Source organism: Aptenodytes patagonicus, chromosome W, assembly GCF_965638725.1.
Source record: "Aptenodytes patagonicus chromosome W, bAptPat1.pri.cur, whole genome shotgun sequence".
NCBI lineage: Eukaryota > Metazoa > Chordata > Aves > Sphenisciformes > Spheniscidae > Aptenodytes > Aptenodytes patagonicus.
In genome coordinates this window covers 32,059,527-32,203,705 of record NC_134981.1, presented here as the reverse complement: position 1 = coordinate 32,203,705, position 144,179 = coordinate 32,059,527, and the positions used below count along the sequence as shown (strand labels likewise).

Sequence of the window (144,179 nt, the reverse complement as noted above, 5' to 3'; positions counted from 1 at the left end):
GGGCAGAACTGTTTCCCATCACTTATTTTTCCCACTGAGACATTCAAAAGATCACCGACCCCCTATTTTGTAACGTTGGATAATGGCATTTATCCTGGAATTTAAAGGAATTGCATGATCTTCAAAGGTAGCTACCAAATTAAAGGTGGCAACTGACTTAAAATAATGCCATTAGTATTGCCATTTCCATGAGAGGCTTAACGTTGAGGAATTTGTTAGTTTGATTTTTTCCAGAAACAATGTGTGCCTTTTAGAATCCTAAGTCCTGCTCCCTGAACATGGTGGCTTGTCTGGGTGAAGGAAGTGCACAAACAAGCAAGTGTTAGGCATCTAGTCTAAAATACTATGATGCGATTTCACTTGTAGAGTTTTTATAACAGTGGAAGCAGGTATAATTCAACCATAAAATGTTTTGATTAGAGTTTAATGTCTGAAGCTATTTCAGACTGAACATTTCAGTTTATAGAGCATATAAACAGACTTCTGAAACTCAGCATTTGCAAAGATGAAATCATAAGCTGGAAGACTCCAAACCCAGATGACATTTGAGTCTGCATCCAACAATAGCATCCACTCTGCAAGGTAAAACCAACAGGGGAGCAGCAATGTTAGTATACGTAGTGGTATGTGTATGTTAGTATACAAGCACAAAAAGCTTGTATACTGTACATGCTCTGATGCCATTTTTCTGGTGTTTCCCAAAGAGAAAACAAAAAAGTCAGTCATAGAAGGCTGACGAGATCATGCTGCCTCAAATAAAATGAGAAGAGAAGGCCAAAACTAGGAAAGACAATAGCCCAAGACGCCTGGAAAGTTTCTTCCAAGACAGATTAGAGTCACACAAGGATGTTAAACCTATTTTCCCTTTCCCTTACTTTGCCTTTGCTTTCCTCGCTCCCAACACACCCATCTCCATTCCCACCCTTGCCCCACCCGGACAAAAGAACAAGACTATAAGGAGAAAGACCAAGAAATGACTTTTCACGAACCACTACATCTGGGGATCTGCAAAGTCTGGATTTTGTCACTATACCAGGAATGCAAAATATGAAATTAACAGAAATCTGTCTCAGCTACAGGAATTAGTCCAGTGGCTAGCTAAGGTAGCAGTCATTGTTTATTTATACTACAATATCATTCAGAAGGCTTGTGCAGACCAAAGTTTTCTAATCTTAGGTGCTACGTAAGAACAAAGAAAGGCATCCTCTCCTTGGGGCAGGAATTGTAAGGTAAAATGTGTGTCCTGAGGATTTGGTAACCAGTGAGGTGAAAGAGAAGAACAGGGAGGCAGCAGCTAGAACAAATGCCAAAGAAAGGGACTAAGAAACAGCTCTTAAGTTACTATTTCTGCCTAAGACAATAATGACCACTTCACTTCGACAGCTGATACTGTCCATGGCCTTAGCAGCACATTTAGTCATTTCAGCTCCTTGTCTGGACAAAAGAGTGACTTATACAGGGGGAAAATCCGAGCATGAAAACTGCAGAGTGTGAAAGTCATGCAGGTAGTGTGTGTGCGCGCGCGCGTGTATGAGGGGGAGGTCATGTCATCTTTCTTGTTTTTTGTTAGGAAGGTTTCTTTGCTGTTCCCTGCATTTATTTACTGACCACTATCTCATCAACAGTAGTACCAAAAGTCTACGAGGGACAGTACTTTAAATTCATGTCGTGGTTTAAACTCAGCCGGCAACTGAGCACCACACAGCTGCTCACTCACTCCCCCAGCCCTGGTGGGATGGGGGAGAGAATCGGAAGAGTAAAAGTGAGGAAATCCTGGTTTGAGATAAAGACAGTTTAATAGGTAAAGCAAAAGCTGTGCACGCAAGCAAAGCAAAACAAGGAATTCATTCACCACTTCCCATCGGCAGGCAGGTGCTCAGCCATCTCCAGGAAAGCAGGGCTCCATCACGCGTAACGGTTACTTGGGAAGACAAACGCGATCACTCCGAATGTCCCCCCTTCCTTCTTCATCCCCCAGCTTTTATATTGCTGATCATGACGTCACATGGTATGGAATATACCTTTGGTCAGTTGGGGTCAGCTGTCCTGGCTATACTCCCTCCCAGCTTCTTGTGCACCTCCTCGCTGGCAGAGTATGGAAAGCTGAAAAGTCCTTGGCTAGTGTAAGCATTACCTAGCAACAACTAAAACATGGGTGCGTTATCAACTTTGTTCTCATCCTAAATCCAAAACACAGCACTGTAGCAGCTACTAGGAAGAAAATTAACTTTATCCCAGCCGAAACCAGGACAGTATCCACCCCTTATTCTACAACATCTACATCATGCCCAGGTCCCCACACTTTCCAATACATCCCAATTAATCACCACCACTTTTTCTGTCTTTTGATATATACACAGCTATCATTCCCTTAGTCTATGGGCCATCCCTCTAAAATGTTCGTTGAGTTCATTTAGTCCATGACTTTGGGCTCCATCTGTCATAACAGTCCTTCAGGGCAGGAGAGATGGTGTGTGGTGTTGGATTGTGGCATGCTGAAGCCAGTTTTCATCCAATCACTGCTGCACTTGTGCGGTTCTATCATCGCTGCATTTTGCTCGCTTTCATCAAAGTTCATTCTTCATTAGTCTGGGTGATACTTACTGTAATACTGTTGATAGGGCATATAATATTATATAGCAATTAACATCATACAATTCAAATCATTGGCTATTCTCACCCAAAATCAAATCCCCTTGAGGTGCACATCGGACTTCCCCATCCTTCCGCATTATCCACCAAGTGCACCCAGGTCCTTAAGCAAAAGCAATCCCACGGATGGGTTGGCCTTTGCCCGAGGCAGGAATAACCCAGACTGTCTTCACCAACATATTTTTTATGTGCACTACAGGGACTTTATTCCCATCTATAGTACGTAAAAGTTTTGACTGGGCAGGGCCTGCTCAACTGGCAGATCCCCTCGTGTTGACTAACCAGGTGGCCTTTGCTAAATGTGTGTCCCAATGTTTAAACGTCCCGCCACCCATTGCTCTCAGTGTAGTCTTTAACAGTCCATTGTATTGTTCGATTTTCCCAGAGGCTGGTGCATGACAGGGGATGTGATACACCCACTCAATGCCATGCTCTTTGGCCCAGGTGTCTATGAGGTTGTTTTGGAAATGAGTCCCGTTGTCTGACTCAATTCTTTCTGGGGTGCCATGTCGCCATAGGACTTGCTTTTCAAGGCCCAGGATAGTGTTCCGGGCGGTGGCATGGGGCACGGGATATGTTTCCAGCCATCCGGTGGTTGCCTCCACCATTGTAAGCACGTGGCACTTGCCTTGGTGGGTTTGTGGGAGTGTGATATAATCGATCTGCCAGGCCTCCCCATATTGATATTTCGGCCATCGTCCTCCATACCAGAGAGGCTTTAACCGCTTGGCTTGCTTGATTGCAGCGCATGTTTCGCATTCATGGATAACCTGCGCAATAGTGTCCATGGTCAAGTCCACCCCTCGATCACAAGCCCATCTGTATGTTGCATCTCTTCCTTGGTGGCCTGAGGTGTCATGGGCCCACCGAGCTAGAAATAACTCACCCTTATGTTGCCAGTCCAGATCCACCTGAGCCACTTCAATCTTAGCAGCCTGATCCACCTGCTGGTTGTTTTGATGTTCTTCAGTGGCCCGACTCTTGGGTACGTGAGCATCTACATGACGGACTTTTACAACCAGGTTCTCTACCCGGTGTGGCAGTGTGCTCCCCCTGCCCTGCGTAAGCAATGACCACCAGTGGGGGTCGTTGTGGCTGCATCCAGGTTATGCTGGACTTTGGGGATGGATGGCAACATAGTAGCCAAGGGCTGCCTGGAGCAGTGAGTCAAAAGACTTGCTGATATGCAAATATGACTATAAGTCAATCATCTTACACTATAAATAGTGGACAGCCCAGGGCCCATTGAGCTCTCCTGCATGGCAGCGAGCTGCACGCCAGGATCTCCCCTTGAGTAGGGACGCCTCTCAAGGTTATTCCTTGAGGCTGAGAGATTCCTTGCCACAACAGATCCTTGGTAAGTGACTAATAGCATGCTAAACTTTGAAATCTTAGCTAAGTGATATAAAGGATTGATTGTGCATATATAATCCTTTAGACATAAACCGTTGACCAAGTCTGGGACTAGGAATGGATCTAGCCGCACCTAGACTCCTCTCTGAGAAGTTTAGAAAGCAAGGGGGTCCTTTCTGAACCTCATGACTCAACGGGAGGGTCTCCCTGTGTCAGTTTTGTCTGACCCTGTCCTCTATGCAGTAAATAATCAAGTGTACCTTGCCATCAAATCTTGTTAAATCACAGTCGCATTTGACATTGAACTTTGTTAATTCACACTTTAACTCACTGTTTTCTATCAATGAAAAATTGTTGCTTCTCTCTTACGAGTGAAGTGCAATCTCACTCCATCCACGACACCCGAGCAGCAATATCTTGCCACAGTGCAGCAGCCCAGATGGGTTTGCCTCTGCGCTGCCAGTTGCTCTGCTTCCATTGCTGCAACCACCCCCACAGGGCATTTGCCACCATCCATGAGTCAGTAGAGAGATAGAGCACTGGCCACTTTTCTCGGTCAGCAATGTCTAAAGCCAGCTGGATGGCCTTTACTTCTGCAAATTGGCTCGATTCACCTTCTCCTTCAGCAGTTTCTACAACTTGTTGCATGGGACTCCATACAGCAGCTTTCCACCGCCGATGCTTTTCCACAAGGCAACAGGACCCATCAGTGAACAGGGCATATTGCTTCTCATTTTCTGGTAGTTTACTATACATTGGGGCCTCCTCAGCATGCGTCACCTCCTCCTCTGGCAATATTCCAAAATCTTTGCCCTCTGGCCAATCCATGATCACTTCCAGGATTCCTGGGAGACTGGGGTTTCCTATTCGAGCCCGTTGTGTGATCAGTGTGACCCACTTCCTCCATGTAGCATCAGTTGCATGATGTGTACATGGGATCCTCCCTTTGAACGTCGGTTCATCTTGAGGGCGCCGGTTCATCTTGAGGGCGCTCACAAGGCATGAGCGGGACAACCAGGGGATCAGGCCCAGCCAGCACGGCTTCATGAGAGGCAGGTCCTGCTTGACCAATCTGATCTCCTTCTCTGACCAGGTGACCCGCCTAGTGGATGAGGGAAAGGCTGTGGATGTGGTCTACCTGGACTTCAGTAAGGCCTTTGACACCGTCTCCCACAGCATTCTCCTAGAGAAGCTGGCGGCTCACGGCTTAGACAGGTGTACTCTGCGCTGGGTCAAAAACTGGCTGGACGGCCGGGCCCAGAGAGTTGTGGTGAATGGAGTTCAATCCAGTTGGCGGCTGGTCACGAGCGGTGTTCCCCAGGGCTCAGTTTTGGGGCCGGTCTTGTTCAATATCTTTATCGATGATCTGGATGAGGGGATCGAGTGCACCCTCAGTAAGTTTGCAGGCGACACCAAGTTGGGCGGGAGTGTTGATCTGCTCGAGGGTAGGAAGGCTCTGCAGAGGGACCTGGACAGGCTGGATCGATGGGCTGAGGCCAACTGTATGAGGTTCAACAAGGCCAAGTGCCGGGTCCTGCACTTCGGCCACAACAACCCCATGCAGCGCTACAGGCTTGGGGAAGAGTGGCTGGAAAGCTGCCTGGTGGAAAAGGACCTGGGGGTGCTGGTCGACAGCCGGCTGAACGTGAGCCGGCAGTGTGCCCAGGTGGCCAAGAAGGCCAATGGCATCCTGGCCTGTATCAGAAATAGTGTGGCCAGCAGGACTCGGGAAGTGATCGTCCCTTTGTACTCGGCGCTGGTGAGGCCGCCCCTCGAATACTGTGTTCAGTTTTGGACCCCTCACTACAAGAAGGACGTCAAGGTGCTGGAGCGTGTCCAGAGAAGGGCAACGAGGCTGGTGAGGGGTCTGGAGAACAAGTCTTATGAGGAGCGGCTGAGGGAACTGGGGTTGTTTAGCCTGGAGAAAAGGAGGCTGAGGGGAGACCTTTTCGCTCTCTGCAACTACCTGAAAGGAGGTTGTAGCGAGGTGGGTGTCGGTCTCTTCTCCCAAGTAACTAGCGATAGGACGAGAGGAAATGGCCTCAAGTTGCACCAGGGGAGGTTTAGATTGGACGTGAGGAAAAATTTCTTTACTGAAAGAGTGGTGAAACATTGGAACAGGCTGCCCAGGGAAGTGGTGGAGTCCCCATCCCTGGAGGTATTTAAAAGACGTGTAGATGAGGCGCTTAGGGACATGGTTTAGTGGGCATGGTGGTGTTGGGTTGACGGTTGGACTCGATGATCTTAGAGGTCTTTTCCAACCTTAATGATTCTATGATTCTATGATCCAGCCCAGCACCGGCAGTCGGGGTGCCAGGAGGAGCTGTGCTTTAGTACCAATCACTTCCGAAGCAGCTCGAACCCCTTCATAGGCTGCCAATATCTCTCTTTCAGTTGGAGTATAGCGGGCCTCAGATCCTCTGTATCCCCGACTCCAAAACCCTAGGGGTCGACCTCGAGTCTCCCCTGGTGCTTTCTGCCAGAGGCTCCAGGTAGGGCCATTCTCCCTGGCTGCGGTATAGAGCACATTTTTTATATCTTGTCCTGCCCGGACTGGCCCCAGGGCTACTGCATGAACTATCTCCCATTTAATTTGTTCAAAAGCTTGTCGTTGCTCAGGGCCCCATTTGAAATCGTTCTTCTTCTGGGTCACTTGGTAGAGAGGGTTTACAATCAGACTGTAATTTGGAATGTGCATTCTCCAAAAACCCACGACGCCTAAGAAAGCTTGTGTTTCCTTTTTGCTAGTTGGTGGAGACATGGCTGTTATTTTGTTGATCACATCCATTGGGATCTGACGACGTCCATCTTGCTGTTTTATTCCTAAAAACTGGATCTCCTGTGCAGGTCCCTTGACCTTACTTTGTTTTATGGCAAAACCAGCCTTCAGCAGGATTTGGACTGTTTTCTTCCCTTTCTCAAAAACTTCTCCTGCTGTGTTGCCCCACACGATGATGTCATCAATGTATTGCAGGTGTTCTGGAGCTCCACCCTGTTCTAGTGCAGTCTGGATCAGTCCATGGCAAATGGTGGGGCTGTGTTTCCACCCCTGAGGCAGTCGGTTCCAGGTGTACTGGACGCCCCTCCAAGTGAAAGCAAACTGTGGCCTGCACTTTGCTTCCAAAGGGATTGAGAAAAATGCATTAGCAATATCAATTGTGGCATACCACTTGGCTGCCTTTGACAGTTCGTATTGAAGTTCTAGCATGTCTGGCACAGCAGCACTCAGCGGTGGCGTGACTTCATTTAGGCCACGATAGTCTACTGTTAGTCTCCACTCTCCATTAGACTTCCGCACTGGCCATATGGGGCTGTTAAAGGGTGAACGAGTCTTGCTGATCACTCCTTGGCTCTCCAGTCAATGAATCAGCTCATGAATGGGAATCAGGGAGTCTCGGTTGGTGCGATATTGCTGCCGGTGCACCGTGGTGGTAGCAATTGGCACTTGTTGGTGTTCGACCTTCAGCAACCCCACAACAGAGGGGTCTTCCGAGAGACCAGGCAAGGTGGACAGCTGTTTAATTTCCTCCGTCTCCAAGGCAGCTATACCAAAAGCCCACCGGTACCCTTTTGGGTCCTTGAAATACCCTCTCCTGAGGTAGTCTATGCCAAGGATGCACGGAGCCTCTGGGCCAGTCACAATGGGGGGCTTCTGACACTCATTCCCGGTTAGGCTCACTTCATCCTCCAATACAGTTAGCTGTTGGGATCCCCCCGTCACCCCAGAAATACAGATGGGCTCTGCCCCTATATAGCTTGATGGCATTAGGGTACACTGTGCACCGGTGTCTACCAGAGCCTTATACTTCTGTGGGTCTGATGTGCCAGGCCACCGAATCCACACAGTCCAGTAAACTCGGTTGTCCCTTTCCTCCCCCCAGCTGGAGGCAGGGCCCCTCTTGTCCTGGTCATAGTATCCATTACTCACTTCTTGTAAATGCGAATCAAAAGTCTCTTCATTAAGCTCAGAAGTAAAATCAGCCTTTCTACTCTGTCCGGGGAACTGCCCGCTGGAAACTGGAGCAGCAATTTTCCTGGAAGAACCCCCTTTTGTGATTGTTTTTCCTTGCAACTCACATACCCGTGCCCCTAGGGTCAAGGTAGACTTTCCATCCCACTTCCTTATGTCCTCTCCGTGGTCACGCAGGTAAAACCACAGGGTGGCCCGTGGTGTGTATCCACTATATCCTCTCTCTTGAGCAGAGGGACGCTGACTCCTAATGGCTGAGATACTGGTCCGTACAGGTGGGGAGTAGGACCTATCCTCTTTGAATTGCTGGACCTTCTGGGACACTTTCTCCGCACTTGAGACGCAGGCCCATAGGGAGGAAGAGAGACTTTCTTCGTATTGCCGGAGTTGGCCAGCCAATTCATCCACTGTTTGTTCCTCTCTGTCTTTCCAGGTCAGCACTGCGAATGAGTTGGTATATGACGATGGTGCGCTCTGTACCAACTTCCGCCACATGGGTTGTGTGCACCTGACTTCATCTGGATCTTTGGATAACTGCTCATTGTCCAGGTCATCATAAGTCACCTCCAGCACGGCTAATTCCCTCAGGTACTGGATACCTCTCTCCATGGTGGTCCACTTGCCTGGGTGACATATGACATCTTCCTTGAAGGGATACCTTTCCTTCACCCCTGACAAGAGTCGCCTCCAGAGGCTGAGGACTCGTGTCCCTTTTCCAATCGCTTTGTCGATGTCCCCTTCCCTGGAAAGGGATCCCATCTGCTTGGCTTCCCTACCCTCTAATTCTAGTCTACTGGCCCCATTATCCCAGCATCGGAGCAGCCAGGTGACAACATGCCCGCCTGGACGACGACTGAAATCTTTTCGCATATCTCGCAGCTCACTCAGGGATAGGGATCGGGTGGTTACCATCTCATTTATGGGTTCTGCCTCTTCCTGCTCCTGTTCTCGTGATGGCCCTGGTTCATCTTCATCCCTTACTTAACAAGTTGATTTTCTTGTGTATTTCTTCTTGTGTATAGGGTTGACTGATACCGGCATGGCTTGGTTCTCTGGTTCAGCCACAGAGCCTGTCGCCGGGATTTGAGTAGCTGCAGTGCCTGTCATGGGGGCTGAAGTAATTGCGGTGCCTGTCACCAGGGTTTGAGTAACTACGGTGCCTGTCACGGGGTTTGGAATAGCCGCAGTGCCTGTCGCCGGGGTTTGAGTAGCCGCAGTGCCTGTCGCGGGGTTTGGAGTAGCTGCAGTGCCTGTTGCCGGGGCTGATCTCTGGATGGTATTCTTAAATAATTTTTTAACCTTAAACAAGACCTAAACCACATTCATGAGACATAGCAATAGGACCATGCTGCTTTGAACATCCCAAGGATATTCAAAATTCTCAAGAGCTGTTGTAACTAGCCTGAAGGAGAAAGGGAAGGTGAAGGAGCGGGGAAAGTGTCCCCCCCCCGTCTCCCCATAGATTGGTTCCCCGAGGAGAAAAGATAAAAGGTGTCATTATTAATAGTTTCCAAAAAGTGACTCCCGAGGTACGGAGATGACAGCAATGCTGAGTACAAATACAGAAGTACAAATACAAAATTTAGTCTCACGACCAATAATTTTATCATATCATAAACCACTGATGTTACACAGTACAGCAAAAAAGTAGTGGACACATGTAAATAAAATATCAGTCAGCAATTTTGAGGCGTGTCATAGAGGGCTGTGCCTTCCTCCTGAAGCCTCAGTTCTATGAATTAAAAATTATATTCAAACATTAAAGCCATCCCAGAGAATGTTCTTTTTTTTTTTTCTTATTCATGAATCAAACTCCCACTGGACTGAGTTGGTGTGCTGGTTTTGGCTGGGATAGAGTTAATTTTCTTCATAGTAGCTAGTATGAGGCTATGTTTTGGATTTGTGCTGAAAACAGTGTTGATAGTACAGGGATATTTTCGTTATTGCTGAGCAGTGCTTACACAGAGTCAAGGCCTTTTCTGCTTCTCACACCGCCCCACCAGTGAGTAGGCTGGGGTTGCACAAAAAGTTGGGAGGGGACACAGCTGGGACAGCTGACCCCAACTGACCAAAGGGATATTCCATACCATATGACATCATGCTCAGCAATAAAACTAGTGGGGCGTTTGGTGTGTGGGGCCGCTGCTCAGGGACTGGCTGGGCATCAGTCGGTTGGTGGTGAGCAATTTTTTCATTTGCATCACTTGTCTTTCTTGGGTTTTATTTCTCTCTCTCTGTTATTTTCCTTTTCATTACAATTTATTATTATTATTATTATTATTATTATTATTATTATTATTATTATTATTATTTTATTTTTTACAATTATTAAACTGTTTTTATCTCAACCCACGAGTTTTCTCACTTTTACCCTTCCGATTCTCTCCCCTCATCCCGCTGGGGGGGAGTGAGCGAGCGGCTGTGTGGTGCTAGTTGCCGGCTGGGGTTAAACCATGACAGTTGGTTATCCATCACAGTGCCTGTCATGCACCGTATAGTACCAAAAGAAGCGGGGGGGAAACGACCAGTACTCAGACTCCACAGTCAGGTGGGTACTATACGGTGACAGTTTATTATGAGAGCCAGAATCCTTAAGCAAGCATAGAGGTTCACGAAATAGTAACACATAACACGACACAACTACATACACAAGGAGGGTAATAAGACCTGTCGATAAGGATCAAGCCGGTGGTCACAGACGGTTCAGGGATCTCAGTCCAGCTGAGAGGGAGCTCCGAAGAGCCTCCTCCAGTCCGCATCCTTTATGCTTTTGTTGATGCATGGTCTTGGTAGATAAGCCCTTGGTTGGGTCTTATCTTTTACTCAAATGCGCCGTCTTCTCCCCTTCCCTCTTATTTTAATAATGAGGAGCCGTAACTGCTATATCAGTAAACTAAGTGCTCAGTATCACAAGTTGGTTTTACTTTTAACTTTATGTGGGCGAGGTTCTCCTTTTACTTCCCCACCTTAGGTTTTCTCTCTCAGTGGGTTCAAATATGTTTCAGAGCCTGGGTCTTTAGGCCCTTGACATAAGTTTAGGCCTGAGAACTGCGAGAGGTGTGGCAGAGGCGGACTTATCAAGGATGACAGTGTCCGAACAGGCGAGAGCTATGGGGCCTTCGCTCCATCCTGTCCCCCGTTTCTGCACAGTCATTGCTCCCTTGTATCCAGCTACATGGGGGCATGGGCATCACAGTGCCCCACCAGGATCTTGTCCAGCTTTTCTGCAGATGAGAAGGCTCCAGCACACAGGCTGTGGCCAGGTGAGTTGGACAGAACAGACTGCAAGCACAGTCCTTTATACTTTCTGCTCAGACTACAGTATAAACAAAGGCTGGTGAGAAGCCAGGAATGTTGAATTAGCAAAGATATAGACCCACCACCCCAGGTCTATGTTCCATGGGTGCATATGGGAAGAAAGAATTTGTATACTTATTCCTCTGCTATGGATCAGGTGCAGGAGAAAGTGAGTATGCAAAGTGTGAGCTCACCTGCCACAGACCAGGCTATGCAGACTCCTAGCAGGTTTCTCAGCTTTGCACTGCTCTCCTCCAGTGGATCTGTGTGTTGCTGGATGCATTATGGAACAGAAGTTACTGTCACTAGCTAGAATCTAAATGCAGGGAAAGCACTGAGACTCAGGCTCTTCGTTCTGGAAGTCCTCAGCTTGATCCTAAGCCTGTCTGTCCACTCCTACCAACAACCCTGAGGGCTACCGCACTTCCCTGCTCTACCAAACTGCACCACTGAATCAAGGTCACATTTGCAAGTCAATCCCAACAGCGCTTACCAGGGTGAACAAAGCCTCCAATGGAAATAGGACTGCAATAGTTTCCAGGATTGGGCACGGGCATGGGCAGTTTCTGTACTGGGCACAGAGGGAGGAACTGGTTGACCTAACCCATTTGCCTACCTCTCATCACAGAGCTCTCCAGAGTGGGCCTGTTTTTGCAATACCTGCTCCAAAGACAAGCACAGCTGGGGCTTGGACCCCACTGATGCATCTATCCACAGGGCATAAGCCAACGAAAAATGAGAGCTGTGGATCACATCTGTTGCTGTGAAGACACGCCTGCAGCAAAACTACTGAAGGGATCTGTCTTTTTACTTGGAAATGGTAACAGAAGAGAAGTTTTCTCCTTTTTCTATAATCACACTGGCCTCATCACCCAGCATAAGCTATCTCGAGGAGGTCTTTGACTGAGACAGCCAGGGAAACAAACTGAACATCCTGCTGTCTTCATGGAGGGAGGGAGTACTCTTCAAGAAATACTGAGGCTTCAGAATGAATACTGGCGTGGGAAGTGAAATCTATTTCAGAGTACCTCAAAAAATTATCTCACTTCAGCTTTTTCTTGCCAAGACTCATTAAGATTCCATGCAGTGCTGATATTATATGAAATATAGTACTGTGCAGGAAACAAGCTCGCCAGGCTTACTGGAATTATTTAATTCCCATTTTAGCTGTTACATTACTATATGGGGCCCAGATACATAGACCAGGTATCCATCCAGCCTGTTCCTGTTCCCACTACAAGTGGTGGAAGAAAATCAAGTTTGTATTATATGATTACAGTCCTTACAGAGAAGTGTGATCCTTTATTAAAAATCCAGAGTATATGATACTCTCCAACTTGAAATAAGGTAGGACTCCCAGCTCACAGTGAAGAATATCTGTGGACTATAGGCTCCCTGACTTTTCTTTTGAATAAGTTTTTTTTCCAGTTCACTACTCCATAGCACAAGAACTGAAATGCTATTTTAAGCATTCTCTACATTAGTTTGTAGACCATTAGCAAGCACAAAAAAAAAAAAAAAATTTAAAGATAAAGGGGAAACTTTCAGTGATTCAAAAGTGAGATACTGGGTTGTGAATTCAACAGGCTCTGTCTTCCCCCAGCTCTGCTGAGAGCAGCACCATGGGGCAACATGTGCAACACAACACACACTGCTCACCCAGACCTCCCTTCTGCTGAAAGCAGAAACACTCTCCAAGGACAGCTGCTTACAGCTTTTTTCACAGATGAATCTACCACACATGCCCCTATAACACAATTTCCATGTGGCTTATATTAGCCACATTTTTGCTCTCCAGCTTCTTCCATTTTGCTGTTATTACGAGCAACTGAGAGCCAGTTGTGGATAGACTAAGGCACATAACTCAGGCATGGCACATCATAGGCTCACCCAACTTGGAGTTTCTCTGGGTGACACTTTAGTCATGAATATCTAAATTATTGTGGCATCTAAAGGCCTCTGTGCTGAGTGCTGTACAAGCACTGAGAGAAGCCAACCTTGCAGGGATACTGGCCCTCCCTGGACCACCATTTTCTGCCTTCTGGCCTTCCAGAAAAAAAAGGATCGTAGTCCTCAGGTGCTGCAGGGCAATCTGAGATGGAGGATTTGCTTCCCACAGTCCAGCCCCTTGGCAGTTTTGAGTTCAGTCACATACAAGAACAGCCACAGTTTCAGAACATGTCATGCTGCTTTAACAGCACTTCCTCTCACCCGCTCCCAAGAAAATGTTTGCTGTACCAGTGATTCTTCTGTCCTGCATTTAACCATGATGTCTCTTACAGTGCACCTAAACATATCACTCTGTTCCCACAGTCTATACATTTTTGGGTTTTTTTTCCTATATTCAAGCCATCAGCATCTTCTGCTTCTTCTAAGACTTTCTTTCTAGAAGGACTCATGAAAGTCAAACCACTTTTTTCTGTGTCACATTCAAGACTCTTTTTATGTTGGCTGCTGTCTCAATCCATTTCTGTACTGAGTTCAGCTATTTCTTACATCTTCAAGACTGTCATGAGATCCCTGTGAGATCTGACTTATGATATGACACAGCTGATGAACTACAAGTTCCCCAAATTCCTTTACTTTAAAAAGTAATGCTTCAGGAAACAGGCCAGAGGGCAGTCCTGTCTCTTAAGAAGCTGGTAACCCTACCATAAGCCACAGTTGCATCACATCAAGGGATCTCTTTTCAGCAGCAAGCTGCATGAATAAATTGCACTTCATAATATAGTTTCTGCTTCAGGCAGCCGGCATGCTCAAACAAGGGCAGTGACAGACCAAACCCTGCTCCAGACAACATAACTCACTTTCATCATGATCTGAGGGGGATCATGGTATCTTTGCACCAGCCACTGATTTTTGTTTGCCATCCAAACCTATGCCCATTCAAAAAAAAACTCAAGCCCCTACACTAGTAACAAATACTGCCGGAGACTACACGGCTCTGTTCTAGGTCCATTTCCTTCTCTTGTAAAGGTTATTGGGAAGTGCTCCTTTTCCAAAATGCATTTCATTTCCAAAGTCATATAGAAGTGAAATACTCAGATGAAACATGCAACAACAATGTACAAATTGGTGGGTAATGGGCAGGGACTACCACACTTATCTTTGAATTTCCATTCTTTTCCTTAGACCCCAAAATCTTACTTTAAAACTGTGGGGTTTTTCCCCTCTCCCTCCCCTTTTCTTTGTGGTTTAACAGATAAAGTCAGAATGGGAGGAGGTTTCACCGCTTTTGCTGCATGTAAAAACATTAAATTATTCTGTTATTCTGAGGCTCGCTGATAGGATGAAGATGACAACTGAACACCAGGGATAGCATTTTCTTGTTCTGCTAGTAACAGAGGGCTTCTTTGGTTGGGTTTTTCAGTTTAGCAACTTCCTGATGCAATTGTCTTGATATGAGCTCTTCAAGTTTTTTACCTCCATTCTTTTCCCAAAATAACATTCTTCTTTTCCCTATTATTTTATTTTTGCAAAGAAAGTAATTTCTAAACAACTATTCAGTTTATACTGAAATATACTAGCTCAAATGCATTTGTCAAATCCTATTTTTCATGTTATTAAAAAGGTGTCCTAGTAGCATATACCAAATAAATATTCTTATAGAAATATCACATATAACATATTGACTCTACTACATTCCAAATGAAAATAAAACCAATTCAAATTTCATAGAATCATATTGTCCTGGTTTCGGCAAGGCTAGAGTTAATTTCCTTTCTAGTAGCTGGTACAGTGTTTTGGATTTAGGATGAGAACAAAGTTGATAACGCACCGATGTTTTAGTTGTTGCTAGGTAATGCTTACACTATCCAAGGACTTTTCAGCTTCCCATGCTCTACCGACTGAGAAGGCTGGAGGTGCACAAGAAGCTGGGAGGGGGCACAGCCAAACTGGCCAAAGAAACATTCCATACCATGTGACGTCATGCTCAGTACATAAACTGGGGAAAGCTGGCCGGGGGGGCCGCTGCTCGGGGACTGGCTGGGCATCGGTCGGCGGGTGGTGAGCAATTGTACTGTGCATCACTTGCTTTGTGTATTATTATTATTATTATCATCATATTATTATTATCATTTTATTTCAATTATTAAACTGTTTTTATCTCAACCCACGAGTTTTTTCTAACTTGTGCTCTTCCAATTCTCTCCCCCATCCCACCGGGGGTGGGGGGAGTGAGCGAGCGGCTGCGTGGTGCTTAGTTGCCGACTGAAATTAAACCACGACAGTCCCAGAGAAGGTCTCTGTAGTGCGTGTTGCCCGGGTTTGAGTGGCTGCAGGGCCTGTTGCCGGTGTCTGAGTAGCTGCAGTGCATGTTGCTGGGGTCGGAGTGGCTGCAGGGCCTGTCGCCGGGGTCTGAGTGGCTGCACGGCATGTCGCTGGGGTCGGAGTGGCCGCAGGGCGCGTTGCCCAGGTCTGAGTGGCCGCAGTGCGTGTCGTTTTACTGTCAGAGCCAGAGACCTTCTCTTCCCTTTGAGGGCACTGAATGGTGTTGAACAGGGCTCGGTAGGCATGGGCCAGGCCCCAGCACGTTGCAATGATCTGCATCTCTCTGGAGTTGCCAGGGTGACAGCATACTTTGTCCAAATATTCTACTAACACTTCAGGATTCTGCACTTGCTCAGGGGTGAAGTTCCAAAACACTGGGGGTGCCCATTGGCCTAGGTACTTGCCCATCTTGTCCCACACACCCTGCCACTCATAATTATTCAGCCTTGGGGCAGATCTCTGGATGATATTCTTAAATTGCTTACCAACTTTAGACAAAACCGAAACAGTATTCCCAAGAAGTATTAATAGAAGTATCTTAACTGCCCAAGGATGTTCAAAATACTGAAAAATTACTGTAATGAAGGAGGAAACATCATAGAAGAAGGTAGTGACACTGCCATTCTGTATTTCCTCCGTAAAAAAACTCTCAGAAAAGTTACTGCAATTGCTAGTTGTCTCCACGAAATGGTCTCCGTGGTACAGTAACGGCTTCATTGCGAAGTTTACATACCACAGAAACGTCAAGGTCAATGTTCTAAAAACAAACCTCACAAGCGAGACATTACTATTCACTGCAGACCATAGCAAACTGCAAAACCCAACACCAATCTTTAACATGTACAGCAGGAAAAAGAGCACGATGCAGATTATACAAATCAATATCGAGAACAGAGAAACCAACATTGTGACCCACAACCACTAACAGATATAAGTTCCTTAATACACTCCGGTTAATCTGTTATTATCTCAAACCCTTCGTGCCCCACGTTGGGCGCCAAAAAGGACTGTCGTGGTTTAACTTCAGTCGGCAACTAAGCACCACGCAGCCGCTCGCTCACTCCCCCCCACCCGGTGGGATGGGGGAGAGAATTGAAAGAGCACAAGTTAGAAAAACTCGTGGGTTGAGATAAAAACAGTTTAATAATTGAAATAAAATGATAATAATAATATGATGATAATAATAATACACAAAGCAAGTGATGCACAGTACAATTGCTCACCACCCGCCGACCGATGCCCAGCCAGTCCCCGAGCAGCGGCCCCCCCGGCCAGCTTTCCCAGTTTATGTACTGAGCATGACGTCCCATGGTATGGAATGTTCCTTTGGCCAGTTTGGCTGTGCCCCCTCCCAGCTTCTTGTGCACCTCCAGCCTTCTCAGTCGGTAGAGCATGAGAAGCTGAAAAGTCCTTGGCTAGTGTAAGCATTACCTAGCAACAACTAAAACATCGGTGCGTTATCAACTTTGTTCTCATCCTAAATCCAAAACACCGTACCAGCTACTAGAAAGGAAATTAACTCTATCCCTGCCGAAACCAGGACACCATCCCACCGGGGGGGGAGGAGAGTGAGCGAGCGGTTGTGTGGTGCTCAGTTGCCAGCTGAGGTTAAACCACGACACATATAAAGCTTACAGTGGGAGTAATGCACACAGACATGTTTGATTAGGTCCAGATTTCTTGAGAAGGATATTCTTGACCAATTGAAAGATTAAGTCATTGAGGCAACATGTAAACAGGAAGGATTGTCAAGGCAACAGTCAATGGAAAGAAGAAAAGACAGAAGGGTGAAATATGGGTAGAAGGCAGGATTATCAAGGTACAAGCCATACACGCTTGTGCTTGCTAAGGAAGACAACTGTAGTCTCCATCCATCAGGAGATCTCTTGAGGAGCATTTCTGCCAGAGGCTGCTTAGGGGAATGCAATAAAAAATTGAGCAGGTGTTTTGTTTGGTACTAGTAACAGTCAGATTATTTGAATCTTCGCATCTTACCTCTGGACAAGCTTTCTGTAGTAAAGGTCATGCAGCACTGGAGAGAATCTACCCTGGAAGTTCCCTTTCCTCTGGCAAAAAAAGTTCGGCTTGATCTTAGAAAGGAAATTTTTAAGTATGGAAACTAAGAGAGGAAAAAATGCAGTCATCAGAGGATCTGTGGGGAAAGTAGAGTTCCCAGAGCATCAGATCTCTGCCACTACAACTGCAGACTCCATTTTTCTTCTTTACTGGCACATTTTAAGCAGGGAGATTTCCTTCTATTTCTTCTAAGATATCAAGGCAAATCCAGTTGTAAGGTAAGATACCTAGCTTAGTGGATTTTATCAGTGCTGAATCTGATCTCCTGGAATAGTGTGGGCAAGGGTTGCGGAGACCATGCAGGGGAGTTTTATTGGAATATACCTTAGGTGTGATGAATGCTAATGGCATATGTCATTTACTAAGTTCAGAACAGAGCCCTGCGATTTGTGACATAATATCGTACCCCGCATGCAGCAGCGGGGTTTCAGCCAGCTGATCTGAAGGTTGAAGTTGAAAAAGAATCAATGTTTATATTCTTTCTTACTCCTAAAGATGAAAGTGAATTCATACAGTATAACTATGCTATTCTACTAATACACACTGCTAAATGACTCATATAAAATTCCCAAAGGAGTGACCATAGTGGGGAGTCAGGGAAACAACTGTCCATAGTTATTGTAGACATGACTTAAATACAAAATAAATAAAATGAATCACAAGAAGGACAAGCATCAAAGCCTATGAATGGTGTTGTTTTTCTGTCATAGCTAGGACAAAGAAAATATTGCTGCCCAAAAATGTGGGTTTAAGTGTGTTTCAGAAGACAAAACAGTAGCATGAAAAGCAAGTTCCTTCACTGCTTAAAAGCATGTTAGCATATAAAGGAAAAGAGTGAGCTAAAAATAAGATAGAGGAGTCCAGGAAAGAAAGAAGCAAAGCTTGCTATCATATTAAGAATCAGATAAGTAAGCCTGACAACCTTCATGTTAAAACTGGAAGGAAGCTGATTAGCAGTGTGCCAGTCATGCTGGCTATAACAGAGTGATTTTATTTGAATTTTATTTCAGTTCTGTGGGAAGGATAGAATGGGCTCTATTTGGCCAAAAACCTGACATCAGCAATAAATGTCAGTATCTCAGCTAATCAGACAAATCTCCCTTTATAGACATTTCCAGTGTATGATTCATTTCATGCTATGGTGGACATCTAAGGCTTTTTCCCATTCTTCAAGATACAGAGCGACTGAGAAGGTGGTGGAATCTCCATCACTGGAGGTTTTTAGGAAGGCTAGTCAAACAGCTGCCTGGCAGAGATACTGGTTGTCCTGCCTTGGCCAGAGAGATGGAATAGATGACCACTGGAGGCCTTTTATGATTCTGTAAGTGCATGTACATATTAATTATAGCAAATAATAGACAATGTTTTTCCATGTCTGAAGCGCAGCATAATTGATAAAATAGTGTTATAAATATCATATCTGCAAATGCATCATCTGTGTTTATCTTTCAACCATATAAAATTACATAAACATAGATTCTGCTTTTTATGAAATCTATGAGTAATTCCTTCTCTGCTCTTTCAGTGCTTGTACGCTAAGTGATAGAAAAGTCTAGGCTTGACAGCTGTGCAAGACTCATGTCTTCTGTGTAGACAAGTGGTGTGGCATGAACAGAAATCTTGGAAGTTTTCACGTGGACTGTATCATTTGTGCACCCGATGTCTATCAGCACTGTCTGAATAAGACCACCAGGAGCAATGAGACCCCCATGAGTAATAATGTATCTAAATTTCCATGGCCATCTGTAGATGCACTTTCTATTGAGACTCTTTCCCTAAAGATGCCATTTCTAGGTTTTGGTATTGACATCTGATCACAGGGAAATTTGCATCCTGCAGTAGTGAGCTCTGTCTGAGAAATAGATGAAGTTTAATTTAGGTTAAGACCTTCTAGTCATTTTATATCAGTTTGTATAGAGTTGTCTAGTTTCTTCCAATAACATCAAAGTGGAAGAGGTCACATTTTATTACCAATTGTCTGAGATATCCTGGACCCTTAAATCAATTATTCATAGGAGTCACTCATCACAGTAAGTCTCAATATGGGTACTTGATAGATGGCACCTTCCTTTCTTTTGCAAAGTGCGTAAGATGCAAGACCAAGCCTTGGAAAGCTTGCCAATTTAGATGTGGTTTTGTAGAGCCTGTGAAATTCACTGCAATATGGGCATAAATAATCCAAATTCTGCCAGGCAGGAACATGTGCTGTTGCTCCTACATAAAATACATCTTGAGTGACATCTCTAACAATTACAGTGCTAGGAAGCAAATATAAAATTAGGGCTCATCCTATGAAGCTAGTAGGAGTTCAGGGCCAGAAGAAAAGCATATTCAGTTTCCTTCTGCTGCCTGGGCTAGGAAAGTAGTTCTTTTTTATTGCAGCAATAAATGAATGAATCTTTGCTGTTTAATCTGATGGGCCAGAGCTATCATTTTTTTAAACTTTGGGACAAATTTGCAATATGATTAATTAGCTGTATTATGGTATTCTGTTGCAAACTAATGGTGCAGCAACAAGGCTTCGACCTGTTTGTTGCAAATATTATCACACAACATGACAGCTGTCATTCTAGCAAGCCCAAAATTATAACGTAGATGCTGTGAGGTGTACCTTAGAAAGCCAGGCTTCCTTAAATCTCAGTTAGCTGAGAAGGTTGAGAACATTTGCCTCTCACTTTTTCAAGTGGGAATGCATGGCAGCAAATTTCCTTTATTATTCCTACCTATTCCTCTTCTTTGGTAGGAACAGCAAAGTGGAACTAACAGTGCCAGTTCCACCTTGCAGCTATAGGACAGGGTGATTCATCATGGGTCTCCTCAATGCACATGTATACCAACACACATGCATGTGTAATTGGTCTTTAACTGTGCCTGTCATCTGAGTAGGGTGTTTGTGTCATTTTATAGCAACAACATAGTTGCTGTACTACAAGAAGATATGTCTTATTGTAAAATGGTTACAAAAACTATTAAATTAATGTCAGTGTAAAACAAGAAATTATATGAGCAGTTAGCATTGGAACCCTTTTTCATTTACATGATCTAACTTTGAAGCTAGCCCTGCTTGGAGCAAATTGGAGAGGCTGGACTAGATGACCCTCAGAGGTCCTTTCCAACCTAAATTATTCTGTGAGTCTGTGTGTCCTGGTTTCGGCAAGGCTAGAGTTAATTTCCTTTCTAGTAGCTGGTACAGTGTTTTGGATTTAGGATGAGAACAAAGTTGATAATGCACCGATGTTTTAGTTGTTGCTAGGTAATGCTTACACTAGCCAAGGACTTTTCAGCTTCCCATGCTCTACCGACTGAGAAGGCTGGAGGTGCACAAGAAGCTGGGAGGGGGCACAGCCAAACTGGCCAAAGGAACATTCCATACCATGTGACGTCATGCTCAGTACATAAACTGGGGAAAGCTGTCCGGGGGGGCTGCTGCTCAGGGACTGGCTGGGCATCGGTCGGCGGGTGGTGAGCAATTGTACTGTGCATCACTTGTTTTGTGTATTATTATTATTATTATTATTATTATCATATTTTTATTATCATTTTATTTCAATTATTAAACTGTTTTTATCTCAACCCACGAGTTTTTCTCACTTGTGCTCTTCCAATTCTCTCCCCCATCCCACCGGGTGGGGGGGAGTGAGCGAGCGGCTGCGTGGTGCTTAGTTGCCAAGTGAGATTAAACCACGACAGTCTTTTTTGGTGCCCAACGTGGGGCACGAAGGGTTTGAGATAATAACAGATTAACCGGAGTGTATTAAGGAACTTATATCTGTTAGTGGTTGTGGGTCACAATGACTCAATTCTTTCTGGGCTGCCATGTCGCCATAGGACTTGCTTTTCAAGGCCCAGGATAGTGTTCCGGGCAGTGGCATGGGGCACGGGATATGTTTCCAGCCATCCGGTGGTTGCCTCCACCATTGTAAGCACGTGGCGCTTGCCTTGGCGGGTTTGTGGGAGTGTGATATAATCGATCTGCCAGGCCTCCCCATATTTATATTTCAACCATCGTCCTCCATACCAAAGAGGCTTTAACCGCTTGGCTTGCTTGCTTATGGTGCACATTTTACATTCATGGATAACCTGTGCAATGGCATCAATAATCCAGTCCACCCCTCGATCTCTTCCTTGATGGCCTGAGGTGTCATGGGCCCACCGAGCTAGAAATAACTCACCCTTCTGTTGCCAGTCCAGATCCACCTGAGCCACTTCAATCTTAGCAGCCTGATCCACCTGCTGGTTGTTTTGATGTTCTTCAGTGGCCCGACTCTTGGGTACGTGAGCATCTACGTGACGGGCTTTTACAACCAGGTTCTCCACCCGGGCAGCAATATCTTGCCACAATGCGGCAGCCCAGATGGGTTTGCCTCTGCGCTGCCAGTTGCTCTGCTTCCATTGCTGCAACCACCCCCACAGGGCATTTGCCACCATCCATGAGTCAGTAGAGAGATAGAGCACTGGCCACTTTTCTCGGTCAGCAATGTCTAAAGCCAGCTGGATGGCTTTCACCTCTGCAAATTGGCTCGATTCACCTTCTCCTTCAGCAGTTTCTGCTACTTGTTGTGTAGAACTCCACACAGCAGCTTTCTACCTCCGATGCTTTCCCACAAGACGACAGGACCCATCAGTGAGCAGGGCATATTGCTTCTCATTTTCTGGTAGTTTACTATACAATGGGACCTCTTCAAGCACAAGTCACCTCCTCTGACGACACTCTAAAGTTTTGGCCCTCTGGCCAGTCCGTGATCACTTCCAGAATTCCTGGGCGGTCGAGGTTTCCTATTCGAGCCTGTTGTGTGATCAGTGCGACCCACTTACTCCATGTAGCATCAGTTGCATGATGTGTACAGGGGACCCTCCCTCTGAACATCCAGCCCAGCAGAGGCAATCAAGGTGCCAGGAGGAGCTCTGCTTCAGTACCAACTACTTCTGAAGCAGCTCGAACCCCTTCATAGGCTGCTAATATTTCTTTTTCAGTTGGAGTGTAACAGGCTTCAGATCCTCTGTATCCCCAGATCCAAAACCCTAGAGGTCGGCGTTGAGTCTCTCCAGGCACTTTCTGCCAGAGGCTCCAGGTGGGGCCGCGGTCCCTGGCTGCAGTGTAAAGCACGTTTTTCACATCTTGTCCTGCCTGGACTGGCCCCAGGGCTACTGCATGAACTATCTCCCATTTAATTTGTTCAAAGGCTTGCTGCTGCTCAGGGCCCCATTCAAAGTCATTCTTCTTCCAGGTCACTCGATAGGGCTTACAATCAGACTGTAATTTGGAATATGTATTCTCCAAAAACCCACGACGCCTAAGAAAGCTTGTGTTTCCTTTTAGCTACTTGGTGGACACATAGCTGTACATCACATCCATTGGGATATGACGACGCCCATCTTGCAATTTATTCCTAAAACCTGGATCTCCTGTGCAGGTCCCTTGACTTTTCTTTGGTTTATAGCAAAAACAGCTTTCAAAAGAAAAATATTATTCTTCTCCCCTTCTCAAACACTTCCCCTGCTGTGTTGCCCCACACAATGATGTCATCAATATACTGCAGGTCTTCCAGAGCTTCGCCCTGTTCCAGTGCAGTCTGGATCAGTCCATGGCAAATGGTGGGGCTGTGTTTCCACCCCTGGGGCAGTCGGTTCCAGGTGTACTGAACGCCCCTCCAAGAGAAAGTAAACTGTGGCCTGCACTCTGCTGCCAAAGGGATTGAGAGAAATGCATCGGTGATATCAAATGTTGCATACCATTTGGCGGCCTTTGACTCCATTTCATACTGGAATTCTGGCATGTCTGGCACAGCAGCACTCAGCGGCGGTATGACTTCGTTCAGGCCTCAATAGCCCACTATTAGCCTCCACTCTCCATTAGATGTTTGCACTGGCCATATGGGACTGTTAAAGGGTGAGCGAGTCTTGCTGATCACTCCTTGGCTCTCCAGTCGACGAATCAGCTTATGGATGGGAATTAGGGAGTCTCGGTTGGTGCGATATTGCCGCCGGTGCACCATGGTGGTAGCGATTGGCACTTGTTGGTCTTCGACCTTCAGCAACCCCACAACAGAGGGGTCCTCCGAGAGACCAGGCAAGGTGGACAGCTGTTTAATTTCCTCCATCTCCAAGGCAGCTATACCAAAAGCCCACCGGTACCCTTTTGGGTCCTTGAAATACCTTCTCCTGAGGTAGTCTATGCCAAGGATGCATGGAGCCTCCAGACCAGTCACAATGGGGGGCTTCTGCCACTCATTCCCAGTTAGGCTCATTTCAGCCTCCAACACAGACAGTTCTTGGGATCCTCCTGTCACTCCAGAAATACAGATGGCTTCTGCCCCTTTGTAATCTGATGGTATTAGGGTACACTGTGCACCAGTGTCCACTAGAGCTTTATACTCCCGTGAGGCTGATGTGCCAGGCCATCGAACCCACACAGTCCAGTAAACCCGGTTGTCCCTTTCCTCCACCTGGCTGAAGGCAGGGCCCCTCTATTCCTGGTCGGAGTATCCATTACTTGATTTTTTTAGCTGCAAAAAAAGAGCATGGCACAGATCAGATGATAAACTAATATCGAGAACAGATGAATCAATATCGTGACCTGCAACTGTTAACAGATATAAATCCCTTCTAATATGCTCAGGTCAATCTGTTATTATCTCAAACTCCTCGAGCCCCACATTGGGCACCAAAAAGGACTGTCGTGGTTTAACCCCAGCTGACAACTAATCACCACACAGCCGCTCGTTCACTCCCCCCACAATGGGATGGGGGAGAGAATCGGAAGGGTAAAAATGAGAAAAGTCGTGGCTTGAGATAAAGACAGTTTAATAGGTAAAGCAAAAGCCGCGCACGCAAGCAAAGCAAAACAAGGAATTCATTCACTACTTCCCATGGGCAGGCAGGTGTTCAGCCATCTCCAGGAAAGCAGGGCTCCATCACGTGTAACGGTTACTTGGGAAGACAAAGCCATCACTCTGAACGTACCCCCATTCCTTCTTCTTCCCCCAGCTTTTATATTGCTGAGCATGACATCATATGGTATGGAATATCCCTTTGGTCAGTTGGGGTCAGCTGTCCTGGCTGTGTCCCCTCCCAAATTCTTGTACACCTCTAACATACTATCCTGGTTTCAGCAGGGATAGAGTTAATTTTCTTCCTAGTAGCTGGTACAGTGCTGTGTTTTGGATTTAGGGTGAGAACAATGATGATAACACACCGATGTTGTAGTTGTTGCTAAGTAATGCTTACACTAGTCAAGGACTTTTCAGCTTCCCATGCTCTACCGACTGAGAAGGCTGGAGGTGCACAAGAATCTGTACATGTTAGAGATTGGTGTTGGTTTTTGCAGTTTGCTCTGCTCTGTAGTGATTAGTGATGTTTTGCCTGGGAGGTTTGTTATTAAAACACTGACCTTGAGCTTAATTTGGTATTTCGGCTTTGTACTGAAGCCATTACTGTACTTCGGGTATCACTTGCTGGAGACAATTAGCAATTACAGTCCTTCTTCTGAGAGTTTTTTTATGGAGGAAATACAGAATGGCAGTGTCACTACCTTCTTCTATGATGTTTCCTCCTTCATTACAGTAACTTTTCAGTATCTTCAACATCCTTGGGTAGTTAAGATACTTCTATTGGTATTTCTTGGGAATATTGTTTCGGTTTTGTCTAAGGTTAATAAGCAATTTAAGAATATCATCCAGAGATCTGCCCCAAGGCTGAATAGTTATGAGTGGCAGGGTGTGTGGGATAGCATGGGCAAGTACCTAGGCCAATGGGCACCCCCAGTGTTTTGGAACTTCACCCCTGAGCAAGTGCAGAATCCTGAAAAGTTAGTAGAATATTTGGACACAGATCACTGCAACGTGCTGGGGCCTGGCCCATGCCTACCAAGCCCTGTTCAACACCATTCAGTACCCTCAAAGGGAAGAGAAGGTCTCTGGATCTGACGACAAAACGACAGGCCCTGCGGCCACTCCAACCCCGGCGACAGGCTCTGCGGCCACTCCGACACCGGCGACAGGCCCTGTGGCTGAATCAAAGAGCCAACCTGTGCCAGTATCAGTCACCGCTGTACACAAGAAGAAATTTTGAAAGCGGAAGTTGGCTCGTTTAGTAAGGGAGGAAGAAACTTCTAAAAGGGAGCCAGAGGAAGAAGTGGACGAAGGGCCATCATGAGAACAGGAGGAGGAGGGCTGGCCACTGCTCAGGGAGGAAGATGAGGAAGAATTCATGAAAGAGGCAGTAACCACCCGATCTCTATCCCTGAGTGAGCTGCGAGATATACGAAAAGATTTCAGCCGTCGTCCAGGTGAGCATATTGTCACCTGGCTGCTCCGATGCTGGGATAATGGGGCCAGTAGCCTGGAATTAGAGGGTAGGGAAGCCAAGCAGCTGGGATCCCTTTCCAGGGAAGGGGGCATTGACAAAGCAATTGGAAAAGGGACACGTATCCTCAGCCTTTGGAGGCGACTCTTGTCAAGCGTGAAGGAAAGGTATCCCTTCAAGGAAGATGTCATATGTCGCCCAGGCAAGTGGACCACCATGGAGAGGGGTATCCAGTACCTGAGGGAATTAGCTGTGCCGGAGGTGATTTATGATGACCTGAACAATGAACAACTATCCAAAGATCCAGACGAAGTCAAGTGCACACGACCCATGTGGCGGAAGTTTGTAAGGAGCGCACCATCGTCATATGCCAACTCATTGGCAGTGATGACCTGGAAAGATGGAGAAGGACAAACGGTGGATGAATTGGCTGGCCAACTCCGGCAATACAAAGAAAGTTTCTCTTCCTCCCTTGTCTCGGCTGTGGAGAAACTGTCTCGGGAGGTCCAGCAACTCAGAGAGGATAGGTCCTACTCCTCACCTGTACGGACCAGTATCTCAGCTATTAGAAGTAAGCGTTCTTTTGCTCAAGAGAGAGAATATAAAGGGTACACACCACGGGGCACCCTATGGTTTTATCTGCATGACCACGGAGAGGACATGAGGAAGTGGGATGGGAAACCTACTGCAGCCCTAGGGGCACGGGTACGCGAATTGCAGGGAAAAACAATCACAAAAGGGGGTTCTTCCAGGAAAATTGCTGCTCCAGTTTCCAGCGGGCAGTTCCCCAGAGAGAGTAGAAGGGCTGACCTTACTTCTGATCTTAATGACGAGACTTCTGACTTGTATTTGCAGGAAATGAGAAATGAATACTATGATGAGGACTAGAGGGGCCCTGCCTCCAGCCAGGGGGAGGAAAGGGACAACCGGGTTTACTGGACTGTGTGGATTCGGTGGCCTGGCACATCAGACCCACAGGAGTATAAGGCTCTAGTGGACACCGGTGCACAGTGTACCCTAATGCCATCAAGCTATAAAGGGGCAAGAACCCATCTGTATTTCTGGGGTGATGGGGGGATCCCAACAGCTAACTGAATTGGAAGCCGAAGTGAGTCTAACTGGGAATGAGTGGCAAAAGCACCCCATTGTGACTGGCCCAGAGGCTCCGTGCATCCTTGGCATAGACTACCTCAGGAGAGGGTATTTCAAGGACCCAAAAGGGTACCGGTGGGCTTTTGGTATAGCTGCCTTGGAGATGGAGGAAATTAAACAGCTGTCCACCTTGCCTGGTCTCTCGGAGGACCCCTCTGTTGTGGGGTTGCTGAAGGTCGAAGACCAACAAGTGCCAATCGCTACCACCACGGTGCACCGGCGGCAATATCGCACCAACCGAGACTCCCTAATTCCCATCCATAAGCTGATTCGTCGACTGGAGAGCCAAGGAGTGATCAGCAAGACTCGCTCACCATTTAACAGTCCCATATGGCCAGTGCGGAAGTCTAATGGAGAGTGGAGACTAACAGTAGACTATCGTGGCCTGAAGAAAGTCATGCCGCCGCTGAGTGCTGCTGTGCCAGACATGCTAGAACTTCAGTACGAATTGGAATCAAAGGCAGCCAAGTGGTATGCCACAGTAGATATTGCTAATGCGTTTTTCTCAATCCCTTTGGCAGTGGAGTGCAGGCCACAATTTGCTTTCACTTGGAGGGGCGTCCAGTACACCTGGAACCGACTGCCCCAGGGGTGGAAACACAGCCCTACCATTTGCCATGGACTGATCCAGACTGCACTGGAACAGGGCATGAAGTGATCATGGAGTGGCCAGAAGGCAATGATTTCAGAATATCGCCAGAGGAGGAGGTGACGCGTGCTGAGGACACCTCCCCCATCCCACTGGGGAGGCGGGGAGTGAGTGAGCGAGCGGCTGTGTGGTGCTCAGTTGCCGACTGAGGTTAAATCACGACACGTACTCGCTGGTGGGGTGGTGTGAGAAGCAGAAAAGGCCTTGACTCTGTGTAAACACTACTGAGCAATGACACAAATATTCCTGTATTATCAATATTGTTTCCAGCAAAAATCCAAAACATAGCCCCATACTAGCTACTATGAAGAAAATTAACTCTACCCCAGCCAAAACCAGCACAGCATATTTAGTATCTAAAGATAAATATAGACCTGTTCAAACACAGCACACATACCTCAGCAGCATGACTCTATTGCTGCAACCTCGTGGTGTGGTGTCATACCCTCATGTTGTCAGATCCACTGGAGATTGTGTACTCCTTGGGGCAGTGAATATGTAATTTTCTTCTTTGGTGCATGGAATCTAGCAAACTTTGGCACCGTACGATGGTAATTAATGGTATCAACCGAAGAACTCTGCTACTACAGACAGCTACCACGTCCACCCATTCGACTGCACCTGCTTGAAAGCAGCTCTCACTAGGCCTGGGCTGACAGGCGTTTGGAGCAGCGCAGGGCTCCTGATGGTGCAGGGCGGATGTGGCTGGACGGGGGCGAGGGGAGGACAGTGGCTCCTTGCGTGTCGCCACAGCCAGGCTCCTGCTCAGGAGAACAGAGCTGCCCCTTGAGGAGCAGACCCACTGCAGTGGGCTGGTGGGGGATGGCAGGCCGCCATCACCTTGCCACACGGCATGACCCTGCTCAGGATCCAGCAGGCCACTCATGTCCCAGGTACAGGGGAGCAGAGGTGGCTGGTTCTGGGCACTTTCCACCAATGTAACATATTACGTCAATTGCGGGGGAGGGAAGAAAAAAAGAGGAGAAAAATCCCCAAAGAGGAACTAGGAAGAAGCACATGTTCCTCTCACCATCGCTCCCCGGCCTAACCTTGCCTTCTGCGGCTGAGGAGGCGCTCGGGCCTCGCCGGCACCGCCGGGCCCCGCGCCTCGAGGGCAGCGACCCCAGCCCCCCTCTGCCGTCGGCGGGAGCTGCAGGCGGCCTGACCCCGCCGCCGGCGCCCAGCCCCGCGGGCCAGCCTGTGGCGAGCCTGCGACCAGGGCGCGGGGCGGGCAGTGGTGGGCACCGCCCCTCGGCCGTTGTCAGTCAGCGGGCGGGGCGGGGCAGGGGCGGTGGCGGCGCGGGTGGAGGCCGCGCTGGGGGGCGGGGTAAAGGCAGCGCCAGCGGCGGGCACGGTGCCCTCGAGCGCGGCTGGGAGAAGTCGGGCCTGGGTGTGCGGCGAGCAGGGTGACGCGGCGGCAGCTGCCCGGTGGCGGGAGGGAGGCGCTGCCGCTGAGGTAAAGCGGGTGCTGCCCCGCGGGAGACCGTCGGGGCGGGGCAGGGCAGGGCAGGGCAGTGCAGTGCAGTGCAGTGCAGTGCGGGGCCGGGCCGGGCCGGGCCGGGCCGGGCCGGGCCGCGCCGCGCGGCCGCCAGAGGCCGGGGCACTGGCCGCTCCTGCGGGGTGACAGGCCGAGCGGGAGTGCCGCCGTCCCGGTCTGTGCAGCTTTTTTTTCTGTTCGGGGCCGGCTGTGTCGCTGCCGAACCCTCCAGCGTGGCAGACCCGGGCGGGCCGCTCGCTGCGGCTGGCGCCGAACTCTGGAGGCGGCGGAGCTTTTTCCCCTGTGGCTGAGGGCGGCCCGGCCCGGCGCTTCCTGGGCGGGCGGTACCGGGGGTGAGGCCTGGCGGCCGCGGGGCCGCCCAGGAGCCCCAGCCCCGTCGTGCGGCGCGGGGTGCTGGATTGGTGTCCTCGGGGGCGGCGGGTGGGGTGTCCGTAGGAAGCACTCAGGCGGCCGTTCCCAGGGGGAACGGGTGGCAGGGCGGTGCGGCGCCGAGCCTGGCTTTCCTCAGGTTTTCGCCGAGGGCGGTCCCGGCGGCTCCGCGCTCGTCCCCGGACCGGGAAGCGCCGTCTCCGCGCAGCCCTACCCCGGCGGTGGAGGGGCTGCGCCTCTTGAGCGGGGCCGGGACGCGGGGATCGAGCACCGGCACTTGGAGAGCGGCTGCTCTGTGGCGGGGACTGCCGCCCGGGTGCCTGTCGGTGCAGGACTCCCTGAGGGGTTAACTTACTGGCCTCTTACTAGGATGGAAGCTCAGTTTGTACTGCCTTCCTAGTTTTTTTGATTGTTATTATTCTTTAAATGACTTTTCTGGAGCGCTTTGTTCCTCTGCCCTCTTGTGTAGCTTTGCAGCCCATATAAAGTCTTTGAAATGTTTCAGAATGGGATGTACTTTATAGTATCCGCAGTTAAGTTAACGTACTTTTTCTATGTGTATGTATTTGAACTCGTTCAGTGGTAGAATCTCCACAGGCTCAAAAATCGCTCTTTCAAAGACAGGAAGTGGTATAAAGGGATTATAAGTATGTATCGCCTAATACTTCGCTATATGTCTTGGACCTCAGTTTCTTGCAGAAAATAGTGTTCCGTCGTGGTACTTACCTCGGTTATCTCGATTTGGAGAGTGGCAGCATTACACTTCAGAGATAACTGCAGTTTGAGTTACAGGTGTGTAGACACCTAGTGGGGAGAAGAGTCAGTCTCCAAGCAAAATTCCTCGGTTACACTTCAACTCCTGTTATTTCAGTGCCTCCCAAAGTACGTTAGTCTGATCTTCTATTGATGACACTCATAATTGCAGTCGAAGGAAAGTTTGTGTTAGGCACTGTTTCCCTAGGGATTTTTGGAATAAGTATTAAAGAGATGGTAGTACGAGGAGATATGGTTATTAAATGTGCTAATTTAAAAATGAAGAAAATCTTTGCTATCTTGTATAGGGGTGCCGGATTGGTAACACACGTGCACCTCTCTGGTTGGGCTAGCAGTAACATGGATTCACAGGGCAGAAGAAGTTTTTCTTTTCAGTCACCAAAGGAATGCTAGCTAGTGTGGGAGGAAATGCTTGGGTACCAGTGGAGCAGGAGCCAGACATTGTTTTTAATAGGGGGAGTGGAGGGGAACGTTTCATGTCCCCTTCCTTTTCCACTTAAATTTACAAGAACCTCTTGCGACTTTCTGTTGAATTTTAAATTTTATAACTGTTGAAATGCCTAACATAAACCATTCTGCTGAGAGACCAGAATTCTGCCTGAACTTGGGAATCTTTCATTGGGATCAAGCTCTTAAACAGTAAATAAAAGCCAAATGAGCGTTTGATTCTCTTACAATACTTCTTCCTCCTTTTCCAGTCCACCTGCCAAATGGAAATCCAGTAATACATCATCTCAAATATAACAATGTTTCTTGTCTAAAGTGTTTGGTTTGTGTTTTTTACCTCTACTTAAGATGGTTTCCGAGCTATTTATTTTAGAGTAATCAGTTTAAATCAGTTTGACTCAAAATGTCTGAAGGTAGAGACCATGTAACTCCACTTGGAGTAAAGGGTATCCATTTATACAGGATCTTAACGGAGCAGAAAGTAAAGAACTGTGAGAGAGGGCTATTTGGAGATGCTGCAGTGTTAACAGACTGGTGTGGAGAACCGGTGTCTGTCCCTGTTACTTACCCATCAATGTGCATTAGGGCTGTCTACAAGGTTCTTGAGGATGGAGGAAGACTCAGACTCCAAACTTGACAGATAATGAGAATAGAAAAAGGCATAATTCAAAGAAATTCAGTGTGTTTCCAGGTACACGAACGGTAGATCAGTCAGGAGACAGGATGCTGGGGGCCCTGCATTGAAGGCAGTGCTGAGGAGTGAGTATGAACAGGTACTGCAGCTCTGAGCCCCAGGGAAGCTGGATTTAGGGAAACTTTGCTATCATAACTGCATTGAGTTGTTCTAACATGCAAGTAAGTTGTACTTTTTGTCCTATCTGATTCAGGTTTTGAGTTTTTAAAATATGCTTAAAAACTGTCATAAGCAGTTTTTATGTTATTACAAGATTTCCAGTTCTGTATTGTCAGACCAAATGTAAGAGACACAAGTATTCATTTTAAATATCTGGCCGTAAAGTCGCTATGATACATTTGATAAAAGATCAGAGGAGTAGGTTGTCAGTTAAATTATGCAGTGTTTAGAAGACTTATTTGGTTGACTGCCAAAATGCCTGTAGGCAGTAGGAGTGAAATGAGTAGTTATAGCAGAGCACTTGTTAAACCTTTCTTAAAAAGAAAATAAATATTTTGGAATATTTAATGTAGTCAAAGTGGTATTTTTCTAGCAGGTTTTGCTGTGCATAGTTGGTTTTGATTGGAAACATTTAGATTAGCTCCAACATTTAGATCTAAGGTGTGCAAGTGCATTTTGTTCTCTTGCTATGCGAAATGGGAGGAACCCATGCTTTTGAAAAGGCTTCTGTGCCATTTAATTGATACTTGTGCTTTAGATTTTTGTCGTGTCGTCCCCCCCCCCCCCGTTCTTGTCTGTGTGCTTTCTTCTGGTAGAAAAGGCAAAATGAAATATCAGTGAAACTCTCTTCATGTTAATTGCAAAGTCTGTGATATTTGGTAGTGTGAGCTAAGAAGCACAGTTTAGGTTTTCAGAAGTGACTGCAGAAATTTCTCATTAAAATTTTGGTGGGAGCTGGATGCCTAATCCATGTGGATAGATTTGAAAGTTATTAAAATAAATACTTGTGTGTAGGCTTTTTTTAAATGAGAAGTCTAATTCAGGCTCAGATAATTCTTTCCTACAGAAAAACTGGTTGCAATGGATGATAAGGAAGTTCTTCAAGAACTTGCAAGATTTTTCTTCTGTGTTCTGTTACAAGAGAAGTTGCACAATAAACTGTGGGGAATTATATTTAGACCTGATGGACTGAAGAGGAGCCACATACAAATTAGGGATCAGGGCCATCCACTGGAAAAGGAAGCCCATATGCATTCTTATAAACACTTTTTAGCTTTTCAGTTAGTCACGTTCCAAGGACTTGATAACTGAGACATTAGAGAAAATGGTGTGGAAAAGAGCTGTCAGAGGCTTCTTATTTCCAGCCCTGTCTATTGGTGTCTTTTTACAATGTAAAAGGGAGCGTTGCTCAAAAAATTCACCTTTTTGTGGCACTAAGTATGCAGTCAATATTTTACCTACTGGTATTACATAGCCCCCTCTCAGGTCTTTTATTCAGCTGTTGTTTAGGAGTTTCAATGCAGCTTTGAGTAGTTAGCACTTTCTGGTTTCCAGTGTAGCATTTCAAATTATGATTGTGCTTGTCTTTTTAAGTAGATGAAAATGAGTAACAGTTGAAATAATGTTTAGAAAACTTTCACTGTTCTGTATGTCTTTAAGCTACTGTTTCCTAAATTGATTTTTATTTTCAAATTATATTTTTCCTTTTTACTTTATGGTCAGGCAACCTTGAGTCAAATGTTTAGGCCTGTAGTCTCTCTTGCCTTTAGCGTAATTTAATCATATACCCTGATACTTTTCTCTTGCTAGTGCTGCTTAGGTGGTCTGGATGTGCATGTTTCAGTTACTGATTGTTTTTCTAATATTATACCATAAACACATTAAAAAACATCTGGAAGATGGGGGAGTGGGGAAGCCCCTCTCTTTAAGAAAAGGACTTTTTGGTTCTGCAGATTATGAAAAGACCCCTCCCTCCAATAGGTTTTGGGCATATAGGTTTTGGGCTGGAGGTTGTTGCCCATCCTCACCTTCTGCATAAACAGCAGGTGATTGAATACCCCAATGGTGAATGTCAGCGCTAATTACAGTGAGCTCCTCCTCTGTCCTGGCAGGCCTCTTGTGGGGAAGGGTTGTGGCTGTGTGTCTTTGGGGAGATAACATGTAAAATCTTGCTGCCAGGTTAGGTACTGCACTACAGGGATACCTTGAGGGCTTAGCCCTCTCGCTCTCGGAGACTTCAGTAGCCATAAGCCACAGAGAAGGAAGCAGGGAATGTATAGCAGCATGCCTCATACTGCAGGGATGCAAATTCAGTTCAAGTAATTAGGCATATATCCTTTAGAAAAACGCAAGCATTAGCTGACAGGGTTTTTTTTTTGTGAGGTTGCTTTTTTATTGTTATTTAGGGCGCTCTCGTGGGACACATGACCTCTGCTAAGGTTGCAGAAAGCTTAAGTCATAAGTGGAATCCCAAGTTCACAAGCATCAAGAGAATTTGAAACTACCTCACCAATTTTCTCTTCTCTTTCCAGGAAAAGCATGTATGCAGAGTGCCGTGGCAGAATATTTAAGGTACGTGGACAATCTATGGCAAGTACATCTGAAGAAGGTGTGACAGCTATAAGAATCAGCTGAACTTGAGTATGGAGACCCAGAAGTGCCAGCAAGCTCAGAAAAGGAACTAATTGGAAGAATATTGCTAGACATAGAAGAAGTGGAACACATTCTTCTGCAACAATCATTGACTCAGAATAAATACATCAGTAAAAACATCAGCGGTGATATGACAGATCCTGGTGCTTTTTGATACTCTGGTGGATTTTATTACTTAGACGTTGCTATTGACATTTTTATTATCTCATTTAATACATCTTGAATATATCTATACATAAAAATATAACTGGACAATTGCATTTTGATATTGTTTAATAACACTTTTGAACGTTAAATCATTTGCCAAGATGAGTGCCGAAGGATATCAATACAGAGCTTTATATGACTACAAAAAAGAGCGAGAAGATGACATTGACTTGCACTTAGGAGATATATTAACTGTGAATAAAGGTACCTTACTAGCACTTGGATTCAGTGAAGGGGAAGAAGCAAAGCCTGAGGAAATTGGTTGGTTAAATGGCTTTAATGAAACCACAGGGGAGAGGGGGGATTTCCCAGGAACTTATGTAGAGTACATTGGAAGAAAAAAAATATCTCCCCCAACTCCGAAGCCTCGTCCTCTTCGACCCCTTCCTGTAGCACCAAGTCCTGCAAAAGTTGAAGCAGAGAGTGAGCAACAAGGTTAGTACTCTTCTCAGAAGACTTGTGTGTGTCCTCCACATTTTTCAGGTATTTTTGTTTCATAGACTTGCATGACCATACATTTACATATATAATACATGCTGGTCAGCTTTTTTAGTGCATGCCTCATTTCAGTCAATTAAGAATTATTTCTACTTCATAATATTTAGCTCATACACTTTGTAATTTCATGTGCTTTGTCTCAGTTACTGGTCTCTGTGGTACCTTACTGTGAGGTACATCTCACAGGTTGGAAAGTATGCTTATAATTCACAACTGTAAAGACTTAAATGGAGAATGAGCAGGGCAGCATTTATTTTAGGTTTCTAAGAAACTGATGGAAGCATTTCCCTCTGTGGTTCATCAAACTCACTACTGAGAAACTTCTTGGTGAATCTAACAATATGAATTCCAAATAAACAGTATGTTCCTATCATAAATCTCTTGCTAACAGCAAAAAATATATACTTTGTCATGGAGGTTTACATGTGGCAGTAAAAGTAAGAGCAGGCATTTAAAAATGAACAATGGAATGATGATAGAGAAATTCAGATTTAACTTTGTTTTGGGGTAGGGCATGCAGTAGGAAAAAAATAGCACTTATGTTTAAACAAAGGAAATATCTTCCTTTGTTTATATAAGTTGCTTTCTAACCTACATTTGCAACAGTATGTTGGACAGAACTCAGATTTTGATCAGAACTCTTCTGTTAATAGAGTCTTAAGAACTGGAAAAGCTTTAGGTTAAAAAAAACCCAAAACAAAAACAAACCTTCCTCGAAGTGATTTGTCTGCTTTACCTACTGACATTCAGGTATTTGGGTTTTACATATCAACAAGCCAAGTCCATCTTAGGATAGATTTTTACATTGGTCTTCTACTTCTCAGAAGCCTAGAATGGCTTATATTGCTTCAACATATAATACTTCTTAAATTCTCAGTATTTCTAGCTGTAGGAAATACAAGTTGTATGTGATTCTGATTCTCAAAGTGACACCATAGTATCATCACCCTCTGCCTCCATAGAAATGTTTGCAGCATCACTTGTGAAGTTGTGATATCAGTTTATCAGCTTCCATCCCACTTTGCCTAAGAGTTTATATTCTGCTGTGCTGATAATCAAAGAAGATAAGAATGAAAATGTAGAAAACTGTATGTGGCAACCAAGTGGAAACCTGGCAGAAGCATTTCTAGGTTGGTGGGGGCTTAATAAAGAGTAAACCTGAACTGTTTTACATAGCGATATCCTTAAGCACTCAAGAACTGCTTGCAAGTATGTAACGTCTAGGTATACATCATTGTTAGAATGACGGTGGGGGCAGATGGGGGTGTAGTGGCATTTTAGGTTATACTGTCCCTATTTCTTAAGGACTTGAACTCTTTAGCCTCTAGTCATTGAGTCTCACGGTTTCTCATTAGATTAATTCTGAAAATGGGGTATTTGCTTTTGAAAGGAAACACTGCTCTCTGATAATTCCCTGATTTGGATATTAATGTGTGCTAATCGGGTAACATTTGGCTTTTTTCTTAACTCACCTGTGGGAGATGGTTGTCTCCATCATATGTAACTGCAGAATAAACATAGCTCTTTGGATAGACACCTCAACACTGGTAGATCATTTTGAGAGGCAGAGCGTGGAAAGAAAATCTGATTCTTCATTTATGCATGCTGTGGTGAAGTAACCGTCATCCGAGGCTTTGATGCATTTATTGCTTTAAACTTAAAGTAGTACTTTGTAACTTGCTTGGTCTCTGTACTCATGCTTGTTTGATGCCCCTGTTCACAACTCTATGCTGTGAGCTGGCCATAGCGCTGCACTGAAAAGTCCTGGTTTTAATCTTGCAGTTTCCGAGCCTGCCCTGGGACTGTGTTCGTAACAGACATTTATGGGAGTTTCGGCTGCTGGGAGTTACTCTGAAATTCTGCTGCAGGTTTGGGGGGCTCTGTTTAAATGTAGGCTTTTCTGCTTCTTTGGGATGAGACAGTACCCCAAGCCTTAGTGACTAGATCACTTCTAAACTGAAGTTTATTGCCTCTAGACAGAGTACTATTTACATATAATGTGTTTATTTTTAATAGCTTGGTACTGGGGATTTGAAACAAGAAAATGTGCTAATTTAACTGGGGATCTTAATCTCAAAAACTGCACACATGATCCTGCCATACTCCAAAATGTTTAAGAATCAGCTTGTGATCCAGCCATGTATTTTTTCTGATTTAAAACAAAAAGTTTCCATAACTCCTTTTGAATTAAAGATTTAGAGCTTCATGTAAAAGGCTAGGCACCTTCAGTAATGCCCTAGGATCAGGGATTAGACCTCCCTCAAAAGAATTAGATTTTTCCTTAAAATTACTTTCTAATTTAAATAATCTTAAACTTAATAATTTATTCTGATTTTTTTTTTTTCCCCCTGGCCTTGTTAAGCTTGATCACTTGCTCATCAGTGTCCAGATTCTTTTGTATTAGATCAAATTTGCAATATTTAGGCACGATGCTGCCAGTATTCACAATGCTGCAGGTACTCATACACAAATAATCATAGGCATCTGAGCAGACTTTGCAGTCAGTGAGGCCAGTGACACGGGCAGAGTTGTTCATCGGGCCAGTGTCTTATGCAATCACAGTCTGTCTTATAAATAGGGAGTTCTTTAAATATTAAAAGCTAATTTGAAAACAAATAAAACTGCTGGTGATCTCAAATTCTATTAAAATATTCGTTTATTTATTACAACACTTGGGTCAAATCTTTCCCCAGGTTTTTATTTTATCGATGACCCATTTAAATTTATAGAACCATTGGTCAAGATCAGAACTGGGGCTCTTTGAATGAAATTTTAGGACTGTTGCATTTTGCCTGTCTTCCCCTTACCTTTGTCAATGAAGTAGTAGATTTAGTCTGAGATTGTGGAGCTTTTTTTAATTGCATCTAAAAAGATAAGAAAATAAAGGGGATACAAGAGCCCCAGGAAGTCTCTAGCACCTTTCAGTTTCAGGCCTGGTGCGGGTCAGAGCTATGGCAAGGCAGATTTAATTCCTGTTGCTGGTGTGAGGTTCTCACTGCCCCAACCTGCCTTTTTCCCCAGGTTACTTCTCCCACCGAGCAAGGGTGACTGGCTGCCACTGGAGGGGTCAAGGTATTTGCAACAGTGGAGACCCAGCATAGGGTCATCTTTATGCCCTCCGCTAGACATCTGAAGTTTACGTGAAGCTGTAAAGACTTGATATGAAAAATTCTTTTTGTGTCTTGAAATGCTTTCTTTTCTAAATTGGAGCTATGTGGGGCTGGTTCCTCTCACTTAGCCCCATCTCTCCCAAATCCTTTTGAAAATGAAAAGTATCCTAAGTCCAGCTGAGTTTTGTGAACTTTGATTCAGCTCATACAGCTGCATACTTCTAGAGTTGGTTCATACAGTATTGTTTTTCTACCTGGTTTGTGAAGGCTGATCTTAAGCAGACTTTGGAGCATAAAGCTTTGATTGACAGAAATACTTTATGATTTAACTTGGAATGCTAAATTTCCACTTTGAAATGAAGGTCAGATTGCAGAAGGCAGACCAGAACTTTATATGAATAATTTGTCTGTTTTGATGTTTTGGAGCTTTCTGCAACATCCTGTGTAACTTAAAAGGGTATGTTGATGCTTTGTACCATTTCAGCTGGTTTAGAACCTAAAAATCCAAAGCTCTTCCTTCTCATAATGAAACTATAACATAGATTTCTTTAAAAAAAAAAAAAAAAAAAAAAAAAAAAAAAACCCAAACAAACAAAAAAACCCCCTAAAACAAAACTTTCTTTACACTTTTCTCTTAGATCAGATACAGATCAGCAAATTAGACAAAGATAATGACACAGAACATCTGGAAATTCTTTCCTTTCAAAGACCAGGTTATGCAATGTCTGACAAAGATCCAAACTGACGGAGAGCAGAAAACTGTTTGTGCATACTTGAACTGAATATGCTGTAGGATTTGTTTCTTTAATTTTGCTATAAAGCCAGTAGAGAGATTGTGTTTCTGAAAATTATTGACACTTGTAAAGTAGGGGACATAAGAGTGAATGGAATGCAGTGAGCCTGGAGCCTCAGTTGGGAAGAAAACAGTCATCATCTCTCCAGATTTAGGCAAATGGAAAAAGGAAATTATGGAGTGAAGTGATGAGTCACTATCTCATTTGGTAAATGTATTTGCTGTTCAAGCCAGAGCCCTTGGGTTTATTCTAGAAAGCCCAGTTTGAGCGTAAGCCTTCATCCTTCTGGAGTTGTCAGAACTGCCCTGCAGTCATGAACTTTACAAGTTGGTTGCTTTTGACTTGCAATGAGAAATGGGGCAGGTTCCTGCCAAAGAACCTCGTCAGCTACTCATGGTCATATTTCTTGGTGTATGAGGCAAATTTCTAACTGCCAGATTAGTGCATGCATATGAAAACAAAGTTCTCACCACCTGCTTTATCGCTAATGAAAACAAAGATTTTGCAAGCTGCATTAAAGTAAGGCAGAGCATTTTTTCACAGTGGTAAGATCAGGATGATAACTAAAAAAGTGTTTGTAAGCACCACAGAGAGCACAGGGCTATGCTTGTAAATACTAGTTCAAATTGCACAGTAACAGTGGACATGGGCAAGTTCATGGTTGATGCGTGGCCCCACCTGCTGGTAGAAGAGGAAGGAGCTTCAAAACCAGTGTCTTCCATGTGTTTTAATCGTGATGGGATAAGATTAAAGGTGAGAGAGAACTTTTGAGAAGAATATTTTAATTGACCAGTTGATATTTCTGGGAAAAATATATTGCTTGGGGCACACAGAACCTCCTTTTGATTCTCAAGGATGATCTCGGACCTGAAAAGGCTTGTGTGGCTGAAATGCATTTTTTTTTTTACCCAGCTGTATCAATTAGTCTAAAAAAAAAAAGCCTTTCCTCACACATTTTGCTTTAAGAAACTGAAAGAAGAAAACACTACTATTTTGATGCTATAAGAAATATTTGTCTATATTGTATTGCACCAATTTTAATATGCCTTTCTATAGTTATAACAGTGGTATTATGTTGAGTGACTTTGCTTACCTTTCTTTAGCCTTTTGTAATACTGGTTCAGTCTTTTAATACCTCCTGCTGATGTGAATGCTCCTGGGTCAGATTTAAAGCAAGGTAAAGCTGAAGTAGCCTGCTCCTCTCCCTTGAAATCATCTTGATCTGTTCCTATAGCTGTGATCCAGGAACATCTGGAGAAAAAAAAAACCACTCCACTGGTTAACAAATAGTTCTTACTTAGGTTTGCATATGATAACATCAGTTTGTGAGTTTCAGCAACACATAGTACTAAGTATTTGCCAAGAATGGATCGTTCTAAACTCCAAGCAAATAACTGTGCCCACTTAAAGTTGTGTGATGCCATATACACATCCAGATTTTCTTGTGTGAAAGAACACAGGTGTTGTAACTACAGCTGGCTGTGCACTCTTTCACATCTGTGTCTTGCTCCAAAGCTGCTTTCCATGGTGAACATCCATGAAATCAATCTGAAGGCTAGAATACAAAACTGCTTTATTTTCATAGCTAAGAATGACAAGGGGAATTACAGGATTTTAAAGAAATATTTATTTCAACTGGAGAAGGATTTTAAGTCCTGAGAATACTTTTGTGAGAATCTAGGTACTTATGAGAATTTAAAGATACTTTTTTTTTTTAAAGCCTAAAATTAATAACGGTGGTTAATACTTGCTAACTTCTATTCATGCTTTCAGCAAAATATATGTCTAAAATATGATCCTATTTTGTGTTTTCATTAATAGAAGAGTTTTTTGCTTTTTTTATGTATTACATTTTTTGCACTTTGTTATAGAAATGCATGCATCCTTGGACATTGCCTGAAGTCTTTTGGTAAAGTGTTATCAGGTGTAACTTTGTACTAATTTGACTACTTTTTGTTCAGTCTTTTATGAATGTTGTATGCAACAGTCCATAAGAATAGCACCCAAACATTATTCTTTATTTTCACATATTGATCCATTTTATAAAACAGTTTGCATGTAAGACAGCATTTAAAAATAATATTTAGGCTGACAGCTTTTCAGGTAATAAAGATCTATAATCAAAAATCCTCAGGACAGAGTTTAAAAAACACACTACTTTCCTGAGCTAGGGAAAGATGTAATTGCATATGGCTTGTACACTTTAAAAATATCTTTTAAGACTATCTTGTACTTCAGAACTACTGTGTAAACTATGGCATGAATGATGAAAAAGGTCTTTAACAGTTCAGTTAGCTGTCAGACAATTTGCTTGTTTAATCCACTGGATCTGTTCGTATATGCCAAGAGCATTTCCCAGAGGTTAATGTCTGAGATAGTTTCTCCACTAGAGATTGTGGGTGTTGAGAGCAAGAAGTGAGATCTACACTTAGCAGGCGTGAATGTGCCAGTTTCCATCTGCGCTGGCAGATCACTCAGTAGCGTCCGGGATGGGAAGATGCTCTTGCAGAAGGCAGACCTGCCAAAGGAAGGGCAGTTACTTCTGGTCCATCTGGTCCAGCTCTGGACTAGTTCTGCTCTGGGCTCCACCCAGCTTCCAGAAGCTCTTGAGCAGCTATTGTATTTTTTCAGTAAATAAGCAAGGCCTAGACTAGGCTGATTTTTCTCCCATTATTTTTTTTCTTAATTTTAAATTGAGTTACTGTATGTTGGAAAACCAGACTTAAAGCTAACTCTGCTTTCCTTTAAAGTTTTGATGCTTCCTTCTAAAAAACACACACACTTAAGAATGTAAAGATACTGGCCAGAAATCAAACTATTCCAGTTAACACATCAGATAGGTAAGAGACCCCTGAGTTACACCTTTCTCTTCTGTGGGTCAGATTTGTCGGATGTCTGAGCACTCCCATGCTGTAGCTTCCTGCTCACAGGCTGGGAAGGGAGATTAGTGCAATGTGAGATCTGTAGTCCGAGGAGGTAATGTACCTCCAAGGAGGCATGGCTGCATGAGTTTTGTATGTCTTGTTTACAGATATAACAGTGATTTTTTTTTTGTTTGTTTGTTTGTGTTTTGTTGGGGTAGGAGAAAAAACTTGTGCTGTCACTGATTTCTTCCCAGATCGCCTTATCCCACTTGGACAAGATTTTGTAGGTAACTGATGAGTATGGAGGATTATTCTTGGCAAGGAAACTTTTAAATGGTACTAAACACTGCAGACCCATGTTTCAAAGCATGTTATGGTTTCTCCAGCAGTTTGTCTCAAGGAGAGGGCTTTTAGTTTGTGAGGTTACCTTTTAGTTTCTGAGCCTTCTTCCTAAGCTGTTTTTTGGCTGGAGATAGACCCAAGTGCTTAAATTAGGGAATTAATGAAAGAAACAACTAATTATGTGCAGTGATAGATAAGGCTGCACAGCTATATCTGGTTTCGTTATCTTTCTATCCAGAAACATTCCAGAAATAAACAGTTAAGGGCAAAGTTTTGCAGTCCTTTTCCTACTTTAACATGGTGTTTAACCCTGTGACTGCACATTCCAGTCCTCTATTGCTAATTCACAATTTTTCATGTGCTGCGCTTGTATGGAGAAGCAAAAATGTCTGTTGTGTTTATGAATTTAGCCTTGAATTGTCTCCTCACCGAGACATGGCTGCTTGGCACAGGTGAGGAGAGACACGGGGCAATGGCAAAGCCCTTTATGATTTCCTGCTTTCCTCCTAGTTGACTGGTGCATGCTTGAGGGGCACCTGACCTGCCTTGGTCTGCAAATGGCTATGAGGCACCAGGGTACTGCGGGATACAGTGAGGTGTGTTCTGCTCCCGTGGTCTTCCTGTCTCCGCTGAGCACAGGCTCCAGTGCTGTCTGTGTGGGGTGATGCATGGGTCTTCTGCAAGGGGTTGGTGCCCTTTGAGAGCTCCTCTAAAACAGGACATTCTTGGCTGACTAGGCTTGATTGCTTTGTGCCTCTTACTGTAATATGATCTTTCATTCTTTGTTTCATATTTATTACACTTTTTGCAATATAGCCTTTCCCTTGAGAGAAACATCAGAAAATGTCATCCCTTGATATTTTGAAACAAGTTATTTTGGGTACTTCGCAGTCAAATCTATACAGATGTTTGAGTATAATTTAGAATATATTCTTGCCAATCTAAATCTACTCAATTGTTCTGAAGCCAGAATAGCATAGCTACTTGTTAACCTACATAAGCAATTTTCTTATGGAGAGAAAGATTTAGGGAGGCCTTTTGTTCCAGTGTAAGCCAGTTCTGAGAATAAAGATTTAGTGGTCCTTGCAATGTGGCCTGGTCAATAGAGAAAGTGTTAAGGAACTCATTCAAAATAGCAAGTAGCAAAAACTTCACATCAAATATCTGGAAATAAAGGACCTCTGTTCACTCAGGGGTCCTCAAGGGCACAGAAGGATGAATGTTTGAATTCTTTGCTCTACTGTATTTATAATTTATTACCATTGGTTAAAAGACTAGTGTGCATTCCCCACCGCTTTCATGTTTTTTTTTAACTTCCTCTTGGGTTCAAACTTAATGCTCACAACTCTAAAACCCTTCTGTTAGTCTGTGTAAGCTGCAGCCTCTTATGTAAAATGAGAGATTTCCACAAGCCCATTATTATCAGGACACTTTTTTGGGGGTTATTGTTAAACCAGTGATTTACTATGTTTACTACAGAGCGACTAACGTGAAGTCTCACTTCTTTGAACTGCCTTCTGGCTTTTGGGAGAATTCTGATTGTCTGCTAGAGGAACATTTGGTGCTCATCTGTTGTATGTAATACTAATCATTGCTTTGGACTGTACTAGTCTCATAGTGATAGTTAAGTCTCTTATATCTCGGATATTAAAAATTGCACTGAAAAGGATAGTGGGCTGGAGGTGCCTTCCCCAGTGATTTAAGATACAGGACTTTGAGTTGCATGTACGGTTTAGCAAAAAAGGGGAAGACCAGTTACCAACTGTTATGCTTTTTCTCCAGATGTTTCCTCTGAGACAAATATCTAGGGTTTTATTATGACACAGTAAGAACGCACCAATAAGATGAGAATGTTTTGGTTTGTGGGGTTTTTTCTTTTTATTGTCTGTTTGATCTAAATAGCCAGTCAATCAAATACTGTGGTAAACTGTCCATTAGTTTAGATGGAACATGCCCGTGCTTGTTAATGTGAGCTGCTCTCATCTAAACAGAGTATTAAAATGTTTTATTCAAAATACCTTTGGATGCAAACTAAAAATAAGATTATTTTAAAGTATGGATGTTCTTGTAAATATTATACATGTATACATAGGTGTTTGTTTTTTCTTGTTTACTTAAAAGACTTGTTCATACAAGAAGCAGCAGGTTCCTATTCTACTTTCCCTTAAATTGGTAACAAAACCAATTTTGACTTCAGAAGGAACAGGATCAGACCTATAGTCAAGGTTTAGCAGCACTGGGACAAATCCCACAGTTCTTACTTCATTTCTCTCAGGCAAAATTCCCATTGCCTTTAAGTTTTGGGGCACAAATGCTATAATTACACTAGCTCTGTTCTGAAGAGATTCCAGTATACCAAATTGCATATAATGTGAATGTGCATGAAATATTACATGATAAGCACTGATGTAAAGAACAACAGTATCTGACTGTCCTTTCACGGATTTCAAAGACGTGGAAGGGAAACACTGTTACGATCATCTTGTCTGAGCTCCTGCGCTAAAGCAGGGCATGGAATTTGACTTGGTAATTCCTGTATCGAGCTCGTAACTTCTACATGATTTAAAGCATGTTTCTAATCAGTCCAGACTCTTCCCTTTAGTACATACTTAATGTAGATGATTTAACTTTTTAGCCATTTGTATGTCCATTATATATTAAGAATTGCAAATTTAGTAGTAGAAATGTCTTAATTTGGGGGACGACGACACACATCTAACTGCATTTGGTGATGACAGTATAGAGATTGTTTTCACCAAGTTTTCTTCTTCCATTGTCATCTTCACTAATGCATATGAAAAATTTGCTCCATGCTGCTACTTTGCCAAGGCTGTGTGTTTGTTTTTTTTCTTAGGGCTGCCTGTTTGGGTAACTAGTATGATGGTAACGAGGGTTTCTTATAAGTGAGAAAATGATATGGTGACAGTTTTAACTGTATATTCTGTTATTGTAACAACAATAAATACAAATGATAGAGTTTTATTACCTTGATGCATGTGCATATATACAGTGAATTACATAATATAGTAGCAGAATGTTGTTAAGATTGCAAAACTATGCATTTAAAACTTGTGTTTGTACATGTAGTTATACCTTCTTGTAGTGTATGCAGTATGATACGGTTTTTAATTACATAGTTGCCTGACCCATTTTCCTGCTCATCCTTCCTTTGCTCATTGTTGAGGTCTTCACTGAATGAGAATTGCTTCATTCTGGTGGTTTAGTTTGTGGTCTTAAGCCACCTTTTCTTCACAGCATTCAGGCTCCTCTCTGGAAACAGATTTCTTCATTGCCTCTTGTGCTCTTTCCAGTGACATTGCTGATAATGGCTTCATAGAGCTTCACAAATATTAAGTTATCTTCAGGACACTGTTGTAAGCAAAGGCAGCATCATGATTCCTGTGAGGAATGCGGTAGCCCCAAAAGACAATTAAAAAAACCCAGAAAACAATCTACCCTTTTAAGATAGTTTAAAGTTTTACGGTTAATCTCTTTGTAATAGGGAGGTCATGTGGAAAAATATCTCAAAAATCTGAATCTGGGGACAGAACTTTTAACTTAAAGAACTAACACTTAAATGTTCATTGATATAATGCAGTTCTGGTTCCTGGTTTTAGTTAAGTTTGACAGTGTAAGGCTTTATTTGTCACAAGGAGTGAGTAACATCTGCTTACTACATGGCTGGCTTCAGTTACTGAGTGCTGGGTGTCTGAGATGATTCCTTGCAGAACAAATCTTCCTGGCATACCTCTGCCTGCATCATCCAGCTTTACCAGCTGGAATCCAAATATAAGCATCAAAAGCAAAAGAATTATTAGAATGTGAGTGCACAGAGTGAACAGATGTGTTGACATAATTTAGTGTTCTGTCTCACTTGTTTCCTGATTCTGAGAATTTAAAGTTTCAAGATTTTGCTGCTTTGTTGTATGTGTAAAGCATGTCTTGTAATAGAAATATGCATATCAGGGCATACACATTTTAAGTAGAATCATAGAATCGTTAAGGTTGGAAAAGACCTCTAAGATCATCGAGTCCAACCATCGACCCAACACCACCATGCCCACTAAACCATGTCCCTAAGCACCTCATCTACTCATCTTTTAAATACCTCCAGGGATGGGGACTCCACCACTTCCCTGGGCAGCCTGTTCCAATGTTTAACCACTCTTTCAGTAAAGAAATTTTTCCTCACGTCCAATCTAAACCTCCCCTGGCGCAACTTGAGGCTATTTCCTCTCGTCCTATCGCTAGTTACTTGGGAAAAGAGACCAACACCCACCTCGCTACAACCTCCTTTCAGGTAGTTGTAGAGAGTGATGAGGTCTCCCCTGAGCCTCCTTTTCTCCAGGCTAAACAACCCCAGTTCCCTCAGCCGCTCCTCATAAGACTTGTTCTCCAGACCCCTCACCAGCTTCGTTGCCCTTCTCTGGACACGCTCCAGCACCTCAACGTCCTTCTTGTAGCGAGGGGCCCAAAACTGAACACAGTAGTCGAGGGGCGGCCTCACCAGTGCTGAGTACAGGGGCACGATCACTTCCCGAGTCCTGCTGACCACACTATTTCTGATACAGGCCAGGATGCCATTGGCCTTCTTGGCCACCTGGGCACGCTGCCGGCTCACATTCAGCCAGCTGTCGACCAACACCCCCAGGTCCTTTTCTGACAGGCAGCTTTCCAGCCACTCTTCCCCAAGCCTGTAGCGCTGCATGGGGTTGTTGTGGCCGAAGTGCAGGACCCGGCACTTGGCCTTGTTGAACCTCATACAGTTGGCCTCGGCCCATCGATCCAGCCTGTCCAGGTCCCTCTGCAGAGCCTTCCTACCCTCGAGCAGATCAACAGTCCCGCCCAACTTGGTGTCGCCTGCAAACTTACTGAGGGTGCACTCGATCCCCTCATCCAGATCATCGATAAAGATATTGAACAAGACCGGCCCCAAAACTGAGCCCTGGGGAACACCGCTCGTGACCGGCCGCCAACTGGATTTCACTCCATTCACCACAACTCTCTGGGCCCGGCCGTCCAGCCAGTTTTTGACCCAGCGCAGAGTCCACCTGTCTAAGCCGTGAGCCGCCAGCTTCTCTAGGAGAATGCTGTGGGAGACGGTGTCAAAGGCCTTACTGAAGTCCAGGTAGACCACATCCACAGCCTTTCCCTCATCCACTAGGCGGGTCACCTGGTCATAGAAGGACATCAGGTTGGTCAAGCAGGACCTGCCTCTCATGAACCCGTGCTGGCTGGGCCTGATCCCCTGGTTGTCTCGCTCATGCCTTGTGAGCGCCCTCAAGATGAACCACTCCATAGTCTTCCCTGGCACCGAGGTCAGGCTGACAGGCCTGTAGTTCCCCGGATCCTCCTTCCGGCCCTTCTTGTAGATGGGCGTCACATTGGCAAGCCTCTAGTCATCCGGGACATCCCCTGTTAACCAGGACTGCTGATAAATGATGGAGAGTGGCTTGGCGAGCTCCTCCACCAGCTCTCTCAGCACTCTCGGGTGGATCCCATCCAGCCCCATAGACTTGTGAGCGTCCAGGTGGCGTAGCAGGTCGTTAACTGCTTCCTCTTGGATTACGGGGGGTTCATTCTGCTCCCTGTCCCTGTCTTCCAGCTCAGGGGGCTGAGTACCCTAGAGGATAACTGGTCTGACTATTAAAGACTGAGGCAAAGAAGGCATTAAGTACCTCAGCCTTTTCCTCATCCTCGGTGACAATGTTCCCCCCTGCATCCAATAAAGGATGGAGATTCTCCTTGGCTCTCTTCTTGTCATTAATATATTTGTAAAAACATTTTTTGTTGTCTCTAACGACAGCGGCCAGATTGCGTTCTAGCTGGGCTTTTGCCTTTCTCATTTCCTCTCTGCATGACCTAACGAGATCCCTGTACTCTTCTTGAGTCGCCTGCCCCTTCTTCCACAAGTGGTAAACTCTCCTTTTTTTCCTGAGTCCCAGCAAAAGCTCCCCGGTCAGCCAGGCCGGTCGTCTTCCCCGCCCGTTCTTCTTACGGCATACAGGGACAGCCTGCTCCTGCGCCTTTAAGACTTCCTTCTAGAAGATCGTCCAGCCTTCCTGGACCCCTTTGCCCTTCAGGACTGTCTCCCAAGGGACTCTCAACCAGCATCCTGAACAGGCCAATATCCGCCCTCCGGAAGTCCATGGTTGCGGTTTTGCTGGCCCCCCTCCTTACTTCACCAAGAATCGAGAATTCCACCATTTCATGGTCACTAAGCCCAAGATGGCCTCCGACCACCACATCTCCCACCAGTCCTTCTCTGTTTGTAAGCAGCAGGTCGAGTGAGGCACCTCCCCTGGTAGGCTCACTTACCAGCTGTGTCAGGAAGTTGTCTTCCACACACTCCAGGAACCTCCTAGACTGCTTCCTCTCTGCCGTGTTGGATTTCCAGCAGACATCCGGGAAGTTGAAGTCCCCCATGAGAACAAGGGCTAGCGATTGTGAGACTTCTGCCAGCCACCTGTAGAACGCTTCATTCGCCCCTTCATCCTGGTTGGGTGGTCTATAACAGACTCCCAGCAGGATATCTGCCTCGTTGGCCTTCCCCCTCATCCTTACCCATAAACACTCAACCGTATCATCATCACAATCGTTGAGCTCTAGACAATCGAAACACTCCCTAACATACAGGGCCACCCCACCACCTCTCCTTCCTCGCCTGTCCCTTCTGAAGAGTCTATAGCCATCCATTGCAGCACTCCAATCATGAGAGTCACCCCACCATGTCTCTGTGATGGCGACTAAGTCATATCTCTCCCGCTGCACAATGGCTTCCAGCTCCTCCTGTTTGCCGCCCATGCTGCGTGCATTGGTGTAGATGCACTTGAGGTGGGCTATCGATTTCGCCCCCAGCATCGGCATGCCACCCCTAGGCTCATCTCTAGTGAGCCTGGTTTTATCCCCTTCCCCCTTCGAACCCAGTTTAAAGCCCTCTCAATGAGCCCTGCCAATTCATGAGCAATGATCCTTTTCCCCCTGTGAGACAGCTGGACTCCATCTGTCGCCAGCAGGCCCGGTGCCGTGTAAACCTCCCCATGATCAAAAAAACCAAAATTCCTCCGATGGCACCAGCCCCTGAGCCACGTGTTGATCAGGTGTGTTTTCCTGTTCCTTTCAGTATTCTTCCCTGCCACTGTAGGGATTGAGGAAAACACTACCTGTGCTCCCGATCCTTCAACCAGTCGCCCCAGTGCCCTGAAGTCCCTTTTGATCACTGCAGGACTTCTCTCTGCAACCTCATCACTGCCAGCCTGTATAACCAGCAGCGGGTAGTAGTCGGAAGACTGTACCAGACCAGGGAGCTTCCTAGTGATGTCTCTGACCTGGGCCTCAGGGAGGCAGCTGACTTCCCTGTGGGATGGGTTCGGTCGGCATATTGGGCCCTCCGTTCCCCTCAGAAGGGAATCGCCTATGACAATTACCCTCCTTTTTTTCTCAGCAGAGGCAGTCATAATGTGTGGGGCTGACTGCCTCACCCTAGGCAACCCCCTGGATGGACCTTCATCTACATCCTCATTTGCCTGGCCCTCAAGTTCCAGGGCCCCATATCTGTTGTGTAAAGGCAACCGGGAAGGTGAGGGAGGCCGGGCAGGGGTTCGCCTGGCACCCCGAGCAGGGACCTGTTTCCATTCCCAAGTACCTTTTTGTTTTACATTTTTATGATGAATCTCTAGTAATTTTGTTTTTTTTCACTGTATTGAAGTTGTGATTCACAGAAACAGTGCAAGAATTTTTGGAAATGATGACAAGTTATGTAGTAAATTACAGTCCTTGAAACCTGATTTTAGTTTTCTAATACCAATCAGTAACTTGCTTGTAAGATGCTTTTGCTACCATCTTTATTCTGCCATGCTGTAAACTGCAACCTTATTTAATCAAGAAGTGTGGCAGTGCAACTTCATCCCAGTGTGACAGACAAAGTTTTTTCCTGGATTACTCTGTTACTAGCATCATACATTAGATTTCTCTTTTGGGAAATACTAGTTTAGAAAGTGGAAATCAAGGCGGCTTCAGTGTGGATGTTAGATGAGTAATGGGGGAGGTATGAAAAATATTCTTGACACCTGGAATGATTATTCATTAACTTTCCAGACACACTAGAAACATGCGAAGAGTGTTCTGCCATGGAGGAATCCATGCTATCTTGCACCAGACCTCTAAGCCAAGTTGGAGAAATGGAAGTAATGCTTATTCCATATGAAGTTGTCTGCACAACTCTTGTATTTTTAGGTTTTCCATATTTTGTGTCTTCTAGATACTGATATGGAAATTGCAGGGTCATTGGGTTTGTATCTACAAACAAGACACAGGACTCTGAAGAACCATGGCATTTGATCTTTGAAAACCAAGTGTATGAATGCATGCTCCTATGAAAACCCCAAATTGCAAAAATCATTTGTAGTGGGCTAGAGGCATTTGACAGATTATGTGCAAGAACATACATGTGTGTTTCATTATTTGATTGCCTTAGGAAACTGGTGTTTAAGTTGGCAGATCTACTTATTAAAAGCAAAGCTCGTTGGCTGGCAGAATTACAGAATGCCAGAAGGAGAAAGAGACCACATGCTTAGAGAGAAAGTGAGAGAATGTGTAATGCGCATAAAGCGTGGGGAAGCTATAAAGTGAGCAGGAAAAAGTAGACTTAAATGTGGTTCCAATTTGTTCTGTTGGGCTCAAGTTGATAGCCATGTAGAAGTAAAAGCATTACATTCTCTCATTTCAAGGTGAATTTAATGTTTTGGAAAATCTAGAGGTTTTTTGTCATGTTAAGTATGATTTAGTTCACCTGTTTGCAATCTGTCAGAATTATTAATCCATGCTTATTTTCCTGACTCAAATTAAAAAAAAAAAAACACAAAACATCTTGCTTTGAAGCTTTACAAAGCACTGTCAGACCATGGCATAAGTGGACACTCTAATAGGCTCTGAAACTTTGTTCTTAGTCTTGATTAGCTTGATGCGAGACTACAGTATTGACTCCCAGTATATGTTAAATTTCTGCATGTAATTTGGTGATATGTAACTTGTAGCTATTTTGGAAAAAAAAACAAAACAAAAAACAACCCAGTCCCTTATACATAGTAGTTTAGAACTAAACTATCTTGCAAGGTTTTGGAAGCAGCAGCCAAACAAGTTGAGTATGTGTGTCTAGAGGAGTTTACACCTGTGGCCTCACACTTCCTTGCTCAAGTCGGGTCCCTTTGCAACCTCAGGCAGCACAGATTAGAATATTCACTTAGTCCTTTGCATTATTTATTCCTAACTGAATGCCATTAGAATAACCAGCTGCTTTGCTTTGTCTCCTAAGACTTCTCAGTTTGAGAGTAATGTTTGAAATGTGGGAAGCTGACTGATGTAGTGAAACACAAAAAGAGAAGCAGAAGGGCTGGCTCCCCTGAGAAATCAAGAAATATGCTGGTTTAAAAAAAAAAAAAGGCATTTCCCTTAAAACAAGACCTAGATTTAGATGATTGCTCATACTGATCTCTCTAAAAGAGGCTATTAGTGGCACAATTACCGTGAAATAGAACCCTTTGGGGGAGGTGGCAAGCTCCTGTTTAGCAATTCTGAGTCTTGCAAGAATTACGTACCTGGTGGTAGTGTAGCAGTGCTTCGGTGAGTTACACCAGCTGTCTGCTGCATCTATCATTTCTGAGGAGCTTTATCTTGTAAAAGCCTCAGTAAAGTTCTCTGAAGATGCTGTGGCTGAGCTAACTAGGATACAAGTTTTTCCAGCTGCATGCACAAGTTTGGAAGGGTAAACCTAAAGGAGAGAGAGGTAGAAAGATGATTGTTCTGATGTAGCAGGTAACTCATGAACTAGCCTCAAAAACAGGGAGTCATAAGCCTGTTAGAAAAATCAGGTCAGTTTAAAATTAATGCATTCCTCTTCATTCTGTTCTTGACAGGGAATTGGTTTTCTGGAAGGATTCTCCATTTGGGAGTCAAGTGAGACATCCTTTCTTGTCTTGGTATGGCCCACATTTAAAAAAAAAAAAAATATTTCCTTTAGAAAGGTAAAATAAAAAGAGAAAGAAGCGTTCCCTTCTGGTAGGGTCAAATAAAGGTAACTTGGGTTCTTTCTTTTGGCAAGATGATGACCAAGGGATTCCTCTGGAGCACAATAACAAAAACAGACATGCAAGGGTTCCTTTTTTCTTTTTTTTTTTTCTTCTCAGTAGGATAGCAGGAAAACAACCAGGATATACCTGGCCTTTTGACAGAATAGCAGCCAATTCCCAGTCCTTGCTGGACAGTGTGGAAGAAGGCTTACTCCTTCCAGCCAGCAGCCTTTGAGCCTCACAAACATCCACCTGTTTCTTAATGAGTCATAGCTAGAAGACTTTTTCATGTGTTTGATCACATCTTGTGCAAGTCAGGGATATATTTTTACTCCTTTATTGCATCCTATAATCAACATTCTGAAACAACTGAGTGACTGTAGCTTTAAGCTCTATTTGTACATATGTGGAAATACAGATAGATGTATAGATAGATAGTGCCATTATATTTTCAGATGTGGATGGGTGGGTTAGAAGACTGGCTAACTTTCTTGGTAAGAGCAGGATGGCAGAAAAACTGTTTTGGTTTTTTTTGTGTGTGACCTGTAGAAACTCTGTACACGTGCAACACAAATATACAACAGATTAGTATTTCTTGGTATGCCCACTTATACACTCAGTACTCCCCTAAGTTCAGAGGTAGTCAACTTGAGCACTGATCCTGCTCTCCATGAATTTTCTACAGGGAAGTCGGAGAACATCCACAGCATGTTCCCCTGTGCTGGAATAGGCCAGTGTAGGGCAGCTGCATGGTGGCAGATGCAAGGAAGGGAAGCAGCTGGTCAGAGTGCTCCTTGCTCACCTCTGAGTCTTCGTAGAGGACATGAAAAGAGCTTCTGCCTCCTGGCTTCTTCCCTGGAACAGCAGCTTTCATTTGATCACCTGAGTTAAAAATCACAGGGAACATGTCAGTCCTTAATCAGATGCATTATTTTTTTTCTTTGTACAGCCCCTCTCCAGTTTAGGCTTTCCAAGGCAACTTAGAAAATATTTTTGCGGTTATTTCAGCCTCTTCTGCTCATCTTCACTCTTTCACAACATAATGCTTATTTTCAAGAGGGACGCATTTTTCTTTGTTTTAGACCCCAAGAAACACTAACACTGTAGGGTTGCATGGAGGTTGCAAAAGGTTTTCCCTGACTTAAAGTGCTTAGAATTAAGCTTGGGTTTTCTTAAAGAGAGGATTTGCCTGTTGCTTTTAGCCTCTTTGTAAATGAATACTCCCAGTGCAGACTGAAATCCTGTTCCATACATCCTTACCCTGACTTCAGTTAATCTTTGGCTTGCAGATGGTGATGTAAAAATAGCCAGTTTTTCATGCTAGCTTTTCATTAATGCCATCTTTGTTATTTTCATTTTTTTTAACACTTCCTATAAACAGATCTTGAGTTATATGACTTTCTACAATGCAATGTGCTAGACACTACACAGTTCTTTGTCTAGTTGCAGTTAGCCAGCCAGTTGAGACCCTGACTGCTTTGTAAAGGTCAGTGAAATTCATTCATAGCTTTAACTGCTGAGGTCTAAATTAAATTTACTTCATCAGTGGAGTGTGAACAAACAGCGGTTTATGGAAAAGAGGTCTTTAAGTTTGTACATTAAGTACATGTACTTCATATTCCATGACATCCTTTTTGTATAGCATAGAATCATAGAATAGTTTGGGTTGGAAGGGACCTCTAAAGGTCATCTAGTCCAATGCCCCTGCCGTGGGCAGGGACATCTTCAACTAAATCAGGTTGCTCAGAGCCCCGTCCAACCTGACCTTGAATGTTTCCAGGGATGGGGCATCCACCACCTCTCTGGGCAACCGGTTCCAGTGTTTCACCACCCTCAGCGTAAAAAATGTCTTCCTTATATCTAGTCTAAATCTACACCCCTTTATTTAAAGCCATTCCCCCTTGTCCTGTCGCAACAGGCCCTGCTAAAAAGTTTGCTGCCATCTTTTTTATAAGCCCCCTTTAAGTACTGATAGGCTGCAATAAGGTCTCCCCAAAGCCTTCTCTTCTCTAGGCTGAACAACCCCAACTCTCTCAGCCTTTCTTCATAGGAGAGGTGTTCCATCCCCCTGATCATTTTCGTGGCCCTCTTCTGGACCCGCTCCAACAGGTCCATGTCTTTCTTGCTCTGAGGGCTCCAGAGCTGGACGCAGTACTCCAGGTGGGGTCTCACCAGAGCAGAGTAGAGGGGCAGAATCACCTCCCTCGACCTGCTGGCCACGCTTCTTTTGATGCAGCCCAGGATACGATTGGCCTTCTGGGCTGCGAGCGCACATTGCTGGCTCATGTCCAGCTTTTCCTCCACCAGTACCCCCAAGTCCTTCTCGGCAGGGCTGCTCTCCATCCCTTCATCCCCCAGCCTGCATTGATACCGGGGGTTGCCCCGACCCAGGTGCAGGACCTTGCACTTGGCCTTGTTGAACCTCATGAGGTTCACACAGGCCCACTTCTCGAGCTTGTCCAGGTCCCTCTGGATGGCATGCCGTCCCTCTGGCGTGTCAACCGCACCACTCAGCTCGGTGTCATCTGCAAACTTGCTGAGGGTGCACTCGATCCCACTGTCTATGTCATTGATGACGATATTAAACAGTACCGGTCCCAGTACAGACGCCTGCGGGACGGCACTCATCACCAACCTCCATCTGGACATTGAGCCGTTGACCACTACCCTCTGGATGCGACCATCTAACTAGTTCCTCACCCACCAGACAGTCCACCCATCAAATCCATACCTCTCCAGTTTAGAGAGAAGGATGTTGTGGGGGACCATGTCAAAGGCCTTGCAGAGGTCCAGATAGACGACATCTGTAGCCCTTCCCGTGTCCACTGATGTAGTCACCCCATCATAGAAGGCCACTAGGTTAGTCAGGCAGGACTTGCCCTTGGTGAAGCCATGCTGGCTGTCTCGAATCACCTCCCTGTCCTCCACGTGCCTTAGCATAGCTTCCAGGAGGATCTGTTCCATGATCTTCCCAGGCACAGACGTGAGGCTGACTGGCCTGTAGTTCCCTGGGTCTTCCTTTTTTCCCTTTTTAAAAATGGGGGTTATGTTTCCCCTTTTCCAGTCAGTGGGAACTTCACCAGACTGCCATGACTTTTCAAATACGATGGATAGTGGCTTAGCAACTTCATCCGCCAGTCCCTTCAGGACCCACAGATGGGTCTCATCGGGTCCCATGGACTTGTGCACCTTCAGGTGCCTTAGATGGTCTCGAACCTGATGTCCTCCCACAGTGGGCGGCTCTTCATTCTCCCAGTCCCTGCCTTTGCCTTCTGCGGCTTGGGCGGTGAGGCTCGAGCACTTGCCGGTGAAGACCAAGGCAAAAAAGTCATTGAGTACCTCCGCCTTCTCCGTGTCCCGGGTAACCAGGTCTCCCGTTTCGTTCCGGAGAGGGCCCACATTTTCCCTCGTCTTCCTTTTATCCCCGACGTACCTATAGAAGCTTTTCTTGTTGCCCTTGACGTCCCTGGCAGATTTAATTCTATCAGGGCTTTAGCTTTCCTAACCTGATCCCTGGCTGCTCGGACAATTTCTCTGTATTCCTCCCAGGCTACCTGTCCTTGCTTCCACCCTCTGTAGGCTTCCTTTTTGTGTTGGAGTTTGTCCAGGAGCTCCTTGTTCATCCACGCAGGCCTCCTGGCGTTTTTGCCTGACTTCCTCTTTGTTGGGATGCATCGCTCCTGAGCTTGAAGGAGGTGATCCTTGAATATTACCCAGCTTTTTTGGGCCCCTCTTCCCTCCAGGGCTTTGTCCCATGGCACTCTACCAAGCAGGTCCCTGAAGAGGCCAAAGTCTGCTCTCCTGAAGTCCAGGGTAGTGAGCTTGCTGTGCGCCCTCCTCGGTGCCCAAAGGATCTTGAACTCCACCATTTTGTGGTCACTGCAGCCCAGGCTGCCCTTGAGCTTCACATTCCCCACCAGCCCCTCCTTGTTGGTCAGAACAAGGTCCAGCATAGCACCTCTCCTCATTGGCTCCTCTACCACTTGGAGAAGGAAGTTATCATCGATGCATTCCAGGAACCTCCCGGATTGCTTATGCCCTGCCGTGTTGTCCCTCCAACAGATGTTGGGGTGGTTGAAAGTCCCCCATGAGGACCAGGGCTTGTGAACGTGAGGCTGCTCCTATCTGTCTATAGAGGGCCTCCTCCGCTCGGTCTTCCTGGTCAGGTGGCCTGTAGCAGACCCCCACCGTAATGTCACCTGTCCCTGCCTTCCCTTTAATCCTGACCCACAAGCTCTCGGTCGGCTCCTCATCCATCCCCAGGCAGAGCTCCATGCACTCCAGCTGGTCATTGACATAGAGGGCGACATCCCCTCCTCATCTCCCCTGCCTGTCCTTCCTAAAGAGCCTGTATCCCCCCCCATCCCAACACTCCAATCATAGGAGCCATCCCACCACGTCTCCGTGATGCCAGTAAGGTCGTAGCCCTGCAGGTGTGCGCACGTCTCTAACGCCTCTTGTTTATTCCCCATGCTACGTGCGTTTGCATAGAGGCATTGAAGTTGGGCCCCCGATGAAGCTGTCTTACTGGCTGGAGTTCCTTTGTGCTGCTCTTCAGGTGCTCTCCTGCTGACCTGCCTTCCTTCTCCAGGCTCTGGGCATCTATTGCTGGCCCTGGCATCAAACCGGTAGGAGTGGGATGGATTGAGGTTCCCCTCCCCCGGCATCTCTAGTTTAAAGCCCTCTTCACCAGCTTGGCAAGCCTATGACCGAAGATGCTCTTCCCCTCCTCTGACAGATGGACCCCGTCAGCCCCCAGTAGACCAGGTTTCTCAAAGCGAGTCCCATGGTCTAAGTAGCCGAACCCCTGGCTGTGGTGCCAGTCCTGTAACCATTTGTTGACTCGCCAGATTCGACTGGCCCTTTCAAACCCCTTCCCTTTGACCGGCAGGATTGATGAAAAAACTACCTGCGCTCCTGAGTCCCTTACCGCCGCTCCCAGGGCTCTGTAGTCCTTCTTGATAGTCCTCGGACTGCTCCTGGCTGTGTCACTGGTGCCCACGTGAAACAGCAGCAGCGGATAATAGTCAGGGGACTGTACGAGGCTTGGTAGCCTCTCGGTGACATCCCTGATGCGAGCCCCTGGTAAGCAGCACACCTCTCTAGAGAGTGCGTCCGGTCAGCAAATGGGTGCCTCCGTACCTCTCAGAAGAGAGTCGCCTACTGCTATCACCCATTGCCTTTTCTTAGTGGTGCTGGTTGTTATACGGGGGGCAGATCGGGCTGCATTACTCAGCTCCAGTGCTTCTCCTGGTGTGACAGGACTTTCCTCTTTGGCCTGCAGAGCGGTGAAGCGGTTCTGCAAGGGCACCTCAGGCTTCGGGGGAAGTCTCTTCCTCCTGCTGGTCCTTGCCTTTGCAACCGTCCATTCTTCTGCATTATTTGCCCCCCTGCTCCCTTCTGCGTGTGCCGGTGGGGGAGTGCATCTTGATAGTGTGAAATATATTGGAATGAGAAGTCAACACTGACTTGCTACGCGGAGAAATCTAGACAGGTGTATGTTATGGGTCAAAAAAAAAAATCTGTTACATACAGACTGAGAGTTTTCTTCATCTGAAATTAAAGATGATGGTGGGATTAACTCTCTGTAGATCTAGTTCAGGAATTTCCTAATAATGTTATTGTTTGTATCTGTCAAATCAGCTCATGGTTTAATGGCTGTAAGGATTAACCCAGTTTTACTTTCTTATAAGATTGCCTTTCAGCATTGCTGTATTTCTCTTGCTACAGCTAGAGCCCTAAATTTTATTTTTTTTTTTTAAGCGGAGGAAAAAGGCTTAATTTGAAATACATTAGTTTCCAGAATAAAAAAAAGTCCTTCTGATGCTGGATTGCTGTTACTATTGTTTGCATTTTTTTTTTTCTGGGTGACTGCTATGTGCTTGTTACTTTCAACTTTCTGTGTACTTATGTTTCCCATAATTCCCAAAAGATGAAGGAGCTGTTTTGGCTTTTATCTGTCAGCAGCTTCTGTCAGTACTGTTATGTAAATCTTCCAGATCTGAACAACTTGACTTCTCAAGCACAGTAATACATGCTATCTTTTTCTTGCAGTAGTGAAGAGCTTATTCTTTTCCTCTAGATTGCTTGCCTGTGGATAGTTTGAGAGGGATTTGTTGGGGTTCCCCCCCCCTTAGCTTCTCCACAGCAAAAAGGTAGCAAAATATTCTTTCAGAGCAAAACAACATACTGTCCTGAAGTTTTATGTATTATGATTATTGAATAAAAAGAGAATGTTTTAAAAAATGCTTCTCAAGCAGAGTCATTATCACAAACTAGTGATGGCCTTGCATAAGAAACAACTTCATGGTATTAAAAAAAAAGGAAACAGCAGTAAGGAACAAGGATCCTTTACAGGTGGAACAGGTTATTCTGGAGAGAGTTCCAGCATCCCCAGTATCTCACAGTGAACGTCCATCCAGCAGTCCTATTTTGGTTACAAAGAGCAGATGCTGCTGGCGCACCATTACTAACCATCACCATGGTTATGTGGAAAGGGAACTGAGGTTAGTAATCTTGGTAGGTTAGTGCCAAACCATTCAGAAGAAAATATATATCGCTGCTTTTTAGGTAAAATGGGTCAAATGTCTGAAAACACCAGCATGGGAACTTGCTCTATCTGTGAAGTTTTACCTGGTGGAGGTCACTGAAGTCATCTCACAATGACACTCTCCACAGCCTTGCTCAGAAAAGGTAGAAGATAGTACTGGCTGGCCAGAACCAAATTTTTCAAGTGCCTCTTGAGATGGACTTCAGCATTTCTTCCCTTAAAAGATAGGCAGCTGTGTCTCTCTTATGAGTGACAAAGCTTTCCAGGAACAACTGAGTACGTTTTTCCTTCCCCACTTGCTAGGAAGAACTCGAGAACGAGTTGTGGAACAAAGTACTCTTGCATGGGAAGCTGAGTTGAGATGAGAATTCAGGTTTGAAGAGGAAAGTAAATAGGAGAATTTGAGCCTACTAGAAGACCATGTGTCCTTGTATAATCTGGATAATGTTCCAGGTAATAAATACCTCAACTGTTGAACTGCATTCTATCCCTTGAGAGCGCTAGGCTTTGTGTGCTGAAACAGACAATCTCATGGGCAAAATGCTATGTCATGATGTGGGAAGAGGCGAGAGGAAAAACTGAAATTGCACATGCAACCTTAGTTCTTTGTTGTCTTAAGTTTTGAGTGCTTGACCTTGTGATCTTGATGCTCTTTTAATGTAGCTTTGTTTATGTGTCTGTGTAGTATAGCAGGCATCAGGCAGAGGGAGCTTTGCTGCTGATTCCTTGTAGAGTGATGTCGTGGTTTAACCTCAGTCGGCAACTGAGCACCACGCAGCCACTCGCTCACTCCCCCCCACCCGGTGGGATGGGGGAGAGAATTGGAAGAGCACAAGTTAGAAAAACTCGTGGGTTGAGATAAAAACAGTTTAATAATTGAAATAAAATGATAATAATAATAATATGATAATAATAATAATACACAAAGCAAGTGATGCACAGTACAATTGCTCACCACCCGCCGACCGATGCCCAGCCAGTCCCCGAGCAGCGGCCCCCCCGGCCAGCTTTTCCCAGTTTATGTACTGAGCATGACGTCACATGGTATGGAATGTCCCTTTGGTCAGTTTGGCTGTGCCCCCTCCCAGCTTCTTGTGTACCTCCAGCCTTCTCAGTCAGTAGAGCATGCGAAACTAAAAAGTCCTTGGCTAGTGTAAGCATTACCTAGCAACAACTAAAACATCGGTGGGTTATCAACTTTGTTCTCATCCTAAATCCAAAACACAGCCCTGTACCAGCTACTAGGAAGGAAATTAACTCTATCCCTGCCGAAACCAGGACAAGTGATTAGTAAAATACTGTATAAATGTATTAACTTACATATAGTCTCTTTAAAATAAAGTATGCTTTTACTAGAGTTTTACTGTTCCTTTTTTTTTAAAAAAAGGAAATCTAGAATGCAAAAGTTATTAGAATATCATGGCTTTAATATCCTTGGGAAAGATGAGGTAGAGTTTGTGGGAAGGCTAATAGAGCAGCTGGTATCAATTCTAAGAGATCGCTTAGTTAATCATAAGACCAATAATGGAGGTTTTGTTTGTAGAGAACTATCACAAATTTGTTCAGATTCTGATAAGGGCTTCTAGGTGGTACTACTGCAATCTGGATGTTTAATGACAGCAATAACCCTGAAAGTTGCACTGGGAACCTGATAAGTAGGTCACAAGATGCAGCTGTCAGTGGAATGTGCTGTTTGTCCTCACACCTACACTATCCACACTACACTTGAATATTCAGTGTCATATATTTTCCTTCTTGACATTATGTATGGTTTCATATAAAACCACTGCCAGGAACTGGAATGTTAAGTTTTTCATTGCCAGTTAGTATCTCTGAGGAGAATTGGGCAGAATTACTCAAATTGTTGTAGAGCTCAGCAATTTTCTAGCCCTGGAGCTGCCATCCTGAAGGAGGAGGGAATATACACAAGCCTCACTTGACAAAAAAGGCAATGTTTTGCACTTCACTGGGTCCAGCTTCTTGGTTGTCCCTGTCCCTCCCCCCCTTACTGTCACCCCTGTCATCATCTCCTTGCTTGTGGGGATGCAGTAACTTGGTACCCACACCACATTTTAACTCTAATCTGCTGATCGATCTCTCATTGAAAACTGCTGCAGGGAACCTGCAGACATCAACAGGACATGAAGAATAGGTGTTGGCTTTTTTAAATGTTTTTTTTCTCTGTCCTCAGAATCATGCTCTGAGGACTGTGCTGGCTCTTTCCATTTAGAGACCTGCTCTTCCATTTAAAGCGATGCTTGCTAGGAGCTGTGAGAATGCTGCTACCTGCTGTGCTCCTGTGTGTCATGCAGGGCTTAGGGTGATCTGTGAGAATGAAGGGTAAGAGGGAAATATGCATCAGCCTGCCAGCCCCTGAGAAAAGCGTGGGAAGTCTCTAGCCATTCCCTGTGCTCCAGACTGTGGGAAGGAGGTGAGACGCACCTCTCCCGGAGACCGGCAGTAACGAAGCCCCAGTGCTGGCCTGCTCAGGGTTCAGCTCCAGCAGTGTCTGTCCTGGGCCCCCCTCTGGGCTCCTCAGCTTATTGAGTGCCTTCCTCTACTTAGAAGCAGAAATGAATCTTCTTTTACTACATTCTTGCTTATTTATTATTTTAATGTTTCTGCTTATCTCACAACTCTTTGAAAGAACAATTGAATAAACAGGTGGTTTTCCATTTCTTCCTTGTGTTTTTGGGGGGTTTTCTTTTACAAAACAATTCAGGCATTATGTGTGGCATTATATAGGAGTGTACTGCATGCCAGAATATGTTGCACTTAGTTAATATTTTTTTCCTTAATCTTACAGTTTTTCCTCAGAACAGGGCTGCTTGTTTCTCTAATTGTAAATAGTTGCAGCCATTTCAAATCCTAAATTCAGTTATAGTTTGAAAAGGAGTATTGCAAAAGCTCACCCATAGAGGGAAGCAGAATACTGTCTTTTAAAAAGCAGCCTGTAGTTAAGACTGTTGTAAAATTATCTGTGCTTCAGTTGAAGCCAACAAATAACATCTGTTGTCTTATTTATAGTCCCTATTTCTAAGAAGTATATTCTGTAGCAGATGAGAGAAGTGCCTGACAGCTCATAATTCATAAAGTTACTGAGGTTTAATCTGATATAATATTATGTACAGAATTCTTTTCCAGTACAGACAGTATCACTTCTCTTTCAACAGATGATAGAAATAGGGCTTGATGAAACATTAAATTAATAGGTGTGAAACATGATTAGCAGCCACTATTAAAATTATTAAACTATTATAAAGGAATATAGTATTCTACACTACTGTTGCTTGGTGGTTTTATTTTTCTGCATATTTGTGCAGCTAAACTTTCCTCAAGTCAGTCAGTCTTTTTTGTTTTGTTTTGTTTTTCTTTCTCTCTGCACTTTCATTTTGTTTTGTCTTAGAGGAATTTTTTGATGATTAATGCAGCAGCTCTGTGACAAGCATTCATTTTTGTGTCAGAGAAGGGTAAAGAGACTCCAGATTTCTTTCTGAATAATTGGTGCATTATAAAGTATGATTTTCTATATCAAAGCTTTGTTCTGTCTAGTTCTGCCATCTACTGTTTATAGATTATTTTCTTGCACTAATCTGTATTTGCCTGGGGTTGTTTCCCCTTTGTTCCAATAGTTGCCCCTTATTCTCCTTAGCCCTGAGAGTGCAGCTGGTGCAACATTATAAATGGGGATGAAGAGAGGAATTAGTTCTTCCAGGCCCCCAAACTTCCTGCATAATCACTGTGCATGTGATATTTTATCAATCAGATCACTGCTTGCATATATATGCTGATAACCCTGGAAAGTATCTAGGCAAAGTATTTGACTTGTCTCAGTTACAGCATTGATTTATACAGGTAACTGTCTTTTTCCACATATTATGTGTAGCCAGGATAAAATGAAGTAACATTCAGTTTTTATTCTGACACTTGTAGATTCAGTGGGTTGGACTATAAATGGCCTAATCATAACATACATATATTTGTCCTCCTGGAAAAATGACTGCATGGCCTTATTCTGTTACGTACCATGTATATTCTAACAAATTGTGTACATTTTTCTACAAAAATCGGTTTGAAGTGCCCTTTTTCAAGCTTATAGTCAATGTTGTCAGTACCTACCTCATGTACAGGATTCTACAGATCTAAAGATGCTCACTTGAGCAGTACACTGGGACTGACTGGAGTTTAGAAGGTCACGTTGGTGAAAACTCCTGCAGTTGTCATCTTTTGGAATAAGCCCCTTTGAAAAGTTCTTATCAGTAATACAGAGTGACATAGGATTACAGCAGAAATATGAATGCTTTAAAAAGCTATTTGAAGTCCAGAAGCATATTAACAGAGTACTGTTTATCCAGGAGAGTTAAATGTTGTCATTGAGATGCCCTAGGAAGGGTGTTCTGCTTTATTCAGGTGTTTCTCCATTGCAGATGAAGGAAAAAGAGGACTGACAGCTGGTGTATATCTGCGTGCAGATAAGCCAGTTATGGTCATCTTAAGACCTACGCTCTCAAATATTAGACTTTTATGTACAGCTGTGTTGTCATCGAATGCAATATGTATGCACAGCCTTAAATGCCATTTCTGAAAAAAGAACAACATGCATGGAGTAATCTTGATTCAGAGCTAAATTCAAGTAATGTTAGTATATAGTTCCTGTAAAATATTTAGAAATTAAACTCCTTTTGGTGGTGTGTATTGTTACGTTTTAAGTTATATTCATTTTCATTCTTCTTCTAGCAATAATGAAAGATTTGGCTCAGAAATGTCTGAAGCCAAATTCCAGCTTTAAATTTCCACTTGTCGTTGCCAGGTACTAACTCTAAAATACCTTTTTTTACTAAGAACCCTTCCAAAAGGTGCAGCTGTGTGCTGGTTTCATCTTGCACTTTGTAGCTGTGTTGGCAGCCCTTGAACGTAAGCTATGCTCTTATCTCCCACATGTTGCCATTGCCTTAGAGCTGTTCAGGCCTGTCTGTATCAGGGAGAGCGAAGAGTTCGCAGATTGGAGTGAACCCAGACTTGTGGTTCATCTCATTGGTTCTCACTGTGGCAAGGTAAAAATAGAGCTAGTGGAAAATCCAGCTTTTATCGTGTGTCATCAGAAGCTTCTTTACTATCTGGAAACCTACTACCAGACTTGTGACTAGAAAGAAGACACGAAAATTGTATGACAGCTTTTCAGAATCTTAATATTTTGGAGACTGTGGGATTTCAAAAAAATTACAGGAATTTGGGGGAAAAATGATTGTTTTAAGTGAAAAACTGATACTGGATTGTAGCAAAGGGATCTACAAAGTTGCTCAGATTCTTAAGAGTGGATTTGGTTCTCCAAACCTCTGTGTTGTGCTACAGCATTCTTCAAAGCAAAAGATACTTTTGAAATCAGGTACTAAATGCAGGTTGCATGTGAGCTTTTATTCTCTTTTAGTGAAAGTGACCTATCTGAAAAGTTTTCCTTTCCCTCTGTAGATCTCTTAATATGCATGCTGAGTTTTCTTCTGGAACACATAATCCAGAATCAGGACTTCTTTAAGGATATCTTGTATTCTTGCTCTGGGAGTCATTGTTTTTTTCCAAAATTAGCTGTAGTTTTCTTCAGTTTAGCCTCTGCCATTTCATGTCAGCATTTTGAAAATGAAGGGCGGTGTTCCCAGATTTGGCTGTCTTCTGTGTAATTGTTATAAACTGGATTCAATTCTATGAGTACTTGTTGTGGTTTAACCTGGCAGGCAGCTAAACACCACACAGCTGTTTGCTCACTCCCCCCTGCCCCAGTGGGATGGGGGAGAGAATTGGGGGGGGGGAGTAAAATTCATGGGTTGGGACAGTTTAATAGGACAGAAAAGGAAGGGAAAATAATAATAATGATAAATATATACAAAAGAAGTGATGCACAATGCAATTGCTCACCACCTGCCAATCGATGCCCAGCCAGTTCCCGAGCAGCAGTCACCCCTCCCCCGGCTAACTCCCCCCAGCTTATATACTGAGCATGATGTCATAAGGTATGGAATATCCCTTTGGCCAGTTTGGGTCAGCTGTCCTGGCTATGCTCCCTCCCAGCTTCTTATGCACCTCCTCGCTGGCAGAGTATGGGAAGCTGAAAAGTCCTTGACTTAGTATAAACACTGTTTAGCAACAACTAAAAAATCAGTGTGTTATCACATTATTCTCATGCTAAATCTAAAACACAGCACTATACCAGCTACTAGGAAGAAAATTAACTCTATCCCAGCCAAAACTAGGACAGTACTGTTAAGTCTCTTTTTTTTTTTTTTTTCCTGACAGATGTGTGGGTTTTTTTGTGAGGTCTTTCAACTTTAAATGAACATCATTTTCTATTTTGTGCAAAAGTTGGGAAGCTTAAAGTACAAGTCAGTATAATGCTATGAGTTAATTATATGGGAGATGATGCAATGAGTAGGAAATCTCAGAACAGGTGGGAGGTTAAGTAATTTGAATTTGTTAATGGCATCTCCTACATGCTGATAAAGTGAATGCTTTTTTCAGTGTTGCTGAGCACTATAACTATGTGACTTAGATGTACTGTTTCGTCATTGCTGTGTTGAAGGTAACTGCAGGTTTTCTTCCTGCCGTTGTGTGTGTATATGTGTTTGTGTGTGTCTTTTTGCTATAGAGCTTATACTCACCAGTGTGTGCATAGTATTGAGAGATGAATATCCTGAGTTTTCAGTCAAAATCATAAGTATTTTACAATTTATGTATGTATGGAATAGACTGTCATTATTTTAAATGCTCTTTTCCTATCTAAAATTTCAGCAATGTCTCTGGTAGATAGAAATTTCTAGTTTTGGAGAAAAGGAATGGGGTATAGGGAGGAAGAGACATCAGAAATCCTCTGAACTCCTAATACTTTAATATTTTTCCAATTGCATATTTTAGGGTAGCAGAGGAGTGTTGGAAATCTTTCATTTTAACCAGTGTGACATTTGCTTTACATACATATGTTCTTTAGACATATTATAGATTTTATATAAATATAAAGGTGAATGTATAGCTTCCAAAAGCCTTTCACTAAGGATATTATTGATCCAAGAATACTGTACAACAAAGAGATTCAGTAACAGATTATAATACAAACCTAGTTTATAAGCTAAGATCCTGCTTAAAGTGTAGATGAAAAGCATGGAGCATCAGGTAGATTGCAGGAAGAGGTACTCTCTGTTTAGGTAATCTGGGTAAGGTCTACATCCACCCCATTCTTTATGTCCCATGGAGACAAACTGTTTTCTGCAGTGTCTTTCTTCACCCTGCAAGGGCTTTTTCCCATGAACTGAAGTCTTTCCCTGACACTAGGTTCTCATTTTTGGTTTGCTTGGACTCCATCCCTCGTGTAGAAAATCTTAATCTCGTGGGAAATGGAATTATTTTTCTAAATACACTGCAAATGTCTATAAACGAGGTGTATCTCTTGCCATCGTTTCAAGGCACAGTTTGATTAATGCGAGAAAGCATAGTTCTCTTTGCTGCCTGAAATGAAGAATAGCAGCTCAGTACCATGGATGGACCATCCCTGAACTGCCGTGCTGTCACCTGAAACGTTTCAAATGTCTATCAGATTTGACTTGCATCCTCTGTCTCTATTTCTTCTTCTTCATCTCTACTTTCTTTCCTCAATTTTAGTTTAGACTGTTAGCTGCATGCTGCCTCCAGCTGGAATTATGAGATGAGCATCTTTGTTCAGAGATGATGCAATTTCATTGCTGTTACTTAAGACAGAGAAAGGTTCTTAATGTAACTAGCTACCTAATGGAGCAGAAAGTTATCTTCATAAGTAAAAATATGTAAACTCTGTTCTTAAAACCTGTTCTTCCTCTGCTACCATGTAAAGGATGCATTTTATGCCCTTAGCATTCTGCGAGTCTATTAGTATCTCATAATTTTAGTATTTTCATAGCATACCCTTTGATGTGACTCTGACCTGATCCTTCATTTATTCTTTCAATAGATTTGCCCTTACCATAAGGTAGATTCATGGCTTGGGGTCGAAAGGAACTATTTGATCTGAATACTACAAATGAAATGGTCTGTATTTCAGCATGCCTCAGCAGAGGCTGCTTGGACTGCAACATCTTCCATTTGAGCCCAACTTGTGTTTGATAAAGCAGATATGATGTTATGCTAAAAGAGGTGTTCCGGATGGCACCTGAAAGTGGTTTGAAGATGTAGAGAGATGAAAAGTCCATTCCTTCCTTGAGTAGGTTGTTCTGCATTAATAACTATATTTGGAGATATGCTGGTCAGTATAACACTGTGATTAAAAGCTAAATACAAAGCACATGTTATATAGGTGTAGCTAAGTCAACTATCTGACAAAACTTTAGAGTTTATTATGTCTACTCATTTGCATTTTTCAGCTAACTATGGTGCCATCAAGGAAGGAAATAGCGTGGTTTTTACCAGAACCTATCCTCTAAAAAGCTATACAGACAATCCTTAGTTATAGTGCTATCTTTTATTGCTTCATCATATGAGTCTAGTATCAGGTTTTCCTTTATTTTGCCCAGGATTGATAATGTAACTAGCATGTAGTCATCGGGGTCATCTTACTTGTCCTTTCAGAGTGCGGATCAAGCATTAGAACTCTCTTGATCCCCAGGAATTGCTCTGATTTTCCACGAGTCTTTAAAAAGTAACATCAGCAGGCCAGAGATCTCCTTAGGCAACTCTTTTGGAACTCCTGAATGCTCATTTTCTGGGCCTCATAAGTTAAACTGTTATGACTAACAGATGTTTTTCTAATGTCCTTCTCAGTTATGAATGGACTGGAAAGTATTTCATCGTTATCATACCATCATTCTGCTTCTTTTTGCAAAGGACATGTCTCAGTGTCCCAGTATGCTCCACTTCCATTACTAGTTCGTAAATAATTATTATTTATTATCTTTCATTTCTCTCCTCAGTTTTCTGCACTTCTAAACTTCTTCTGTACCTTCCTTGCTGTCTTTCTCACTTTTAAATTGTTTGCATTTTTAGAAAGTTATATAATTGCTGCTTCCAAAATAGGGTGAATTCTTAGCCAAAATTGTCTGCTTTCTCAATTGTGTGGTATATTTAATTTTTTGGCTATCTAAAAGTTCTTCATTAAAAAGTCTCTATTCATATTTTACTGGGTTTTTTTTTCTCCTTCTAGTTAGTTATCCTCAAAATTTTGTTCAGTTTAAGTCTTCTAGAAATACAGTGTGTGCATATGTGTGCATGTATGTATGCATATGCGTGTAGGCACATGCGTGCATGTGTGTTTAAGAATTGTTCTCTATTTGTCCATGATGAGTTTAATTGGGCAGAGATCACCATTGCTTAGGCAACTGGCAACTTTTACTTCAATGATTAAGCTTTGTTTGTCAATCATAACCCATCAAAGCATGCCAGATGTTTCTGGCAGTAGTTTAATAATATCTTTATGTAAACATTCTTGATTTCCAAGGGTTAAACAGGACCGCTCTAAAACTTTTGAATTACTCTTTTGGCAAAAATAGTGCGTTTAGAGATAGATCGTCTCTCACATCACAGAGCCAGAACATTCCTTTATACGGTATATTCTCTCAGTGAAGAAACTGCATCGCGTGAAAACTGACCTTGTATAAAATCTGTATGCAGGTTTGCTTGAATCTGCAAAATGTTCCTTTATGATTATACCACAATTTATTCTTAACCAGTCATTCTAGAAAAGAAAGTTCTTGCTTCAAGACAACTATACCATTAAAACTATTAAGCTTGAAAAAATGAAAACAAACAGAACTTATCATTGAACTTTTGTACAAGTATGAATGTGGTGGGTTGACCTTGGCTGGATGCCAGGTGCTCACCAAGCCACTCTATCACTCCCCCTCCTCAGCTTGACAGGGGAGAGAAAATATAATGAAAGGCTCGTGGGTCGAGATAAGGACAGGGAGAGATCACTCAGCAATTACCATCACAGGCAAAACAGACTCGACTCGGGGAAATTAATTTAATTTATTGCCAATCAAAATCAGAGTAGGATAATGAGAAATAAAACCAAATCTTAAAACACCTTCCCCCCACCCCTCCCTTCTTCCTGGGCTCAACTTCACTCCCGATTTTCTCTACCTTCTCCCCCCCGAGCGGCACAGGGGGATGGGGAACGGGGGTTGTGGTCAGTTCATCATGCATTGTCTCTGCCGCTCCTTCCTCCTCGCTCTCTTCCCCTGCTCCAGCGTGGGGTCCCTCCCACAGGAGACAGTCCTCCACAAACTTCTCCAACGTGGGTCCTTCCCACGGGCTGCAGTTCTTCATGAACTGCTCCAGCATGGGTCCCCTGCGGGGTCACAGGTCCTGCCAGGAGCCTGTTCCAGCACGGGCTCTCCATGGGGTCACAGCTTCCTTCGGGCGCATCCACCTGCTCCGGCGTGGGGTCCTCCACGGGCTACAGGGTGGCTATCTGCTCCACCATGGACCATCATGGGCTGCAGGGGGACAACCTGCTTCACCATGGTCTTCACCACGGGCTGCAGGGGAATATCTGCTCTGGTGCCTGGAGCACCTCCTCCCCCTCCTTCTTCACTGACCTTGGTGTCTGCAGGGTTGTTTCTCTCACATATTCTCACTCCTCTGTTCCGGCTGCTGTTGCGCAGCAGTTTTTCCCCCTTCTTAAATATGTTATCGCAGAGGCACTACCACCGTCACTGATTGGCTCAGCCTTGGCCAGCGGCAGGTCCGTCTTGGAGCCGGCTGGCACTGGCTCTATCAGGCATAGGGGAAGCTTCTAGCATCTTCTCACAGAAGCCACCCCTGTAGCTCCCCCCCCCCCCCCCCCCCCCCCCCCCCAAACCTTGCCACACAAACCCAATACAATTAAATACTTGTTTCTACTGCTATTTCAGGCCTTTGTAAGTGTGTTTTACCCAGGGGATCAGCAACTCCCAGCACACTGGATGTAAATGTTTCAGACCAAAATATTTTTTAATTTTCATCCTTGCATTGTATTTCTGCCCATCCATAGGTTGCAAACTTTTATTGTATTTTCTTTTCCTAGGTAATATGGAGGGTGATTCTAGGGCTGAGGTCTCTAAAAAGAAAATGCTGTAAAAATGCAATTGTCATCGTTTTTATTTGCTTTCTGATGAGTTGCGGAGTGTTCTCATTTAGGCCTGACAAGTGGGATGTTTGTTCAGTACTTAAAAATTAACTGGTTCCATTATGTGCCATGACTTTCATAAACAGAAATTGCATTTAACTGTAGCTTAGCTTATTTTTCTTCTTTTCTTTTACAGCTTTTTCACTTCCAGATCTTACGGAGCAGTTTGCACCTCCTGACGTTGCTCCACCAATCCTCATCAAGATAGTAGAGACAATTGAAAAGAAAGGTAGGCTGAAGAACGATCTACCAAGATTTTTTGTTACTTGTGTGAGCCAAGACTGCAGAATCAGATCCAGAGCTGGCATCTCCCCTTCCTAGAGCTGCTAATGCATCACATTACTCAAGAGATGTGAAAATAATCTCATTTAAGGTTTATTGGATTCTGCTCAGTAGAGGCTACTTGGACTGTAGGAGCAAAACCAAAGCTTACCTCAAATGACATTTAATAACTAATATAAGTATTATTGAAAGGTAAGGGAGAAGGGTTTGGTATTGCTTTGTTTTTTCTAACCGATGAGCACCTTAAGTCGCTTATGGAAATGCCATCATGACATTGAATTGGATACAAGGCCAAGCCAGTAATGTGTTGCCCCAAAGCGGTGGGGGGGGGGGGGGGGAAGAATTAAATATGAAAAAGTTACAAGAACTGTTTTTATACTTCAGGAGCCAGTTCTTTATTGCAGCTGTATGCTAAGCCAGCCAGTGTTATTTTTATGGGGTTTTTTTGATCTTCTGCTTTCCCATGTTGATGTCTTGCCATCCTTTTGAGGCTTTCCCCTTTCTTCTACTATGTCCTGCCTCTTTTGCTCTTTATCTCTCTTCCTGGCTTCTCCTCTGTTTTCACCTTCATAGTCCTGGTGAGGTAAGGAGCAGCCCAGTGGGTCCTGCTCATTCAGTGGCCTTATAGCCTGGGAGTGAGAGGAAAAGTGGTATTCTGATCGGACTCAGACTGCTGTCCTTGGGGACATGGGTTCTCACATAGTGCTGTGACACTTTAAGAGAGCGTAAGCCTTTCCTGAATGAGTAGGAGCTTGCTAATATCAATGAGAAGGGCTAATGTTTAGCAACAGTTTGCATAAGCAAACACTGCTTCCAGGAAATGCCACTGATACTATTAAATTGTCGGTGCTCTGCATCCTTGGGTATGGTCTCTTTCCTTGTGTCTTCTGTACTTTCTCTGAAGTAGGGAAGTAGTGAACAGTATCTTTCATCTGAACACACTGTATTGGTGTCTTTTATTCAAGTGGATTCTCAGACATATTATGTGACATATACAGACGTTTTCTCTCACATCAGCGATGTGACACTCGCCCTACATATACTGTGAGGTTATGGGCTCTACAGATAGTCAAAGGCAGCCTAAGAGTTACCTGTCCCGTAGAAGGGACTCTCTGTCTGTTGACTGCATAGGGTGCCAAAGGTTAGTCACATTTGTAACTTATAAGTCTCAGTTAAATCTTTAAAGCTAATTAGGATGTGTCAGAATTTTTGTCATGTCCCTGTCCCATTCCTGTGGGGTATCATGACTCAGACTGCTCACTTATTATCCACCTGAAGGACCTGGTGTTTCCAGCTGGCATGTAGAGTGTAAAGGAAGATCTGGCTCCCATGTTGTTCCTGCAAGCTGTTTTCTTCCCTGGGGTATGTGAATCTGTTTCCTAGTCCTGGCCTTCTATAGTCAGCCCATGGAGAGTTGTACAGAATATGTGGGACTGCCGGCATCTCTGATCTTCCTTGGCCAGCTCTTTCTGCAGACCCAGCAGTTTGCATGTACAAAGAGGTGTCTTACAGCCTTAAAAAGCAATCGCATTCCTTAGCGTAGTAGGTGGTAGGAGGATGGTGGGGAGAATGTTGCTAATTTATACTGTAAGTACTTATTTGAAGAAAACAGAAGTATGTTGTTTCATGGCAACAGTCACTGGAATGTTAATGTATCCCATCGATTTTGTTTTGAAGATCTGGAGTGCTCAGCTTTGTATGGAACACAAGGCTCAAGCAGCTCAGCAGAATTAAGACAAATTCTTGAATGTGGTAAGTACAGTTCTCTTCTTTAAAGCACTATACAGATTTTGTGGTCAGATGGATCCTGTTTTCTTTGCTCCCCTACTCAGCTTATATATGAGCTGGTTCTGAATAATATAATATTTAAAAGACAAATATAAGTAAAAAAGGTTTCTAACTTTTACACTTAATATGAAAGGTATTTTTCACTTTTACAGGTTGTCTTTTTTTCATGGCTTCACTGCATGGTTCTTTTTCCAAGAATAATTATTTTAATCATTTGTTGGTAACTTGCTTGTTCAAGGACTGAAAATCTAGCTGTACAGAAAAAAAAGGTGTTTTGTTCAGAAGCAAGGTAAAGATACACTATTCCTGTAAGGCTGCAGGTTAATATTTTGTAAACAAAATGCCATTTGTTTACATACAGTTCTGCGCATGCATTTTTTTGTTCCAGTAGATGGAGAGGCAATAGCTCCACATTCCCTGCCTGCTACCGAGCTGATGCTGGAAGGGAGAGAGAATTGAATTGATGTTGCTGCAGTAGGCTGGGTTCTTAGGTTTTGGACAGTAAAATGTAGCTACACCACTAACACCACATACCTGTTCAACTTTTCTGAAATATGCTTCCTTCTCTTTTTGGTACTCTTTTTTTCAACTTCAGGCCAGAATATACTGGCATGGCAACACTCAGTTGCACTATGAGAGATCAGGAGCTATTGTAGGAGGACTGCTTGACCACGCCTTTGCAAGCTGGGGTGCGATGTGAGGTGTGAACTTCCACTTGCATAAAAGAGCACAAAAATACAAGGGCTAGAAAATGAAATTGGTTACATGCCATGTTGCCAAAGGGACAAAGGAAACAAACTCAAACTGTGAATTAGCTCTCTTCATTTTTAGTAATTGCAAATATTAACAAAATGAACAAGAGATGATACTATGAGTTGTCTGTTCCTTCAGATCAAAAGAACATCCTGTCCTCTGCTGATTGTGATGGGAGTGAAGGAGTATATGAGTGCAAGCAAGGAGAGGAAATATGCATGTGGTGCTAGCAGCCTAAGCCATATTTTTAGTATTGTAATTATATTTTTCAGTCCAGATAAATCCAGATTTTCTATGGCACCAATATGAATGTATCTCTTAATTTATCTGAATCCCTTGTTAAGTCTCTAAACTGAGGTGTACTTTTAAGAAAGGTTCATCTGTCTCCTGAGATCAAGAACTTGTGGTTTACATGTATTACTTAAAATGTATTTAGGTTTGAGAAAGGAAAACAGGACTTTACCCTTTAGTAACAACGTATCTTTCTTAGTTCTCTTTAAGATAGGATCAGAATCTTCCAGGACAGAGCCAGTGCAGTGGGTGTCCAGACACATGGATACAGACAGATCTGACCTCCGCTTACTCTCTTGAATTAACAGAGTGCAAGTCAGCTTTGGTCTCAAAGTTGTGAACTCCATTAGTGTGCTATTCTGTTTATGGTTAAAATGCTCTCCATATTATTTGGATAACTGCCTGTTAGCTTCAACACCATTCTATCTAGCTCCAAAATCAAAGCTGAATTGCATCTGGCCAGCTCGGCAGACGGAAGAGTTCAGGTCTGTTTATGACGTTACACCCAAAGAGTTGCAGAGTACCACAAGTTTATTCTGACTCATGTATTCATTATAACAATTTGGGATATACTTCAGAGAATGGGTCAACACTGAGACAATCAGGACTTAACTTGGCTTATGAAATAAAAAACATCCTGTGAGCAGCAGAACTAATGGAAACTATTTCTTATGAATTTGTGGTTGGATTCTCTAACACATAATTGCTCTTGTAGAATTGTCGTGGTTTAACCTCAGCCAGCAACTGAGCACCACACAGCCGCTCGCTCGCTCTCCCCCCACCCCCAGTGGGATGGGGGAGAGAATCAGAAGAGTAAAAGTGAGAAAACTCGTGGGTTGAGATAAGAACAGTTTAATAATTGAAATAATAATAATAATAATAATAATAAAAGACTATACAAAGCAAGTGACGCACAATGCAGTTGCTCACCACCTGCTGACCAATGCCCAGCCAGTTCCCGAGCAGCGGTCACCGTCCCCTGGCCAACTCCCCCCAGTTTATGTACTGAGCATGATGTCACATGGTATGGAATGTTTCTTTGGCCAGTTTGGGTCAGCTGTCCTGGCTGTGCCCCCTCCCAGCTTCTTGTGCACCTCCAGCCTTCTCAGTTGGTAGAGCATGGGAAGCTGAAAAGTCCTTGACTAGTGTAAGCACTACTTAGCAGCAACTAAAACATCGGTGTGTTATCAACATTATTCTCATGCTAAATCCAAAAGACAGCACTGTACCAGCTACTAGGAAGAAAATTAACTCTGTCCCAGCCAAAACCAGGACAAGAATTCATACCCGCACTGCAAGTTTTTTATCATCTGAGCCATTCATAATGTCTTTTTTTCTCATGCAGATTCTTTGGTGTCTAATAAGGATTGAGCTCATACTGTAAGCTTTTCTTTGGGGAAAACAGGAAGGAGGTGGAGGAGCACTAAGTGTCTCGCTACCCCCTCTTGGCTGCCTTTTTTCACAGTATGTGTAGACACACCATATATCTGATTCCTCTACCTCCCTGTTGAATTTGGTTTAAACTGGCCAAATAGGTTCAGGAGTTATTTTACAGGGGACTTGGCTAGCCTAGAAAGTTGGTCAGCATTAATATCTAAATTCTTGTACCAAACGTGGATCTTTCTGTAAACATTTAGGACTTTACTGCACCAGTTTCATGTTTTAAGAGGAAACCTAATCTTGCTTGCATTAAGTAAGTATTTCTATATTTTCCTATTTTTACTTTTGCTGCTGATATTCCTTGCTGCAATGCTAACAAGTAGTCCTAGCCCCATACTAGCTACTATGAAGAAAATTAACTGTATCCCAGCCAAAACCAGCACAATGTGACGCTCCCAAACCTTAGCCCAAGTCATAACTATGCTGGAAGGATACCAGGTTTTACAAGATAAATCCTAACTGCTGCATAAAACACCAAGCACCCAGTTCTGCACGTGTATATTTGTTTCGACTCACATGAATGTTTACAGACTTGGGGCCCCAAGTTGTTAATCAAGCTTCCAGTCATAATAGAAGTAGCTACCAGTAGAGAAGATGCATTTGCCCAAACCCTTGATTAATACTTACTTCTTACACAAAATATTTACAGGTAAAACAAAGACCTGTTAAAAATACTCTGATGTTCCATAACACTGCCAACTTATAGCAAGTCACTACCATTATTCTGACTTCAGCCCTGCACTGTATATGACAGAAGGCCACGCAGCTTTGGAAACCATTTGGTTCATCAGATGCCAAAGGCCTAAGCATGGTGTTGAGCACTGTATGTTCTTCATCTCAAAGATGTGTTTTGGTGTCTTAGATTCTTTCTTACAAGTTGTTCCCCGTAAACCAGATATAAGTTAGCAGTTTTGGATTGGTATAAAGCGTTAATATCATGAGCCTATGTATTTTTTCTAGTTTCTAATGTCTAAAAAGTATGTTGCTCTTTCCCTTTAGATGCCTCTCTGTTGGATTTAGAGACATTTGATGTGCATACTTTATCAGATGCTCTCAAGAGGTATCTCCTGGACCTGCCAAATCCCATCATTCCAGCAGCTGTTTACAGTGACATGATTTCTGTAGCTCAAGGTATGAATATCAAATTATTTCAAATGTCAAACCAAAAAGCTTTTGTTAGGATTCTGAATATCCAGTGGTCCAGCTGTCACCCACAGAACATGGAAGATTCTGCACAACCTGGCAGCATCTCAGAAAAAATATATACCTTCACTGCTTTTGATGAAAGCTGTTTCTATTCAGATCTAGACATGCATTATTTACTTATCTATTTAGGTAAACATAATGGAAAATGTAAAGGATAACACAGTTCTCTTCATTTTAGTGAGTAGAATGACTATAGAAAAACTGTGGGGGCAATCAAGGATTTATCTGTATTCAGAAAGCTAATTTTTAACTTTTTTTCAGTGCTGACAAAGTAAATGTATTAGAGGTCATGGTGTTCTGCAGTACGTTGGGAGTTGCAGATTATGAAGTGACAAATACATGCATGTAAGATTCATCATCTACAGTAGTCCTTTCAAACAAGTACAGCTTATAGGCTTTTGGCACATGGGCCAAATATTCTGTTATATGTCTCAGGACAGGATATTGTTACTGGTGACCTTCAAAGTTAGAACAGCACCTGTGAGAATTATCTAGTGCATCTCAGAATTACCCAATCATGTGTGACGCTAAACACAAGACAGACTTCTACCAGTACACTCTGAACACATTGTGGTTTTTACCAAAATGCATATCTGTTTCCATTTGACTTTTAAATACTTGTTCTTTACTCTTCCCTGAGCATTTCACTTTTTTCAAAAGAAGAAACAAGTCTTATGGCACTAATGAAGGACAGAATTATTATTTTTTTCTGTAAGATTGATGCTTCCAAAGGAGTCCTATATACTTGTTGATGTTGAATGTTACTGTTCTGATATCAAGATCCTTTTATCTGTTTGCTTGCAGAAGTGCAGAGCTCTGAGGAATATGCTCAGTTGCTGAAGAAACTTATCAGATCTCCAAATATACCTCCCCAGTATTGGCTCACACTCCAGTATTTGCTCAAACATTTCCTCAGACTTTGTCAAGTCTCCAGCAAAAATCTCTTGAATGCAAGGTCTCTGGCTGAAATTTTCAGCCCTCTGCTTTTCAAATTCCAGATAGCAAGGTACGTGGGTCATCTTTATTATATTCTGTACTGTAAACATGGGTTAACTATATAAAAAAGTAAGCTTAATTAATTAATTTCCTGACCTTACTTCTAATGTGGAGGGCATTGTTGTAAATTTTTCCAATGTTTTTTGAATAATACTAATGTAAACTTTTGCACTTTTACTAGTTCTTACTAATTCATCTCTTGCAGCTCTGATAATACTGAACACCACATAAAAATCCTAGAGGTTTTAATCACAAGTGAATGGAATGAGAGACAGCCTGTACCAGGTAAAAATATTTTTAATTAAAAAAACTATATACCATTGTTTTCTTAAATATTAAAATTCAACTTAAGGACAGTAAATGCATGTTATTTTTCTTTTTTAATTAAACTTAATGCAAAAGTGCATAATTACAGAACTAAGTAGAAGTTGTTCATATGTTCCATAGTAGTGTGCAGCATTTGTTTTATAAGAAATTGTCTTTTTCATTAAAATCATTTTAGTACCCATAGTTTGTACAGCCTTAGGACTTTCATTCCTTTTTCAGTAAACAGTGAATAGGAATTTGTGAAGTTATAAGTCCTGTAAACCAATAGAATACATATCATACAGCGGTGGCGGTGGTGGGAAATTCTGGAGATTTTATTTAAATCTCACTCTACTTCCAGGCAAATTTTCTTAGAAATACAGTACCCCATAGAAATCATCTGAAGAAAGTAAGATTTCCCCCTTTCTTTACTTATATGCATTTTTTTAATCCAGAGACTCAAAAGATTTCTTAATATCAATAAACAATGCAGAAAATATTAACACCCCATTCAGGAAAGTTAGATTGCACTTGTTTTGATTCTGTGAGTTAGCACCTAATTTAGTCAACAAACAGTAAAACCCACCTCTAATTTATGCAAAAATCCCTGGTTTTAAATCAAATATTTGGTAGGAGCAAGTTGCTAACTGTGTGCAAAAGAAATGATTAATGCAGGGGGACTTTAGATATTAGCTTTTACAGCTTAGTAACAGAGAATATCCGAACAAAGGATAGGGCAATGATGAACAGAACATTGGGCAGGCTGTAGCTCTCCTGCCTCTCTATTCAAAGTACAAGGTAAAGTTCATGGCAGTAGGATTTGTAGGGCTGCTTAAGATTTGAAGAGCTAGAACACAGCAGCAGAAAAACAGCAGCAGAAAAATGCCTTATGTCTCATATTTCAGGTAGGCACATTGTATAATCTTTTGCTTTGATTCGAAGGCTTTTCCAACCTTGCCAGCTCTATTAGTTAGGAACCTTTCCCTAATGTTTAGTGTACATGTATTTTCAGCTAGTTTATACCTATTTGGTTTCATTCAATTTTGTCAAAATAGTTAAGGAGTCATTTCCAGAACCACTGTGTATTTTTCTTCCTGATGTTTCATAACAACCAGGAGAGTCCCAACTTTTAATGACTACTTGTCTTATTTTACTAAGAATCAGCAAATAACTGCTAATTGTTAAAGAATGATTTTATCTTAGCCACATGTTATAAGCCTTACAAAGCAAAATACATTTTAGAATATTAGAGGTTTCAATAGAGTTTGCTAATAGCATTTTTTCAAAATTATATGTTTGCAAATGCTTTAGGATATGTAAATTTATATGGCTTGAGGTGCTGATTGGGAGGTTACAAAGGTAGAGTCAACAGTGAGAGTTTAAGTTGCACTTAAGAGATCATTTGATTGCGTATAGTCCTGAGTTGCTTCATATGAGGAAAGTATAAAAGTGAAAGGTGTTGATGTTAGAACTACTAATGAGAACAAGGAGTCTAGTCGTCCTGAGAGTATCATTAGGGCACTTGAAGAAATGTGGCTGTATCCATCAGATTTATAGGGTTTGACGTTACATTAATAATTATAATCTAACAGCTATTTGTTTTTAATATTGCTTCTGAATTAACTAATTTTTTGTAATGCAGTAGTTTATTTTGAGGGTCCTCCTGGGATATTTTATATGATCTGTTACAAAAATAGAATTCCTTCTCTGTGCATTTCAAAGTCCATCCTGGGCAATGGAATGTTTTTTAGTAGAACATTTGCACATCTATTAATATGCTGAAAAAAACCTCATACACATTTTCAAGCTTTGTAGTCTATGGTTAGCTAGCCTCTGCTCTTAGGCCTGTAAAGTGCTTGAATAATTTTCAAAAGTTGAGTCTTAATAGAATGTTATGTAAGTTTACAGGATTAGAACACAAGTCTGTTTTCAGCACCAAAATCATTCAGTGACCTGATCATCTGAAGTGCTGTGTTTTTATAGTTCTCATAGAAGACTCGAAGATGTATTTTTCAAAATTATCATCTTCAAGATTATTGGTTGTGGTGGCTTGAGTTTCCATAAAAAAATGTTTAGAGGCATTGTAATAAAGGAAGATACCTAGAAAAGATAACTTATTTGTCTCATAAGTGTTCTGAGAATGACAATCTATAATAGAATTTTTAAAGTTCAGAAGTTAAGAGGTTTTAAACGGAAAAAATCTTACTTGTTGAAAATCATGTAATGACAACTAAGTGATAACAGGTAAGCCAATGCTGCCAGGTTTCTTTTCTTATTCACAGGTTGAAGTGATAGCTTCCTCCTTTCTTTTTTCTTTCTGTTATTCTCAAGCCTGGATGAAAACATTCTGTCTAAAATGAGCTGTGCATGAAATTTTAGTGGTATCTTACGCAGTATGTAGATACATTAAATGCAGGGTTGGAGATAACTGATCTGGATAGGGAGGAGATCTTTGCACAACTGTGTTTTTTTTTTTCTTATCACATCGCCCACTAATTATCCTTCTTGCCTCAAAGCAATAGAAATTATGCAATTGGGCCTTATATCTTAATATATCTTAATATTAATATCTTAAATTGGACATCTTACAGCTAGAGTGATGCTATGCACACCATAGCACAAAAACAGGAGTTACTGTTAGGCCATTACTTGATTTTTATTTTTTTTTTATCACAACTCTGGACTGATTTTTTTTTCTCTCTCACAGTGTTCAACAGCAAACTATGCATTTTTGTTTGTGAATTAGAATAGTGCTTAGCCCTCCACAAAAGTTAAAGTACTAAAGTTAAAATACCTGTTGTGCCTATGTGTGTAGTACGTCAAGACAAAGTAATGTTGCAGGAGAAGTAAGATTAGAGAAATGTTTGGTGTTTTGAATAATTGGTAACCAGATCCATTTTCTGATTCCTGTCTCATTCTTTGTGCTGATCAGTAGGAGGCCTGAAAGGTGGTAAGTGTTACTGGGCAAACTAGATGATTTAGCATCCCATTTTAACACCCCAACTTGATGAACAGCCATACAGGCTTTAAAAAGTAATGCTGATTTTACAGTCAGAAACAAAGTGCATGTCTCTAAATATGCTATTCAAAACAGTAGTGTTAGAAGAAAGTATCTTAGTTATAACAGATTATAGCTAACGGTGCTGCTTATGTCTCACAGATAGAATCTCACACAACAGAGAGAGATGTGAAGACGCGTATGCTTTTAGAGGTATATATTGAAAAATGGGCTATATTTGTAGGTATAGAAGATTGGATGTTTTTTTCAGTTCATTTTTGAGGATTGTAAAGGCTCTTGGTTTTCCTGTCTGGAGCAGGCTTGTGCTAGATGCAGGTCCCCCAGCTGTCCACAGGGCCCGGTGGGTGCTTGGGTTGGCGCGGTCGGTTTGGCTGAGCTGGGAGGGCAGGTTGTACAGAGGAAGGTGGTGTGATAGGAGAGTTAGGAGGGGTTTTTTTGGGAGAACTCAGGGAGATGGGAGTCCTCTTGGGGTGAAGGTGTGTTGAGGAGCATGGAGTGGCTTTGGGTGTGTGAGATCAAGGTGTGTCTTATCACAGGAAGGTAAAGAGGAAGGAGGACATAGTGGGAGAGTGAAAGAGACGTGGGGAGCTGGTGGCATTGTGGGCAGACAGGCTGGTGAGGAGCTGAGGAAGAGCAATTGCAGTGGCTGGAAGGAGTTGCCATCCTGTACAGATGAATTGAAGCCTCTAATGGCCTGCATGCTAACTTAAGCTGAGCTGCTTTGTCTAAACTGTCTATCCCAGTTTATTCCCGTTTCCCAGGCTTGTAAATAACATTGTAAATAACATTGTAAATAATGGCTCAAGCTGTGAAATATTGCAGTTTTAAGCATGAAGAGGTAGGTTTTACTACTCACAGGGTCATAGCTAAGAATAAGTGAGGTAATGAGACTGCCTTACATGTAACTGCTCACTTGCTGGGGATGGGGTGAGGGTTCTGGCAGTATCGCCAAGATGCAGACGCTTTGCTTTTAGCTGAACAAAATATTAGCAAGCTTGGTGGCATAACAACCAGAGCAGGGGAGTGTAAAGACTGATCCTGTTCTCTTGAAATTGGTCACAAAGCTCCCCTGGACTGCGGTGGTCAGGCTCAGCCCGCAGTCCTGTCGGTAGTGTCTTGGGGGTACAGCCAAATATGTAAAAACGCTGTCCCTTGTCAGGACTTTTCTGCATCATGTCATGGGCTTGGCTGGACTGTTGGCAGCACTGAGTGTGGTTTGGAGCGTGCAGAAGGCAGTCTGTCCCGGGGAGAACTGATGTCGTACAGGATATTGCGCATCCGCGCCTCACCCAGCAGAGGGCCTCCCTTCTAAGCTAATAAAAATCAGGCTTTATATCTAACGGAGAGCAAAATGCTTTGTTAATCACCATACCTAGCAATGCTGTATTCTTGGTTTAGATTTTGACAGTAGTGTATGCTTTATGTTTCTCAATACCTAATTGAAAGTATTTGGTAAAACTGAAATATGTACAACATTATTAGAATTTTTTACAGATTAATATATGTGTTTGTGTATTTGTATGTAAGTATGTGTAACACACATGCAAGCCTGTCGAACCTGATCAGTTCTCTTCCTGCTTCGTACATCTATTTTTAGAAACAAATTGCTTTATAGATAGAACATCACTGTGAGTATGACTGCAAAAAGTCATAGGCTGCTAACTTTCTGCAAATACAAATCTATAGATTCAATGGGCACCACTCAAAGTTTTGAAATTTAAATTTAAATAAAAGTTAAGATGGGGCAATTGTATGAAAATGCAGGCGTGTGCATATCAGTATCTTTTTTTGACAAGACACATGATTCCCTTCTGCATGATGATTAGGAACTCATTTTTGCACAAGGCACTGGAATCCAAAAAAAAATTGGACTTGGGAACAAAGTCTTATCTTTTATCTCTGTGTGGGTACCTGTGCTTTTTAAAATGATAAACAATTAAATGAACCGGTTTTGGGTTGTCTTATCTCCTTTGAGAATATGCTTCTGTATTGTGGCCCTATAAAGCAAGAAGTGTTATCAACCCCTTCTGTAATTTTAACAGTAAATAGGAGGCATATCAGTTACTGTCAGAAATTGTTTTTTTCCTCTTCTCCTGCTGTGTACTGTCATTAGTTCAGAAACGCGGGTTACCGTCTCCATTTGAAGTAGGCTGTACCTTTATGACTGTGCTGCTTTAGATTATATATAGAACTGACAATTGTTCAAGTAGGCAAAGGCTAAAACTAGAAAAGCAATGGATTGTTATAGGTGAAGCTAATCAATAAACTGTAAAACATCAAAAATGTACTGCAGATATTTGGGATTTCATTATGAGGTATAAGTGGATTTGGTATTTTGTAGCATAGGAGGATTTTGGTAGGTGGAGTGTTCGGGAGGTGAAAACTTCAATGCCATTTGACTGCCGTAAGGAGCATGAGCTTATCTCAAGGAACACAGCTACTAGAAGTTCTCACTGTTTCCAACAAGCGGGAGGAAAATATTAATCCCCTTCTCTTCTTTCTCTGAATTAAATCTTGTGGTCTGCTTCTCCTTTCATTTTGGATTTATTTCCTTGTAAAAGTATAGTTGGCAAAGAAGTTAACCTCTGTAGGCAAAGGGGAGTAGGCTCTTCAGTTGCTGTTCTGTTCCTTTAGCAAGTCTGATCTCCACCAAACACTAAGGCAAGGAAAATATATTTAACCTAAACTGCTCCCTCTCTGTATAGTCCCTTTTCCCACCTGCCTGCCCAAGAAATCAACAACCCTGACGTACTGGAAAACACCATGGATATGGACAGATGTTTTTTCTACTGCTTTCAGTTTATGGAAAATGGATAAAATGCCTCACAGCTTCATGCTAAGGATCTTCAAGCAACACCTGTATTTGTGATCCATTGTGAGTGTGAAGGAGGTGATGCTCTGCTTGCAAGCAGGCTATTTTGCTTGTACAGGGCTGCTCTGAGAGATGCAGCTCTTTTCAAGGAAGATTTTGATTCTGTTTTTTTTTTTTTCCTGCAGTTAGTTAGTTAGCCACTTCCTGTATTTGGCTGTTCATGGTGTTTTTCTCGACTTTAATACTCCACTCAGCAGCCAGTGACAGAGACTATTTTAAGGCCTCTTACAATGGTCTTCTCATTTACTTAGCGAAAATGAGAAAGTTACCCCTGCATTGGCCACTTGTTAGCTGATGACAACTTTTACTTTGAATCTGGCTCCCCCTCCCCCACCTGAAATCCCATGCTCAGCAAATATTTGAACTTGCCCAAGTTAATCATGAAACTGAGATCTTTATCTGAGAGAGATGTGCAAGCTACCGAGGGTGGTGGTTTCTTTTCTTTTTTTTTTTTTTTTTCCCCCCCAGTACTAAAGTCAGGTTCACTTTTTAATGATGAACCAGAGTAAGTGGATACCTTCTGTACAGCACAGAGCTTTAAGCAATTAAGAATAGAGAGAAGGCTTGGATTTTCTCACTGCATGTTACCACTTTTTTAGAGATTTTTATGGAACATTGGTTGGAAAGCAGAGCAATCTCTTTCAGAATTTTTTTTTTGCTTAGTTGCTTCAGAGAAGCTTCCTATTAAAAGGAGTTTTGGGGTTTTTTTAAGCAAGATTTTTATAAGAGGAAACCAATTAATTTTTCAGATTATTGGATTGTATTTTCAGGCTGTATTACAAGGGTGAGCATTTGCGATGCATAATTTACAAAGTAAGTGATTTTGAATTTCTGTGTGTGTTTTCTTCATCACCTCGTGGAAGTATTTTGCTATAACTGATTACCAGGTAGAGATTTCATGGTCTTAAGATACATGAATGAAAGTCAAGTACCTCAGTACCTCTCCAGGTTATACAGGGAATGGGGAATTGCCTGTCTGCCTCCTGTCTTTTCTTGCCTGCAAGCTAGGCTAGTCTGAACTGAGCACTAACCTGATTATACAAGTGTGGGCAGTCCAGAATTCGGCCACCAGTGAAACTCTGGAGAAGTAATTTTTCCTGAAAGCCTTTATTCAACAGAATAAAAAAATCTTACTGATCCCACATGAGACCCAAATGCAGCAATGTAGTCTTTGTAGGAAATCTTTATAACCTAATTTACATAAGTACCTTGGCAACTCAACTGTTTGGGTAGCAGGTGGGCTAAACCTCCAAGTTCAGTATTTGGACTTGTGTCTGGGATGATTTTAAGTATCCTATTTCATTTTGGAAATGGAAGGAATCTTTAGAGCATGTCTACCTAAACAGGGAGGGAAGAATCTACTTCAAAATGAATTTAAGCTTGTTAAGATATAAAGCAAACTAGCATGCATTTTTTGGTAGCTGTTGGTACTCCAGACATGTTCTTATATGTTAATGCTTGTCTAAAGGGGGTGAGCTGATGAGGGGCACAGAGGGAGGGTAGATGTGTTTGAAATATTTGGGAAGGATATAAATTGTGTTAATTTTTTTTTAATGAGTTTTTGTGAGTTAGAGCACATTTCAGCCGCACCAGGATTTCTTATGATGTAGGCACAGATAGTTGCTACAGCTGCTCTTTGTTGTGGTTATTTTTGGTATCTAGTTTTCTGCCCCCATAGATTATAGTGAGTATAAAGCATTCGGATTGCTTTACATAGCATTCTGCTCTGGAATTAATAGTCTATTCTGTATGTGTTTTCTTCCAAGAGGTCTGAGTTACAGTCAACGATGGGGGGGAGTTAAGAAGGAATATTTCTAAATGGTAGAATACTGATGACATAACGTCAAGTGAGGAAGAAGACACTGACAAGGACTCTTGCTTTTAAAAACAATTAACTTGATAAATATCTCAATGAGAACAGGATAGAGAAACAGTGTGAAAAGGCAGACTAAATCTTGTTGTATCCTGACAGACTGGCTTTTTATGTTCAGCAAAATAATTTTTCAAGATCTTGCTCAGTTCTGATTTTCTTCCATGGTTTAGGAAACTCTGCTGAATGTAAGATTACAATATTTGATTTTTTGATTTCAAAATGAGTTAATCCAGATCGATTGGAATTGTATTTTATTACAAAATGATAAGGGGGGAAGGCATCTCTGCAGTAAGCACATTTTATGTAATAATAACAAGTATATCAGACCTGTGTGTCCATTAAAATTATAGAAATCTGTACAGTTTAAAAACATAATCCATATTTCATTATGTGGAGATATATGTCTCTGTGTGTGTATGTATGTGTATAATGTGTGTGTAATAGATACACATACACGCACACGGAGTCATGCTCTTTTTCCCTTCCACATCTTTAATATGTACAGTAGGTCCACAAGCCTTTTATAGCTTTTTGAGTAGTAAACTTCAGGTGTCTGAGTAGGAGAATGAAACTGAGAAGTGACCGACCTACCTCTAAAGGGAGCTGCCCTGTGTGTGAGAGTGCGTGTGTGTGTGTGTGTGTGTAAGAGCTACGTGCTGCAGCATATCAGCCTTTTGTCATCCTGCCAGGATTGGACTGTACCATGCTGCAAAGTCAGGAAAATGAACTGGGAATGTGGGCGAGGAGAGCTCACTCAGTCCTTTTCTTTGTAATACCAGGTGTATATTGCAGGTCTGCTAAACATAGATTCTTTCAGAAACTAAAATGTTTTAAGATTAATGTAGAACAAAATGATGAAACAGGAATGGTCTGGTGACATTCTTTTGACATGATTGGCTGAGGATTATGATGTAATAGGTTACAGTGCAGCCCCTTATAGGTTTTAAAATGAATTCCAAGACACCATTACAAAGAGAGCCTGACACTTTTCTTGTATCTGAGCTTACTCAGTGAAACTCATACAAATGTACAATACTGTTTGGAATATGGAAGAACTGGATATAGAATATCCTAAGACAGATATAAATTGTGGCACAGACTTGATGTTTTACATAGAAATGGATCCACCAGGTAAAACTGCAGTCTTATTATGGAAGACTTAATTCATTTTGGTCTTTACGATAGCTGCTGAAAAATTCTTAGTGGATATGTAGGATTTCTTTACTATGTCATTGATACAAATAGTTTTTCTTTTTTCCTTTTTTCCATAAATTAGCATTAAATTGTGTTTTAGTGCATGGTTATAGTAATTAGAATCATAACCTCTAGAAATACCTGTCTGCTTACTTAATTGAATTTTTACTGAATTGACCTGTTTCTGTTTTGATTTTATCCTGTCAGATGTAGTTCTAGCTCTGCTATTTATTATCATAAAAATTTTGCATTTCTTTTATTATTATTTTTGCTATCTCTGTTCCACACTGTGACTAAAGGAGATGCTGTAATAACACTTTTATTTCCTGAAACAGTGATTACAAATCATTGTTTTGGATTGTTTGAGGAAAAACAGATTTTAAAATCTAGCAATATTAATTGAATATCTGATATCGCATCATTTTTTCATATCATATAAAAAAATTATGCTTTCTTGATATTCATTGCAACTGTAAAAACATCGTCTTTTGTAGCTGGTCAAAATATACAGACAGGGATGTTCGTAAGGAATGTTGTACTTACTGGAGAACTAAAAGAGCTAGGTTGATTTTTAATCCTGATTCCAATTCCCCCTTGCTACTAAGTCAGGAGTGCTGCAGTATCTTCTCTGGCACCCACTGGTATATGTATGCAGCTTTGACATTGAGAAAAGGGGGATGTGGTTTTTAATCAGTCCTGGCATTTGGAACACAATTTATTCTGTAGAATACTAAGATTAACACAAGAGATATTTGGGTCACAGACGGGTTTCTTAAAGTGGTTTTTGGCAAATCATTGCACAGAATGTTGAGGATCACAGAAACCCAATTCTTCTTCTTAAAATAAACAGTATTGCTGTGGGTTTGCATCTTTTGTTACTCAGCTTCTAGGTGAGGAAGCAACAACGTTCCTCTAAGATCATTACATAGGAGAAAAAAAAAAAATTTTACATGTTTTATTATTTATATTCACCTGAAGATAGTGGAAGAAGGTAAAAGCAAACTTCAGATTTTTTTTTTTTCTCAAATGCTTTCTTCACAGGGGGAGGAGATGAGTATGGTGTTATGTTTTGCTTAAAATATATTATTGCAAGAATAACGTACTTTTTTGAAACGGTACATCTTTCTTGTTTAATTATATTGTTTTCAGTAAAATATCTTAGAATCATAGAATCGTTGTAAGACCTTTAAGAACATCGAGTCCAACCGTTAACCTAGCACTGCCAAGTCCACTACTAAACCATGTCCCTAAGCACCACATCTACGCATCTTTTAAATACCTCCAGGGATGGTGACTCAACCACTTCCCTGGGCAGCCTGTTCCAATGCTTGACAACCATTTCAGTGAAGAAATTTTTCCTAATATCCAATCTAAACCTCCCCTGGCACAACTTGAGGCCATTTCCTCTCGTCCTATTGCTTGTTGCTTGGGAAAAGAGACCGACACCCACCTCGCTACAACCTCCTTTCAGGTAGTTGTAGAGAGCAATAAGGTCTCCCCTGAGCCTCCTTTTCTCCATGCTAAACAGTCCCAGTTCCCCCAGCCGCTCCTCATAAGACTTGTTCTCCAGACCCTTCACCAGCTTTGTTGCTCTTCTTTGGACACACTCCAGCACCTCAATGTCTTTCGTGTAGTGAGGGGCCCAAAACTGAACACAGTATTCAAGGTGCAGCCTCACCAGTGCCGAGTACAAAGGGACGATCACTTCCCGAGTCCTGCTGGCCACACTATTTCTGATACAAGCCAGGATGCTATTGGCCGCCTTGGCCGCCTGGGCACACTGCCGGCTCATGTTCAGCCGGCTGTCGACCAGCACCCCCAGGTCCTTTTCCGCCAGGCAGCTTTCCAGCCACTCTTCCCCAAGCCTGTAGCGTTGCATGGGGTTGTTCTGACCCAAGTGCAGGACCCGGCACTTAGCAATCTTGATTCCTCCAATGTTTTTTTAAAGACTGTTAGTGATGGAAAACTCTATTTTGTAACTATTTTTTTTTTCTCATTCATGTAATAATGTGTAATTTCAAGGAATATATGGTCAGGTTTTCAATGAGTTATAATCAACTTTTTCCCCCTTCGTCTGCAGCACTGCCTCCTAAGCCACCGAAACCTAATACTGTAACTAACAACGGCATGAATAACAACATGTCATTACAAGATGCTGAATGGTACTGGGGAAATATCTCAAGGTAAATCAGCTCAAGGCATGCATTTCTTATGTTTGGCTTTATGTTCCTGCTGTTATTCTGTGTGTATGTATTCTTCTTAAGTATAGAAAAATTGCAGCTCTAAGAGCCATTTTTAGGATATTTTCCAACGCAAACGTATTACAGTTGGTTTTATTCCAAACATGACTAAGAAGTTACTGGCAGTCAGTTAGAATGTAATATGTGAAATGATTTGGTGATTGTTCTGTTATTTTAAGACAGCTACATGAAATGCTAGCATGAAAGGACAATACCAAGAAATAAGTATTTTCTTCTTGTCTTTCATCCAGAACCTCAACTGTAGGCACAATAGTTAACAAGGCAGACTAACAAGTGCCATATATTAGCAACATTTTTAACTGTACTATATATAGGTGCATTAGACCAGCACTGGCTGCTCCAGTTGTGCAGGCTTGTATGAACAAGCAGAAAGATCTTTTCATGAATATAACTTTATTCCAGCAGTGAGAGGACATAGAATATACCATTTTTATACCCCAGTTGTTCTCTGGTAATGATAAATAAGCTATTAAATAACTGTATTTATTAATATGGAGATCAAGAAGGCTTATAAAAAAGTTATTTTAAAACAGAATAATTTAGAGCACACTGAGAAGGTAAATGAGTGAGAAGTAGCTGAAATGATTGGTTACTTTTGCTTTCATTTTAGAGAAGAAGTAAATGAGAAGCTTCGAGACACTGCTGATGGTACCTTTTTGGTACGAGATGCTTCAACCAAAATGCATGGGGACTACACACTTACGCTAAGGTAAGATAATTACGCTAGGTCTGTAATACCTGACAGTAAAATGCAATACTGCATTTAAAATACAGTGTTCCTTAGGAAATAGTATTTGAAGTATGCCTAACTTTTCAACAAACTTTATTTGCAGGAAAGGAGGAAATAACAAATTAATCAAAATATTTCACCGAGATGGGAAATACGGCTTTTCTGACCCATTAACTTTCAACTCTGTGGTCGAGCTAATAAACCACTACCGGAATGAATCTCTAGCCCAGTATAATCCTAAACTGGATGTAAAATTACTGTATCCAGTATCTAAGTACCAGCAGGTAATTTGGTCTATTTTCTTTGTGTTACACTTAAATACAGAGAAATTACTGTAGACTGGGGAGTCATTTATCATGAAGAACTTCAGCTCTGTTAATGTTTGAAAAAATAAAGTGGGTATAAAAATGGATGTTTTTGTTTAAAACCAACTCCACAATTTGCATATAAATAATTAAAACTTTAAATACTGCAGATACATTATTAAGAAATAAACTTGTTAATAAATATCTCACTCATTAATGATGAAATATATAATTTTCAGTATAAAGCTGAACACTTGCAATGCAAAATTGCTTTTTTGTCATTAATTTTATTTCTAATTTGCATATTATGCATATAGTATATTATATCTCCATATTGATAAAAGAGAAGTCACATTTACCATGTAACTATCTGGTCATTTTTAAGCAGTTTTATCCTGAAAATCTGTGTAATATAATTGTTTCTTTACGGAATATCTTTCCTTCTGCTCATCATCCCAGGATCAAGTTGTAAAAGAGGATAGCATTGAAGCAGTGGGAAAGAAATTACATGAATATAATACCCAGTTTCAAGAAAAAAGCCGAGAATATGACAGACTCTATGAAGACTACACAAGAACATCTCAGGTGAGCTAGATTTGAAACCAAAGGGAGAGTGGAAGACTTCTGTAGATTTAGAAGGCTATTACTGTAAATTCATACTTCCATCTTCCTCCCTTCCACCACCACTACCATTGCCCAAAAGAGGAAACATATCTGATGTGCTCGCTCAGTATAGTAGAATTGCTTACTCATGTTTGAATAGTCACCACCTATAACTTAACCCTGTGCTCAAGTCTGACACCTGCATCCAAAGCAAGTACAGAACTGTCTTGATTTACCAACACTTCTGCATACTGACCTCATCAAGTTGAGTTAAGGTTTTCAAGACCCATCTGCAGGGAAGTATTGTATTTTATTACTAGTTTTTTAAGGGTCTGGTTTCACCTATGCAGGGTGGAGTGATGACGTGTAGATACAGTTGCAGGAATGAAAATCTGCCTCTATCCTTCTTGTATCTTAACAAACTATTAGACAAGTCTTGAAGTGCCAGTGAATTAGTGCTGTTTTACAGCCCCAGAATCAAGACTGCTTCTTAAAATGTTCAGGAAATACGCCTCAAAATAATTGAAGAAAGGTGGAGGAGTGCAGACAACTTGAATTTAAAATACTTAGCTATCAACTAGCTATGTAGGGGCAGGAGGATAGACTAGATGACCTCTTGAGACCTGTCCAGCCCAATATCTTCTGTCTTTATTTCAGAAAGCCAGATGTACTTCTAAGGACATTAGTTGGTACAAAGGGCAAAGTGCATTGCCATAAGGCTCTAATCATCACAAATAAAACTTATTTATACAAAACAAAGATTGTAGCTAGCTCTTTGTCTAGCAGTTTTTCTTTCTTGGAAAATCTCATCATGGAAAGCCTCATCATGGTAGCCTTTTGTACAGGCCTGTTTTCTCTGTTTTGTAAGGCTTTGCAGACAGAATGTGTTCTGGTAAAAGGATATTGAAGTTATTCTGTTACAACATACTGAAGTGTTTCTGTGATACAAGCCAATAAATCATTCCCTCTGTTTGATAACAACTGTAATAATTATTTTATTTTCAGGAAATTCAAATGAAAAGAACAGCTATTGAAGCATTTAATGAAACAATAAAAATATTTGAAGAGCAGTGCCAGACGCAAGAAAGATACAGTAAGGAATACATTGAAAAATTTAAACGGGAAGGAAATGAAAAAGAAATACAAAGGTCAGTGTTTATATTTCAAATTGTATGATTTTGAAGAAAGAAACAATGCCAAATATAGATCTGCCTAAAACTAAAGCAAGTTGGCAAGTTTAAAGTTGTTCAGTTGTAAGCACAGCAAGCCTCAAATGGGGTAGATGTGAATTTGCAAAATGTGTATCTACATCTAGAGAAATAATCTGTTCTCTTAAATGTCTACAAGAGAAAATAGCAGATATAAAGTAACGAATAAGACTTCATCAGAGTATAACCTACCACATTATTCCATTCAGAATTATGCACAACTATGAAAAACTGAAGTCTCGAATAAGTGAAATTGTGGACAGCAGGCGTAGATTAGAAGAGGATTTAAAGAAGCAAGCAGCTGAATATAGAGAGATAGACAAGCGTATGAACAGCATTAAGCCAGACCTCATACAGCTGAGGAAGACAAGAGATCAGTACTTGATGTGAGTATCATTATTAATTAACAAAACTTTTAAAAAAAGTGTTTTTTTTTTTTTTTTTTTATTGGCACCTAACTTCTGTGACTAACAATTAATTTTATTTGCAATTATTGTCCAGGTGGCTGACTCAAAAAGGTGTTCGGCAAAAGAAGCTAAATGAATGGCTTGGAAATGAAAATACAGAAGAGTGAGTATTAAAAGATTTAAATATTACTGGTATTTCAAGTCATCTTACGCAAAAGTGAGATAAAGCATATTTAATTCCAGGACCACACAGAGGAAATCTCAAGCCTAGCTCTCCAGTAACAATGCACACTGTTAACACATGGCAACCTACCTAATGCAAGTATTAGAAAAGATTCTGTCTCACCCACTACTCTGCCATTTTTCAGGGAAGTGCATAATCAAGTTACTATAGCAAAGCACTGGTACTTAACCTGTGTCTATTCTTACCAGCAAAATGAATATCATAAGGCATTAGTATCTTGTAGAGATGTCATATGGATAGATAAATTGTTCAGAAGGTCTCTTAGGCATGGGTAGGCTGTTTCCAAATTTCAAGCGTTGGTACCATGGTGCTATCTGGTATAGTGGTACCCACATCAATATATCACATTGTTATTGGAGATGATAAAATTGTGTATGCTGAAGAATGGTCCTTCTCTGGTTGTGTGGTCTGGTTAATTTTTCTGGGAAATGGCAGGATAGTATTCTGTCATTTCAGCAATTCAGTTTAGTATAGGTTCTGACTGGGGCTTGGCTACTGAATACGTTTCACTTCATTCCTGGGGAAAAAGCAAAAAGCACCCGGGTGGTGCAAATGTAGACCAAATTTAAACAAAAGCAAGCCACAAAATAATATCAGAAGTGTAGTAACAGTGAAGAATGAACAAATAGAAAAACAAAGTTGTCTAAGTAATATTCATATCAACATTTTCTGCTGATGTAGTTTCCTGTGCATGCCTCTTACACTGCCTGGCTGAACATATAGCAAAAGCAGCACACTGACAATGACTGTTTTGTGGATTTACATTCTAGCTTTGTCCACATTAGTGGTCTATTTTAATTTGGCTTGGTTTACTGAGTCTCCTACTGTTATCCTGGAAATTGTGCATCTCTGCTGTGGCTGCATTGGTAGAAACAGGGGATAAAAATGGCATACACATTTTAAAGCTATGTTGTTCACTCAGTCTTAGCACAGCTCAAAGATGATATGATGGAGAATATGTAGACACCTGTTTCCAGTGGTACTCCCATCAGTTAAATGGTAGACAAAGAACAATGCCAGGTCATGGTTTTAATGTAGCATCAAAATAGTAAGTGAAACTGTTTAAAGAAAATCTTCCTTTTCTCTCACTCTGTGACTTTCCTTGCCAGCAAGTCTGGTAAGTGCTCAGGTTTCTGCTGAAAAATTAAACTTTCAGAATATGACTGTTTTCTAAAGTTGTAAAGCAGAAAAAAATCAGTATAATGAGCAGCAGTAAAAATAGGAATCCCTTTCTCTAGGTGCTGGTTGAAAATAGAGCCACTGCTGAATGCATTTGAATATCTTGCAGGACGAAGGAGTATGATGGGATAAGGGAGCTAGAGAGTGTCATCTGAAACAAAAGCACTCTTCTTTCTGAAAAATTGAATTCTGTGTGTTCTGCGTGAGATTGCTGATTTCTGTAGAATACTTTAAGAATCTTCAGAAAGACAGAACTGTGGATGAGTGAGAAATCATGTTTTCTTAGAGCAAGGAAAACTGATTAAAAACCTATTACAGAAAGAATAAATACATTAGCCAAACACAGACTGATTGCAAGCTGAGCAGGAGAGGCAGGGCCCACCAGTACAGGCTGCTGGGCAAGTGGGGAGCTCTGGAACTGCAGAATATCAAAGTGGTGTCCACACAGCTGAACCAGATACATCTTTCATGGTGGGTTTTAGCTCAGAGGGTTCTATATAACTCTGAATCAGCTTTATAGTTGGTGGCTGTTTTGGTAGAGAAGGCTCTTCTCATAATCTGGTTATAAGGAGAGAGAGCACTCTACTATTCTACTCTTTCCACAAAGCCATCTCCCCTATGAATAATTAACCTGTCTACCTATACTACTGCTCATAGTTTTCCCAAGCAGCAGCTGTAGTCGATACATTGCATGATTTTTCACTGCTGACCAAGTGTTCTGATCTTTGGAAATGAAGATGACTCAGAGGGTATTGATTTTGTTGGGCTTGCTATTTAACCAAAACAGTGAGCAACAGCTGAAGTACTGAAGTGCTCACAGCAGATTCTGCAAGATAACACAGCATCCTTTTATATCCTTCTTCAGATTTACATGAGTGTTTTTGAAAGAAACAAAGACCAGAACTTATATTTTATTTCTATTCAGTGGTTGAAATGTTGCAGTATTACATGGTTTACATCCCTAGTTTTACCAGGGAGGCATCCTACTAACCACTGACTTCTTTTGTTTTTTCAAGTAATATGAAAGGGGGACTACTTAATTCATGGATTTTGCTCTGCAATGTGTTTCACAAACACATTTTATCCTATTTCAACAGCCAGTACTCTATGGTAGAAGATGATGAGGACTTGCCCCATCATGATGAGAGAACGTGGAATGTGGGAAATATCAATAGAAGTCAAGCTGAAAATCTGCTGCGAGGAAAGCGAGATGGAACATTCCTTGTTCGAGAGAGCAGCAAACAAGGCTGCTATGCCTGCTCTGTTGTGTATGTACCCTAATTTGTGAATGACGTAACCAACATTTGAGGCACCTACCTTGAGCCAGGGGCAGATAGACACTTGCATATGCATGGATCCCATTGGATCTTTGGGCTTAGAAGCAGACCAACAAGTCCTGAGGCCATCCTTACTGCTGCTCCATTTCCTACACAGCTCAAACCTGTGTCACTCCCACAGATGAGCCTCATGAAGAAGAAGGGAAACCAGAGCATGGATGCACTCCTTTATGTGCAGCTGCTAAGTCCTGCCTATCTCCTGCCTCCCTAAGCTAACACATCATCTGGGAATTTGGGTTAAACCTAGGCTTTTACCATTATCCCACCACAGAAGACAGGAATTCTATGTAGTGACTAGCACTTTAAGATTTATTGCCAATACCGTATTTTCTAGCTTAACTTCACTGTACTGATAAAGTAAAAATTGGTTGGTTTTTTTTTTTTTTCCTCTTTAGGGTGGATGGAGAAGTAAAGCACTGTGTGATAAACAAAACACCTACTGGGTATGGATTTGCAGAGCCATATAATTTGTACAACTCGCTCAAAGAACTGGTGCTACATTATCAACACACATCACTCGTGCAGCACAATGACTCTCTCAATGTCACACTAGCCTACCCAGTATACGCACAGCAGAGGCGATGAAGATCTTAATACTCTGGGTTGTTTGTTTTTTTTCTAAAGAAAAGATTTGACAACATTGAGGCCTTTGGAGAGAGAAGGCTTCTTTCAGCCTTACTCAAGAATTTCAGCTGCAGTATCAAAGCTGTCTGTCTTCAGATGGGACTAGAGCTTTTCTTCACAACTGCAGTTGGAGAGATCACATTATTAAGCTGTGAACGTATGTTTCTAGTCTGAAGTGCTTTTTTTTTTTTTTAATTAAGAAAAGAAAAACAAAAGAGAGAGAAATCCTAACCTGATCTCCCTGCAGGGACATAGAGGCCTTTAACCATGGTGCTTGTTTATGACCACTTCTGAAGCTTTACCAGCTAGAATGTTGGATTCTCCAGACACAAGATGTAAGAGGTCTTTGTCATTTGGTTATTGGAATTTCTTGGTCACGACCTGGCTTGGATTTGGTGTTGCTGCACTCGGTGGATCCAGACACGCAGCATTGTGGATTTTTTGGTTTCTGGTGAATGATATGTAGCAAAATGGCACTTTCATTTCTAAGGGACACTTTAAAAGGGCTTCAGTTACAGTATGTTGTTCAGAGGAATTGTAATAGCGAAGTGCCAGGAAGTGTTTTGTTTAGACGTTTAAAAATCCTGTTTTAAGAATATATTTAAGACTGAAGAAAACAGGACTTTCAATGGCATACAGTATATAATAATGTACCTAGTATTGGATGACTAACTATCATTGATGGAAACTGTCAATACCAAACTGTTTCTCTTTTCCCTTTTCTGTTTGTTGAAAGCTGAATTCTTAGACTGTGCTATGCAATACTCAATTTTCTTTAGGCTGTAGTCTTCTCAAGCATATCTACAGGTTAAGCTTGCTTTTCTTTCTTGTTTCCTTGTCATATTTTTTCTTTCTTTCTTTTGCCTGAGAATATTTTTTCCTGATGATTATTTTTTGTTATTCATTTTGTTGTTTGTTTGTTTTTTAAAATGTACAGGAAGCCAACAAGAGTTGGCTTCAGAATTAAAGCTATGAAATATTTTACAATTTTCTTTGTATAGAATATTGAGCTACTAGCTCAAAGTTTAAAAAGTTCATAAATTTTTTTACTAAATATTTTGTTGGGCAGTGCCTGATAAGCTTCAAAGCTGCTTTATTCAATAAAAAAGATATGAACATTACAAAATGTCACTGAGTCCAACAATATTGTTTCAGAGATATCTTTAGACTATGGTACTGCGCTATGTTTGCTTCTTGAAGCATTTTGAACTTCTATCATGATTGTCTCTGTATTTGGAAGATGAAAAATTGTGTATCCTTCTCTGATAGTGACTGCAGAAAAAAGAGGAAAAATTTTTACTGGGGTAGATAGTTTGGATTTCAGAATGAATCCACTCTTCAGAGTAAATAAATGACTTCTTAACCTACTGTGGCAGAATTTTTGTCAGCATGTCAAGGTATTTTCATTTCATATGAAGGAAGTTTCTCTAAACTGTTGCCTAGGTTTGGGTTTTTTTGTATTAGTATTGTGGAAAAAAGCTCCAACCTTTACTCAGAACAATTGGATACAACATAGAGCTAATTAAGACTGGAAAATGTTTGTTTTGAAAATGATTAGGCTTTCATATTTAACATTTTGGATTTATTTTCGTAAGTTTGTAGACTGAGGCAGTATCAAAATGAACACTTCTGTCATTTCAAGCACCAGAGACGACTTATGGTTTAGTTAAAGGAAACAAATACATGAATCCCACTAAAGCAAACTTATTAGGAATTCTGGAACAATTCACTGAGTGGTTTGCAATGGTTATTTACTGTCCTGACCACTGAGGAAATTCACACATTGCAAATTGATAAAGTAATGAACTTCAGAGAAATCTTGGAAAACTTGACTAAATGAAGATATGAATTTATTCTTCCCCTGAGATGCAAAGGGAAGACCCATTACTATTAAAGGGAGTTGCACACACAATCAAAAGAGTAAGACCCATGGAGTTTTCTCATAATAGCTCTGTTTTAGAGATACATGTCTTTTAATTCAAAGTATGCAGTGCTTATTAAGCTATTGGAAATAATAAGAAGAAATTTGCCACTCTCCAGTAGTTTTTATATTATCTTTTATTTTTTACATTATTCCTTCATTTCTGAGGCTGTAAGGCTTTTGATTTTATTTTGATTTTGTGCTTTTTTTTTTTTGTGGGTTGTATTTGCTTTCTTATAGGTGTATTTTCTTACTAGAATTTATATCGGGAAACAAGATTCAACCAACATTAATGTTTCAGGATAGTCACCACTTACAAAAATATTCTGAATATTTTTTTCTGAATAGAAGTTTAGTCTTCATCCCTTCCCTTCCTCATTCCATCCTCTTTTCAGGCCTGTAGGACCATGTAAATTTGATTTACTAATAACTCTCTTTTTTACTATGAAAAGCGCCAACAATTACTCTAGCATGACAGTCATACTACTGGGCTTGAAGTTACAAATTAGTTCAATATACAACAATTTAACACTTGTAACAAGTTAACACTTTGGACATATATTGAATTTTGAGTGTTAAATATTTTAAGAGTAAAATTATGGGGTTTTTTTTCTCTATAAGCAAAATATATGTAATCTGAATTGATGTTTCACTTAGTATTTCTCAAGAAATGTTATGGTAGTTAAGGCATTTGGATCTAATTTTCCTCATATTAAGAAAACTTCTGCTATGTCAGTGGGCCATATCCTTAGCATGCCCAGCCCAGTATGGGATATCATTTGTTCCTGTCGTGCTGTATTACTACTCTTCATCTGTGGTTGCAGCAGAGAAAAAAATAGTGTGCGCGCAAATTTGGCGCTTGCTTTTCTTGCACAAGCAACAATGAGAAATAAGCACTATGTTGTGAGGATGAGTGCTTAGGGCTTCTTAAGGGGAAGTTCTGCCTACACAGGGTCTGTGCAATTTGCAAGGATCACTTATGCCCTCAAAGTGGGCATGAGTGGGTTTTCTTTGGTACCTAAGTATTGTGTGGCCTCTGCATTTCCCTCCCTCCTTAATGCACAGAGCTGCATCCTGCCAAAGGCCCTATTCACTGCAGAGTTTTGTCCTTTGTGTACCATATTTTTCACTCCAGTTTTGATTTGATCTCAGACTAATGTATACAGAAAAAAAGCATGTGGATATAACTGAAGAAACACGGTGCTTTTCTATATTTCTATTGACATGTAGTTTTTGCATCTAATATGATTCAAGGGCGGGAATTGTTTTAGTATGCTCTTTTGGTTTGGGGAATTTTTTGTTTTATTTTAAATCCCTGAGTTATGCTGCACTGCAGCAGCACTTTCACAAGGCCTTTGAAAGGTACGAGATATAACACAGAGAACCAACACCCACAAGCAAAATTAGGAGTTTCTGATTTCCTTAAGTTGAAATTCAAATTTGCAGGTTTGGGGATGTGTATCTGTGCATATGTGCGCACACTTGCTGTGTTTATGTATGAATAAATCCCAGTATAGGTGCATTTTCACCAAACATGGTCATTTTGCTGAATTCAGTAAGTGATATCATTAACTTTGTTTAAAGACACACACATGCACACTAGACCTTTGTGGGTGCAGCATGTTTCCAAATACAGTTAGAAAACTGAGTTTCTGTGGTGGTGTTTTTTGTTGTTTTTTTTGGTTTTTTTGTTTTTTTTAAAAAAAGCTTGTCTGTGTGGTTCACTTGTCTAAGAAATCTTGTCAAGCAGTCTGTAAAACCAAATCTTCAAATTTTCTATTTGGTGTCAACTGTTCTGTAGTAAAGAAATGGCTTTGTCTTGTAATTGGCAATGAAATAATAATGCTTGGGAAAACATTCAGATGCTTCTAATGGGGAAAACTGCCGATTTTCACACAGTGCTTTTGCTATGCATGGTATTAAGTTGGGAAAGTGAATCCTGATATTATTTTTTTCAGGGTCACTTTAGAAATGGGCAGCTCAAAGCACAATGCCTCCCATGGGACAAGGTTCCAAAATGCAACATTTTATGTAGAACATGTTGTATTTACTGCAGTAGAAGACTAAACTTGACTGTGGGAGTTGGTAACGTTACATTGCACTTGTCCTAATGATACTGCATTAGCTGCCCAAGATGCTGCTATTTTTTTTTATTCTTGTTTTTAAAAATAAAGCTCTGTTCTGTTAAATGTCTTTAAAACATTAAGGTTACTTTGGTTTAAAATGGTCTTTGAGGAGGTGGAGGGTAAAGTGGGTTGCAAATTGCCTTTAAAAGGCAACAATGAAAACATGCCTCCTTGAAATTTTGTTTAAGCTATAGGGTTGATGGAGCTGTGTCTTGTTTTTAAGTTTCTTTAAAAATTGTAATAAGTCTTCAAACAGAATAAAGGTTGTTTTGAAACTGCATTTCAGTTGTTGAGGCTTCAGTAAGGACTGAGATGTCTCTTTACCAGAATCCTTGGTTGACTCTTCCTGTCTATATGTGGCCTACTTTGAAAATGAGACCCAAATGCTTATATTATTAGAGGGAACTAGGGAGCAAATGATTTCAGCTGACTCACAGCCATCCTATGCATTGAACTGAATGGAGTAGTTGAGTAGCTCCAAAATAGTCTCGTGCCAAATAGTGCCAAAATGACAGTTCTGCTCATCTCATACTCTTGCAAAAGCAGTACAGTATTAATGATCTGTAATCTGCCTTTTACAGTGCAGATGAAGTTCTGGTTCTTCTGAAATCAGTGTGAGTTTTGTCATTGATTTCCATGAAGCCAGCCTGTCAGCCTTTGTAGCTAGAGGTAATTTACCAGCTTCATGACTACATCTGATTGTGAAAACCAATGTGAGAATGAAGAAGAGAGAGGAAGTAAAGGGAGGATTGGGCAAGACTGATTCTGAGCATTGTTTTCTTCCCCTCATTATTGATATGTGATATCTGAATTCTTTGAGCCCGTCCATATCTTGCCCCAGGAGAGGTCCTCTGGGGAAGTCAGCCAGCTAGCCACTCTAGAAGCAGAAAGAGATTCCTATTCCCGTTCTGTCCAAGGTTTCCATTCTAAAATCTGCCCACATTTTTCTCACTGTAGTCACATAATACCCCCTAACTGAGGTACTCAGGTAGCACAGGCTTGAAATAATTATTAATAATCACAACATTGTCACTGGCCCTTAGAGGTTCTAATAAGAAATGTAGATTAAAGGCTATTATCATATTTTTAGTCCACTTAATAGAAAGTGGGGTTAGATCTCCGATGAACATCTCTCTTGCAGTTTTTCTCAGTAAGCTGATTCTTTAAATAGACACCAAGTTTATCTCATTCCTGCTCCCCGAACCAATGTTAAGCAACACACACTCTTCTGTAGCTATAGAGCTCAACATCTAAAAATATGGTTAGCTAGGTCATGAATCACACATCGTCTATCATCAGCTACTGAGAGAAATTATGATTGGTTGATCATAATCTGCAGAAATCTATGGACCAGCAGATTTCTGGCCTGTATCATATGTTGTATAGAAATCACTCTTGTCAGACTGGACACTGAAATGTCATTCTATTTTTGCTATCTGCAGACAAACACACTCCCACTTTCCCCCTCTGCTTTCTTGCTAAGGCTTGATGGTCATTTTTCATAGGGAATATGAAAAACTGCTTAAATCTATTTTTGTGCAGCTACAAGTGGGTGTGATCTTTTTAAGGGCTTGGGAATGCTTTTTGTGGTTTTATTTTTCTCCCCAAGCTGCTTGACTCATGCAAAGCACTGTGTGAATATCTTCACACAAATCCCTTTGAGCTGTGAAGCCAAAAAGGAAAGAGGAAATTTTAAACTTCTCATTGTTGCATTCTCCAGGCTTCAATGAAGGGACAGGTGACGTCTCCTCCCTGCTCAGGGCTGGCCAGGCCATGAGCCGAGTCGGCGCAGCACTGTGTTGACGCTGAGATGCCAGCGTGGCCTCGACTCCAGCCTGTCAATGAGCATCAGATCCTTTAGCCCCAGGGTGAAACCTCTCAAGGGTCCCTCTGGAGTTTGCACCCGGGGGTGCCCTGTGGGGCTGCCAGCGGTGCTGCCCAGTGCCCTCAGCCCCCAGCAGTTCACTCCACCCTGTGCCCAACACCCCAGGCTTCCCTACCGCAGAGGTATTCAGAGGGACCCTTTTGAGATGATTATGATTAGGATACACCTAAAATTTACCCCAGGGGCCCGCCACCCCATGGAGGCCCTCGTTTAGAGGGTGGAAACCGAGGAAATGGTAAATGGTGAGGTCCTGACAGCATCCCTGGCTGGAAATAAGGCAAAACATAAGCAGTTCTGCTTTCCCTGTGGGGTCGGCACACAGGGGAGTGGGATCAGACATGCTTCCAGTAAGACGTGGGTTGTACAAAAGGCACTAGGCCTTTCCTATTGCCTCTGAAACAACAAAAAGCATTAACTGTGGGAGCTCTGCTCAGGATATGGTTCTGATGTCTCTCTCTTTTTTTTATTTAATCCCTTTGAGGACCTATGTCCTCAAATACATAGACTGCCAAAAATAGAAACTCTGTAGGGACTTTCTGGGTAAACAGGTATCAATTAATCAGCTACTATTCAAACTTTGGATAATCTTTGTGGGGACCAGTACTTTAACCTCTGAACAGCAATCAGATAACCAGAAACATCCTGACAATTCTTTGAAAAAGCAGGGTTTTTATCCATGGCTGTGCCAGGCTATATTTCCTGCCAGAACGGTATTACAAGAACACCTCTTGTTGCTCTGTTCTTTCCTGTACAAAGAAATTGCCTTTGCATACTAAAAAAAGGAGTTTAGGCCACTGATTTAAACATGTGCAAATATTGACAGAAGAAAAATTTAACAGGTAGCACACAAAAGGATCTAAAACCTGCCATCCTCAAGTCTTTGAACAAACAATATTGACAAAACTGGACATGAATATAGTTAATTCAGATGATGATTTCACTATCATGTGTCTGGTATTCTGAACTTGTTAGAAGACTGTAGCCTGAGAAGAAAGATAATGAATTCATACCTGAGAACATTTCTTCCTCTATAAATGTTTATTTCCTACATGGTTTACTTTCTTTTCCACAAATCTTGTGCTTGGTGTAAAACAAATGTTCTGTGAAGGTTGCTGGATTAATCCCTCTTCATTTTTTCCTTCATGTTGCAACCACCCAAAGTACTTCAGCGGATTTGTCCACGGGGTGTTAGGTGAAACAGCCACACCAAGAGTCAACATTTAGTGACCTGCCTGCAGGGAAATGCATGGCTGGTTTGTGTGACAGGGTGGTACATCACACCTGCCTGTCCAGTACCCATGGCAGTGCTTCATACTGATGCTGGCTTTCGTGTGCACTCAGGCCTGTCACTGCGCCCAGGGGAATAAGGCGTAGCCTTTACCTATCTAAAAGGTGGATATAGCAACTCTTAGCAGCTTGTATGTTATGAGGCTGAATAGGAGTAAAGACCTGAAAGAACATGAAATGGAAATATGAGAGGAATGCAAATCCAGCAGCTGTCAGAGCTGGAGCCAGCCATGCCATACCAGGGGGCAGAGGTGAAGGAAACAGCCTCGCACCTCTCATTGCACCCTCTGGGCAGGATGCAGACTACACCATGCTGGGACTGAAGTCACAGGCACCTTTCACCTTCCCTGTGAAATCCATGCGGGATTATTATTCTGTTGGGTAAAGGCTGCCACTTAAAAACAGCAGCTGTTTGCATGCTCACACAACTTGCAGCTCTTCCCTGTTTCAGGAAGACACTGAGGTTGAACATTTTGAGGTGGGATTCATCTCACCTAATTTTGGGTCTGGCTGGGATGAAGTTAACTTTCTCCATAGCAGCCCTCATAGTGATATGCTTTGTATTTGTAGCTAGAAAGGTGTTGATAACACACCAGTGTTTTGGCTACTACTGAGCAGTGCTCCACAGCATCAAGGCTGCCTCTCCAAACGCCCCCCCGCAAAGGCCAGTAGGCTGGGGGTGGACAAGAGGTTGGGAGGGGACATAGCCAGGACAGCTGACCCAAACTGACCAAAGAGATATTCCATACCATATGACATCGTGCTCAGCAATAAAAGCAAAGAGAAAGGAGGAGGGGAGAGGGGCATTTGTTATTAAGGCATTTGTCTTCCGGAGCAACCGCTACGCATACCGAGGCCCTACTTCCCAGGAAGTGGCTGGACATTGCTTGCTAATGGAAAGTAGAGAATAAAATCTTTATGTTTTCCTTTGCTTCCATGCACGGCCTTTGCTTTTGCTTTATTAAACTGCCTTTATCTCGGCCCACAAGTTTTTCATCTTATTTTCTCTCCCCCCCCCGCCTGTCCTGCTGAGGAGGGGAGTGATAGAGCGGCTTGGTGGACACCTGGCGGCCAGCCAAGGTCAACCCACCACATCATCATGTCATCAAAGCCATCTGGCAAAGCTCTCTTCACAGAGAGAGACAGGCAATTCCCCAGGGTGATTCACCCCACCTACCTCAGGCACTATTCTTAGAATGTGGTGAAATCATGCTCTGGAGTCACTCCATTGACTGGAGGGGGAGCCCAGGCAAATGGATTATGCTAGACATGCAACTTTAAGGTGGCTAAGGTTAGATGAACTTAGTCTCTTCCCTGCTGATAGGCAGTTCAGTTTTAATCTTTCCAGTACCAGCTGTGATCATTATGCTCTTAGGCATAATGATAAGGGACAATTAATTTGGGGCAGGAAGTTCAGTTGGTTTATAGAATTTGGGACTTTCATAATAATTGTGAAGGTGGCAGACAGGTTCGAAAACATGCTGGGCTGTATCCTCCTTGGAGCTGTAATGCTGGACTCCATGCAGAGGAACACAGATGAGCAGTAATGCTGGGATACTGCTGGTTTCTCTGTGTGCTCCAGGGCAAAACCTGACACTGCCTCAGGCCTGGCTTATCAGTGCCTTCCAACAGCCTGTCTATGTGAAATCTGGAGACCTGTCTTTAGGGGAATAATTTGGTCTCTTGCCAGCCATGTGATCAGCTGAAAAGACATGGATGAAGAAGATGCTGCTGTTTTTTTCAAGTTAAATCAGTTTGTTAGTCACCACATCTGTATTTCCTTTCTTATCCAGGGGAAATTTATGGAACTTGACTTTCTTTCCTTCCAGTTGTTCCATAGCCAAGAACACAAGGTGGGATATTGTGACAATAAAACTAAGATAGGAATGACTTAAGTCAAATTGCTTCCCAGTCACACAGAGCTCTACCTCAGGGCAGGAGAGCTGTGTGAAATTCCCCATGCATCTACTATGTGGAAAATTCAAGAAGGTGGCAGGCCCTGCGATATTTTTTGGGTGCAGCACTACATGCATACATACCTCAGCTAAACCAAACTTTTCAGTAGAGAATGCTCTGCTGAGAAAGGTCTGCAGGCTGCACGGGGAGTTTCCCTGTGCAGTGAAATGGAAGATCTGGTCTTGCAGAGCCTCAGTGGCTTAAGCAGATGCAGTAACATGTAGGATCAGGGTCTAAGGCAGGAACAACATTTTGGGGAGAAGCTTCAAGAGATTTGAGATGAAAGAGGAGAAGCTGTTATGCAAACAGCTGTTGCTCTACTGATAACAGGAAATGTAAACAAGAAAGCCATGGACTGTCAAACAACCCATGAGCACCAGGAGTCCTCAGGATATGTGAATAAGATCCTCAGAATGTGTTTACAGTATTGCACCCATTTATGGTAGGCACTGTAGGTTTCTGGACAGGAGAACAATCCTCCTACGTGAAGATAGACTGACCTAGCAGGTGAATAAATGTACACAATGACCCTCCTGCAGGGCTGTGAGTATTTTGGAGGGGAAGAGAGGATAAACTGATATTAAAAAAAAAAAGCCAACTGATGTACAAAGATGCACAATTAAATGATGTTGATGTTTCAAAATGTCTTGATCTTTGTTACCAATAACAGTGTTAAAAACTGTAAATCTTGTCATGGTCTGTCTATTTCCCACAGTAATCTTGGCAGGCACAGACAAGCAAGGCCTCGTCCCCAGTTCTCCAGTGGAGAAAATGCCTCTTATCTGGCTGGGCCACATGGGCTTCCAGCAGGGTGTGGCCAGAGGCTGGACTCAAGTTGTCTTTTATTAGCGCAAGTCACTTGGGTGCGTGTGCACTCTCCTGGCCGGCTGTGTGTGACAGCTCCTGGGTAATGCTGGTTCAAAACAGCATTTCAGAGGAGGGGAGCAGAGGGGAAGGGAAAGGGATTGCTATTAAAGTCTTGGTAAGAACTTTTTTCACAAGAATCTTCCTTTTGGTTTCACATACAGAAGAGCACATCCTCTAGTAGGATGCTTCAAGAAAGCTCCTTTTACCGGGGAAGGTGGTTAGCTATGGCAATTAAGAAAAACAGGTTTTTTCTCCCTTGTTTTCAGATCATCTATAGCAATGTGAATGCACATGCTCCCTCAGCATGTCTATGCTGCAGACACTGTGACCACAGTACCTGCAGGCACACCTGGGCTCACCTGACATTTCTTAGATGAATATAACCAGTAACGTGGCCTCAAGTCTGAAGACAAGCTGACTAATTCAGAATGTATTCAGCTTCTTAGCCAGGCTGTGCCAATGAATAGTCCTCATTTGAAAATGCCACCCTCCCCCCATTTTTAAAATTCATTTATCCCTTGAAAATGGTATAAAATTGGTGAAAAGCATCTTGAGAAGCCTGAGAAATCCATGTCAATGCCTCAGTAAAGAAGTAACCACGCTGCACAAGTGAAACAGACTGCTGTAGGAGTTTTCCAGAAAAGATACTCTGGAGCTTGGAAAGTGAGTCTACCACAGCTCCATTATTGTGTCCCATCCTTATTGTACATATCTATGATTTCTAGATCAGATTTTCTGGGTTCATCTCCAGTCAAAAAACAAAGACTGGGGTCTTTTTGACTGTCTTCAAATCTTAGTATTCCAGCCACTGACAGAGGAAGCAGCTGAAGTGGGCCAAAGTTGCCCCCACCCACACACCTGGGTTGTTTTCTGTAGGAATGGGGCTGCAAGGGAAGGTGGTGGCTAGCTTGTGCCCTGATATAAAATCAGGATGCACCTGAGGAACATTCCTGACCTCAGAAAGTCAAAGAAAGTGCTCCCATATTTGGTAATACATATGTAGGCCTTGACTGATGCATGTCCATGCCCAATTCAACATGTATGTTTTCTTCTTTGAGCTGTCATCTTCAAAGCTTTTTAGCTCACAAAAAGCATCAGCACAAGTTAGGTAGCTGGTTTCTTCTGATTTTTGTTTTAAATGTCAGCTCTACTCTTTACAGTCTTGAAGCTGAAATAGCTGACTGTAGGCTCTCCACAAGAAAAATAATGGATACCTGTGGGTATCAGTCCCAGCAGATACTTCACATCTGAAATTTCTCTACACTTTCACCTCTGTAGCTTCTGAAGCAAACCTGGCTCTGGAGCTTTGAGAACTGGCTCCCACTGAGAGGGACCATGAGATCTGGAAAAAAAGCTTTTCTTCCAGTATTTTCCTGAGCTACCCATTTTCAGTGGATCAATTTCCTGGGAGATCTACTTGAATGCAAGGGGAAGGGTCAAGGCAGAGAAATATGACAAGATTGTTAATGACTAGATTTTCTATTCACATAGTCTTCTAAAACCTTGAATTTACTTATCTTTTTAATTTTGCTCTGCAGATCATTAAGGGCCAAATTTTCCAGCCCAGCATCTTTATCAATTTAAAGTTACTGGTGTATTTGTTAGCGCTGATGCGTTTGATAATCCATGGCTATATTCCTGTGTCAGATAAATGGCACACTCAGCAACAAGATGTTGTCATTCTCCATCCTTTCCTAGGAATTAATCTAGTCATGGACCTTGAAAGAGACTAGGAATGTAAGGCTCAGCATGCACGTACTAGAGTTGATCAAGAATAGTTCTGCAAGGACAATTCTCATTAAAAAAACCTCACTTGTTTGATATGAAACCCTCACAAGGGTTATGGATTCAGCAGAACTTTTTCAATGTTCAAAATGAAAAGCAGGACTCCATTTTCCATCTGTTGGCCAACAGTGACCATGCTAGTAGTCACTTAGCATATGTGAGGTCTAGGAGAGTCTCTGGTGAGCAGTGGCTGAAGTCAGAGATAAGACATACTAGGTGAATGCTTTTTCTCACCAGACTAAAGAGTTAGTTTCAATCCACTGGTAGTTTTACACCATAGAAATGAAAATATTCATTGGGATAAAGAAAACTGATGACAGTGCCCAGTCATTATGGCACTCACCAGAGACAAGGGATTTCACATCCCTCCTTCAATGGTTACTCCATGTATACAGCATGAAGCCTCAAGCTTCTTGAAAACTAAGCAGGCTTAGGCTGATACAGGTAATCTTACAGCTATAAAGATGGTGGTGTTTTTCTCTAAGCAGTCTGATTTCTTGGATCTTTACTGAGTATTACAGCTCAAGAAGTGACATCTAGATCTGAACTACTTTTAGATCAATATTCACATTTCAAGGCCTAATTGGTCTACGATGTGAGTCTCCCTTTGGATTCTAAAGGACAGATTCTAAAGAGTCTGGGAGGTTTTTCAGCCATGAGAAACCTCTCATGTAATTGTAGAAATAACAAACCTTCTGCTTTGAACAGATATAACTTAAAAACAGAACAGGAAACCAAACCCAACCAGATCTGAGTGTGACACAGAAACCAGACTGGACTGGTGTTTTCATAACTGTACTTTATCCACCCAGAAATCAAAGGTATTTTAGATCCTCAATTTTGGTTTGGCTCATTTTTACTGAAAAGCTCAATACTGCCTAGTCTTTTGGATCAGAAACATGAACATTTGAACACAGTAGTAACTAAAAGGCCAATGAATGTGTTAGAAGCTTTTATGGCTCTAAAAATGTACCACAGCGTAACTAACTGTTAACTGATTGGAAGCTCCAAATCAGAAAAGACCCTTGGGTCTTCTGTTTCAAACCCCTTGCCTCCAGATTACTCCAACCCCAGCACAAATTCACGTGAACTAGAAATGGAAAAATATACATGATGGGGCTGTATGTGCCAAAAATCTCTTTAGGTTCAGACTCCATCTAATCCCAGCACAAGAATCTCCCCAGAACTATCTTCAGTCCCTATAGATAGATTTGGCTGCCATTCAGATTACTATTTTTACTGTTAAATTAAAGTGATTACTGTTAAATTAAAGTGATTAGCCCTGCCTACTTGATAAGCTAAAATATTTTAAAATGGTTTCTGCTTTCTTTACCAACATTTTTAAATGTGAATGAACAGAAATCACTGGTCAGGCCTCCTAGCCTTAAAGACATACATGGTCTGGTAAAGGAGAAAGTTTTCTCTTATCATTTGCATGGAAGCAGAATCAAAGTGCAAAAATCCTGAGTGGGTGATAGAATTACACCAAGGGTACTCATTAAAGAAAGTTCAGTGGAAGAAGAGTCACATTAAAACTTCACTCAAATAATCCCTTTTGGAGGGTATTGGAGGAACAGCTGTTCAAACGCTGTTCAACCAACAAAATGGTGATCATATCCACGAGGCAATTTATTTGAAAACTTTTTCAATAATTTATCTAGCAATGGTGATACTGCATTTGTAAGTGAGAAAGTGTAAATTATCGGTCTCATTTAATTTTGCTGCCACAAGCTCCCATGGAGTGCTTTTGTACTAGTGTCATAAAAACCTGTTCCCCTTGTGTGCCTGACTGCATGCACCCAGTGTATCTGAATGATATTTGCAATGGAAAACAGAACTTGTATTTCCCAATTAGAGAGCTTGACTATTCTTACAGATGCCTGAGTTGCTTGAGCTCTTGAGGAGTATCAGAGAGTCTGAGAGAGAGATAGACTACTAGAATCGCACCCTACCTTCCCTGGGACAGACCTGTCAGGCAGACAGGACACGTGATACGGGGGATTCCCTATCCTCTCTCCACCTGGCTGAACACAGTGACTTAAGGGATAGGGGGAAATGGTGACAAGTTCCTGCCCAGCGCAGCAGGCACATCTCCTCCGTGACTACCTCACCTTCCCAGGTGCCCTTGCATAATAGGTATGAGGCTCTGCAAGTGGAACCAAACAATGATGAGGACAATGGTTCATCTAGGTTGGAGGTGTTGCCAAGGTTAAGTCGGCCTATGCCCTGCATAAAAAACACTTCCATTAAGAAAAAAAGACAGGTCATTGTCATGGGAGACTCTCTTCTGAGGGGAACAGAAGGCCCAATATGCAGACCGGACCCACTTCTTAGGGAAGTCTGCTGCCTCCCTGGGGCCTGGGTTAAAGATCTGAAGAGGAAACTTTCTACCCTGGTACGGCCCTCGGATTAGTATCCGTTATTGATTTTTCAGGTAGGCAGCGACGAAGTTGCAACAAGAAGTCCAAGGGCAATCAAAAGAGACTTCAGGGCCATGGGACGACTGGTTAAGGGATCAGGAGCACAGGTAGTGTTCTCCTCTATCCTTCCAGTTGCAGGGAATGATGAGGGAAGAAACAGGAAAGCCAACTGATTAACACCTGGCTCTGAGATTGGTGTCATGGGCAGAATTTTGGGTTTTTTGATCATGGGTCGGTCTACACGACACCAGGCCTGCTGGAGACAGACGGGGTATACCTGTCTCAAAGGGGGAAAAGGATCTTTGTGCAGGACTCAGCAGGGCTCATAGAAAGAGCTTTAAACTAGATTTGAAGGGGGAAAGGGATAAAACCAGGCTCGCTAGAGATAAGCCTGGGGGTGGCATGCAAATGTTTGAGGGACAGTGTGCTAGTGAGGTCCTTCAGTCTGCCATCCCAGTGGAGGTAGGGGATGGAGATCCACGCGGCAGCAAAGACGCAAGGATTATTGATGTGCTAGAAACCATGGAAGCGCCTGAGAACAGTCACATAGGAATTAGGGCTTCTCCCCAAAAAAAGGTGGTGGGATCAATAGCCCACCTGAAGTGCATCTACACCAATGCACACAGCATGGGCAACAAACAGGAGGAGTTGGAAGCCATTGTGCAGCGGGAAAACTATGATATAGTTGCCATCACGGAAACATGGTGGGATGACTCACACAACTGGAGCGCTGCAATGGATGGCTATAAGCCCTTCAGAAGGGATAGGCAAGGAAGGAGAGGTGGTGGGGGTAGCCCTGTATGTTAGGCAGTGTTTTGACTGTCTAGAGTTGTCTAAGAATCAGGGAAAAGGCCAACAAGGCAGATATCATGGTGGGAGTCTGTTATAGACCACCCAACCAGGATGAAGAGGCAGACAAAATATTCTATAAGCAGCTGGGAGAAGTCTCACGATCGCTAGCCCTTGTTCTCGTGGGGGACTTCAACTTACCAGATGTCTGCTGGAAATACAATACAGCGGAGAGGAAACAGTCTAGGAGGTTCCTGGAATGTGTGGAAGATAGATAACTTCCTGACACAGCTGGTGAGTGAGCCAACTAGGGAAGGCGCCCCGCTGGACCTGTTGTTTGCAAACAGAGAAGGACTTGTGGGTGATGTGATGGTTGGAGGCCGTCTTGGGCACAGCGATCATAAAATGATAGAGTTTTTGATTCTCGGAGAAGTAAGGAGTGGGGCTAGCAGAACTGCTACCTTGGACTTCCGGAGGGCAGACTTTGGCCTGTTTAGGGGCCTGGTTGACAGAGTCCCTTGGGAGGCAGTCCTGAAGGGCAAAAGAGTCCAAGAAGGCTGGACATTCTTCAAGAAGGAAATCTTAAAGGCGCAGGAGCAGGCCGTCCCCATGTGCCGAAAGACGAGCCGGCGGGGAAGAAGACCGACCTGGCAGAACAGAGAGCTTTGGCTGGAACTCAGGGGAAAAAAGAGAGTTTATGACCTTTGGAAGAAGGGGCAGGCAACTCAGGAGGACTACAAGGATGTTGTGAGGTTATGCAGGGAGAAAATTAGAAGGGCCAAAGCCCAACTAGAACTTAATCTGGCTACTGTGGTAAAAGACAATAAAAAATGTTTCTATAAATACATTAGCAACAAAAGGAGGGCTAAGGAGAATCTCCATCCTTTATTGGATGCGGGGGGAAACATAGTGACAAAGGATGAGGAAAAGGCTGAGGTACTTGATGCCTTCTTTGCCTCAGTCTTTAATAGTAAGACCAATTGTTCTGGGGGTACCCAGCCCCCTGAGCTGGAAGACAGGGACAGGGAGCAGAATGAAGCCCCCATAATCCAAGGGGAAATGGTTAGCGACCTGCTACACCACTTAGACACACACAAGTCTATGGGGCCGGATGGGATCTACCCAAGGGTACTGAGGGAGCTGGCGGAAGTGCTCACCAAGCCACTTTCAACCATTTATCAGCAGTCCTGGCTAACCGGGGAGGTCCCAGTTGACTGGAGGTTAGCAAACGTGACGCCCATCTACAAGAAGGGCCGGAAGGAGGATCCGGGGAACTACAGGCCTGTCGGTCTGACCTCGGTGCTGGGGAAGGTTATGGAGCAGATCACCCTGAGTGCCATCACACGGCACGTACAGGACACCCAGGTGATGAGGCCCAGTCAGCATGGGTTTGTGAAAGGCAGGTCCTGCTTGACTAACCTGATCTCCTTCTATGACCAGGTGACCCGCCTAGTGGATGAGGGAAAGGCTGTGGATGTTGTTTACCTGGACTTTAGTAAAGCCTTTGACACCGTTTCCCACAGCATTCTCCTGGAGAAACTGGCTGCTCATGGTTTGGGCGGATGTACTCTTTGCTGGGTAAAAAACTGGCTGGATGGCCAGGCCCAAAGAGTTGTGGTGAATGGAGTGAAATCCAGTTGGCAGCCGGTCACGAGCGGTGTTCCCCAGGGCTCAGTATTGGGGCCAGTTCTGTTTAATGTCTTTATCAATGATCTGGATGAGGGGATCGAGTGCACCCTCAGTAAATTTGCAGGTGACACCAAGTTGGGCGGGAGTGTTGATCTGCTCGAGGGTAGGAAGGCTCTGCAGAGGGACCTGGACAGGCTGGATCGATGGGCCGAGGCCAACTGTATGAGATTCAACAAGGCCACGTGCCAGGTCCTGCACTTGGCTCAGAAGAACCCCATGCAACGCTACAGGCTTGGGGAAGAGTGGCTGGAAAGCTGCCTGGTGGAAAAGGACCTGGGGGCGTTGGTCGACAGCCGGCTGAACATGAGCCGGCAGTGTGCCCAGGCGGCCAAGAAGGCCAATGGCATCCTGGCCTGTATCAGAAATAGTGTGGCCAGCAGGAGTAGGGAAGTGATTGTGCCCCTGTACTCGGCCCTGGTGAGGCCGCACCTCGAATACTGTGTTCAGTTTTGGGCCCCTCACTACAAGAAGGACGTCGAGGTGCTGGAGCGTGTCCAGAGAAGGGCAACAAAGCTGGTGAAGGGTCTGGAGAACAAGTCTTATGAGGAGCGGCTGGGGGAACTGGGACTGTTTAGCATGGAGAAAAGGAGGCTGAGGGGAGACCTTTTCGCTCTCTGCAACTACCTGAAAGGAGGTTGTAGCGAGGTGGGTGTCGGTCTCTTCTCCCAAGTAACTAGTGATTGCACGAGAGGAAATGGCCTCAAGTTGCGCCAGGGGAGGTGTCCTGGTTTTGGCTGGGATAGAGTTAATTTTCTACCTAGTAGCTGGTACAGTGCTCTGTTTTGGATTTAGTATGAGAATAATGTTGATAACACACCGATGTTTTAGTTGTTGCTAAGTAGTGCTTACACTAGTCAAGGACTTTTCAGCTTCTCATGCCCTGCCAGCGAGAAGCTGGGAGGGGGCACAGCCAGGACAGCTGACCCAAACTGGCCAAAGAAACATTCCATACCATACAATGTCATGCTCAGTATATAAACTGGGGGGAGTTAGCTGGGGGAGGGGTGACCGCTGCTCGGGAACTCACTGGGCATTGGTCGGTGGGGGGTGAGCAATTGCATTGTGCATCACTTATTTTGTATATACTTTTATCATTATTATTATTATTATTATTATTATTATTATTATTATTATTATTTTCCCTTCCTTTTCTTTCCTATTAAACTGTCTTTATCTCAACCCACGAATTTTACTTTTTTTTCCCGATTCTCTCAGCCATCCCAGTGGTAGGGGGGGAGTGAGCAAATGGCTGTGTGGTGTTTAGCTGCCTGCCGGGTTAAACCACAACAGTCCTTTTGGCACCCAACGTGGGGCACGAAGGGTTGAGATAACGACAGATCTGACCAGAGCGTGTTAAGGCAAATTTGTTATAAGCATTCATCATATTGGTTTAATAGTCGCTGGTCACAATGTTGATTAATTTACTCTCAAAGTTGTCGTGCTTGCACTCACAGTTGTTTTATGTAACCCCTTACTTGCTGTATATGTTCCCTGTTGTGCTGTCTATCACCTCTGGGAGCTGGATCAAGGATATCATTTTGCTGCACTGTGTAACACTACTGGTTTATGATGTGATAAAATTTTTGGTCATGAGACTAATTTCTGTATTTGTACTTCCGTATTTGTACTCGGCATTGCCGTCATCTCCATACCTCGGGAGTCACATTTCGGAAACTATTAATAATGACACCTTTTACCTTTTCTCCTCGGGGAACCAATCTATGGGGGAGATGCAGGGGGACACTTTCCCCAGCTCCTTCACCTTCCCTTTCTCCTTCAGGCAAGTTACAACAGCTCTTGAGAATTTTGAATATCCTTGGGATGTTCAAACCAGCATGGTCCTATTGCTCTGTCTCCTGAATGTGGTTCAGGCCTTGATCTTGTTTACGGTTAAACAATTATTTAAGAATACCATCCAGAGATCAATCCCGGCAACAGGCACTGTGGCTACTCAAACCCTGGTGAAAGGCACTGCAGCTGAACCAGAGAACGAACCCGTGCCGGTATCAGTCGCCCCTATACACAAGAAGAAATACAGAAGAAAATCAACTCGTTAAGTAAGGGATGAATATGAACCAGGGCCATCACGAGAACATGAGGAGGAAGAGGCAGAACCCATAAATGAGATGGTAACCACCCGATCCCTATCCCTGAGTGAGCTGCGAGATATACGAAAAGATTTCAGTCGTCGTCCAGGCGGGCATGTTGTCACCTGGCTTCTCTGATGCTGGGATAACGGGGCCAGTAGCCTGGAATTAGAGGGTAGGGAAGCCAAGCAGATGGGATCCCTTTCCAGGGAAGGGGACATTGACAAAGCGATTGGAAAAGGGGCACAAGCCCTCAGCTTTTGGAGGCGACTCCTGTCAGGGGTGAAGGAAAGGTATCCCTTCAAGGAAGATGTCATATGTCACCCAGGCAAGTGGACCACCATGGAGAAGGGTATCCAGTTCCTGAGGGAATGAGCTGTGCTGGAGGTGACTTATGATGACCTGGACAATGAGCAGTTATCCAAAGATCCAGATGAAGTCAGGTGCACACAACCCATGTGGCGGAAGTTTGTAAGGAGCGCACCATTGTCATATGCCAATTCATTGGCAGTAATGACCTGGAAAGACAGAGAGGAACAAACGGTGGATGAATTGGCTGGCTGTTTAACTCCGACAATACAAAGAAAGTCTCTCTTCCTCCCTATGGGCCTGCATCTCACCTGTGGAGAAACTGTCCCATTAGGTCCAGCAACTCAGAGAGGATAGGTCCTACTCCCCACCCGTACGGACCAGTATCTCAGCCATTAGGAGTAAGCGTCCCTTTGCTCAAGAGAGAGGATATAGTGGATACACACCACGGGCCACCCTGTGTTTTTACCTACGGGACCAGAGAGAGGACATGAGGAAGTGGGATGGAAAATCTTCCTTGACCCTAGAGGCACAGGTACGTGAGTTGCAAGGAAAAACCATCACAAAAGGGGGTTCTTCCAGGAAAATTGCTGCTCCAGTTTCCAGTGGGCAGTTCCCCAGACAGAGTAGAAGGGCTGATTTTACTTCCGAGCTTAAATGAAGAGACTTTCGATTCGCATTTACAAGAAGTGAGTAATGGATACTATGACCAGGACTAGAGGGGCCCTGCCTCCAGCCAGGGGGAGGAAAGGGATAACTGGGTTTACTGGACTGTGTGGATTCGGTGGCCTGGCACATCGGACCCACAGGAGTATAAGGCTCTAGTGGACACCGGTGCACAGTGTACCCTAATGCCATCAAGCTATAAAGGGGCAGAACCCATCTGTATTTCTGGGGTGACGGGGGGATCCCAACAGCTAACTGAATTGGAGGCTGAAGTGAGCCTAACCGGGAATGAGTGGCAGAAGCACCCCATTGTGACTGGCCCAGATGCTCCATGCATCCTTGGCATAGACTACCTCAGGAGAGGGTATTTCAAGGACCCAAAAGGGTACCGGTGGGCTTTTGGTATAGCTCCCTTAGAGAAGGAGAAATTAAACAGCTGTCCACCTTTCTTGGTCTCTTGGAGGACCCCTCTGTTGTGGAGCTGCTGAAGGTCGAAGACCAACAGGTGCCAATCGCTACCACCACGGTGCACCGGCGGCAATATCGCACCAACCGAGACTCCCTGATTCCCATTCATGAGCTGATTCGTCGACTGGAGAGCCAAAGAGTGATCAGCAAGACTCGTTCACCCTTTAACAGCCCCATATGGCCAGTGCGGAAGTCTAATGGAGAGTGGAGACTAACAGTAGACTATCGTGGCCTGAACAAAGTCATGCCGCCGCTGAGTGCTGCTGTGCCAGACATGCTAGAACTTCAATACGAATTGGAGTCAAAGGCAGCCAAGTGGTATGCCACAATTGATATTGCTAATGCATTTTTCTCAATCCCTTTGGCAGCGGAGTGCAGGCCACAGTTTGCTTTCACTTGGAGGGGCGTCCAGTACACCTGGAACCGACTGCCCCAAGGGTGGAAACACAGCCCTACCATTTGCCATGGACTGATCCAGACAACACTGGAACAGGGTGGAGCTCCAGAACACCTGCAATACATTGATGATATCATCGTGTGGGGCAACACAGCAGGAGAAGTTTTTGAAAAAGGGAAGAAAACAGTCCAAATCCTGCTGAAGGCTGGTTTTGCCATAAAACAAAGTAAGGTCAAGGGACCTGCACAGGAGATCCAGATTTTAGGAATAAAATGGCAAGATGGACGTCGTCAGATCCCAATGGATGTGATCAACAAAATAACAGCCATGTCTCCACCAAGTAGCAAAAAGGAAACACAGGCTTTCTTAGGCGTCGTGAGTTTTTGGAGAATGCACATTCCAAATTACAGTCTGATTGCAAGCCCTCTCTATCAAGTGACCCGAAAGAAGAACGATTTCAAATGGGGCCCTGAGCAACGACAAGCCTTTGAACAAATTAAAGGGGAGATAGTTCATGCAGTAGCCCTGGGGCCAGTCTGGGCAGGGCAACATATGAAAACCGTGCTCTACAACGCAGCCGGGGAGAACGGCCCTACCTGGAGCCTCTGGCAGAAAGCACCTGGGGAGACTCGAGGTCGACCCCTAGGGTTTTGGAGTCGGGGATACAGAGGATCCGAGGCCCGCTATACTCCAACTGAAAAAGAGATCTTGGCAGCATATGAAGGGGTTCGAGCCGCTTCGGACGTGATTGGTATTGAAGCACAGCTCCTCCTGGCACCCTGACTGCCGGTGCTAGGCTGGATGTTCAGAGGGAGGGTCCCCTGTACACATCATGCAACTGATGCTACGTGGAGGAAGTGGGTCGCACTGATCACACAACGGGCTCGAATAGGAAACCCCAGTCGCCCAGGAATCCTGGAAGTGATCATAGATTGGCCAGAAGGCAAAGATTTTGGAATACTGCCAGAGGAGGAGGTGACGCGTGCTGAAGAGGCCCCAATGTATAATAAACTACCAGAAAATGAGAAGCAATATGCCCTGTTCACTGATGGGTCCTGTCGTCTTGTGGGAAAGCATCGGAGGTGGAAAGCTGCTGTGTGGAGTTCTACACAACAAGTAGCAGAAACTGCTGAAGGAGAAGGTGAATCGAGCCAATTTGCAGAGGTGAAAGCCATCCAGCTGGCTTTAGACATTGCTGACCGAGAAAAGTGGCCAGTGCTCTATCTCTATACTGATTCATGGATGATGGCAAATGCCCTGTCGGGGTGGTTACAGCAGTGGAAGCGGAGCAATTGGCAGCGCAGAGGCAAACCCATCTGGGCTGCCGCATTGTGGCAAGATATTGCTGCCCGGGTGGAGAACCTGGATGTAAAAGTCCGTCACGTAGATGCTCACGTACCCAAGAGTCGGGCCACTGAAGAACATCAAAACAACCAGCAGGTGGATCAGGCTGCTAAGATTGAAGTGGCTCAGGTGGATCTGGACTGGCAACAGAAGGGTGAGTTATTTCTAGCTCGGTGGGCCCATGACACCTCAGGTCACCAAGGAAGAGATGCAACATATAGATGGGCTCGTGATCGAGGGGTGGACTTGACCATGGACACTATTGCGCAGGTTATCCATGAATGTGAAACATGCGCTGCAATCAAGCAAGCCAAGCGGTTAAAGCCTCTCTGGCATGGAGGACGATGGCTGAAATATAAATATGGGGAGGCCTGGCAGATCGATTATATCACACTCCCACAAACCCGCCAAGGCAAGTGCCACGTGCTTACAATGGTGGAGGCAACCACCGGATGGCTGGAAACATATCCCGTGCCCCATGCCACTGCCCGGAACACTATCCTGGGCCTTGAAAAGCAAGTCCTATGGCGACATGGCACCCCAGAAAGAATTGAGTCAGACAATGGGACTCATTTCCGAAACAACCTCATAGACACTTGGGCCAAAGAGCATGGCATTGAGCGGGTATGTCACATCCCCTGTCATGCACCAGCCTCTGGGAAAATCAAACGATACAATGGACTGTTAAAGACTACACTGAGAGCAATGGGTGGCGGGACGTTCAAACATTGGGATACGCATTTAGCAAAGGCCACCTGGTTAGTCAACACTAGGGAATCTGCCAATCGAGCTGGCCCTGCCCAGTCAGAACTTTTACATACTGTAGAAAGGGATAAAGTCCCTGTATTGCATGTAAAAAATGTGCTGGGGAAGACAGTCTGGGTTATTCCTGCCTCGGGCAAAGGCAAACCCATCCGTGGGATTGCTTTTGCTCAAGGACCTGGGTGCACTTGGTGGGTGATGCGGGAGGATGGGGAAGTCCGATGTGTACCTCAAGGGAGTTTGATTTTGGGTGAGAAAAGCCAATGAATTAAATTTTATGATGTTAATTGCTATATAATACTGTATATCATCACAGTGACCCACAACAAAGGTCTTTTCCAACCTAATGATTCTATGATTCGATGATTCTATGATTCTGTGATTCATTGTCCATTGAATATGTGCTATAAACTTTGTTTAAATATTGTTCCTACGGTGATGTCTTTGGCTTTTGCATTTAGGGTTTTCTTTTTTTAATGTTCTTTTGCATGTTCACCTCTTTGTCTAAAAAATAATCTGGGGGTGAGGGAGTGAGAGAGGGCAAATTGGCAGTCTGATCAGTTGCTCGGCTTACATGGTCATCAGCAGTCACTTTCAGGAATGGGCAAACAGTTGATATGAGAGCATATTAACAGGGGCTGGTTAAAAGATATTCTTGTGGCGGTCACCTTAATCAGGAAGATTCATCTTTTTCTGTCTCTGTTTCATTGTGGAGATAGCTGGGCGTGGGGAGTGTGGGAAGTGGCTTTTTCATTAGTGGTAAGGGCAAAGGGAGGTGTACATTTCCTCTTGTAAAAGTGCAATGTATAAAGGTGTTTGGGTTTTTTTTTTAGTGTAGACAGGCATATAGGACAAGTCACTAAGTAATTGTCACTGCTGCAGCACCAGCTTGCACCTTAAGCACAACCAGTCAGAAGCCCCATACCTACCTTTTTTTCTCAAGTTGGCAGTGGAAATTCACACCTCAGTCTGTTGCTTTATCAAACATTAATCTGTGAGAAAGCCCTTATATAGTACCCAGCCCAAAGAAGATCAGTTCAGAAATTGGTAAGCAACTCAGCTGTTTCAAAGATAGTGGAAATCTTAGACTACATCTGGTTGTGGTCTCCCTCATCTAGAAAAGCAGATAAAAAAACTAGCAAAGGTACCAAGTAGGACAGAAAGATGGTTGAAGGTGTGGAGTGGCTTCACTGAGAGGGGAGATAAGCTAGACTAGGGTGCTTTAGTTTGGAAAAGAGGCTGATGAGGAGGTGTGATAGGTACAACCACTTCTGAAAGACAGAGAGAAGGCAAATAGAGAAAATTTAGTTACTGCTTCTCAGAACACAAGGTCCAAGAGCATCAAACGAACTTAACAGGTGGTTGATTTAAAACAAATGAATACAAATAATACATAGGTGAGCTGTGAAATTCTTTGACCCCGGAAACTGTGAATACTGAAGAGTGATTAGACAAATTAATGGCAGTCAAACCCATCAGGACTACTGAACAAAAAACTGCTGCTACAACTGCCAGGCAGTAAAATCCTTAGACTGCAAGTAGAACTGAAGCAATGATAAACCAAGGAAGCTATTATATGGGGACTAATCAAGTATCTGAAAAAAGTTATTGAGATAATTCAGACCTGGATTCCAAATTTGTTAAGGATTTGGGGGTTAGGCTCATTATAACTTCAGCTGCAATGTTCAGCTCCACATCGTTATTTAAATTTCTACCTTCTAAAATGTGGGATGTTGTTCTGCTTTGGCTTTTTTCCCAGAATTTTGATTCAAACTCATGTCTCATGAATATTACTTTTTTTTTTTAAGTCTCCAGGAGCTCATGACTGATCTAATAAAAGTTTTGGAAAATCTGGCAGAATTCCATCTCCACAAGAGGATGAGAGACTCACTTTCAATCTCTGGGGTGTACAGTACTATAGCTGCATGTACTAAAATTACACCAAGTATTTGTCAACATAAGCAAATAAGGAGATATTCTTACTGTGTTCTTATGACCTTTTACTTCAAAGGTAAATGCATGCTTAATTTCTAGTATTTCTCAGCTTTTGCAGAGGCATTTTAAGAGGCTCAGTTTTAAACAAGATTAAACATGTTCAAAGCTGAAATCTAAATGGGTTCTGCATCCCTGTTGAAATGTTCTGCTTAAATGTTTGATTCTTAATGCAGTCTACACTCTGCCCACAGCAAATGTTCCTCCCAGCTGCTGTTCTTCCCATTAACAGAAAGGGGAAGAAGAATTAAGGTACTGCTCTATCCAAACATGTTGAAGCCAAGAGTTCAGTAGCTGCCATCCAATATGCAGTGGCCTACAATAGATTGGGTAATTGCCTGCCCGTATATTCAGAACTTATGTTGCATGAAAATAACATTTGCTTTGTTAGAAACTTTTTCCTGATCGTTTAGTCCTTTTAATTTCCAGTCATTCAAATAGGGCTTCCTCCTCCTTTCCATTCTGGAAAACTCTGTCCAAAAAGGATGAAAAATGAGAATTTTTTTCATTATTACCCAGTGTTTAGCCATAAGGGGGAGTTTCATCTTGGAGTGGAAGGAGAGAACGTAAAAGCCAGATTCAGCCCATTCATCCCTGAATTATCATAGGTCAGTCATTACATTTCCATCTGATGCATTTCTGAATTTGTGTTCCCTCCTGCCATTTGTCTATTTTGTCATTCTCCATTACTTGAACAAGTACTAGTAAAATGGAATCTCTTTCTATTTCCAAACACTGTAAATACAAAAACCAAACCAAACCAAAACAAAAAAAACCTTTCAGATGAAGACAGCGATAAACCAACTTTTTCCTCCAGCTTTTTAGAGAAAGAGTCATGGTGGTACCGAACTATTTAATTCTGAGTAATTTTCAAGGCAAATATCCCAATTCCTCCTATTCAGTGGTACATGAGAAACATCTGGAATTCATTCCAGCCACTAGCTGAAGCTCTGTCATAGGAGAGACTATGTAACTTGGTTCTGATAAACTTTGTTATATTCTTTGATTCCTCAGTTTCATTTAGTAGCCTCACAGACATTTTACTTCATTTTTGGCCTTGTGTGAGAGTAGGAGTTAGTTGGCAGGAGGCTATGCAAAAGCTTTTTCCCTGTCAGACCCCGCTGATGACTCTCATCTGCCCACCTCTTCAGTCCGGATGGCTCTGGGGAGAAGTGGACACAATTCACCTAAAACATTCAGACACCAAAAATGTATTCATCTCTCCCTGGGAATATGGGTGGGTTCTTCCCTCCTCAGATTCTTTCTTTTTCATTTTGTTCTGTCTTTTCTTGTGGCCATCTGACTACTACACTGACTAATACAGTGTATTAGGCAAGCAGGAATTCATTTGAGTGTGTACTAAATTACTCAGTGCAAGCTTGTCATTGCAATTGGACACATTTCTTCTTTTCCCCTGTTTCAACAAAGACTTATCTCAGCTTTCTGCCACAAGCTTCTTTGAGGTGGGGAGGAAAGGCATGAGACAATACTCTATACAAAATGAAAAGTGAAAAATTAGACACAGATAAAAAAGAAAAAACCTCTGAAAGTTAACAGAAGCAATTTCCACAGGCTCTATAATCATCAAACATCCACTTTTAGTGTCTGGGAGAAATTACCAAGGACACTGCACTTCTGGAAGAGCATTGTAATATTATAACCACACACTAAGTTCAGCAAACCAATATCACTACCAGACCCCATAAATACCAATCTCTTTTATGAGAGTTATTCCTCTCTATAGAAATAATTAAACATTCACAGGCTCAGAGCAAGCATAGGCAATTAGGAGGGATGTGATGGTCCAGTAGCTAGATCTCTCACCAGGGATATAGGAGAACAAGGTTCAAGATCCTACTCTGGCATCCATTTAATTATTTATATACCCTAATAGACACTATTTATCTACTTTAATAGCACTAACAAGAGATCTCACTTGAAAAAGTCTTGTTCCAAGTACCTATTAGCATCATGGTGAGAGTACTCCACTATATCGTGCAAAAGATGCTTTTTATTCTTAAACTAACTCAGAGACAGCAACTCATTAGCAATTAGCCATTCTAGTGACCAGAAGACTGGTGTCCCTTCCCCTTGGGTTTCCTCCCACCAAACAACAGTAACATTATTTATATTTCATTTACTTTCATGAAAGAAGAAAGCTGTTGCCTGCCACTGATGTGGCAAAAAAACTACATCCCAGCTGATGGGTTGTCTTGGCTCAGTTGATACCTTTTCAGTGATTTCTGGAGTACAGAAGGAAGCCAAGGACTGTTGCAAATGGACTGAAGTCACCTGAAACAGGCTTTGCTTGTGGAGGTGTTCAGCAGTGTGGCATCACCTTGTCTTGTCTACTTCAAGGCAAAACAACCCCAAGAGGAACTGTTCAAGACTTTAAAAGCTCAGGGTCAGGGTGGAGGGACCAAGAGCTCTGGCCCCAGAATTGAGCCTATGGAGGAGACTTTGTTACAAATCAGCTTAGCTGAGAAACAATTTTGTGAGGATTACTGGGAGAACAGCTAACAGCAGGATAATTTGATTAGAGACATGGAATTAGATGAAGGAGTGGCTTAAAATAAACTGCTTAGATATTTTAAAGCTATGAGTAATAGGAAAGACTGGGATATTTTTTGGTTAGATTTTCAAAGAAAGTATTCAAGAAGATTTGCCGGTGGTGGAGGCTCCGTGGAGGAAGAAGGTGGTGGAGGTGGATGTGCCTGAAGGAGGCTGTGACCCTGTGGAGAGCCCACGCTAGATCAGGCTCCTGGCAGGACCTGTGACCCCATGGAGAGAGGAGCCCATGCTGGAGCAAGTTTTCTGGCAGGACTTGTGATCCCATGGGGGACCCATGCTGGAGCAGTCTGTTCCTGAAGGACTGCACCCCGTGGGAAGGACCCATGCTGGAGAAGTTCGTGGAGGACTGTCTCCTGTGGGAGGGACACCATGCTGAAGCAGGGGAAGAGTATGAGGAGGAAGGAGCTGCAGAGATAACATGTGATGAACTGACCGCAACCCCCATTCCCCGTCCCCTTGTGCTGCTCGGGGGGAAGAGGTAGAGAAAATCGGGAGTGAAGCTGAGCCCGGGAAGAAGGGAGGGGTGGGGAGAAGGTGTTTTAAGATTTGGTTTTATTTCTCATTATCCTACTCTGATTTGATTGGTAATAAATTAAACTAATTTCCCCAAGTCGAGTTTGTTTTGCCCATGACAGTAATTGGTGAGTGATCTCCCTGTCCCACAAGCCTTTCGTTATATTTTCCAGCTGAGGAGGGGGAGTGATAGAGCAGCTTAGTGTGCACCTGGCATCCAGCCAAGGTCAACCCACCACAACTATTGTGAATGCCACTGGAAACCTGCTAGAGAAGTTAGATAGTGAAGCTATATGTATATCTATCTGCATACATCTCAGTGATAGATGTGTCTCTTTGGAATCCAATTATACCCATATGGTTTCCTGTTTTTATTTATATTATGTTAAGAGCAAAGCAAAGTTTGAAGGCATATTACTCAATGCATTGTAGCCTAGACTCCCCCCCGGGCCAAATATGGGCAGCTAACAATTTTTTGAGCATATTAGCCAGCAGCCTAACAGTTTTTGAGCTGCATGAAGTGCATTGCTTGAGCTAACATGAGTGAAAAATGATGCTTTTTAGCCTACTGAGACAGGATCTCTGAGGAAGTAGGAACAGAGTTCAAAATGAAAGGATAAGCTTATGCTGAGATTGTTTTTTCTGCCCAGCAAAATAATCAGGCAAAATCCTGAATGGTCGTGAATGCTGCCATAGCTGTGGTATAGGTGTGGTGCAAAAGCTACTTGCTCTTTGCTCTCCCCAGTGGGGTTTCTAGACCTGAACTCAGCCATATCCTCAGTCAGTAAAGCACAACACCCTTTAGTACTGCAGTGCAGGAAAGCATGGAAAACTGCTGTTTTGTAGCTGACATTCATAGGACCACCATGGATAGATGGGACTTCAATCAGGTACTCCTTCTCCAGCCAAGTCCAGCTCTGTTACACAAAGCCAAACTGCTGCATTATCCCAGGACTACATCTGAGCCTGCCTGGGCTGATATTGATCAGGAGATTATAGACCTTTCAACCTCTGCCCACCAGCAGATATGCACTTCCCTACCTGCACTGCTCTGGGACTTGATTTGCAATGAGCCTGTTGGCTCAGTCCTCACAGAGGAGAGGTGCTGAGCATCTTCTGATCCTTTTGATTCTTGGGATTCAAAAACATTCATCACCACTGGGAATTACACAACATTTGGCAAGCCCTAAAAGAGGAAACACTGAATGGGATATATTTCTCTGTTACATCTCTGCTAATAGCTATGCATAATGTCAGGCCAAGCACAGGTTTGCTGTACAATTAGTAACTCAAAACCACAGCTAGTTTTCAGAAACCCTCCACTGTACAGTTGTCAGCTCTCTGCTCCCACACTGCACTCATAATTCATCATCTACAATACAGACAATGCTTCCACTTGACATTTCATCTTGAAGGAAAAACTTCACATTTCAAATTCCGTGATTAAGAAATTTTATTAGACACTTCAGAGCTGTAATTCCTTGAGGTTGCTTCCCATTATATCTAGAATAATGTGGATAAAAAATGAGATGATGGACGTTGCTTCTCTATTATGGCCAATCTGTTCTGTAGGCCTCATTAGGCCTTGGGTATACTGATCCTCATCACAACATCAAGTCTAAATGCTTGAAATACTTTCCGTCTATGGACCGTTACTCTACAACTGTGGAGACAACACTGTTTTGTACTCTCAACTTTCTCTTCTCCCATCCAGACTCCACCTCAACCCCACGACAACACATGTCTACACAGAAATGAAAGACCAAGAGATACTTTTAACAATTGTTAATGCAAGATCTTATTTATTTTTTTCGGGAAAAGAACTGTAATCCTACTGTTCATTACTGTACTTAATTCCTCCCGCCCTTGGGTCTGTGGAACATCAGACACCAGATAGCCTGCTTAATCTCCTGAAAATCCAGGGAGAACCAACACTTCCTCATGGACAGTTTGGAGATTGTTAAATGCCCCTCTCAGATGTTCAGCAGAATGATAATTAAAATAATAATCCTTCCCTCCATCTTTAGCTTCAGAAATAGCCTTATAAGCAGTAAGCAGTAAGCATTAAGACTTTAAGTTATCCTCTCAGTAAAAACAATAGTGTAAGTACTGCTCTCTCCCAAATCAGAACCTGGAGAAGGAACACAGGTCAGCAAGAGAGCACCTGAAGAGCAGCACAAAGGAACTCCAGCCAGTAAGACAGCTTCATTGGGGGCCCAACTTCAATGCCTCTATGCAAATGCATGTAGCATGGGGAATAAACAAGAGGCGTTAGAGACGTGCGCATGCCTGCAGGACTACGACCTTATTGGCATCACGGAGACGTGGTGGGATGGCTCCTATGATTGGAGTGTTGGGATGGAGGGATACAGGCTCTTTAGGAAGGACAGGCAGGGGAGACGAGGAGGGGATGTCGCCCTCTATGTCAATGACCAGCTGGAGTGCATGGAGCTCTGCCTGGGGATGGATGAGGAGCCGACCGAGAGCTTATGGGTCAGGATTAAAGGGAAGGCAGGGACAGGTGACATTACGGTGGGGGTCTGCTACAGGCCACCTGACCAGGAAGACCGAGCGGATGAGGCCCTCTATAGACAGATAGGAGCAGCCTCACGCTCACAAGCCCTGGTCCTCATGGGGGACTTCAACCACCCCGACATCTGTTGGAGGGACAACACGGCAGGGCATAAGCAATCCGGGAGGTTCCTGGAATGCGTCGATGATAACTTCCTTCTCCAAGCGGTAGAGGAGCCAATGAGGAGAGGTGCTATGCTGGACCTTGTTCTGACCAACAAGGAGGGGCTGGTGGGGAATGTGAAGCTCAAGGGCAGCCTGGGCTGCAGTGACCACAAAATGGTGGAGTTCAAGATCCTTAGGGCACCGAGGAGGGCGCACAGCAAGCTCACTACCCTGGACTTCAGGAGAGCAGACTTTGGCCTCTTCAGGGGCCTGCTTGGCAGAGTGCCATGGGACAAAGCCCTGGAGGGAAGAGGGGCCCAAGAAAGCTGGGTAATATTCAAGGATCATCTCCTTCAAGCTCAGGAGCGATGCATCCCAACAAAGAGGAAGTCAGGCAAAAACGCCAGGAGGCCTGCGTGGATGAACAAGGAGCTCCTGGACAAACTCCAACACAAAAAGGAAGCCTACAGAGGGTGGAAGCAAGGACAGGTAGCCTGGGAGGAATACAGAGAAATTGTCCGAGCAGCCAGGGATCAGGTTAGGAAAGCTAAAGCCCTGATAGAATTAAATCTGCCAGGGACGTCAAGGGCAACAAGAAAAGCTTCTATAGGTACGTCGGGGATAAAAGGAAGATGAGGGAAAATGTGGGCCCTCTCCGGAACGAAACGGGAGACCTGGTTACCCGGGACACGGAGAAGGCGGAGGTACTCAATGACTTTTTTGCCTTGGTCTTCACCGGCAAGTGCTCGAGCCTCACCGCCCAAGCCGCAGAAGGCAAAGGAGGGGACTGGGAGAATGAAGAGCCACCCACTGTGGGAGAACATCAGGTTCGAGACCATCTAAGGCACCTGAAGGTGCACAAGTCCATGGGACCCGATGAGACCCATCTGCGGGTCCTGAAGGGACTGGCGGATGACGTTGCTAAGCCACTATCCATCGTACTTGAGAAGTCATGGCAGTCCGGTGAAGTTCCCACTGACTGGAAAAGGGGAAACATAACCCCCATTTTTAAAAAGGGAAAAAAGGAATACCCAGGGAACTACAGGCCAGTCAGCCTCACGTCTGTGCCTGGGAAGATCATGGAACAGATCCTCCTGGAAGCTATGCTAAGGCACGTGGAGGACAGGGAGGTGATTCGAGACAGCCAGCATGGCTTCACCAAGGGCAAGTCCTGCCTGACTAACCTAGTGGCCTTCTATGATGGGGTGACTACATCAGTGGACAAGGGAAGGGCTACAGATGTCGTCTATCTGGACCTCTGCAAGGCCTTTGACACGGTCCCCCACAACATCCTTCTCTCTAAACTGGAGAGGTATGGATTTGATGGGTGGACTGTCCGGTGGGTGAGGAATTGGTTAGATGGTCGCATCCAGAGGGTAGTGGTCAACGGCTCAATGTCCAGATGGAGGTTGGTGACAAGTGGCATCCCGCAGGGGTCCGTATTGGGACCGGTACTGTTTAATATCTTCATCAATGACATAGACAGTGGGATCGAGTGCACCCTCAGCAAGTTTGCAGATGACACCAAGCTGAGTGGTGCGGTCGACACGCCAGAGGGACGGCATGCCATCCAGAGGGACCTGGACAAGCTCGAGAAGTGGGCCCGTGTGAACCTCATGAGGTTTAACAAGGGCAAGTGCAAGGTCCTGCACCTGGGTTGGGGCAACCCCCAGTATCAATGCAGGCTGGGGGATGAAGGGATTGAGAGCAGCCCTGCCGAGAAGGACTTGGGGGTACTGGTGGAGGAAAAGCCGGACATGAGCCAGCAATGTGCGCTCGCAGCCCAGAAGGCCAACCGCATCCTGGGCTGCATCAAAAGAAGCGTGGCCAGCAGGTCGAGGGAGGTGATTCTGCCCCTCTACTCTGCTCTGGTGAGACCCCACCTGGAGTACTGCGTCCAGCTCTGGAGCCCTCAGCATAAGAAAGACATGGACCTGTTGGAGCGGGTCCAGAAGAGGGCCACGAAAATGATCAGGGGGATGGAACACTTCTATGAAGAAAGGCTGAGAGAGTTGGGGTTGTTCAGCCTAGAGAAGAGAAGGCTTTGGGGAGACCTTATTGCAGCCTATCAGTACTTAAAGGGGGCTTATAAAAAAGATGGCGGCAAACTTTTTAGCAGGGCCTGTTGCGACAGGACAAGGGGGAATGGCTTTAAACTAAAGGGGGGTAGATTTAGACTAGTGTGGGGATGGGAATCTCACTAACGGACATTCCTGAGTTTGATTTTAATGAGCAAACACTGTACCACCTGGCATGACAAGGCACTTAAGCAGAAAACAACGGAGAAAGGAATGTGCAGCTGGAAGGAGAAAAACAAGATAAAGACCATGAAGGCATTTCGCATGATCAGGAAGAACGGGCCAATCTGCTAGAGCATAGATGCGCGTGAACACAAGGCTATAACCTATCTGCAAGCTGCAGGTAGCGCGTGTACACTTCTGCTTGCTATAAAAGATGCTAACAAAAAGCAATAAAGGTCTTTGGTTGCCGTGTCTGCCGGAGTCCGTGCCGCTTTTCACCCCCACAAATGGCGCCCAACGTTGGGCGAAAATGCTGGAACAGAGCACCGGTGGGGAGCCAGCTGAACGAGTCATAGCCAGCGGGAGACAGAGCAGTCTCAGGAAAGAGCTGGAGCCGGAACTTTGAATCATCGCCTCGTCGGAGCAGAAGTGAGCAGCTGGGAAACTTAAAATGGGATCGCAACTAACTAAGGAGGAGGAATCTATACTATGTATTATTAAGAAACTGTTAGAAAAGCGTGGAGTTAAGTATGATGACCATACCCTCCGCCTATTGCTTTCATGGCTAAAACGAAAGGGAATTCCCCTTGATTCGGCTACTGCTTTTAACGGCGAGCGGGAGACCCGCTACGGGGCGCGGGAGTTGCTCAGTTAATGGGGGGGGACCCTGTCAATACGCCACAACTGCAGGCATGGCTGGCGCCTGAAATTTTAAGACAATCAGCAGACCTTGCGTTTCAAGCAATGGTAAAGGTCCCTGATACAGGACGACCGGTAAAATCTTTTACTAGCATTAAGCAAGGGACCAATGAACCTTATATGGATTTTATCGACAAGCTCCAAGAAGCTATCCAAAAGAAATACAAAATCCTGAAGCCAAAGAGGCATTGCTTATGAAATTGGCTATAGAGAATGCCAATGAGGACTGTAAGAGAGTCTTACAGACATTGCGAAATCCGACCATAATAGACATGTGTGCAATCGTGTGGGTTCAATTACACATAAGAATGAGGTTTTTGCAGCCTGTGTAGCCGCTGCCTTGCGTCCCGGTAACAAAGCGTGTTTCCGCTGTGGAAACTCGGGGCATTTTAAACGGCAATGTCCTGAGAATCCTGTACAGAAGGGAGGATCGGAAGGAATTCAGCAGCCCCCTGGTATTTGCCCACGCTGCCGCAAGGGGAGGCACTATGTTAATCAATGCTGGTCGAAATACGATCTCCGCGGTTGACCCTTGTCAGGAAACGGGAAGTCGAGCGCGAGGTGGGGGCGCGCACCGACACAAATGCCACCCCAAAATCCCCAACCCCAAAACCCCATGGGACCGCTGTCTCAGCAGGCCTGGATCACCTCAAGGCCAGAACCATGGGCAGTGCCGGAGTGGATGTCTCCACAGCCACCAACCTCTCTATAAACAATCAGACTGTGCACAGGGTGCCCCTCAATGTGAGAGGCCCCCTTGGCCAGGGGCTGAGTGCCCTATTGGTGGGGAGGTCCAGTGCTACTATGCAGGGTTTGTTTGTGTTACCTGGGGTTATCGACTCTGATTATACGGGACAGCTGCAAGCATTGCTATGGACCCCCTCTCCTCCAGTGTTTATTCCAGCTGGAAGCAGGATTGCACAGCTAGTTCCTTTTAAGAGTATGGTTCGTAATTGGGATCCTATTTCCCAGGGGGCTGGTGGATTTGGGCCCACAGGTGAACCAAATATTTTTTGGACTCAGCTTGTCCAAAGAACTCAGCCCACTTTGACCTGCACTCTAAAGAATAAAGGCAGCAAACCGGAACAACTGGTAGTGAAGGGAATGATAGATACAGGGGCAGACGTTACTATCATCAGTACTGCAAAGTGGCCTGGATCATGGGAAACCATCCCGGTCAACACGGGGCTAGTGGGAATCGGAGGCCTGTCGATGTCCAGGCAGAGTGCCAACTTAATACAGATTGTAAGCCCGGAAGGACAGGTTGCAACTATTCGACCTTTTGTGGTTCCTGCGCCGTTAAACCTGTGGGGACGAGATGTCTTGAGCACTTGGGGACTAGTGATTGGCACTGCTGATTCGCATCAACATTTTTAGAGGGGGTCACTGGCGCTCAGCCCACCGTTCGACTCACATGGCTCACCGATCAGCCAGTGTGGGTGGATCAGTGGCCCCTATCACAGGAAAAGGCCGACGCGTTGCGAACGTTGGTGGACGAGCAAGTGAGTCAAGGACATCTGGTTCCCACCACCAGCGCCTGGAACACCCCAGTGCTTGTTATAAAAAAGAAAAGTGGTAAATGGAGACTTCTACATGATTTACGGCAAGATATGGGGACATTGCAACCAGGTATGCCTTCACCAACATTGATACCTCGTCAATGGGACATTGTGATTATCGATTTGAAAGACTGCTTTTTCATGATTCCCTTAGCGCCGGAAGATGCTCCCAGATTTGCCTTCTCTCTACCAGTTGTAAACCATCAAGGGCCTAGGTTGCGATATCATTGGACGGTGTTGCCCCAGGGCATGAAAAACAGTCCCACAATATGTCAAATGTATGTTGCGCGTGCGTTGTCGCCCATAAGAAACAAATATCCTGACTTAATTTGTTATCACTACATGGACGATATTTTAATCGCCGGACGAGACCCAAAGGAACTCGTCACAGTTATGAAAGATATGTTGCAGGGGTTAAAGACATACGGCTTGCAAATAGCTCCTGAAAAGGTGCAAGTGCAAGCCCCGTGGAAGTACTTGGGGTGGAAGATTTTAGAACATACAATACAGCCCCAACCCATAACCTTGCAATCTAACATTAAAACACTGAATGACTTGCAAAAACTAGTAGGGACTATCAATTGGGTACGCCCATTGCTGGGAATAGATAATGACATGTTAAACCCACTGTTCAAGTTGTTAAAGGGTAATCCTGAGTTGACATCTCCACGAGAATTAACGACAGAGGCCAAACAAGCGCTACAAAAAATATCACAGGCGCTTACCGAAAGGCAAGCACAACACGTAATTGAAGGATTGGGAGTTAACTTGTATGTCCTGAATCAGTCCCGACAAGCAGTGGGCCTCTTAGGCCAATGGGACACCAAGGGTACCCAGGACCCCTTAGCCATCATTGAGTGGGTATTCCTGCCGCATCAAGCACCAAAAATGATAGTGACGAGGGTGGAAATGTTTTCGATGCTTGTGCGAAAAGGACATGCGCGATGTTTGGAATTAACGGGCACAGATCTTAAAACAATTTATCTCCCACTGACTAAAGACCACCTTAATTGGTGTGAGGCTAATAGCCTAGAACTACAGATAGCGCTGGAAAACTTTAAGGGACAAATTCTAATTCACTATCCATCTCACAAATTATTCTCCCTTAATGAGGAAATTAGTATAATTCCCGAATCCTTGAGTAAGGAGGTACCTGTCGAAGGACCCACCTTATTCACCGATGGATCAGGACGAACAGGTAAGGCAATTATAGTGTGGTGCGAAAAAGGGGAATGGAAACATCAAGTTCACCATGTTGTAGGAAGTCCTCAGCTGGTGGAAATATACGCAGTAATTCAGGTCTTTCGCCAATGGGAGATGCCATTAAATTTGGTTACTGATTCTCAGTACGTCGCCAACATTGTCAGGCGCTTGGAAAAGGCTTGGCTCAAAGAAGTTGATAACGAACCAGTGTTTTTAATGTTCAAACAGGTATGGGACTTGTTGAATCGCCGCGTAAACCCGTATTATGTGCTCCACGTGAGGAGCCATACCTCTCTCCCGGGGTTTATATCAGAAGGGAATGCGCGAGCTGATCGTCTCACTGCCCCCGTATGGACAATCCCTGTACCAGACGTTTCTACACAAGCCCAATTGTCGCACGAGTTTTTCCATCAATCTGCCCGAATGCTGCATCGACAATTTGGGTTGACTTGGGACATGGCACGAAGTATTGTACAAATGTGTCCTGACTGTCAGCAATTAGTTCCCATACCCCAAACAGGGGTAAATCCCCGAGGAGAAAAGGCCCTACAGATTTGGCAATCCGATGTTACTCATATCGGAGAATTTGGCAAACAAAAATATGTGCATGTTTCCATCGATACATTCTCCGGAGCTCTATGGGTGACCGCAGAGACCGGAGAAAAAAGCAAAGATATTTTACGGCACTGGAAAGGGGCCTTTGCTGCTCTAGGGGTTCCACACCAGATCAAAACAGACAATGGGCCCGGGTACATAAGCGCAAAAACGCAGGCCTTTTTGGCACAGTGGGGCATTCGACATATCACTGGTATCCCTTATTCCCCTCAGAGCCAGGGTATCGTTGAGCGGGCTGTCCTGGTTTCGGCAGGGATAGAGTTAATTTCTTTTCTAGTAGCTGGTACAGTGTTTTGGATTTAGGATGAGAACAAAGTTGATAATGCACCGATGTTTTAGTTGTTGCTAGGTAATGCTTACACCAGCCAAGGACTTTTCAGCTTCCCATGCTCTACCGACTGAGAAGGCTGGAGGTGCACAAGAAGCTGGGAGGGGGCACAGCCAAACTGGCCAAAGGGACATTCCATACCATGTGACGTCATGCTCAGTACATAAACTGGGGAAAGCTGGCCGGGGGGGGCCGCTGCTCGGGGACTGGCTGGGCATCGGTCAGCGGGTGGTGAGCAATTGTACTGTGCATCACTTGTTTTGTGTATTATTATTATTATTATCATATTATTATTATTATAATTTTATTTCAATTATTAAACTGTTTTTATCTCAACCCACGAGTTTTTCTAACTTGTGCTCTTCCAATTCTCTCCCCCATCCCACCGGGGGTGGGGGGAGTGAGCGAGCGGCTGCGTGGTGCTTAGTTGCCGACTGAAATTAAACCACGACAGTCCTTTTTGGCGCCCAACGTGGGGCTCGAAGGGTTTGAGATAATAACAGGTTAACCGGGGTGTATTAAGGAACTTATATCTGTTAGTAGTTGTGGGTCACAATGTTGGTTTCTCTGTTCTCGATTTTAATTTGTATAATCTGCATCGCGCTCTTTTTCCTGCTGTACATGTTAAAGACTGGTGTTGGGTTTTGCAGTTTGCTGTGGTCTGCAGTGAATAGTAATGTCTCGCTTGTGAGGTTTGTTTTTAGAACATTGACCTTGACGTTAGTGTGGTATGTAAACTTCGCAATGAAGCCGTTACTGTACCACGGAGACCATTTCGTGGAGACAACTAGCAATTGCAGTAACTTTTCTGAGAGTTTTTTTACGGAGGAAATACAGAATGGCAGTGTCACTACCTTCTTCTATGATGTTTCCTCCTTCATTACAGTAATTTTTCAGTATTTTGAGCATCCTTGGGCAGTTAAGATACTTCTATTAATACTTCTTGGGAATATTGTTTTGGTTTTGTCTAAAGTTGGTAAGCAATTTAAGAATATCATCCAGAGATCTGCCCCAAGGCTGGATAGTTATGAGTGGCAGGGTGTGTGGGACAAGATGGGCAAGCACCTAGGCCAATGGGCACCCCCAGTGTTTTGGAACTTCACCCCTGAGCAAATGCAGAATCCTGAAAAGTTAGTAGAATATTTGGACAAAGTATGCTGTCACCCTGGCAACTCCAGAGAGATGCAGATCATTGCAACGTGCTGGGGCCTGGCCCATGCCTACCGAGCCCTGTTCAACACCATTCAGTGCCCTCAAAGGGAAGAGAAGGTCTCTGGCTCTGACAGTAAAACAACAAGCAATGCGGCCACTCAGACCCGGGCAACGCGCCCTGCGGCCACTCCGACCCCAGCGACGGGCCGTGCAGCCACTCAGACCCCGGCGACAGGCCCTGCAGCCACTCCGACCCCAGCAACATGCACTGCAGCTACTCAGACGCCAGCAACAGGCCCTGCGGCCACTCAAACCCGGGCAACACGCACTACGGCCACTCAGACCCCGGCGACATGCACTGCGGCCACTCAGACTCCAGAGACATGCATTGCGGCCACTCCAACCCCGGCAACAGGCCCTGCGGCTACTCGGACTCCGCTGACATGCACTTGCACTGCGGCCACTCCAACCCCGGCGACATGCACTGCGGCCACTCACACCCCAGAGACATGCATTGCGGCCACTCCAACCCCGGCAACAGGCCCTGCGGCTACTCGGACTCCGCTGACATGCACTTGCACTGCGGCCACTCCAACCCCGGCGACATGCACTGCGGCCACTCCAACCCCGGCAACAGGCCCCGTGGCTGAACCAAAGAACCAGCCTGTGCCGGTATCAGTCACCCCTGTACACAAGAAGAAATTTTGGAAGCGGAAGTCGGCTCATTTAGTAAGGGAGGAAGAAGCTTCTTCTAAAAGGGAACTGGAGGAAGAACTGTACGACTACCCTGGAGAAGGGCCATCACGAGAATGGGAGGAGGAGAGCCGTCCGCTGACCGGGGAGGAGGAAGAGGAAGAACTCATAAACGAGGCAGTGACCACCCGATATCTATCCCTGAGTGAGCTGCGAGATATACGGAAAGATTTCAGCCGTCGTCCAGGTGAGCATATTGTCACCTGGCTGCTCCGATGCTGGGATAATGGCGCCAGTAGCCTGGAATTAGAGGGTAAAGAAGCCAAGCAGCTGGGATCCCTTTCTAGGGAAGGGGGCATTGATAAAGCAATTGGAAAAGGGACACGTATCCTCAGCCTTTGGAGGCGACTCTTGTCAAGCGTGAAGGAAAGGTATCCCTTTAAGTAAGATGTCATATGTCGCCCAAGCAAATGGGCCACCATGGAGAAGGGTATCCAGTTTCTGAGAGAATTAGCTGTGCTAGAGGTGATTTATGATGACCTGAACAATGAACAACTATCCAAAGATCCAGATGAAGTCAAGTGCACACGACCCATGTGGCGGAAGTTTATAAGGAGCGCACCATCATCATACGCCAATTCATTGGCAGTGATGACCTGGAAAGACAGAGAGGAACAAACAGTAGATGAATTGGCTAGTCAACTCCGGCAATACGAGGAAAGTCTTTCTTCCTCCCTCGTCTCGGCTGTGGAGAAACTGTCCGAAAAACTGTCCCGGGAGATCCAGCAACTCAGAGAGGATAGGTCCTACTCCTCACCTGTACGGACCAGTATCTCGGCTATTAGAAGTAAGCGTTCTTTTGCTCAAGAGAGAGAATATAAAGGGTACACACCACGGGGCACCCTATGGTTTTACCTGCGTGACCACGGAGAGGACATGAGGAAGTGGGATGGGAAACCTACCGCAGCCCAAGGGGCACGGGTACGCGAATTGCAAGGGAAAACAATCACAGAAAGAGGTTCTTCCAGGAAAATTGCTGCTCCAGTTTCCAGCGGGTAGTTCCCCAGACAGGGGAGAAGGGCTGATCTTACTCCTGATCTTAATGAAGAAACTTCTGACTCGTACGTACAAGAAATGAGAAATGAGAACTGTGATGAGGATTAGAGGGGCCCTGCCTCCAGCCAGGGGGAGGAAAGGGACAACCGGGTTTACTGGACTGTGTGGATTCGGTGGCCTGGCACATCAGACCCACAGAAGTATAAGGCTCTGGTAGACACCGGTGCACAGTGTACCCTAATGCCATCAAGATATATAGGGACAGAACCCATCTGTATTTCTGGGGTGACGGGTGGATCCCAACAGCTAACTGTATTGGAAGCCGAAGTGAGTTTAACTGGGAATGGGTGGCAGAAGCACCCCATTGTGACTGGCCCAGAGGCTCCGTGCATCCTTGGCATAGACTACCTCAGGAGAGGGTATTTCAAGGACCCAAAAGGGTACCGGTGGGCTTTTGGTATAGCTGCCTTGGAGACGGAGGAAATTAAACAGCTGTCCACCTTGCCTGGTCTTTCGGAGGACCCCTCTGTTGTGGGGTTGCTGAGGGTCAAAGACCAACAAGTGCCAATTGCTACCACCACGGTGCACCGGCGGCAATATCGCACCAACCGAGACTCCCTGATTCCCATCCATGAGCTGATTCGTCGACTGGAGATCCAAGGAGTGATCAGCAAGACCCGCTCACCCTTTAACAGTCCCATATGGCCAGTGCGGAAGTCTAATGGAGAGTGGAGACTAACAGTAGACTATCGTGGCCTAAATGAAGTCACGCCACCGCTGAGTGCTGCTGTGCCAGACATGCTAGAACTTCAATACGAACTGGAGTCAAAGGCAGCCAAGTGGTATGCCACAATTGATATTGCTAATGCGTTTTTCTCAATCCCTTTGGCAGCGGAGTGCAGGCCACAGTTTGCTTTCACTTGGAGGGGCGTTCAGTACACCTGGAACCGACTGCCCCAGGGGTGGAAACACAGCCCCACCATTTGCCATGGACTGATCCAGACTGCACTGCAACAGGGTGAGGCTCTGGAACACCTACAATACATTGATGACATCATCGTGTGGGGCAACACAGCAGGAGAAGTTTTTGAAAAAGGGAAGGAAATAGTCCAAATCCTGCTGAAGGCCGGTTTTGCCATAAAACAAAGTAAGGTCAAGGGACCTGCACAGGAGATCCAATTTTTAAGGAATAAAATGGCAAGATGGACATCGTCAGATCCCAATGGATGTGATCAACAAAATAACAGCCATGTCTCCACCAACTAGCAAAAAGGAAACACAAGCTTTCTTAGGCGTCGTGAGTTTTTGGAGAATGCACATTCCAAATTACAGTCTGATTGTAAACCCTCTCTATCAAGTGACCCGAAAGAAGAACGATTTCAAATGGGGCCCTGAGCAACGACAAGCTTTTGAACAAATTAAATGGGAGATAGTTCATGCAGTAGCCCTGGGGCCAGTCCGGGCAGGGCAAGATGTAAAAAATGTGCTCTATACCGCAGCCGGGGAGAATGGCCCTACCTGGAGCCTCTGGCAGAAAGCACCTGGGGAGACTCGAGGTCGACCCCTAGGGTTTTGGAGTCGGGGATACAGAGGATCCGAGGCCCGCTATACTCCAACTGAAAAAGAGATATTAGCAGCATATGAAGGGGTTCGAGCTGCTTCAGAAGTGATCGGCACTGAAGCACAGCTCCTCCTGGCACCCCGACTGCCGGTGCTAGGCTGGATGTTCAGAGGGAGGGTCCCCTGTACACATCATGCAACTGATGCTACGTGGAGGAAGTGGGTCGCACTGATCACACAACGGGCTCGAATAGGAAACCCCAGGCGCCCAGGAATCCTGGAAGTGATCATGCATTGGCCAGAGGGCAAAGATTTTGGAATATTGCCAGAGGAGGAGGTAACGCGTGCTGAAGAGGCCCCAATGTATAATGAACTACCAGAAAATGAGCAGCAATATGCCCTGTTCACTGATGGGTCCTGTCGTCTTGTGGGAAAGCATCGGAGGTGGAAAGCTGCTGTATGGAGTCCTATGCGACGAGTTGTAGAAACGGCTGAAGGAGAAGGTGAATCGAGCCAATTTGCAGAAGTAAAGGCCATCCAGCTGGCTTTAGACATTGCTGACCGAGAAAAGTGGCCAGTGCTCTATCTCTCTACTGACTCATGGATGGTGGCAAATGCCCTGTGGGGGTGGTTGCAGCAATGGAAGCAGAGCAATTGGCAGCGCAGAGGCAAACCCATCTGGGCTGCCGCATTGTGGCAAGATATTGCTGCCCGGGTGGAGAACCTGGTTGTAAAAGTCCGTCACGTAGATGCTCACGTACCCAAGAGTCGGGCCACTGAAGAACATCAAAACAACCAGCAGGTGGATCAGGCTGCTAAGATTGAAGTGGCTCAGGTGGATCTGGACTGGCAACAGAAGGGTGAGTTATTTCTAGCTCGGTGGGCCCATGACACCTCAGGCCACCAAGGAAGAGATGCAACATACAGATGGGCTCGTGATCGAGGGGTGGACTTGACCATGGACACTATAGCCCAGGTTATCCATGAATGCGAAACATGCGCTGCAATCAAGCAAGCCAAGCGGTTAAAGCCTTTTTTGGTATGGAGGACGATGGCTGAAATATAAATATGGGGAGGCCTGGCAGATAGATTATATCACACTCCCACAAACCCGCCAAGGCAAGCGCCACGTGCTTACAATGGTGGAAGCAACCACCGGATGGCTGGAAACATATCCCGTGCCCCATGCCACCGCCCGGAACACTATCCTGGGCCTTGAAAAGCAAGTCCTATGGCGACATGGCACCCCAGAAAGAATTGAGTCAGACAACGGGACTCATTTCCGAAACAACCTCATAGACACCTGGGCCAAAGAGCATGGCATTGAGTGGGTGTATCACATCCCCTATCATGCACCAGCCTCTGTGAAAATGGAACGATACAATGGACTGTTAAAGACTACACTGAGAGCAATGGGTGGCGGGACGTTCAAACATTGGGATACGCATTTAGCAAAGGCCACCTGGTTAGTCAACACGAGGGGATCTGCCAATCAAGCAGGCCCTGCCCAGTCAGAACTTTTACGTACTGTAGATGGGAATAAAGTCCCAGTAGTGCACATAAAAAATATGCTGGGGAAGACAGTCTGGGTTATTCCTGCCTCGGGCAGAAGCAGACCCATCCATGGGATTGCTTTTGCTCAAGGACCTGGGTGCCCTTGGTGGATAATGCGGAAGGATGGGGAAGTCCGATGTGCACCTCAAGGGGATTTGATTTTGGGTGAGAATAGCCCATGATCTGAATTATGTGATGTTAAGTACTAATTATAGTTATAATAGTTATACTAATAATACACAGATATACTAATCATACTAATAATATTATATGCCATTCTAATGTTATTACAATAAGAATCACCCAGACTAATGAAGAATAACTTCAGTGAAACCAAGCAAAGCACAGTGATGATGGTACCAGAACTGACTTCAACATGAAACAATCCAACACCACATACCATCTCCATTTTTCCTGCCCTGAAAGATTATTATGACAGATGGAGCCTGAAGTCATGGACTAAATGAACTCACCGAACATTTTAGAGGGATGGCCCACAGACGAAGGGAATGATATCTCTCTGTGTGTGTGTATGTGTGTGTATATATATATATATATAAAAAAAGGGGTGGTGATTAATGAAAATGTACTGGAAAATATGAGACTTGAGCATGACGCAGATGGTATAGAATAAGGGGTGTAATTGTCCTGGTTTCGGCAGGGATAGAGTTAATTTCCTTTCTAGTAGCTGGTATGGTGTTTTGGATTTAGGATGAGAACAAAGTTGATAATGCACCGATGTTTTAGTTGTTGCTAGGTAGTGCTTACACCAGCCAAGGACTTTTCAGCTTCCCATGCTCTACCGACTGAGAAGGCTGGAGGTGCACAAGAAGCTGGGAGGGGGCACAGCCAAACTGGCCAAAGGGACATTCCATACTATGTGATGTCATGCTCAGTACATAAACTGGGGAAAGCTGGCCGGGGGGGGCCGCTGCTCGGGGACTGGCTGGGCATCGGTCGGTGGGTGGTGAGCAATTGTACTGTGCATCACTTGCTTTGTGTATTATTATTATTATTATTATCATATTATTATTATTATCATTTTATTTCAATTATTAAACTGTTTTTATCTCAACCCACGAGTTTTTCTCACTTGTGCTCTTCCAATTCTCTCCCCCATCCCACCGGGTGGGGGGGAGTGAGCGAGCGGCTGCGTGGTGCTTAGTTGCCGACTGAAATTAAACCACGACACGGGCTCATCTCACTCTCAAGCAGCTACTACAAAAACAAAAAGGGGGAATGCTAGGGGAATCACCACAAGCCCGTCTCCATAAGGCAGTATATGTGTTAAATCATCTTACAATAAGGGAAGACAGGACAGCAGTTGGCAGCCCTAACACGGTAATAGCGAGACACTTTACATCTTGTAACTCAGCTTCTCCGGTAGGAGAAAGGGCTCGGGTGTGGGTCAAGTCATTGGAAAATAGCCAATGGGAAGGCCCTTATGATCTTATAACATGGGGGAGAGGATATGCTTGTGTTTCCACAGATCGTGGACCCCGGTGGATACCTGCCCGCTGCGTTCGACCGTATCTGGACAAGGAGCCCAAGGAGCCCACAGATGCATCAATGGTTTGAAGTAGATTACTGGGACTTACACAAAGTATCTCATTCGCTATTTGGGGAACCACCTAGTGGGCCAGGCCGTGCCGGGGTATATAGGGGACCAAGTGGGTTGCCATTAGCCGTGGACTGGGAACACCAGGTGGCAGAGAACAGTCAACTGGATAATCGAGAGGTGACAGGAATTCCCTGCCTCCAGTGTCCCGGATCAACACATCACGCATGGACTTTGTGCAAATGTGATAATTGCGAAAGAAACCGGTATTGTCACTCTCAGTTCCGGGCGGGAAGGTGCACAAGGTGTAAAGGGCATACCACCGGGAGCGCCGAACCACAGATTCTACAGGTAGTGTGTGGGAGATCACATTGTGTCCCCCAGCTGTGGACTGTGTGGGAAATGGATTGGGAAAGTACCAAACGACAGTGTGACAAACGACTTGGGTGGAAACGGAACAAAAAGAGAACGTAAACCATGACGCCAGTATGGGGGGGTGTCTTGTGGCTAGTATCACTGTGTGTGGTTGCTGCATTATGGGCACCCTCACAGCCGAAGGAAAATGTTTGGGTGACTCTGGCCAATCAGACAGGACAGGATTCCATCTGCCTGTCGATATCTTCCCCCGGTAACACCTTTTCTACCTGCCTAGTGGGGCTTCCTTTAGATAATTGGGACTTGGGCCTGACTAGTCCTTTCAAGGAGGCCTGCGGGGGGGGACGACATGCCACTGACAATTGGGATGGATGCCTACCACATCTTAATCACTTGCTAATAGAACCTCAGGAACTCAAGCTATTAGGGTCCATAAAAATGGATTGGTGTTTGTATTTCAATTATTCAGGGGCCAATGTTTCCTGAGCCTGGCCTGGCATTCCCTCTCATATTAAAGGTGGGCCGTGTTCGTTGGGAAGATTAACTCTACTAATGCCAAACACATCTATGATCCTAGACCACAGAAGGAGCACCCCTAAGACGCGCAGTAAGCGCAGAGCACATGCCTACACTTCACAATGTGATGATGCTGTCGACCTATGGAACCGGAACACTATAGCTGCGGTTGCAATCTCGGCTCCAGGTGTCGCAGCAGCAAAGAGTTTGGTCACATTAAATAAATTAGGATGTTGGCTAGCGAAACAATCAAATGCAACCTCTGAAGCACTAATGGGATTACTAATGGATGTAGATTCTATACGACATGCTACTTTGCAAAATAGAGCAGCGATAGATTTTTTGCTTTTAGCGCAAGGCCATGGGTGTGAAGAGTTGGAGGGAATGTGTTGTATGAACCTATCTGATCATTCGGAATCAATTCACCGCAGCATTCAGATGTTGAAGGAAGGAGTACAGAAGCTAAGAGTGGAAGACCCCTGGGACTGGTTGGATAAATTATTCGGGAAATGGGGTCTAAGTGGCTGGTTAAAAGGACTAGCCAAGCTAGGAGGGCTATGCTTAGTAATGTTCCTTTGCATCCTGGTTTGTGTGCCGCGTCTGTTACAAGGTATGCAAAAAATGATTGAAAGATCTGTTTCAGCAGTGTTTCTAGTAAAACAAAAAGGGGGAGATGAGGGGATGGGAATCTCACTAACGGACATTCCTGAGTTTGATTTTAATGAGCAAACACTGTACCACCTGGCATGACAAGGCACTTAAGCAGAAAACAACGGAGAAAGGAATGTGCAGCTGGAAGGAGAAAAACAAGATAAAGACCATGAAGGCATTTCGCATGATCAGGAAGAACGGGCCAATCTGCTAGAGCATAGATGCGCGTGAACACAAGGCTATAACCTATCTGCAAGCTGCAGGTAGCGCGTGTACACTTCTGCTTGCTATAAAAGATGCTAACAAAAAGCAATAAAGGTCTTTGGTTGCCGTGTCTGCCGGAGTCCGTGCCGCTTTTCACCCCGACAGACTAGATATAAGGAAGAAACTTTTTACGCTGAGGGTGGTGAAACACTGGAACCGGTTGCCCAGAGAGGTGGTGGATGCCCCATCCCTGGAAACATTCAAGGTCAGGTTGGACAGGGCTCTGAGCGACCTGATCTAGTTGAAGATGTCCCTGCCCATGGCAGGGGCATTGGACTAGATGACCTTTAGAGGTCCCTTCCAACCCAAACTATTCTATGATTCTATGATGTCACCAGCCTGCCTTCACCTACTGCTTTTCCCTCTGGTCCTCATTCAGTGAGGAAATACTCAGAGGGATTGAGCCAGGTACTTGGAGTACCAGCTCACTGAGGAAGAGATTTGGGTTTTGAGATTAGGAGCAGAAAAGCCTCCAGAAGTCTTGAAGAATTTTTCTATGTACATTTTTGTATGACTATGCTTATCTTTTTGCCCACTTTCCAATTTTTCCCTTCAACACACCCTACCAACTTGTGGACTGGATTGCTTTATCCTGCAGCAGTAGCAGATTTGAAGTGCCTAGTGCCTGTAGGGAGGCATAATGGTTGTATACCCCAGTGCCTTTTCTGAACTGTGCTCTTTATTTCAAGTCCCTCAAGACCTCACATCTCTAACAGCTCCTACAGAGGGTACGTGATGTTCCTGAGGAGCTTGTTAACCGTCACTAGATGTAGGGCTGTGCTGTGCACTTGGAGGGAAGGCGTGCCTTATGGCATAGTTTCACAACAGTGCTGGGACCAGCAGAACTAGGACCCCCCAGAGCTGCTTGTACCAGCAGGAAGATGTTGAATCTTCTGGGCTGTGGAACTTGGAAATTAGGAAACCGAAATCTGCTAAGATTAAACTGATCCAAACTCAGAAAGATCAGGTTTTATTTATTTAGCAAGACATATATACTTTTAAGCCAGGTCTTTCTATACTAATTTTGCTTCATTAATCTCCAGGAAGGTCACACTATTGCAAGCTTTTCACTGATGTCTTCTTTATGGTATAAATCTGAGAGAATGCAGAACAGGACAAAATACATTCAATAATTAAGGTTCAGCTCTTAGAGACATTGTATGCATATGGTTAACTAAACGCAATGAACTATTGAATACATTTAAGTATTTGTAAAGATCAGATGTAGATTTGTAAGATTATGATCTAGTTTATGTACTGTAGTATATGCACTGTCACTGATATAACAAATCTCCTTTATGTAATTTCACCAGAGTACAGCATGACAGAATCTGGGTTGCTCCTCAAAAGAACCAAGAGAGAGTTAGAAATCTCTGGGATGGAGTTAGCTGACAGAAGGACTGTCTATGCCATATAAACATACTGTTCATGCAGGTGATCCTGCTGGTCTTTTCTCCCTTGCTGTGCTGATATCAATGTCTCAATTAGCAGTTTAGGTGAAAAATGAGAGTTCACAGATCAATACCCTCAGATTTCCAGAACCAGATGGTCAGAACTGGAAGGTCAAAGGTTAAGCAAAAGACTAAATGTTCATAAGTACAGGGAGTCCACATACACCAGATGTCCCAGTTCTGAAATACTCTCTTCCTGTTTAGATTGCATAGAAATACAACTCAGTGCAAATTAGCACTTCTCTCAGAGAAGATAACACTCCTTTGAGAGCAGGGATACTGTGTCAAGAGTTAGCTGTTGAGAGTCCAAATGATCTTCCCAAGAGCTTCCAGGGATTTAAATCTTTCCAAATCTATTTGGAGAATATAGGTATTTCATTAACCTTTGCTTGTTCTGCTGGTGGTAAATGCAACTCGGAAAGAAGCTGGTTTTATCCTCAATTGAGGATTAGGTCTTTATCTGGCACATCCCTGAGCTCTGTTACTGCCCTAGTCCATGTGTTTCATCATTGTCTGGGGATCTGTTATGGCTCATTCCTACACCATAACACCACTTTACATACTGATCTCATGACCATTAGAGCTGTAGAACAGAGCCTGAAGCAATCCCATGCAGTCTGATAGGTGTGACACAGAGAGGTGCAAAGGAGGAAGAACCCAGAGAAATCCACATTTGTCCTGCCTACGGCATGGGTAGCAGCAATGAGATGGAGCCTAGACCAGCCTCAAAATCATGACACTGGGGAATTTCATGAACCCCAAGAAATTACATGGCTCCTTCTCATGTGCCTTTCCTCTTTAGCCAAGTGCTTTGTTCAGTACATCTGGGAAAGTTTCCTCAGAAATAACCTAATAAAAACTTTGTTGCTTGTTTTTCTACTCCATTAAAGTAGTAGTTATCCACCTCCAAAGTCTTGGCCTTGGGGCTTTTTTGGTCCCCACCCTCAGTCTTTAACTGCAATTCCTGTAGCAAAGTTTCAGACATAGGATGGGCTACATTATTCAATTGATGATCTTCGTCACCCATTTTCCCAAACAGCTTTTACAGTAACTGGTTTTACTTGCATAGTAAAAGCTAAAATAAAAGGTTGCATTTATAGCTCATTGCATCACCAACCACAGCAGCAGGCCCCATTAACAGCCACCTAGCACAGAGAGAGCTGCAGTCCCGAATGCAAATCAGTTAAATGAGAAGGACTGGCATCTAATGCTAGATAAAATTATTTGACATTGCTGAGGTCGCAATTGCCTGTCTGTTTTTGAAAGATATTGCTATCAAATTTAACAGACGTAAAAGGTCAAATGTATCATTTTAGGAAATACAAGGTTAAGGGGAAAACAAGAGAAGGCGATTTAGCTGCATGCTCCTTAGGTTATGATTTTCATAGATTATTCTTCCATTAACTCACAGAACAGATGAGGAAGAACAATACTTGTTTTCCCCTTACACCTGTCTCTCTCTACTGCATAGATTCTGCAGGCTATAATCCACTTTCAAGTAAAGGAACTTGGCATGCTTCTGGTGGGACCAGAATTTGAGAGACCTCTGTGGTGATGGGGAGCGAAGTTAAGAGATTTCTCACTGGAATGAATCAGCTGTGAAAATTTTTTTTCCCTAGACACCTGA

The 144,179-nt window shown here is 43.7% G+C and overlaps 1 protein-coding gene across 2 annotated transcripts; it reads left to right on the top strand.

The window, feature by feature from the left end:
• Positions 1 to 29,138: 29,138 nt before the first annotated feature.
• On the top strand, positions 29,139 to 97,105 carry LOC143171893 (phosphatidylinositol 3-kinase regulatory subunit alpha-like). 2 transcript variants are annotated; one of them, XM_076361057.1, is made up of 16 exons: positions 29,139 to 29,181; positions 33,979 to 34,741; positions 69,787 to 69,879; positions 71,610 to 71,684; positions 75,204 to 75,335; positions 76,215 to 76,416; positions 76,612 to 76,691; positions 87,751 to 87,853; positions 88,542 to 88,640; positions 88,765 to 88,945; positions 89,426 to 89,551; positions 90,575 to 90,717; positions 90,987 to 91,163; positions 91,279 to 91,347; positions 93,705 to 93,875; positions 94,340 to 97,105. In XM_076361057.1, exons 2-16 carry the CDS (start codon positions 34,408 to 34,410, stop codon positions 94,527 to 94,529), a joined length of 2,175 nt encoding a protein of 724 aa, XP_076217172.1. In that variant the 5' UTR covers positions 29,139 to 29,181; positions 33,979 to 34,407; the 3' UTR covers positions 94,530 to 97,105. The 2 variants fall into 2 exon arrangements, with proteins under 2 accessions (XP_076217172.1, XP_076217173.1); XM_076361058.1 differs by lacking the exons at positions 29,139 to 29,181; positions 33,979 to 34,741; positions 69,787 to 69,879; ... (2 more) ...; positions 76,215 to 76,416; positions 76,612 to 76,691 and adding an exon at positions 85,473 to 85,607.
• Positions 97,106 to 144,179: the final 47,074 nt, after the last annotated feature.

Coding starts and splice junctions, on each gene's coding strand:
- LOC143171893 (XM_076361057.1), top strand. CDS start 34,408: ATGAGTGCCGAAGGATATCAATACAGAGCTTTATATGACTACAAAAAA. Junction 76,417..76,611: donor TTCAAATTCCAGATAGCAAG/GTACGTGGGTCA, acceptor CATCTCTTGCAG/CTCTGATAATACTGAACACC. Junction 76,692..87,750: donor TGAGAGACAGCCTGTACCAG/GTAAAAATATTT, acceptor CTTCGTCTGCAG/CACTGCCTCCTAAGCCACCG.